General features: G+C 40.4%; 2 protein-coding genes and 1 long non-coding RNA gene across 5 annotated transcripts; all 3 read left to right on the top strand.

Moving 5' to 3' along the window:
- Positions 1 to 4,777: 4,777 nt before the first annotated feature.
- Positions 4,778 to 107,432, top strand: LOC127935585 (protein S100-A14). Of its 3 annotated transcripts, XM_052533589.1 has the most exons (4): positions 4,782 to 4,990; positions 7,218 to 7,349; positions 8,548 to 8,690; positions 107,310 to 107,425. In XM_052533589.1, the coding sequence occupies exons 1-4, from the start codon at positions 4,979 to 4,981 to the stop codon at positions 107,323 to 107,325; spliced, it is 303 nt and encodes a 100-aa protein (XP_052389549.1). In that variant the 5' UTR covers positions 4,782 to 4,978; the 3' UTR covers positions 107,326 to 107,425. The 3 variants fall into 3 exon arrangements, with proteins under 3 accessions (XP_052389550.1, XP_052389549.1, XP_052389548.1); XM_052533590.1 differs by lacking the exon at positions 8,548 to 8,690 and having other exon boundaries at positions 4,778 to 4,990; positions 107,167 to 107,432; XM_052533588.1 differs by lacking the exon at positions 107,310 to 107,425 and having other exon boundaries at positions 4,784 to 4,990; positions 8,548 to 8,992.
- LOC127935582 (progranulin) lies at positions 56,354 to 57,839 on the top strand. The gene is made up of 5 exons (XM_052533585.1): positions 56,354 to 56,477; positions 56,560 to 56,754; positions 56,835 to 56,972; positions 57,203 to 57,332; positions 57,471 to 57,839. The coding sequence occupies exons 2-5, from the start codon at positions 56,560 to 56,562 to the stop codon at positions 57,482 to 57,484; spliced, it is 477 nt and encodes a 158-aa protein (XP_052389545.1). The 5' UTR covers positions 56,354 to 56,477; the 3' UTR covers positions 57,485 to 57,839.
- Positions 75,139 to 77,831, top strand: LOC127935587 (uncharacterized). The gene is made up of 3 exons (XR_008148126.1): positions 75,139 to 75,457; positions 75,580 to 75,694; positions 77,154 to 77,831. It is a non-coding gene; the product is annotated as an uncharacterized LOC127935587 (long non-coding RNA).
- Positions 107,433 to 121,896: the final 14,464 nt, after the last annotated feature.

Genomic DNA, 121,896 nt, shown 5'->3' with positions numbered 1-121,896 from the left:
AGCTAAACACACGAAACGAGATGACAGATAAAATGTTACTTAATAAATACACAATAGAGAATAAGAAGCTGATGTCAAATTTATCCAATATCCAAGCAGTGATATTTACCATGTTTACTATGGTAACGTTAGCGTGCATAGTCTTTTACATCGCTTATAAATATTTCTGCCTTGTTTAGTGATTATAATCCACATCGGATCAAGTTATTTCTGTTCAAGTTATTTTTAAAACGTCTTTAATGCTGGTGTTACAGCTGTTATCTTTCTGAAATGATCCGTGCTGACGCTCTCCAGACGCTGAGAAACTCTGCCTTTGTTCATAACCCCTTCTCTAGCCCCAGCTGGCACGCTTTGGCCCAAGGTTTTCGTCGGGCCAAAAAACCCTGGCCGTTGGCCCCGAGGAAGCCCCGGCGAGGCACGATCAAGCCCCGGAAGTGACAGTGGAAACGCGACTTGCCCTGTCACGCACTAGCACGCCCGGTCCTAGCTCGATAGTGGAAACACGGCTACTGAAGTGGGACCAAAGGACCATTTGTGATCACTGGTGTAAGAATATAAATAACAGAAAACGTCTTAGGTTACGTATGTAACCATGGTTCCTCGAGGGAACAAGATGCTGATTCAAACGCAATGCGGAACGCCATTTGCATGACCACGCTCTGAATCAATGTGTAATCAGCCCAATGGAAAGGCAAGACGTCATAGGCGTGTGACGTCATCAACCAGGAAGCTTAAAAGCATGTGCAGCGGAGCTGGCATTAGCCTCTGGGAATGAAGCAAGCACTGGCAGGGGTGCCAGGAGTATGGCTTCGAGACTCAGTGTCTTGTTGACTCTAGGAACCATGGTTACATATGTAACCTGAGATGGTCCTCTTCAGGAACTCGAGCTGCATCGAACAATATGGGCTGCATATAACAACAAGGTGCCCACGCTACCAGACTTCCAAGTCCCTGCCTAGTGTGTATTTAAAGAGCACAGCTAAGGTGAGAGAACAGAAGAGCCCTGAGTGGCTTGCATATCAAGGCCATAGAACCTCACAAAAGTGGAGGGCGTGGACCATCCCACAGCATTGCAGATGTCCTGCATTGAAACACCTGCTAAAAAGGCAGGTGTTCCCCATGTGGAATGAGCCTTTGCTCCAAACGGCAAGGGGAGGTCAGAGGACTCATAGGCAAGGTTAATAGCCTCAACTATCCACTAGCTAAGAGTCTGATTAGTCACAGGGAGACCCCCTTTTGCAGGACCATAACACACTAGCAGTTGGTCCATCCTTCTCCATAGGGCAGCTCTGTGGATGTATGTGTCCAGCGCTTAAACAGGACACATACAATTAAGCTTCTTCTGGTCAGGTTCCCAGAAGGGAGGCGGACAGACGGCCTGCAGCATTATCGGTTGTGGTGTGACAGAGGAAACCTTGGGAACATAATCCCCTAGATGGTATAGAAATGCTTTGGCCATGCCGGGTGCAAAGTCAAGATGCACTGAGAGGGTCTGAATGTCTCCAACTCTCTTTAGAGAAGTAATCATTAACAGGAAGGCAGTCTTTATAGTCAGATGAAAATCCGAAATCTCCATAAAAAAGGTTGAAAGGTCTCCACGTCATGGTGAACAGTTTCCTCGATGGGGGAGTTCTGGATTGGAGGATGGTCTCAACAACCTCAGCTGAGAGACTGGAGGCAATGAGCTGTGCCTCCTCAGGGGCCACACACACAGTTTCCACAGCTCCGGGCGGAGTTGAATTATCGTACCCCGTGCCTGTGAGAGTAGATCTTTCCTGATTGGAATCTCCCATGGAGAGCCGGTGAGGAGTGAGATCAGATCTGAGCGCCATACTCGGCCTGGCCAGAGCAGGGCCACTTATAACAGTGGAACTCCGTCCCAGAGCAGTCTCGCCAGAACTCCCGGGAGCAGAGCAATTGGGGGAAAAATGTTCAGACGAAGTCTCTGCCAAGTCTGTACCATAGCCTCCAGTCCCAGAGGAGCTGGATGAATCAGAGGGGACATTGCAATGTCTCCTGAGTTACAAAGAGGTCCATCAGAGCCTGGCGAAACATTCTCCATATCTGCTTCAGCATTTCAGGGTGAAGCATCCATTCCCTGGGCCCCAGCCCCTGTCTCAACAGGACATCTGCTCCCACATTGAGATGTCCAGGAATGTATACTGCTCTGAGTGAGGGAAATTTGTCCACACACAAAGTTCTGGTGCGCCAGCTTTTACAAGAGTCGCAAATGCAGACCTCCCTGGTGGTTGATGTAAGAGACCACTGATGTGTTGTCGGTGCACACCAACACAAGGTGACCTCTTAGGTCTGGAAGTGTTTCAATGCTCGATACACATCCAGCATCTCCAGACAATTGATATGCCATGTCAGATGGTGGCTCATGACCGCACCCCAGCTGGTCTAAGGCACGGAGCCATCATAGCGTGAACTTGATAGTTCGTAATGGATTCCCCCTCGGGGAAAATCCCTCTGGGGTCCTGTCCCCCCCATCTCACCAGGATTTATGCCTATATGAGAAATAAAGGCAGGGTGGATATAAATTTAGTTTTGAACAAATTTGAACAGGATAGGGTATTGTGACATCAGCATCAGAATAGTCAGAGTAAACAATATTCAGTCAGTCATATTTCAACCCTTGTTGAGATGACAGGGAACTAATCCTTATGTGCAAAGGTTTCCTGCTTCTCTAGATACTTCTTTATTTTCAGTGAGCTGAAACTAACATCTGCAGTGGGAAATACTGCTGTTTGTGCTTATACCCAAACTAAATGAAAACATGCAGCAAGAAAAAGAAAAATTGTGACATTCTACAATATACTTTAAACTGGCCTCCTAACATTCTGTTGTCATTAACTCCCCACCTTAATCATGAATTTGACCTCATTGTTTAAGCTGGTAGTGCATCCTGATGGCTGGAACAAGCTTGTCAGGATGCACTACCCTTCTGTAAGAACAGCTTTATTAAGACACAGGCTACAAATGCAGATATGGCATGCATTAGGCAGAGTCTGGTTCCTCACTAAAGCTAACCTGGCCACACCCTGGTCAGTACACCGGTGGGAGACCATTTATGAAAACATAGCTTGCTGCTGCAGCTAGTTTTAGTCCAACCAGCAGGAGGTGATCATTCCCTGGCTTGAATGGGTGCAAAAGTCCTAGTGTAATGACACAGACTTTAGATTGTGAAAAGGAACATCCTTCAGATGAGGCATTAAACTGGCCTCTTGACATTCTGAAGCAATCTTCTGGATTAAGCGTTAGACTGGCACCTGTAAAAAGGAGTGTCATTCAGATGAGGCCTTAAACTGGACTCCTGACATTCTGTTGTCATTAGTTCCCCACCTTTATCATGAATTTGACCTCTGTCCTTGACTGCACCAGCTAAAGTAGGCTGCTTTCAAATTGACACAGTATCAAACCAGAATCAAGCATTAAAGAATTGTAATTGTAACTAATTGTATTGAGTGTGCTATTGTAGTGTATTTCAAAATGTATATATTTATATATATTTTATAAATAAATAAATAAATAAATATATTTATTGAGAAATGAAATAAAATGCCACTTAAGTGCACTTATTTTCATGGCTCATGTTACTTAACAGCATTCAGTAAACTTTTAAAAAGTTAGTAATAATGTCAAATAAATATCTTTTAGAACATCTTAAGTAGTATTCTTATTTTGATGTGCTAACTAACTAAAGTACTTGATTATAATTGTAATAGTAATGTGTAATTCAATATTACATTTAACTCAGATATATATTTAAATGAAATAAATTGCAATGTGTGAATACAAAAATATTTAAATGACATACAAGTTTGAGTAGAAATGACATTAAAGTAGTCTTTAGTTTACCATAAATGCTTGCCAGTACATTTGGTGGGAAACTTTAACTATTCATTCATAATTAATGTTCATTAAACTCCAATTAAGTACTTCTTCTTCAAAGAAGATGTGCATCAGTCTATGTGTGTGTACATTTGGCAAAATGAAAAAAGTCTCTGAACTTCTGAAATATTCATATGATTATAGTGTGCGTGTGGAATTCTGAGTCAGTTATACAAAGCCCACTAGGTATTAATTACCATTTTTGAACTTGCACAAGAGGGTGGTGCAACAGTTTGAAGATGAGGACAGACTGACTAATCCAGTGCTCAGTTTGTTTATGTGTAAATCTGCATGATTATACATACCTGTGCATTGCTGTCCTATATTCTGTACTAGTAATACGTAATGCTGTCAAAGGTGTGTCATGTCTAGTACTCTCAGTGCATCCACCCCAAATGCTGAGCATGCCCTTGCCTGTGCATTACCAGAACTGTTCAGAAAACAAGTAGAGGAAGACAGCCAATCTCAGTGAATTTTGATCTGACCAGGGACATGCCTTGCTCAATGGAAATCTCTCTATACAGTATTTCTGAAGGATTCTTGGAAAGAAAATCATGAAAAAGATGTACAGTCCTTTTAACCAAAACAATATACTGTGCATTGAATATCTGGCAGAAATTCTCTATTCTTTAAAACAAAAAGATTCCTACATAAAAACGAGGCCAAACCCAAATCACACATTCTGAACTAGGGGCCTGTTGCTGCAAAATAGCTGCTGAGCGCTTCCAGATGTGTTCCCAAAGGAGCAGTAAGTCTGTTTTCCAATCGTTTTCAACATCAACAAAAATGTGTCGTATGGAAACCTGGCTTTCCAGGTTTTTTTTCTTATGAAACCCGACCGTCTCCGCCCGGTTAGACTCACTGTCCTAAAGCATCAAGTTACAGGAGGCATTTTTTCCATAACACTGACACGGAAGGTGGGTTTAGATTAGACCAAACTCCCCCCCAACCCCAAGTGGGAGGATTCAGGATGTCAGCCAAGATGTGACAGAAGCGATGGGACGCTGAGAGCGTGAAGTAACGAGCACTGCACGACGGGAACAGCAAAGTTTATATACAACCAAGAAAATAAAAATCACGTAAAATGGCGACACAGGTATGTGGTTTACACTGTTTTATATATAGCTATATGATTGCTCGCTTACATTTAAATTGTGCTTTACGCGGTTATTGGGTTTATGAGTGAGTGTTTTACATAAACTGCGCTTCGTTGGTTTGTTCTCTTGTCAGTCTCGGTAATCTAACGCAAAATAACAACAACAACAAAAATAATAATAATGATAATAATAATAATAAAAATAATAATAATAATAATAAATAAAATCTGTTTTCCTTTCTCTCTCTCTCTCTCTCTCTCTCTCTCTCTCTCTCTCTCTCTCTCTCTCTCTCTCTCTTTCTCTCTCTCTCTCTTTACGAGCAATATAAAAACTCCAAATGCCACTGACGCGTCTCGGCAGTGTTCTGTTAGTTTTTTATGAATAGCATCCGCGTGTTTGACGGATGTCTTAGTTCGATGTGACGTGTCTCGCTAATTGCCATGTCTTGCACATTATCTCCGGGTTTAATAGGACATGTACATTGAAATTCAACTCTCAGAAATGAATTTGCGTTCTTTCACATTCCGCTGCGCTGATTCACCTTGCTTTTGAACGCAGGAACGCGTCCTCTTGTTAATATTTCCTAGCAAAGAAAGAAAGAGTCTTAGAAGTATGGCCAGTGTCAGGATAATTCAAGCCATATGAGAGAGAGCTACGCTGCAATGAAACGTTCTCTACTCAGTGCAAAGGATAGGCTACAATGACTGTGTCAAAACTTAGTGAGAAGGGTGCCTCCCTGCCCTAACCACCCCGATCTCGCCTATGAGACCCAGAAAAGCTGTCTAAGCAGATAGCTCACTAGGTTTTGACATACAGTCATTGTGTAGAAATGGAAAGCACGGGGAATCAATCAGAGTCTTGGCATTGTTGCTCTCTGGTACAAGTCTCAAGACGAAGATTGACTGTGGACTTAAAGAAAGAGGGGGAAAGTGTGTAGAAAGTTTTTGAATGGTCAAAATTGCAATTGGGGTTACATAGTAACACTGTTTACTATCGTAACCACAGTTTTTATGCATTTCAACACCATACAGTAAATGTATTTCAGAAAACAGGGAAATGGTTTCCATCATTAATGCACAGCTATAGTAAATAATGCATTTCATGGCCTGGCATGCAGGTATTTTGGGTACTGTACTGCATAATTGTCTGAGAGCAACAAGGTTTGAATAGACACATTTTAGCTTTGGTAGTGTATTGATAGTCTTGGAGAGAAAAAGTAAAAGCACAAGCTTTTCGATCTTTTAGTGGTGACTGATCAGTCTGAAAACAGATGCACATGATTGCTTCAGTCTTAATGTTCATTGCTTGATTATAAAAGTCAAGGACAGATATCAAAAGTCCAAAACTGAAATAAGTACATATTGTCATAGCATTTTTCACGTTTTAATTTTTCAGTTTAATTATGATAGACATTGAGCAAAACAGCTCTCCAAATCTGAGTATTTGTTTCTAGGCTCTTTAAAGTTTCAATACATGAGTGGTTTTCTAAAGAACTATACAGTAGAAGAAAAAGTTCTTTGTGAAGCTTAAAGGGATACTCCATCCCAAATTGAAAATTTTGTCATTATTAACTTACCCCCATGTCGTTACTAACCTGTAAACGCTTTGTTCATCTTTGGAACACAATTAAAGATATTTTGGATGAAAACCAGGAGGCTTGTGACTGTCCCATAGACTGACAAATGTTAAGCTCCAGGAAAATATGAAAGGCATTGTTCAACGATTCCTCTCCTCTGTGCCTCTCCAAATCAGCGTAGCACCATTTTGGCAAATCTGAGCTGTACGCAGATGCCGTATGCACTTCTGTATCAGCCGCGCCACAAGAATTAGTTTTTTGCATGTATTTACGCTTTGGTTTGAAAGCAAACAACGCATCAGCGCAGTGTGGAGTGTACGCCATCTGCATACAGCTCAGATTTGCAAAAATGGCTCTACTCTGATCTGGAGAGATATTTTTCATCCAAAATACCTTAAATTGTGTTCCGAAGACGAACAAAGCTTTAACTGGTTTGGAACGACATGAGGTAAGAAATTAATGACACATTTTTCATTTCGGTGTGGAATATCCCTTTAAACAAGTTCTCCTATGACATTCATCTATGAAACCCTTTTTGCTTTTAACTTAAACCTGTTTACTTTTCTAGTAAAACCCCCACCTATAGTATTCTTCTATATAAGTATCTGTCTTCATCTATACACAACGTCTATACTCTCTTACTTCTGCAGTATTCTGACCTTGAGAAGGCCATTAACACCTTGGTCACAAACTTCCATGCTGCTTCTTCTGATAATCGGCCTACACTGAAGGCAGATGAGTTCAAGAGCCTCCTCTCCTCCCAGCTGCCAACTTTAATCAAGGTAAAACCCATGCTGCTATTCATTCCAACAGATTCCAATGACTCAAAACAGTTATTACTCATTTCCTGTGATTGTTCTAAGCTTTATTATTGTTAAAGCGTAACAACTGTTCATAATGTCAGTGGGAGATAATGTGAAGAACGAAACCAGTTAAGTGATAACCTTATAGAAACATTGTTGTAATTTTTTTTGCTTTGTTTTAAGGCCTGTGTGTTACTCTGGTGGTGTTTTGTCTTTGTTTGGGAAGCACAGGGCACTGTGTCTTTGTTATTACTGGCCTACTTTAAACTTTAAAGCCAGCACGCTATTGCAATTTTTATTGTTAGCATCGGTTTATTTAACTAATTTCAGTAGCATTAACAGGTTTATGTCATATACAAACAGGAACTTTATATGATTTGGTGTTAAATATATATATATCGTCCTCTTATTGCCCGTCATTTTGTCGCTACAGTATATTTATTATGGAAACGTTTTGGCAACCACGACTGCCGTAATTTCTTTTTACTATAATTGAACTTCTTTCAGTCTGAAGGACTGGTTGGTTTCACAGAGAATGTTTCCCAGAGTTTTTGGCCTTAGATAGAGGTGTGGTCTGATTACACAGATCAGTTTGAGCTCAGGTTGAGCCAGAGAACAACACGAGGTGTGGCTCCAATGAAGGAGTGAAATGATGGCTACTGTTGATCTGAAGGATACATCATCTCTCCTGCAGTCAGGCCGACTCGCTCTTCAGCTAAAGTCGGTATAATATCTTGTTATGGAAGGCCTTCTACAGCTTGAGGGAGAACCTGTTTTTCTTTTAGCTAAATGAAGGTCTGGTGCTTTGAGATATATGATACTGTGACATTTGAACAATACTTCAGTGATCCATACTTCAGTTCTGATGTAATTCTGCTCACAGTTCATGTTGTAACATAATAGTTAAAAACCGTACAGACTGTATAGACTTAAAGAAAACGTATCTTAGCAAGATAAATAAATAAATAAAATAAAATTAATTAATTAAAAGACTCCTAAAAGTATATTTATTATGAAGCCATAGAGACGATCCACATGAGGGCGACAAAGTGCTCGTTTTCAAATGCAAAAGTTGAAAACCATTGTGAAATGGGTTAAATGTTGACAGAATACATGAACACCAATGAGTTTCTCTCTCTCTCTCTCTCTCTCTCTCTATATATTTTTTTTTCTCTAGTCGGATAACTTTGGAGATGTGATGAAGCAAATGGGTGTGAAAGATGGGGAAGGCATCAGCTTCAAACACTTCTGGAGCCTGATCCAGAATTTGGCCACAAACCAGCATGGTCTGCTGAGCAACGAGAAGCTGTCTAAATGCACCTGCCTTTTACTATGAGCCGTGGGCTTCAACTGCATCTGGTCTCTCTGTGTCTCTGCATTTATCCAGAACCTCTCATCTCCAAACAAAACACTAACTTTTCTTTCTAAGCATTCCAATAAATAAAATTACATTAAAAACAAAATGTAAATGTAATTTTTAATGTACAAACCAGTTAACAACTTCATATTCCATAATTGGAGTCCAATTTGTTTTCAGTTGCAAATGGAGTTTAAGCTTCCCACAAGTGCATTTAACAAGTGTTTCTTAGTCAATAATAAATAAATTAAATAAATAAGTTAAATCTTTTCTTTTTCTTTTTTTTTGTTATAACACTACATTTAAATTGACTACCATAATACTCTAAGGTTTGTGACATTTCAAGACATAGATATGTACCGAGTGGTTTTATGCAAAAAAAAAAAAAAAAAAAAATGTATTTATATTTTATAATACTGTTAAAATCAATAACACCCTGAAATATTGTCTAATAAAAGTCATATAAAAAACATTCCTTGTTGATTTTTTTTTTAATAAAAATGTATAATTCTCACAATGTATAATTCTCAAAAAAGAACCAGAATTACAATCAACTGCAGTCTTCATTTAGAATCAGCTGTCTTATAGAATCTGCCTTACTGTAAAGATGTAAAGGTCATTTCTAACAAAAAAAAAATCTAAATTCGGCAGCTACAAGAGAGTATTATATCGTAAATGTTAATTATTACATCTATATGGCAATAGTCTTAGCTCTTACTCTTACGAACGATGCTGAATAAAGTTGCAGGTTGTTGTTGTTGTTTATTATTAATATTATTTTTACAGTGTAGGATTTCATGAGAATTGCCTTCACCACAAAGTGTTGGTAACCACACAGACAACATACACCAAGTCTAAATGCATTCCTATCCTCTTGCATTGTCCCTTTTTGCTGTAAAGCCAGTTCCACACTTGTCCATATAGATCTGAAAATTTATGGAATTGGAAGATACATTTTTGCAACTGTTGCTAAATTTGCATTTACTGTAGACATCCAGCTAAGTTTGCAGATGAACAGACCAATACTTCCATTGTGGTAAACAAGTTTGCCGCAACAAATTGTCACAGATGGTGTAGGCACTCACCACAATGTTCTTGTCAAAATAACCCCACAGAATTAACACTTCATAGACTGTTTGTCTTGTTGAATTAACCCTTACTTTTGCCTTTTTTTTTTTTTTTTTTTTTTGCACAATACAATGAAAATTACCCATATATGGTCTTAAATATGCACTTAAATTTTAAGTAATGTATTTTGAAAGTAAACACCCTGCAATATATATATCGCCCAACAACTATTATTTTTACTGAACAATAATCATTGATTTTGGTCAAATATAAGAGTAAGTATTGCCAGTTTCAAGTGCAATCCATGCACTTATTTCTAACCTTTAAAATGGGGGAAGCTCTTTATCCTATTATCTGCTGTTGAATAAGGTATGTATATGTATGTATGTATGTATACACTGAACAAAATTATAAACACAACATACTTTTCAACAACAAAAATCTAATTCTTTTTCTATATACACAAAAGGCCTATTTCTCTCAAATATTGTTTACAAATCTGTCTAAATGTGTGTTAATGAGCACTTTTCCTTTTGCCTAATCCATTCACCTCACAAGTGTGGCATATCAAGATGTTGATTAGACCGCATGATTATTGCCCAGGTGTGGGTGACATGTCTGGTGAGTATGCTGGCCATGCAAGAACTGGGATGTTTTCAGCTTCCAGGAATTGTGTACGTATCCTTGCAACATGGGGCCGTGCATTATCATGCTGCAACATGAGGTGATGGTCATGGATGAATGGCACAAGAATAGGCCTCGGGATCTCGTCACGGTATCTCTGTGCATTCAAAATGCCATCAATACAATTCATTCCTGTGTTCATTGTCCATAACATGTGCCTGCCCATACCATAACCCCACCATCACCATGGGCCACTTGATCCACAACGTTGACATCAGCAAACCACTCACCCACATGATGCCATACACGCTGTCTGCCATCTGCCCTGTATAGTGAATACCGGGATTCATACATGAAGAGAACTCCTCTCCAAAGTGCCAGACACCATCGAATGTGAGCATTTGCCAACTCAAGTCGGTTAGGATGACCAACTGCAGTCAGGTCGAGACCCAGATGAGGACGATGAGCATGCAGATGAATTTCCCAGAAATTATTTGGTTATGCAAACCAACTCTTGCATCAGCTGTCAATGTGGCTGGTCTCAGACGATCTTGGAGGTGAAGATGCTCAATGTGGAAGTCCTGGGCTAGTGTGGTTACACGTGGTCAGCAGTTGTAAGGCTGGTTGGATGTACTGCCAAATTCTGCAGTGCTGCAGTGCTTATTCCAACCTCTCTCACCACCATGGGCAAGACCAAAGGAAGTCAGAGACAAGATTGTAGATCTGCACAAGGCTTGAATGGGCTACAAGATGAGATGAGACAACTGTTGGTGCAATTATGAAAATGAAAATGGAAGTAAAACAAAACAACTACACCACAATAAAGGACGCATATCACTCTGTTCCACGAACAGCTTTGGGACGTTCTGATCACCTTCTGGTTCATCTTATACCGTCCTACAAGCTAAAACTTAAATCTGCTAAACCTGTAGTAAGGACTGTGAAGAGATGGACCAGTGAAACAGAGCAGGATTTACAATCTTGTTTTGACCTCACTGATTGGAGTGTTTTTGAAGCTGCTACCACCGATCTGGACGAACTCACAGAGACCGTAACATCCTATATTAGTTTCTGTGAGGATATATGCATTCCTACCAGGACTTATTTAACATTCAACAATGATAAGCCATGGTTTACAGTAAAACTCAGACATCTTCGTCAGGCCAAAGAGGATGCCTACAGAAATGGGGACAGGGTCTTGTACAATCAGGCCAGGAACACACTGAACAAAGAGATCAGAGCAGCTAAAAAGACCTACGCTAAAAAGTTGGAAGACCAGTTTACTTCCAACGACTCAACTTCAGTTTGGAGAGGTCTAAGAGCCATCACGAACTACAAGACACCATCCCCTTGCACTGAGGCTAATCAACGACTTGCTAACGACCTGAATGAGTTTTATTGCAGATTTGAAACCCCCATCACCCATTCTGACCATCTCCCTACACAACCATTAACACATCCTGCAATCCCACCCTCCACACCTCCTGCTCTTCAAATCTGTGAAGATGATGTGCGCCAGGTCTTCAAGAAGAACAAAAGAAGAAAAGCACCAGGCCCAGATGGTGTTACACCAGCCTGTCTGAAAATCTGTGCTGACCAGCTGGCCCCCATCTTTTCACAGATCTTCAACAGATCCATGGAGTTGTGTGAAGTGCCTTCCTGCTTCAAACGCTCCACCATCATCCCCATCCCAAAGAAACCCAAGATAGCAGAACTTAACGACTACAGACCTGTGGCTCTAACGTCTGTCGTCATGAAGTCGTTTGAAAAACTGGTTCTGGCTTATCTGAAGGACATCACTGGACCCTTACTGGACCCCCTCCAGTTTGCTTACCGAGCAAACAGGTCCGTGGATGATGCAATCAACATGGGATTGCACTTCATCCTGCAACATCTGGACAGGGACTTATGTGAGGACTTTAGTTCGGCATTCAACACCATCATCCCAACAGCCCTTCAGACCAAACTGACCAAGCTCTCTGTTCCTAACTCTATCTGTCAGTGGATCACCAGCCTTCTGACAGATAGGCAACAGTTAGTGAGACTGGGGAAATTCACATCAAACAGCTGCTCCACCAACACTGGTGCCCCTCAGGGATGTGTTCTCTCCCCTCTGCTCTTCTCCCTGTACACCAACGACTGCACCTCTAAAGACCCCTCTGTCAAGCTCCTGAAGTTTGCAGACGACACTACAGTCATCGGCCTCATCCAGGACGGTGATGAGTCTGCTTACAGACAAGAGGTTGAGCAGCTGGCTGTCTGGTGCAGTCTTAACAACCTGGAGCTGAACACGCTCAAAACAGTGGAGATGATCGTGGACTTTAGGAGAAACCCAGCTGCACTTTCCCCACTCACCATCATGAACAGCACTCTGACTGCAGTGGAGTCATTCAGATTCCTGGGAACCATCATCTCTCAGGACCTGAAGTGGGACAATCACATTGACTCCATTGTTAAAAAGGCCCAGCAAAGGTTGTATTTCCTTCGCCAGCTGAGGAAGTTTAACCTGCCACAGGAGCTGCTAAAACAGTTCTACTCGGCCGTCATTGAGTCTGTCCTCTGTACTTCAATAACTGTCTGGTTTGGTTCAGCAACAAAATCAGACATCAGAAGACTACAGAGAACTGTTCGGACTGCTGAAAGGATTATTGGTGCTCCCCTGCCCACCCTTCAAGAACTGTATACATCCAGAGTGAGGAAAAGGGCTCAGAAAATCACTCTGGATCCCACATATCCAAGTCACCCCATCTTTGAACTTTTGCCATCTGGCCGGCGTCTCAGAGCCGCAAACACCAGAACAGTTCCCTACAGTAAATGTTCCCTACTTATGCTTAAAACTTGCAATATCCTTATTAGAGTTGTTCCGATTCCGATACTAGTATCGGAAATATCTCCGATACCACAACAAATTCTGGCATCGGCATCGGCGAGTACATGAACCCATATACCGATCCGATACCATTTTCTTAAAAAAGACCTAGTTATGACCGCAAGCTTTGCCTAACCGCTGCACGGTTCTTCTTCGCTGCTCAAAATGCATTGAAAACACAGGAAGTTGTGCTGTGTTGCCACAAGCAACCCCTGTTTAGAGCAGCGAAGAAGAAATGAAAACGCGTTAGCAGCCCTTATCTATATATGACTGGATCACTCATCACATTCTAAACTGCCAAAAGACAGTGAAGCCGCTACTATATTATAGATCAGTGGTTAGCAGTATGTCTCTGTAGTACCGGTAGTTACAGACTCTCGAGTATATTCAGTACCGGCAACTGCGTTCAGTCGCTTCCGTGTAAGTCAAAACGCAGGGCTCCAGACAGTAGCCGAATATATACTAGTGTCTGTGAATATTAAACTGCAAAATACTATTTAAATATTACTCCCGCAAAATCTACATCTCTGTGGGTGACTGGCACAGATGCGCGAGAGCTCGCTGTTTTGTAGTCTCTGCTGTGTGTCATGAGGACACGAACGCATAAACCGTCACTTCATGAGAATTTACCGTTTCATTTGAGAATACTGTCATATCATAAACACAGACACTCAAAGATCTTCATGGCAGCCCATTAAAATAAATGTTTGGTTTACATGAGTAAATTGACAATATATAAAGCTACTGTTGTAGCCTACAGTAATAATAATACATCTCTATAATAATAATAATTATGCCTAGATGGTTGCTTGTTTTTTACTTGTTTTTTACTTGTTAGAGATTATCTGATTAATAGATCTTTTTTTATATTCCTAGACTTATTTGTTGCAGTTTTTTTATACAGTTATATTGTAAAACTTAAATACCTTTTTTAGTTTGCGGTGTTAGATTTTTGGCTGCATTTGAAGTTCTTTTTTGCATAAGAAAATAAATAATACTGTCAAATTCATGTTAGATAATAAAAATACTGTAATAAATACAGTAGTTCACCATGTATTTGTTCATGTTTTATTGAGGGATCTGTCTGAAGCACACCATAAAAAAATTCTAGCAATTTACACAGGGCTAGTAGTATATACAGCTGTATATACAGATATACACCCAGGTATCGGATCAGTACTCGGTATCGGCCGATACCCTGAGCCCAGGTATCGGAATCGGTATCGGGAAGAGAAAAAGGGTATCGGAACATCTCTAATCCTTATATTTATTTGTTAACCCTCCATCCTAAAACATTCCTGCATCTCACTCAATCCTATTCCATTATCATTTATAGCACAATTGTTTATACACTTATTTATTTGTCAATTTTTAAATCTCTTTTTTTTTCTTTTTTTTTTCTGTGTGTTGTTGTCTCTGTGTACTGGAAGCTTATGTCACTAAAACAAATTCCTTGTATGCGTAAGCATACTTGGCAATAAAGCTCTTTCTGATTCTGATTCTGATTCTTCTATAAATCAGCCTTGGTCTGGAGCTTGTTAATGATCTTAAGGCAGTTGGGACCACAGTCACCAAGCAAAACATTGGTAACACACTACTCAGCAATGGACTGAAATCTTGCAGCACCTGCAAGGTCTTCCTGCTCAAGAAGGCTCAGGTACAGGTCCGTTCAAAAATTTCTCCTAAGGGTACAGGATGACTTCACCACATTGAGGGACAAATGGACGGTGTCCATGTACTGTAAAATCTTTGATGAGGACCTCCTTCCCTCAGCCATGAACACTGAACATGGGTCATGGATGGCTCTTCCAGCATGACAATGACCCGAAACATACTGCCAAGGCAACAAAGGAGTGGCTCAAGAAGAAGCACATTAAGATCATGGAGTGGCCAAGGAAGTCTCCAAACCTCAATCTTAAAGAAAATCTGTGGAGGGAGCTGAAACATTGAGTTGCCAAATTACAGCCAAGAAACCTTAAAGGGTTAGTTCACCCAAAAATCTAAATTATGTCATTAATAACTCACCCTCATCGATTCCAAACCCGTGAGACCTCCGTTCATCTTCGGAAAACAGCTTAAGATATTTTAGATTTAGTCCGAGAACTCTCAGTCCCTCCTTTGAAGCTGTGTGTACGGTATACTGTCCATGTCCAGAAAGGTAAGGAAAACATCATCAAAGTAGTCCATGTGACATCAGAGGGTCGGTTAGAATATGTTGAAGCATCGAAAATTTATTGTGGTCTAAAAATAGCAAAAACTATGACTTTATTCATCATTGTCTTCTCTTCTGGGTCGGTTGTGAGAGAGTTCAAAACAAAGCAGTCTGTGATATCCGGTTTGTGAACGAATCATTCGATGTAACCGGATCTTCTTGCCTCAATGGGTTTCTATACTAAGTACTAAGTCATGTTTTTCTGGGGAACAAATTCTGAAATAAGTTTCTAATCTTTATATAATGTGTGTTTTTTTCTGGTTGGTATTCTATCTCTATACATTAAAATAAACCTACTGTAAAATTACAGACCCATCTTATCTTTGTAAGTGGACAAACTTACAAAAAAGGCTGGGGATCAAATGATGCTAAAGGTAAATTCCAACTATCCAACACTACATAAACACTGACCTGACACAGAACAGAACTTTAAATACTTAGGATAATGAGACACACACCTGAATATAATGCCTATATCATATTAATAACCATAACAACAAATTTACAAAGGCAAAGGATGATGAAAAAGAAAGAGTCCAAACTAACAGAAACCATGACATCATTCAAAACGTTCTACTTTTATTTTTATACACTCACAATATGAGCAAAACACTGTTTTTTTTTTTTGTTTGTTTTTTTTTACAATAAATAAAAATAAATAAATAAATAAAAAACTGAAGCACACCACAAAAATTAAATGAAACTCGACATATAGCCAATTTTCCTTACAAAGGTAAGGAAATTAATTATGTTGATGTTGGGTCTCTGCAGAAATGGTAATAAAAGCCATAGCAGGCCTTCCTTTTTTATTGGGCTGACATCAACTAAACCCATTTAAGGTTTTAACAAAAGTCAGAGAGGTGAAGAACCTTGTTCTCTCTAATGAGCATGGGTAACAACAGAGGCGTGAAACACTTCACATCACCAGCAATGATATTTCCTGTCATCAAAACAAAAAGACATATACTGTAAGCTACATTCACACAGTAGCAGAATATGGTTTTGAGTCTGTATTTGAGTCCTTAATACGGCTACGTTCACACACAGTATGGATATTGGTGATAGTAACCATTGTATTCTGTAACCCAACTCACATCTGTAATTTTTCAGGACTCACAATCACATTCTCAGAAAACCTGTGCGGCTTGTTAGGAATGTTGTTGTGACAAAATGTATTAAGACTTTTCAGTTTTATGTTTATGTTATTGTTGCTATGGTAACTTGTTATGAATACAGTCTTGACTTCCATTGCACATACAGACAGTATTCGAGATGCTACTGTAAGCTGCTGTGTGAGTGGGACATTTTGAGACTTCTGTAAGTAAATGTGGTTGTCAGTCCCAGATGACAGTGTGAACGCAGCCATACAGAGTACAATGACACTTACTCATCTCAACAACTTGCTTATGGTTTATGTTATTTTGATTATGTTTTAATTTTATTTGCCTTTACTTCTTGAACTACAAACATAAAAATGTCTTTGTAAATGGACACCATACACTAAAAAAACAGTGAATCACTGCTAGTAGTGAATGGATCCTGGAAGAGCCTCCATTTCAGTTAGAGCCCAGTTCAGTGATTTAATTGTATACATCAGAGGTCTTCAACCATGTTTCGAGAGAAACAGGGTGAACTATAAACAGTATTTTTTTGTGCACTTGAAAGGCAATTCAGGAAGGGGTCACCATTTGTTGGGGCATTCAAAAAAAAAATCCCTGAATCCCTTCGTGAACGACCACTGTACTAGACCATTATCGAATGGTACATGACATGGTCACTACAAGTATGTATTTTGATTATTTAGGGTCAGGTGACCCAAGATAGAGTCCTCATGATTCATTTTAAAGCTAGAAAAAGGGAGAGTTCAAGTTAACATATAAACAATACAGTTCAAATGTTCAATTCAAGTGTTTTATCATGATATATTGCACACTTTTTTGTCATGCATAACAAATTAAGTTTTTTAGGTAAGAAATGTGTTTAATAGTAGGTATGTTAAATGTGACTACCTGCAGGGTGCAAAGAAAGGAAAGCAAGTTTTATAAAGTTGAGAGTAGAGAGGGAACACACATACAAATATAATTTATTTTGAAAAATTATTTCAATTCAAGTTTATTTGTATAGCGCTTTTTACGATACAAATCATTGCAAAGCAACTTAAAGAAAATTAAGTTTCTACATATTTAGTAGTAGCTTATGAGTGTGACTGACAGTTTATCTGCGTATGATTTTCAGAAAAATGAATACAAGACGTAGTAAACCAGACAATGAACACTATTAACAGCGATTATTATATGATGCAATCACACTTGTAGCAATATTTGTTAGTTCTGTATGTTGATTCAGGGTTAGCATCATCTGAGGTCCTCTGAGGGGGTCAACATCATCTCTTCTCAGGTGTTCTGGATCCAGACTGGAGCTTGTGTAAATCCTAGTTACCAAAGTAAAAGTTGCCAAACTAAAAAATAATGATTAATTCAATTGATCAGATACAACTGCAGTCACAAATTATCAGATGCTGAATTAGAATCAGATGAATTATCAGACTATTTGAATGCTTGGCGAAAGAGATGTGTTTTTAATCTAGATTTAAACAGAGAGAGTGTGTCTGAACCCCGAACATTATCAGGAAGGCTATTTCAGAGTTTGGGAGCCAAATGCTAAAAAGTTCTACCTCCTTTAGTAAACTTTGCTATCCTAGTTAGGTACACAGGAGTTAACCCATTTAGGGCCTTATAGGCAAGTAATGATAATTTGTAACTGATACGGAACTTAATAGGTAGCCAGTGCAGAGACTGAATAATTGGGGTAATATGAGAATTTTTTTCTTGACCTGGTAAGGACTCTAGTTGTTGCATTTTGGACTACCTGTAGCTTGTTTATTGAAGATGCTGGACAACCACCAAGAAGTGCATTACAATATTCCAGTCTAGAGGTCATAAATGCATGAACTAGCTTTTCTGCATCAGAAACAGGTAACATATTTCGTAGCTTGGCAATGTTTCTAAGATGGAACAATATAACATATTGCTGTCAAATATAACACCCAGATTTTAGACTGTAGAGGAAGTAACAGTACACAAACTGTAGTCTACGTAGTAGTGTAGTAAAACAGAGGAGTCCAGAGACGATAGCAGGTATAGTCTTGTTAAATGAGTAAATAAGGATGTGCCACAAGGCTGACAAACAGAACTGAAAATTCACAAAAAGTAACTCAGGGTGCTTGAGAGCTTCTTCAAAATGGTAATGGAAATCTGGGTTGCTCTTGAACATAGAGATCAGGGGTGCTGGCAAGATTCGAAGTTCTCTGCAACCCTCTACGAAGACCGCTGGGTACAGCACAGAAGAGGTAAACACAACAGCAAAACTGAGGCTCTATGTGTAACACTGCTTAGACAGGACTAGACAGGACTAGACTAGACTAGACTAGACTAGACTAGACTAGACTAGACTAGACTAGACACGACACGACACGACACGACTACAGTGAAGTCATGGTTACGCTCAGCTCCGTGCATCTAGGTTAAACAATAATCCGACAACACAGACACAAAAAAGAGGGCTAGATATAGCGAAGACAAAAGAGGCAGATAGAGAACAGGTGTGATGATGAGAGAATGAAATCCAGCTGACAGTAATGAAGGGTTGATAGAGAGTAAGAGTGAAAGTAGGACATAAAACAACCAGCAGAGGGAGGCAAGGGATGAAAAAAAGAGAAGGAAAGAGCCAGGATCATGACAAGTAGATTCTGTGTACTTTTTTTGGTCCAATAATTAATTTCTCTGTCTTATCCGAATTTAATAGGATAAAATTAACACACTCTGTTAGCTTAGATAATTTAGAAGTTTCATCTGGTCTCATTGATATATATAGCTGAGTATCATCAGCATAACAGTGGAAACTAATCCAGTATTTTCTAATAATATTACGAAGGGGCAACATGTATATTGAAAATTGAAGAGGACCTTGGATGGATCCTTGTGGCACTCCATATTTTACTGATGATAAATGAGATGACTCCCCATTTAAGTAAACAAAATGGTAGCGATCGGATAGGTAGGATCTAAACCATCTTAGAGCCTGCCCTTTAATACCTGTATAGTTTTGTATTTGATCTATGACTATGTCATGATCTATGGTATTGAACGCAGCACTAAGATCAAGTAAAACAAGCAATGAGATGCAGCCTTGATCTGATGCAAGAAGCAAGTCATTTGTAATTTTAACAAGTGCAGTTTCTATGCTATGGTGGGGCCTGAAAACTGATTGAAATTCTTCATACAGATCTTTTTTTTTTTTTTTTGCAGGAAGAAGCACAATTGAGCAAGCACAACTTTTTCTAAAATTCTAGACATAAATGGAAGATTTGAAATGGGCCTGTGGATATGCTCGGCCTTAGCAGTTTTTAGAGCCTGTCTATTGCTGGACATACAGTTCTAAAAAGTTCGTTTTTCTCCATTTGTGCTCAAGAGTACAAGTTTCTTTCTTGAGAGAGTGAGTATTACTGTTATACCAGGACACAGTAAATTTTTCTCGAACCCAGTGGTTTTCAACCTGTGTTCCGTGGGTCGCGGTGGTATTGCAAGTGGGCCGCCAATTACTATTAAAATAAATGATAATATTGTTAATATATGTAAAAATGTCTTAGTCATAACATAATAACATAATTTCATATATATAATTAAATAACAAAAAATATATATTCAACTGTTACTTTGCTTCCACTAGTCGAGCTCGCTGATTGGTTTAAGAATAAACCACCAATTTATCTTAGATTTTTTTGCTGCATATGCTACAGAACAACAAATTCAAACGTGCATATATGGCTACCAACAGGCTCGATATATAAATAGCTGTCAACGTGTCCCTCCTGACTGCTTGCTCCGATGACTGTCTATCCACTGCCGAGCTCTGCCTGGATCTGGTTTTCCCCTTTTTGTTGAGCAGTGTCAGCCCGAGTTATTTTCTGTTAATTTCCAGTTCATTCTAGGGCTGTGTGATTAATCAAAATCGTCATAAAATCTCAATTTGAGCATCCCGATTTTTTAATTGCTTTATAGCACAATTTTCACGGCCCTGACAGGACAGAACAGACTGGGCATATGCCTACCGGCTTCACACATTGTCTGTGATGCACCTTTTTTCCGAGCCCATGTTAACGGATCAGAGCGTTCAAACTGCACGCGGTAAAAGGCTAGAAATAAAAATGTGCGAAAAAAAAATAATCTAACACATGAGCATAGAGAGAATTGTGAGTGCACAGGACACAGTTTAAGTGAGAGGAGACACATTTTAAGTGCGCGCACTCTCTCCAGGCAAGCACGTCTGGTATTGTGACAGAGCAAAGGAAATCTGGGTGTGAACAGAGATTCGCGTTCGTGCAGTATTTTAATGTGCTTTTACGTTACAATAATGTGCTCTCGCTGCTGCTTCTGCACTGCATACACATACTGTATAAGCACTGCAAACGGAGTATGTGTGAACCTGCATAATGAGCTCTATAAACAATGCATGGCAAAAAAGAAAAAAAAGTCCCTGGACACGGGATTTATTTATTTATATATATTTTTTGCCATAAGTCTATTAATTTTGTTACCTTTACTATAGTAATATTTTTGACTTATGTCTGTTCTAGTGACATTACATTTTTTTGATAACGCTGTAATTGGTTTTCTTTTGGAAATATGTTTCAAATTCATCCTGAATGCATTTATGACTGTAAATCATATTTGTGTGTGTGTCACAATCGTGATTAAAATTGAAGTCGCAAAATTGATCAAAGAAATCGCAATAGTTTTTTTTTTGTTTTTTGTCCATATTGCACAGCCCTAGTTCATTCAATAAAATACAATTAACAATCTAGCTTCTGAGTACTAAGTTATTCACCCAACAATAGCAGAGTAAGTTTTTTATTAGTTTTTTGCAGTGGGCCACGCAGACATATGTGTTTGGTTGTGTGGGCTGTGAGTTGAAAAAGGTGGTGAACCACTGAGTTAAGCTTCACAGACCATATTGCTACAACGACTCGGTCCTGCAGATTTGCCTTATACAACATTAAGAAGATTGGACCCTTCCTGTCAGAGCAAGCCACCCAACTTCTTGTCCAAGCTCTTGTTCTCTCCAGACTGGACTATTGCAATGCTCTCCTGGTGGGCCTTCCTGCATGTACCATCAAGCATCAAGGCTCTGCAACTGATCCAGAATGCAGCAGTAAGGGTTGTCTTCAATAAGCCAAAAAAAACCCCACACGTTACTCCTCTACTCATCAGGTTACACTGGCTACCAGTAGCGCCTCAAATTCGGCATCAAATTCAAGGTATTGATGCTTGCCTACAAGATGACCACTGGCACGGCACCAACATACCTAAACTCACTAGTTCAATCTTATTTGCCCTCTAGAAGTTTGCACCTTGCAAGTGTACGACGCCTTAAAAACGCAAAAATCACTATCACTGACCTTTTCCTGGACCGTGCCCAGCTGGTGGAATGACCTCCCAATCTCTCCTTTAAAGTCTTTCCTCATTTAAAATAAACATCTAAAGACTCATCTTTTTCGCCAGCACTTAACCAACTAATGCAAGGACTTACCTTTTGTTTTCATTTTCTTTGTGAAAAAAACAACAACAACAACCTGGCTACGTGTTCTGTACTAGACTAACTGAGTCTTGTCATGGCACTTGTATACTGTTGTTGTTCTCTTGTAGGTCTGACTGCTTCTATTGTTTTCATTTGTAAGTCTCTTTGGATAAAAGCTTCTGCTAAATGATTAAATGTAAATGTTAATACTCAAATATCTAAATTATTTTTTTTCTAACAATTTTCTAACAATTTTCCTAAACTCTTAACACACCAACACACTTACAACACACAACTGACAAAACAATTAATTTCATGTTCAAAATCACACATTAAAACTGAACTCAACTTCAACACACATTTTCAAATTACAATAATACCCTAACACATTACTATCACGATCATTAGATGGAGTGCCCATGAACTTCAGTAGAGGGCACTCCACTCAGGACCATTCCACCCATCAACCACCAGATGTCACTTGGACACTAGCACCTCTCATACTGTTGCACCACACCCAAACTACATTCCCCATGAGTCACTGCATCACAATCACCTTGCCACACCTGCACCTCATTCATCAGCCAATTCCCTTGCCACACCTGCACCTCATTTACACACACATAAAAGCAGCACAATCACTCTCACTAACTGCGAAGTCTTTTTTAGCCTGTCTAGCATTTCCGAGCGTTTTCCCCTGTGTTTGTTTTTCCCGTTTCTGATCTTGGATTGTGTTACCGACTGATTCTCTGCTGCCTGCCCCAACCTCCGTTTGTTACCGTTAATGATTCTGGGTATCCCTAACACACCTGACGCCGTTCCTGATCTCTGCCTGTATGACCATTCTCTTAATAAAATTCTGCACATGGATCCGAATGCCTCTGACTCCCTGTTACAGAAGACTTAGCCATATCAGGATCCAGCAGCCCGGTATCCCCTTGTCACTGAGGTATCGGTTCCGGTTTCAATGTCAGCATATCACCAATCCAGCCTAACCACAGATCCAGTCGACCAGCTGTTAAATCTAAGGCAAGGAGATCGATCTATTGAGGACTATGTTCAACAGTTCTGTGAATTGGTATATCGAGTTCCTCTAGATGATGAAGTCTTGTTTTAGGATTTATTCAGTTTTGGACTCAATGAACCAGTAAAATCATTGTTACCTAGAGGGGAGTCTAATGGCAGCTTAAGGGACATAATGGACTTTGCACTCTTGTTATGTGGTTCTCCTTTCACTGTGGGAGAGGCAGAGGACTTTAAAGCCCCAAAATCACTGCACAAGTTGGCCGCCAGCCCAGCACCGCTGCACAAGTTGGCCGCCAGCCCAGTGCCGCTGCACAAGATGGTCGCCAGCCCAGCGCCACTGCACAAGATGGTCGCCAACCCAGCCCCGCTGCACAAGATGGCCGCCAGCCCAGCACCGCTGCACAAGATGGCAGCCTCAGTTGAATTTCCAGAGTGAAGTCAGGTCCCCGTCGACTTTCCAGAGTCATGTCAGGTCACCACTAAAACCCAAGAGTCAAGTGAAACAACAGTTAAACTTCATGTTTCTAGTCAGGTCACCGTTGATCAGGTCCCTGTTGATTTCCCGGAGTCTAGTTAGGTCACCGTTGACCATCCAGAGTCAGGTCAAGTCTCCACTGACCGTCCAGAACAAAGTCAAGTCACGACTAACACCCAAGAGTCAAGTGAAACAATAGTTAAACTTCATGATTCTAGTCAGGTTACCGTTGATCAAGTCCCTGTTGATATCAGGTCAAGTCTCCGCTGACCGTCCAGAGTCAGGTCAAGTCTCCGCTGACCGTCCAGAGTCAGGTCAAGTCTCCGCTGACCATCCAGAGTCAGGTCAAGTCACCATTAACACCCATGAGTCAAGTAAAACCACAGTCGATCTTCATGAACAAAGTCAAGTCACAGTTGATCTTCAGGAACCAAGTCAAGTCACAGGCGATCTTCAGGAACCAAGTCAAGTCACAGTCGATCTTCAGGAACCAAGTCAAGTCACAGTCGATCTTCAGGAACCAAGTCAAGTCACAGTCGATCTTCAGGAACCAAGTCAAGTCACAGTCGATCTTCAGGAACCAAGTCAAGTCACAGTCGATCTTCAGGAACCAAGTCAAGTCACAGTCGATCTTCAGGAACCAAGTCAAATCACAGTCGATCTTCAGGAACCCAGTCAAATTACCAAGGATCTACCAGAGCCTCGTCACATCTCAGCCACATTTCCATTGCCCTGTCACATCTCAGCCACGTTTTCATTGCCCTGTCACATCTCAGCCAAACTTCGAGAGCTCTCATCCTATTTTGTCATGGCCATGGAGGCCGTCTATGAGCTCTCATTCATTCCGGTCATGGCTATGGAGGCCATCCACCAACTCTTTGTCTGTCCTGTCATGGCCACGGCCACGGAGGTCCTCCATGAACTCACCGCCTGCCCTGTCACGGCCACGGAGGCCAGCTACCATCTCATCACGGTCACGGAGGCCGCTATTAACCTGGTTATGTTCTCTGTTTCAGTCCAACCTGACAAGACTTGCCCTCCTGTGCCATCAACTCCACTGTGGTGGTCCTCTGCTCCGCCCTGGTGGGCTTATGTCTTGTCTGCTCGGCTGTGGTGGTCCTCTGCTACTCAGTCGATCTTCATGAACAAAGTCAAGTCACAGTCGATCATCAGGAACCAAGTCAAGTCACAGTCGATCTTCAGGAACCAAGTCAAGTCACAGTCGATCTTCAGGAACAAAGTCAAGTCCACAGTTGATCTTCTTGAACCCAATCAAATTACCAAGGATCTACCAGAGCCTCGTCACATCTCAGCCGCATTTCCATTGCCTTGTCACATCTCAGCCAAACTTCCAGAGCTCTCGTCCTATTCTGTCACGGCCATGGAGGCCGTCTATGAGCTCTCATTCATTCCGGTCATGGCTACGGAGGCCATCCACCAACTCTTTGTCTGTCCTGTCATGGCCACGGCCAAGTAGGTCCTCCATGAACTCACCGCCTGCCCTGTCACAGCCACAGAGGCCAGCTACCATCTCATCACGGTCACAGAGGCCGCTATTAACATGTTTATGTTCTCTGTTTCAGTCCCACCTGACAAGACTTGCCCTCCTGTGCCATCAACTCCACTGTGGTGGTCCTCTGCTCTGCCCTGGTGGGCTTATGTCTCATCTGCTCGGCTGTGGTGGTCCTCTGCTCCGCCCTGATGGGCTTCTGTCTTGTCTGCTCGGCTGTGGTGGTCCTCTGCTCCGCCCTGGTGGGCTTCGGTCTTGTCTGCTCAGCTGTGGTGGTCGTCTGCTCCACCCTGATGGGCTTCTGTCCCCTCTTCTCAGCTGTGGTGGTCGTCTGCTCTGCCCTGGTGGGCTTCTGTCCCCTCTTCTCAGCTGTGGTGGTTCTCAGCTCCGCCCTGGTGGGCTCCCACGCCACCTGCTCTGCCTTGGTGGACCCCTGTTCCCGAGTTAGGCCCATGGCGGGCCCCTGTTCCCATGTTAGGCCCATGGCGGTCCCCTGTTCCCGAGTTAAGCCCATGGCAGGTCCCTGTTTCCCCTGTCAGGCCCAGGAAGGGCCCCTGTTTCCCATGTCAGGTCCAGTACAGGCTCCTGATTTCCATGTTAGGCCCAGTTCCGCCTGCACTGCCCCGGTCCCTGGCCACTGCACATCCACATGGACCTGTCCCTCCGTCCCTCCCCCTATTCTCCTTCAACAGGAACATTTACAGTAGTCAATCATGGCACAATATCATAACAACATCAATATCAAATGTAATTACAGAAACTGCATTATTTTAGGTGACAGGTCGGCCTTATACAATAGACAGTATGATGCATTGGTCATAGATTGTGTTTTTTTTTTTTTTACCATCGCTATGACAGTTTTTTCAATACATTTAACAAGTTTCCTAAACTCTTAACGCACCAACACAGCTAAAACACACAATTGGCAAAACGGTTAATTTCACGCTCAGAATCACACATCCTAAACTAAACCCCAAAACTAATTGTCAAAATACAATAATAAACTAACACAATACACTGTGTCTAAAAAAACACTTCAAACATGTTTCAAAATCAAATAATTATTCAAAACACTAACACATGTTCTCTTCCAACAGGAACATTTAGTCAATCATACCACAATGACAATAAAACACTATCATCCGCTGAAATAACAGAAACTACATTATTTTATGTGTTAGGTCTGCCCTTATACAATAGACAGTATATTCTATTGACCATAGATTGTGTTTTACACTGTAGTTTCTTTTGAAGCCTCTCTACATTTTTGTTTTGTTGGGTTTAGTAAATGCATGCATTTTGTTGATTTTGCTGCAGAAATTCAGTGCAAAAATTGAATGACCATCTCAGAGTAGCTTTATAGAATGAACGGTTTATGGGGGAACAAAGACAGACAGAATTGCTGCAGTTGCAAAGGCTTTATTTGCAACAGGACACTAGAAAAATAAAGAAAACAAAAAATACAAGAAAAAGGTGCAATACATCTGTCATTTATTTATAATTTATGTCATTATGTGAAAATACAAAATGTACAGAACAGAAAAATCCACAGTAGAATAAAAAGTAAATAAATAAATGTGATCTAATCTGCCCAAACTTCTACATTTGGCCACATGTTCGCATCCACATCACACCTGATATCTTCTCTGGCAAGGCATCTGGGGAATTTTCTTTTGTTATGCCTTATCCACTTCTGGTATTGTTCAGCTGGCTCATTGTTGATGTCTTGGCATACAGCATCCATTGTAACCTGGCATCTCCCTCGGTGGGGTTGAGGAAAAGGGAGTAAGGGTCAAGGAAAAGAGACATCATTGACACTGCTCTTAGAATGGTGGAATGCACATTGTTCCATGTGATCACATACATTGGCAAGTGGTCTCCTACCTGTCCCCTTTCGCTGGCACCAGTCTTTGGTACAGATCTTCTGAAATCTCACATTTATGCAGGAGTGCAATTTTCCACAAAAGATCAGCCCACACAGGTCCTCTTTTACTGTATACAAAATGATAGTTAAAGGCAGTTCATCATTGAATTCAGTGATGTCATCTCTGTTCAGTTTAAATAGTGTCTGTGCATTTATTTGCAATCAAGTCAACGATATCGCTGTAGATGAAGTGACCCCAACTAAGCAAGCCAGAGGCGACAGCGGCAAGGAACCGAAACTCCATCGGTGACAGAATGGAGAAAAAAACCTTGGGAGAAACCAGGCTCAGTTGGGGGGCCAGTTCTCCTCTGACCAGACGAAACCAGTAGTTCAATTCCAAGCTGCAGCAAAGTCAGATTGTGCAGAAGTTTCCTGTGGTCTTGTCCTGGTGGTCCTCTGAGACAAGGTCTTTACAGGGGATCTGAATCTGGGGCTCTAGTTGTCCTGGTCTCCGCTGTCTTTCAGGGCAGTGGAGGTCCTTTCTAGGTGCTGATCCACCATCTGGTCTAGACACGTACTGGATCCGGGTAAGTGCAGTGACCCTCTGATCTGGATACAGACTGGATCTGGTGTCCAGGTTGACCTCGGAATAAGACAGAAACAGACAAATATTAGCGTATATGCCATTCTTCTAATGATGTAGAAAGTACGGTGTTATGTGAAGTGTTTCCGGTTCCAGTTTACCTAATTAATGCAGCCTAAAAATCCTTTAACGGATTTGGATATTAAAAGCATATTAGTATGTTATGTGTATGCCAGGTTAAAGAGATGGGTCTTTAATCTAGATTTAAACTGCAAGAGTGTGTCTGCCTCCCGAACAATATTAGGTAGGTTATTCCAGAGTTTAGGCGCCAAATAGGAAAAGGATCTGCCGCCCGCAGTTGATTTTGATATTCTAGGTATTATCAAATTGCCTGAGTTTTGAGAACGTAGCGGACGTAGAGGAGTATAATGTAAAAGGAGCTCATTCAAATACTGAGGTGCTAAACCATTCAGGGCTTTATAAGTAATAAGCAATATTTTAAAATCTATACGATGTTTGATAGGGAGCCAGTGCCGTGTGGACAGGACCGGGCTAATATGGTCATACTTCCTGGTTCTAGTAAGAACTCTTGCTGCTGCATTTTGGACTAGCTGTAGTTTGTTTACTAAGTGTGCAGAACAACCACCCAAAAAGCATTACAATAGTCTAACCTTGAAGTCATAAATGCATGGATTAACATTTCTGCATTTGACATTGGGAGCATAGGCCGTAATTTAGATATATTTTTGAGATGGAAAAATGCAGTTTTACAAATCATGTGATTGAAAAAAACTCAACACCTGAGTGCGGTTCCTACAGTAGATGGGAATCAGCTGTGATTTATGTATTAATAAAATACAGGGAATGTATTTGTGTTTCAATTCACAATATGAACAGCTGTTCACTTTGACTTTAACCTATAAGTTAGTTTTAGAACATGATGTTATCTATTCTGACATACAGTATGAAAGCATTTGTAAATGTGACTGCACAATTTCATTGTTTTGGTCTTGGTTGAGCTTGTGTGTAAAAGAAGTTCAAGCATTTTAAATTGGTATTAACTGTAATGCCTTTTGTATAAAAGCAACAAGAAGTGTGTTAATTGTATAGCCTACAAAGACGGATGTTGTGCTAACCGTGTTAACAGTTTAGGAAACTTGTTAAAGGTTTTGAAAAAAACTGTCATAGTGATTGTAAAAAACTGTAAATGCAAAATGGTTAATCTAGTTGTTATAAACTGAAGATAATTTAGATCAACCAATGATAAACCATTTCTCTGAAATAGCTCAAAGGTTCATCTCATGAATCTTCAGTTGGAAAGCATATACTGTACAGAGGACAACACAAGAGTTACAAATTCTGAAAATTGACTTTTGTTTTCATCTTTGTGGCCATATTTGTTTTTCCTTTTCTATATCACAATCAGGCACGTGCACAGGTAGGGCTCAACCTGTGCAGAGCACATGCCCTTTTTGCCCTTACACTCCGAAGTGCCCTTTTTTTGGTGGTGTTTTTATTTTTATTTTTTATCAATGCTATTGGTCACCCTTTACGTCTGTCTGTCTGTTTTACAAATATTTAGCAAATGAAAGTTCTTAAAACGAGCTTGTGTAAATCTTATTCGATCCTCAAGCTGTCAGTAAGCTGATAACTCCGCCCCCTCTATATTCATTGAATTAACTGAAGTTCCACAGCAGCCGCACAGTAGAGAACAGCTGAGCTGAACAAAGTTTTGCGAAGGGTAAATAAATATCTTGTTGTTTGAATAAGTAGGCTACTACTAAACACTATGAATATAAAGGCTCATATTTTATTATTTTTATGTCTGACTGACTCACTGACTGAGACATGTGGGACGTCGCCTGAGAGAGAGGGCTAGCATTTGCCATCTAGTACATAGCCAATACATAGCCAACACAGCCTGTGCATACAGTTGCATTTCATCTTTTATAAAATGCTATTTTGGCCAAATGCATTTTACCACAGGAAAAACTGAGCGCTCCGTCTATATAGCTAAAAAAACTAGTTTGTAACCTAGATGAAAATGTAATGTGATGCCGGTGTTCTGTGGCCTGCCGCCGCCGTTTTAATGACGGACAGGAAAAAAAATCACATTTGCACACATTCGCTGGTCAAAAACGATATATTGATAAGTAATACAACAACATATAATTTGTTTTTACCATCTGAAAATCATAACAGGTGCGCCCCCGCGCTGTTTCATACTGGAACTTACATAAAGCGACGAGTGATCCTCGTCACCTAGATAACATATTTCTAAGAAATTTCTTCTTTGATTTATGATTGCTGATACACTTAATTTATTAACATTTAGGCTAATCATGTTATGGTATACTCTCAGCTCGTCCGCACATGTATAAAATGTAAAACACGGTTTTACTACAGTAATGTAGTAGTAACTAAAAAAAAAAAAAAATTACAGAAGATCACTGTGAAATCTTTATATTTTATCATACAGAATGTAATTCATGATTCATTCCAAGGCTTCATTTATTTGATCCAAAATCAGTAATATTGTGTAATATTTGTACAATTTTAAATAACTGTTTTTGTAATGACGACTTGATAGCTAGGACTGTAACTGTAGCTAGTTGGGGACAAGTGACCACTGTGGTGCATCGATAAGAATGCAATTGGATGCTGTAAATCTCTTCGATGGTTTTATTGACACTCAGCAGAGGATTATCTGTCTTCATGTACGTACAGTAGGTGTGTGTGTGGTTCTACAATAAACAATAAAAGAAAGAAAATATCAGAATACAAATAAACAACAGTGCTGACATGATTCAATTAGCAAAGGTAATAACTTGTAATTATTATACATTTCCCTTTAAGTAGCATTAGCTGCTTATACATATCAAATAACCAAAATAAAATACCAGATAACACATTATCTTCTTATTGCCTTAAAGAACTGTCTTCATACTGCTAGTTATCACTACTATCAAACCAAAAAACCTAGGTCTCTACTTCTCAACCATAATTACTCTCAGATAAAAACTATAAAGTGTCAAGTGAGAACACATATAAACACAATATTAATATAAAAATAATATTAATAGGCATTAACATAATGCTAGCGAACTTTATGCTAACATACTGCATTTCAATAGAGTATCTCAGAATAAACTCTTAACAACCCAAGGCACCGAAATACACATACGTAAACATTTAGATCAGGGTACTCACATGTCTCTGAACGCACACATGCACAGATATTGACATGGAAGACATCTATTCACCTCAGTAAATTCTACAATGCGTTTACCGGCCAATCTCACAACCAACTCAAAACGAAACTAAAACTGTTAGCGCTAAAACTGTGTTCTCTCTGTGACCCCGAAACGAAGCCGCTGATTGGCTAATCCCCATAACAGTAAGTCCTTCTTCACAGCCGCCCCCAAATTTGCACAGTCAAATTTGCTGTCCCATAGAAGGACTGTTGGTCTCAGGTGCTGTCTCAGGTATGGCAGGAAGTTGAACAAGACGGGCAACTGGCCTGATGTATTTCCTGTTGTTCACCTGGATCTCCGCTGTCCTTATCCTCCCATCTGCACCTGGGATAACCTTTGTGATGCGACCAATAGGCCAGAGCGCCCTCGGGAGCTGCGGATCAATGATCATGACGACAGTACCAGGTTGTAATGGGGCCACGTCTTTCTGCCACTTGGTGCGCGTTTGCAGGGCTGGCAGATAGTGCCTGATAAATGCCCTCCAAAATTGGTCGGCAAGGACCTGTGTATGCCTCCAGCGGCGGCGGCTCAACAGCTCGGACTCAGGATACAACACCTGGGGCAGTGAGGGGTCGGGCCGCCCCATCACAAGCAAATTGGGGGTTACTGGATCAGGGTCCGCGACGTCACTGGACACATACCCCAAGGGCTTAGAGTTTAGGATGCCCTCGATCTCAATCAGGACCGTGCGCAGGACTTCTTCTGTCACCGTCTGCATCTGAATTGTTGCATACAGGGCAGCTTTGATAGATTTAATTTCCCTCTCCCATGCACCACCAAAGTGAGGGGCACTTGGAGGGTTAAATCTAAACTGGATCTGATGTTTGGCCAGTTCTGCCTGTAAAGTGGGGTGCAGTGCCTTGAAAGACTCATGGATTTCCCTCTCACCTCCTCTGAAATTCGTGCCCTGATCCGACAGAAGCTCCGCTGGTTTTCCCCTGCGTGAGATAAATCTGCGGAGGGCCATCAGGAAGGAATCCTGGTCGAGACTAGTCAGGACGTCGATATGGACAGCTCGGGTAGTGAGGCACTTAAATAGTATACCCCAACGTTTCTCATTACGCCGTCCGATTTTGACCGTGAAGGGCCCGAAACAGTCCATTCCGGTAGAGAAGTAAGGAGGCTTCATCAACCGCAAACGGGCGGGAGGTAAGTCTGCCATTTGTGGCACTGCAGGCTTCGCTCTCCATCTCCGACAATCAGGACAGGAGAACTGGTGCCGCTTCACAGCTTCTCTTCCACGAAGAATCCAGTATCGTCTGCGAAGTTCTGCAAATAATCGCTCTGAGCCTGGATGATGGAGGTCTCGGTCAGCATCTTGAATGATAAGTTTAGTCACCTGGTGAGCTGGATCCAGAACTATGGGATGAATGGCTTCTGTGTCCAGCAAGGTAGTCCGACGCAGTCTGCCTCCAACCCGAATCAGCTTCAGTTGATCATCATATTCAGGAGCTAATGTAATCAAACGGCTGGTGGAAGGGACGGGTTTTCTTTCTGAAAGGTGTTGAAAGTCTTCCTCAAAGCAGTCTAACTGAACTCGTCTCAGTAGGTCTATCTCAGCATCCTGATAGTCTCGTGCAGATGGCATTGACTGACTACCTGCCGCCCCATGGCGGAACCTCACAATTGCCTCGATCATGTCCCTGAAACCATTGAATTGGCTGGCATCAAATAAGGGTGGAAGAGGAACGGTGATGATGGAGCCGCAAAATGTGGCCTTGCGAAGCTCTGTGGCATCCAACTGCTCAGCCTGTGGCTTAGTAGGCCATTGCTGAGGTGACAGGCGCAAAAAGGCTGGGCCATGGTTCCACCGGCTCTCTCCTGCCAGCTCCCTCAGGGTCTTCCCGCGTGTAATGTCATCTGCCGGATTACTTTCAGAATCCACATACCTCCATGCTTGAGCATCAGTCAGCTCCTGGATCTCAGCGACTCTGGTGCCCACAAACACCTTAAACCTGCAAGAGTCTGACTGAAGCCACGTTAGAACCGTGGTGGAGTCTGTCCAAAGCACCACTCCATGTAGTACCAGGGTTAGTTCACGCTGCAACAGCACTGCTAGCTGAGCTCCAGTCATCGCTGCACACAGCTCTAATCGAGGTATCGACTGTTGGCGCTTGGGGGACACTCTCGACCGTGCAGTCAGAAAGGCCACCTCCACCTTACCACCTGAACCCTCTGTACGAAGGTACGCAACTGAACCGTAAGCTTTCTCAGATGCGTCACAGAATATATGAAGGCTTCTGACAGAACTGGGGTGGTCCAGAGGGGGACTTGTGTAGCACCGTGGCAAGACAATCTCTGGAAGGTGTTGCAGCTCATTCTCCCAAGTTAGCCAGGCCTTGAGGGCATCATCTGGCAGCGACGGGTCATCCCACTCCCTCTCTTTGTTCCATAGGTGCTGCACAATGATTTTGGCCCGCGTGGCGAAGGGAACGAGAAAGCCTAGCGGATCAAAAAGCCGTGCCAGTGTACTATAGATGTTCCTCATAGTCGGTGTGGGACGGTCAGTGACGTTACACTTGTAGGCCAGAGTGTCTGAGGCGCAAAGCCATCTGAGTCCAAGTGCAAGCTCCTGTGGATCCTCCATTGACTCTGTGAGCCATAACTCGCTGTTCTGGGATCTTGCTCCTTTAGGAAGGTGACTGATAACTTCGGGAACATTACTAGCCCACTGACGCAGCTCAAACCCCCCTGAGGCCAATAACCTATTCAATTTGTCAACCAGCTGTCTTGCTGCTGTAGAGGAGGAGAGGCTCTGTAAGTGGTTATCCACATAAAAGTGGCGCTCGACGGCCACCCGAACATCCTCCTCTAGCTGGCTGTGGTCTGTCACATGCTTCTGCAGTGCAAACGTTGCACAGCAGGGGCTGCATGTTGTTCCAAAGGGGAGGACCTGCCACTCATAGACGCCGGATGGTGCCTCTTTATTCATGTCCCTCCACACGAAACGAAGCAGAGATCTGTCTTCTGGCAGTAACCTGATCTGATGGAACATGCCTTTTATGTCGCTGCTTATAGCAACAACATGCTCCCTGAATCTCAACAGGACACCTAGCAGGCTGGAGGTCAATGTGGGGCCTGGCAGTAGAAGCTCATTTAGGTTGTAGCCCTTGTATACAAAGGAGCAGTTAAATACAAGCCTGTTTTTTCCATTATGACTCACCATGTGGTGAGGTATAAACCAGGACTCTCTTGATGTGCTCAGATCTTCCTCTGCTACCTTCTTCACGTACCCCGCCTGTTCCAATTTCAGGATCTCTTCTGCATAGGCTGATGCTCGTGTTGGGTCTTTCATCAGACGTCTCTCAGTGCTCCGCAGACTCGCCAGTACAGCATCTTTGGGGGCGTGGAGACACGGCATGTTATTAACACGAAGCAAGGGGGTGGCGTAACGATGTACTCCGTCGACTTCCACCCTCACTGTCTTGGTTTCCAGCATGCGAACTGCCTCTTGATCTTGCTTTGAGCGGACCACTACCTTATCACTCCTGAACGGCAGTACATCCATTTTCCATAATTTCTCCACGTGATAAAGGAGCTCTGCAGAGGGTGACTGTGTGGATATATGCAGACACTGCTGCGGCTGAAGATGCTGTCGGATGATCTTGGTTGGGCCCTGAATAGTCCAGCCCAACTTGGTCTTTACAGCAGCTGGTCCGCCAGGTGGACCCATGCGAACCGGCTCTACTGGGGTGATCAGGTGCGTATAGTCTGACCCAATGAGGACCATGGGGTGAACGCATTCCAGTGTTTGCAAAGGAAGTCCCCTCAGGTGCTTATATTTGCGCTGAAGAGTCTTCACCGGTTGTGAATGCTCTGCAAGGCCCAATTGATCAGCAGTAAAGGCTCTCCGGATCTTGTAAGTCTTTTGGGGGTGCCTAGCAGGAGAAATTGAGAATGAGACCGACATTCCTTGTAGAACCCTAAGATCCTGGCGCACCGTCCTTAAAGCAAGGTTCTCTGACTCCCCTTTAAGTTTAAGCTCCTTAGCGGCGGCTGGAAGTAGCATCGTGCGCTCTGACCCATCATCCAGTATCGCGTAGGTCTCCATGGCATGCTGTCCATTGTGTAGCACAACCTTTGTCACCTTTAGGAGCACCTGACTGCTGCCAGACGGCCTATCAAGATAGAGAACTTCATTAGCAGTACTCACTAAGCATGATGTGTTCTCTGTGGCTGGTGTCACTATGGCTGGTCTAAAGTTAAGGTCATGGAGAGCTTCCAGATGTCTGCCATTACAATTCTTGCACCTGGCCTTAAGTTTGCACTGTGCGGCCTGGTGACAACGACCACAACGCCAGCACCGCCTGTTTTTCTTAACCCAGTCTCTCCGCTGCTCAGTGGTTAACCGGCTGAAGTTAGTGCACTGGTTCAGATAATGCAGGGCGTCGGTACAGTATGGGCAGGGTAGGGCGACTTTGCCTTGTGGATTGGCACTGGTAGATGAGAATACTGGGACAGTCGGGCAACTAGAAGATTGTTCAGCTCCATGGAGGACTGTGGTTAGCCTGCCAAACTTCGAGTCCTTCCGTCTATCCCTCTTACTGTCTGGGTTCTCTTGGGGTCGGGACTCATATCCATACTCCTGAATCTGCAGCTCAAACTCCAGCCAGCGGGCGAAGTCTAATAGCGTAGGGACACGGATGCTGAGGGGATGTAGGTATCTCATAAACCCAGACCGCAGATCTTGTGGAAGCTTGGACATAAGCCTAGTGACATGAGACCCACACTGAAGCTCAATATGACCTTTCTCTCCAAGCTGGTCGAGCATGCCAACCAAGGCTCTCACCCTGAGAGCAAATCCTTTAAAGGCAGTGATGTCCTGACTACGAATGTTAGGCGCCTCCATCAGGTCTGCAATGCGCCTTAATGCTAGCTGGTGAGGTTGCCCATAATGCTCGGTTAATGAGGCCATAGTGTCAGTGTAGGGTTGTGTAGAGTTGGTGTATGAATCTGCGATAAGGAGCGCTTCTTCAAATTTGAGATGATCGACTAAAATCTGATATTTAAACCTCTCCGTAGCATCATGGGGGAGTAGATTTTCCAGGGAGGTCTTCAGCCTAGCAAACTCACGAGGGTCCCCTCTATTAAAGTCTGGGATGGTGGGTTGAGGACCCCGATATATGTACTCTGTTGCTCGGCGAGTGTGAGAGTCCTCGTGTCTCGTTTCATTAGCTACGCCTGGCTCATGAGGAACTAAAGGGGGTGATATCTGTGGACGGACTTGTGGATCCGTTGGTTGGTGTGACCTCCCCATCTGACCTGATGCAACCCGATTATCATTGCCAAATGCCGGCATTCCAGGAAGCTGCTCTTGAGTGATCCCCATCTTCTTAAGGCATGTCATTAGTTCTGCTACTAACTCTGTGGACAGTGTGGTAGTGGATAGCTGTGGCTTCTCCTCATCATCTGCCACTGGAGGGGGGGGGAGGGGCCAGTCTTCATCGTCCACTTCTACTTCACTGGGTACCTGGACAGGTGCTAATGTGTTATGGACCGTAACTTGTGTTGTGGGCCTTGGTGAGCTAATGGATGAAGCGAGCACTCCCGACTGCGCGTGCGGGCTGCGCTCCTCGGGGGAGAGCGCAGTGTGTTGTGATGGATCTGGGCCTCTTCTTGAACTAAGCTGTGTTTGCATCTCCATTATGATAAGTTGAAGTCTTCGGTTATCCTCCCTAATCTTTTGCAGCTCATCTAATATTTCAGGTGAAGCCCCTGAGTTTACTCTGTGAGACAGTGGGTCTGGGGTGCTCTGATATTGGGGTCCTGAGAACGCTGAATCTCTGGGATACTTAGGGCGAGCACCAGTCTGATTCCACTGATCATAAAGCTGGGAGGTGCATGTTAACAGCTGATCGATCCTGTCACCACCATAGTAAGGCTCCTGCATCTGATGGTGGGGCTGTGAGGAGAGTGCTGCAGCCGGGGAGGGTCTCTCCACAACAGGCAGGGAGACTTCATAATCAGCAAACCAGGCTGGCGGACGTATCTGACGTCTCGGGCGGGTATCAGTAAGTGGCGTTGCCTCCTCTCTCGCATATGGGAACATCCTCACGCACAGCGGTCACAAACTGATCCGGCTCGAAGGACCAATTTTGTAATGACGACTTGATAGCTAGGACTGTAACTGTAGCTAGTTGGGGACAAGTGACCACTGTGGTGCATCGATAAGAATGCAATTGGATGCTGTAAATCTCTTCGATGGTTTTATTGACACTCAGCAGAGGATTATCTGTCTTCATGTACGTACAGTAGGTGTGTGTGTGGTTCTACAATAAACAATAAAAGAAAGAAAATATCAGAATACAAATAAACAACAGTGCTGACATGATTCAATTAGCAAAGGTAATAACTTGTAATTATTATACATTTCCCTTTAAGTAGCATTAGCTGCTTATACATATCAAATAACCAAAATAAAATACCAGATAACACATTATCTTCTTATTGCCTTAAAGAACTGTCTTCATACTGCTAGTTATCACTACTATCAAACCAAAAAACCTAGGTCTCTACTTCTCAACCATAATTACTCTCAGATAAAAACTATAAAGTGTCAAGTGAGAACACATATAAACACAATATTAATATAAAAATAATATTAATAGGCATTAACATAATGCTAGCGAACTTTATGCTAACATACTGCATTTCAATAGAGTATCTCAGAATAAACTCTTAACAACCCAAGGCACCGAAATACACATACGTAAACATTTAGATCAGGGTACTCACATGTCTCTGAACGCACACATGCACAGATATTGACATGGAAGACATCTATTCACCTCAGTAAATTCTACAATGCGTTTACCGGCCAATCTCACAACCAACTCAAAACGAAACTAAAACTGTTAGCGCTAAAACTGTGTTCTCTCTGTGACCCCGAAACGAAGCCGCTGATTGGCTAATCCCCATAACAGTAAGTCCTTCTTCACAGTTTTCTATTTGAATATTTTAAAATGTAATTTATTTTTGTGATCAAAGCTGAATTTTCAGCATCATTACTCCAGTTCAGCACTCTTCAGTGTCACGTGGTCCTTCAGAAATGCTTTTCACTACAACTGTACTTTTCACACTATTTTTATTTATTTTTTCATTGCTGGCTTATTTTATGGAAACTGTAGTGAATAAGAGACCTTCATCAGGCCAACATCCCTGGTCCACCACAGTATCAAATTTTTGCCAGATACATGGCTCACAGAAGGTTGCTGTTGTATTAGGTTTAAAGAAGCCCTTAAAACCCTGTTTATCTATATTATCTAATTATCTAATATTATTATTATGGTTGTTATTAATCGTGGATAAATCAAAAGCTTTTGAGACTATTTTTTTGTGTTATTGAATTTGTCATGAAGATGTGACCATTTCTTCCTTTTATGCAAGCTTATTAAATAATCTTGATACAAAAAAAAGGGGGGGGGGGGTGCCTTTTTTCAGTTTCAGCACATGCCCCTCAAAAGGTCTGTGCACGGCCCTGATCACAATGATGTTGTAAAAGCTTTTTTTTTTACAGAACAGTATTAAGAATATAACTGGGAATTAAATCCAGTCTCTTTCAATCAATATCCCACATACAGTAATGTGTAAATCTGTACTTTGGAAATGGATATGTGGCATACATAAGCATATGGCATACTGTTCAATACAGTAACTGTCATCCAAATGTTGCCATAGTTTACATCACAACATCACTCCAGAGTACAGTTATATTGACAACATGACTAACCGATTTGACTGTCTTATCCATAAACTAGGACACAAGGACTTGTCATTCTGATGGCACTGACATGTTCATCTTCTCAGATATTTAATTTGATAAGGATTTTGAGATGGGCTTTTGCAGGTAATCCATGGTGTTTTGCTATTTGTACGAGTTGTTTTGAGAAATGCACTTACTGTTTTTCCAATGTCAAGAATGATTTGAGAAATGTACCAAAGCGACTGAGAAAAACTGTACTTATAATTTGTCATCATGTGAAAATACTAAATTTACAGAACAGAAAAAGCCAAAGTAGAATAAAAAATAAATAAATGTAATCTAATCTGCCCGGTCTTCTGCGTTTGGTCACATGGTCTCATCCACATCACACCTGATATCTTCTCTGGTAAGGCATATTGGGAAGTATCTTTTGGTATGTCTTCTCCTTCCCGGTATAGTTCAGCTGTGATGTCTTGGCATTCATCATCCATTGAATCCTGGAGGGACATCTGGAATCTTACAAATTCTTGTTATGTCTGCTCCCTTTACATAGAGTGCGCGACTGCAAAATCGAAAGTGAAAGTGAACATCGAGCTCTCATTCAAAAGAAATACGCATATTGACAGCGGCTCCCTGAAATAAAATTATATGCAATAATATAATGTGGCAGGGCAGGACAGGGCACACAAATCTCAGGGAGCGGAACACATGCTGCAGGAGTGAGTGTTAATGGTCAGAAATTCAGCGGGAGCAGGATTAAGAAAACTCGAAGGTCTCTAATAAAAAAACGTACACAATGAATGGCAGACAATGTAGAAAACAAAAGATGGATCCCCGACGTTTTGGGCGATTTAGAAATCCCAGCCCAGTTGAAAATACTGTGATACTTTTTTCAGAATTCTTTGATGAATAGAAAGTTCAATAACCATTTTTGTAACAATATAAATCAATGCATCCTTGCTGAGTAAAAGTATAAATGTGTCTCTCTTTTTAGTTTAAGTATTTATTTCTTTATCTTACTACAAGGTTTTGTGTAAAAAAAAAAAAAAAAAAATAAAAATAATAATATATATATATATATATATATATATATATATATATATATATATATATATATATATATATATATATATATATATGAAAATTCAGCTTTGCCATCACAGGAATAAATAGCATTTTTAAATGTTTTCATATATATAACGAACAGTCATTTTAAATTGTAATATTTCTATATATTTTCTTATCTGGTAAATGCATGCTTTGTGAGCATACTTTCACACTGCAGGGCTTAATGCTCAATTCCGATTTTTTTTTGCAAGGCCGTTCACATTTCCAATTAAATGCGACCTTTTGTGATATCCTGTGTGAACGTGAAATGACCCAGAAGTGACCCGCATGTGCAGAAGACTACTCAACGGTGAACGACGTCACTCGTTGTTTGCGGAACTGCTAACATGGATGTCAACAACAGTGTAGTCAACAGCGGAGGTCTTTTTGCAATATTAAAGTTATTTTCCCAACGGAGCCAGCACAATTACAATCTTCTCGTTTTAAGAAGAAAATTAAAAAGAAGAAGGACAGCAAGGTTTTTGGCCATGGCGTTTTGTGGAGCAGTGTTAGTAACGTCGGTACAGAGAAACGTGTGGTTGGAGTCGCAGCCAGGAGTGGTGGGCTACTGTGAGTGGCTCTTCTCGTTCCCGCCTACTTCAACGCAGAATTAGTATAATATATATATATATATATATATATATATATATATATATATATATATATATATATATATATATATATATATATTTAAATAAAGCTTTATTAAATTCTTACAAAATACAGACAGCAAATTAAGAACAAAATACAGATATATAGCGAGAACAAAACAGAAAAAGAGAAGAAAAGAGGGGGAAAACATAGTAAAAAAAAAGAAAGAGTATTTAATGTAAACAGTTTTAGGGATTTACAGATGTCAATAGTCCTTAGAGCCTTTGTGTTTTTTGATAAAGAGATATATAGTCATATATTGTTCAAGTTCTTTCTTCAGTAGAAAGAGTTCAGGCTTTCTATTGGTGAATTTGCTCTTGTGTAGCCTATATGAAATTTTGCTAGAAATAAAAATAGATTCATAAAATAAAAGGCATTACCATCTTTGTGATTAAAGTGATGAAATCCAAAAATAACATTCATAAAATAAAGGTGAAAATCAGAAAATAGAAAATCAGCAATAAACTTTTGGAAGTCCCTCCAGAATTTGTAAGTGAATTCACATGACCAAAATAAGTGGATAAATGTTTCAGGTTGCCCTTGGCAGAAAGAGCAGTTCACATTTATATTAGACTTGATAGATAATGTCTTGCAGGGTAGAATTTATGTATCAGTTTAAATGAAATCTCTTTAATTTTATTTGTTAATAAGAACTTCTAAGGTAAAGTCCAAACTTTTTTCCACTCAATATCAGCCACAAAATTAGACCAATAAAACGTGACTGGTGGGATAGAAACTAGAGCATCTTGAAACATAGATCTTATCTTGGAGTTCAGATGCTTACCAGATGAAAAGCAAACCTTAGAAGACTGACACACATCAGGAGGAATAAATGATAAGGGAGGAGAGCTGTAGGAGCACCTGAATAACATGCACAGACCAGACGGGATAGCATCAAATACCACAGAAAATTCTCTAGGCGTTATTGGTACATTATATCTCCTGAGAAATTCAGAGTAATTGTACAATAAGCCATCTTCCTTGAACAGTTGACTAACAAAAACAATTCCGTTGTTAAACCAATTATCCAAAAATAATGTTTAGTTTTTATAAACAATATTACAGTTATTCCAAATACAACTGCTTTGTGGAGAGAAATTATGTTTGTAAATCAATGTCCATGCTAAAAGAACCTGTTGATGGAAATGAGAAAGTTTCAGCGGTATTTTTGGAATGCTATAATTGCATAGCAGCAGGAAGTTAAGGCCACCTAAATTTGAGAATACGAAATGAGAAATAAAATGCCAAATGGATGTTGGGTTTTTCAAGTAGTTTTTGATCCAGTTTATTTTGAAGGTGTTATTAAGTGCACCGAAATCGATGAAATTCAGACCACCTTTGTCACACCTTGTTAAAGTGACAGATTTTCGTAGGTAGTGGGTTTTATTCTTCCATAATAAATTGTGTAAGATTTTGTTAATTGATTTACAAGTAGTGTTATCAACATGTAAAGATTGAGCAGCATAGGTTATACGAGAGATTCCTTCAGCCTTTGAAAGCAGAACTCTGCCCTTCAAAGACAAGTCTCTCTGGAGCCAGTGATTAAGGATTTTTTGGGGTATTTTCTATAATGGGTATGAAGTTTATAGCACTTCTTCATTGCTCATTTTTAGTGATTTGAATACCAAGGTATGTAACAGAATTTTTTACAAGTATTCCATGGATTGAGGCCGCCAAGCAGGCTTTAACAGGCAAAAGTTCACATTTATTTAGATTAAGGGAGACTCCGGAGGCTTTAGAAAAGGATTGGATAGTGTCGACTGCCGCCGATACTTGAGATGCATCCCTAAGAATAGAGCAGTGTCATCTGCAAGCTGGCTTATGAGTATTTCTCTGTTAGCAATGACCAAGCCCTTTAACGGACTAAGTTTGATGTGTAAACTAAGGAGTTGTCCAGAAAGGAGAAATAGATACACTGACAGGGGGCACCCCGCCTCACTCCATGCTTCAGGGAAAATCTGGGGGAAGTACCGCTAGCAAGCTTTATAGAACTATTACTATTGGAATATAACATCTGAACTGCATTGCAAAAGGATTAATCAAAGCCAAATTTATTCAAAGCTGTAATAATAAAATCATGTTCCAGGGTGTCAAAAGCCTTATAGAAATCGAGAAAAAGAATAAAACTGTCATCTTGCACAAGCTCTCAGTAATCCATTATATCTAAAATTAATCTTATGTTGTTAGAAATATGACGATTCTGCATGAAACCAGATTGACTCTCATCAATGACTGTATCTAAAATAGGTTTTACTCTATTTGCAAGGATCAGTGCTAGTATCTTATAATCATTATTCAATAAAGAGATTGGTCATCAATTATCTAAGAGCAGAGGGTCCTTTCATGGTTTCGGAATCAGGGTGATTAGTCCCTGACATAAAGTGGGAGGGAGTGCACCCCTATCAATGCTCTCCTTAAAGACTTCCAAAAGAAATGGGGCTAAGCTGTCAGAGAATTGTTTATAAAGCTCGGCAGTAAGGCCGTCTGTCCCGGGGGACTTGTTTAGCCTAAGATACTTTATAGCATCTGTGACTTCATTCAGGGAAATTACCCTGTCACAAAATTCACTATCAGCCTCACTCAGCTGGGTGATATTATTTACAGAATTAAACAAGGAAAAAGCAGCTTGAGGGCAAGAGTAAAGTTTACTGTAAAAATTAGGGGTGTCACGATTCTCCAAATCCTCGATTCGATTGCATTTTCGATTCTAAGGTCACGGTTCGATTCGATTCTCGATTTTTACATTGAGACATTCATGAAGCTCTGTGTTGCTCTGGATGTCCAGCAATCTGTAGTCAAGGCAACTAAATGTGCGCTGCTCAGACCTTCAATAACTTTCTCTTTTACATTATTCGGGAATCACCGTAGCTGTGAGATGCGTTCTACTTGGGATTTCGTAGCGTGGCTCTAGCACGCTAATTAAATGCCTAAAACCGGAGTTTTCCACCACTGAATAAGGTCGCATGTCCGCGGCTATGAATACTCCTACCGCACGCGTAATTGCATTTGCACGAGTTGAGTTGCTTGGAAGTTTAATTCCAAATGAAGACGGAAGAGTAGTTTGTGTAGTTGTTGGTTTAACAGATAAATCTATGTTTTTGTGGTGCCTGCGGAGATGCCCTGCCATGTTAGTCGTGCTGCCAGTGAGAGAATATGGTACACGCACATAGCACAGCTTGAAAACTTTTTTTTTTTTTTTTTGTCGACAATGTTCACTGGAAATCCAAAATACTTCCACACCAGCGACTTCAGTGAAAGAGGAGGGGATTCGAGTTCTGTCGATGGGTCTCCTGCATCTGCAGTTGCCATGCTATCTTGAGTGGCTGTTAGAGGAGGTTGACTCGCAGCACTTCAACACATTTTTTTTCCGCTTGGCAAGTAACCAGACGCAACATGGGGGTGTGGCAGCATCGACGATTCCATTTTTTAATTCGAAGTTTGAGACTGTGACTTCATTTCGATCGATTTCGATTTAAAATCGAAATCGTGACACCCCTAGTAAAAATCTGCACAATATTTTGCAATGGTGCTCTGATCATTAGAAATTGTCCCGTTAATATTCAATTTTATAATAGAATTAGTGTTGGATTGATGTTTCTCTAGTCTGAAAAAGTAAGCCGAATTCTGCTCACCTTCTTCAAGCCAATGTTTGCGAGACCGGACAAATGCTCCTTCAGCTTTGCGCTTATAAATCTCATCCAACCTATGCTGCCAGTCATTTAGTTCAGCCTTATCAGATTCGCTGATAGCCTCTATCGGTTTGGAAGTTAAAAATCTTCTCTATCACCACTGTCTCCTCAGCCCTTCTTCTCCTCGCTACCTTAATGCAGTATTTTCTAAAAAAAAAAATTACCAAGTTCATATTTCACAAGCTCCCAGTTATTACAGAATATCTTTTCAGCTAAAGCTTTGCTCCAATAATGTTTTACCAGATTATGAACTTCGGTAATTACTTCTTTATGCTCGAGGATAGTACTGTTAAGCTTCCAATATGAGGACTTAGCACTAGAGGGGGAAGACAAAGGGACAGTTAAATGAATTGTTTTGTGATCTGAAAGTGGCATAGGAAAAATATCTGTTTTAATGCAGTTTCATAACAAGGTTCGGGAGGAGCACGTCAGATACTTAGCCTAATTAACACAGGTGGAGCCACTTAATATAATCAACCTTAGGGTATAAATACAGCTGAATTAGCCTACCTGTCTCCATTGATGGTTTGTCAACATCCCGGTTCGCTCTGTCTGCCATCTTATCACAGACCCAATTTTTCTTCCACCAAGGAGATCCTTACCGGGGATTTTTCAGATCTTCTACTTTTGGTGATACCCATGATCATTAAACACGGCCGCTGAGCACCATCAAACGTTGTCGCGACAGCTGCTCTTTTCGCCAAGCCACACGTCTTGGCCAATAGACCATGCAAAGCTCGAGCTCGCCTTGCTTAACACCACGATTGATCCGATCAAGACCGGGCTCTCCTTGAGTGCTGGAATCACACTTCAGTTCTTACCCACCGCGGCTCAGCCTGTCGCAGCGGCTTTTCCGACCGAGACGCAGTTTGAGGCTGCCTCATCTAGCGGCGCAGACCGCGCGTCGTAATCAATACATTTTCAGGTGAAGACTCTAAATACAGGTTCGCAGCTAGAAAGTAGTGCAGCAGCTGCATGGAGTTCTGATCACATACGTATACAGAAATTTCAGATCCGATTTGAGCCTCGGATGCGTTCCAGTATTTGATCTTCTGCGACTAGACCGTATGCGAACGCCCAACCGGATGTGATGTTTTCTAATCAAATCTATCGGTGCGAGGTAGAACTGCAAATAACGATTATTTTTTTCTGTCAACTAATCTAACAATTATTTTTATTACAATAAATAATTAATCTAATGTTCTTTTTTTAATTAGTCATTGAATCCTTTGGAGAACTTTACTAAAATATATACAACTTCTAATATAATATTTCAACCTTTATTCATTTTCAACCAATGTGGTCGAAGTTTTTACAGTATAAAATAATAAAGAGGCAAAGAAAATGATTTTACTATGGTAAATATGAATTTTTATTAAACCACAGTAGCCATAAATTTACAGTAGTCATGACATGTTCTTTAGCATCACAAACCATAAAATGTAGTCCGGGTTCTGCTATGGTTTAGCTTGGTTTCCAGAGATCTGGAGCTGATTCGGGGTAGCTCGGTGGTTTGTGACTGTTGTCTCGCAGCACGCCGTCTTTTAAGGGGCCGTTCACTTATCACGTCATTTCCAATGTAGGCGCGCGATAAGTGTCGCACTCTTTTTTGCAGGCAAGAATATCAGACCTGAACCAGGAAGTTGGTCACCAGATCACACGGTAACCAGTTAAATCGTAACCGGAGAGCGCCAAGATGTTGGTGAGGTGAGGTGCTCGCGCATCGCAGTTGTGCTGCCGTGGTACACCATATCGGTTTTGCACTGCGGTCAAGCCAGCCGCCAAGTAGAAAAGCACGGTCAATCTAGCCGCCACGTTATTTCCAGGGTCGCGTATAAACTGCGTATTACGGTAATACCATCAGAGAACTGATCTGAATGGAGTACTCTTCCAGCGAACGCTACTTTTTCCCCCAACACATAGTCCGTTACTGTCTGATGCTGAATACCAAAATAAAAAGCCTCTAATACTCATATTACAAAATAAGAACAATAATATATGCTTGCTGCATCTCTACATTCGAAAAGCTATACAAATAAAAGTTCTAGAATGCACAGACAGAAAGTACAGTGTCAGCTGCATGCTGCTGCATCTACTTTCAAAAATCTATAAAAATTAAAGTTATAGATTGCACAGGCCACTTTCACCTCAGATTGAGAGTACACCTTGCCACAATGTCAGATGCATCGTTTCAGGACTGTCTGATGTGTAATTACAAAATAAGAGCCTCACAAATCTCATAAATGGGATGCTGCATCTATTTTCAAAAATCTATAAAAATCTAATTTATAGATTGCACAGGCCACTTTCACCTCCAGATTGAGAGTACACCTTGCCACAATGTCAGCTGCAACGTTTCAGGACAGTCTGATGTGTAATTACAAAATAAAAGCCTCCCACATCTAAAAAAAACTGCTGCATCTCTACTTTCAAAAATGTAAATTTAAAAAAGTTATAGATTGCACAGGCCACTTTAACCTCAGATTGAGAGTACACCTTGCCACAATTCAAAGCCCATATGAGATCTGGGATGACAAAAAACGTTGGTCCGACTCGCCCGTGTCTTGGCCACCAATCTGCTGGGGAGACATTTATTCTTATTTAATAGAAGCCCCTGGACCCTTCACTCATGAAAGATTAAAGGCTTTCAAAAGTCTGAAGGCCTATGATTATTTTGTTTCTCAAAAAGTTGGGCCAATCTTTTCTGCCAAACAGAAAGCAGTGATCGTGCTAAAAGCAGAGGTTAGACCTGGCCAAGCAGAGTCACAGCATGATTCGCATCTCCCGTGGGTGATCGCCAGAGAGAACGGCGAAATAATCACTGCTCACTGCGACTGCAAAGCCGGGTAAGTCTTCATTGATCAGTGTTCTTATTTACTTATTTAAAGTTTAATTGTTGAACTTTAAATGAAATCCTCTATTTTTTCACCATTGACCGATTTCCAGATCATTTAGATAGATAACTTCCGTGTGCAGATGCAGCAAATTTTTCACAAGACAAGCGAGATGACCGTAGTACCCGATTACATGAACTAGCTGTTTTAAATATAATAATTTCATATTTAACATCAGTTTATCAGTGCATCTGAAAGTATATTCTTTTAGACTATCGGTGATTCCATAGGCTCTCTTTCTTTCACCCGCATGGTTTAAAACAGCAAAAAGTCATGCCATGACAAGAACAGAGTCTCTGTCTTCCTCCACCCAAGCACGATTACATACGTATACGTATCGTCAATCTCACGCACTGACAAGATGACGATTGACAATGGCCATATCGCTGATTAATGGCACTCATCTGAGGTACACTGGCACAGGAAATTCTATTTATTTTTTGTACACTTAAATTTTCAAATACAGTGACTGCACCAAGATTTTCTGACTTTATATCGGAAGCAGCTCATTGGATTCGTTAAACAATTATGCAGTAATCCTCATAGCATCTACCCTTTAGACAACCAAATTGTTCTTAGTATTGAACCCCTGTCAGGCACTTCAAGAGTGCTCCCGGCTTGATCTAACCTTTGCCTTTTCCGTGTTTAAAAAAAAAAAAAAAAAACCCTCCTTCACTGTCTGGCCAAATACTAGCCATACAACTTTACCTTTCTGTCTTCCGTTCGGAGAAGCTTTCCCGTCTGATGCTGTGAGTAATTACCTCCCATCAGACGTCGGTAAGAGCCTCCCGCCTAGACCACATTACTTTTCCTTTCTACGGTCGGCGAGGCCTACCCATTCGACACCATGAGTATTGAGCTCCCGTCAGATGGTTGCGAAGTCTCCCGGCCAGACATCTTTTTTCATCCTTTGGTCTAAAAGGCTTACCCATCCGACGCCGTCAGTATTAAGCTCCCTCGGGATGCTGGCGCGAGCCTCCAGGCCACACACCCTTACCTTTTCCTCCTACAGTCAGCGAGGCTTATCCGTTCGATGCCTTGAGAATTGAGCTCCCATCGGACGCCGGCAAGAGCCTCCTGGCAACACAACTTTACCTTTCCGTCTTACGTCCGGAGAGGCTTATCCCTTCGATGCCTTGAGTATTGAGCTCCCATCGGACGTCGGCGAGAGCCTCCCGGCTAGACAACCTTACCTTTTCCTTTCTACAGTTGGCGAGACTTATCCATTCGGTGCCTTGAGTATTGAGCTCCCATCGGACGTCGGCGAGAGTCTCCCAGCCACTTGAATTTTACTTTTCAATGCTACGGTCGGGGAGGCTTACCCGTTCGATGCCTTGAGTATTGAGCTCCCATCGGACGTCAGCGAGAGTCTCACAGTCACCTAAACTTTCGTTCCTGTTTGACGGGTGGCGGTGCTCGCATACGACGACAAGAGTCTCCACTTCCCGCCAAACTCTGTCCAAATCTTTTCCCCCCCGTCTGGTGAGGCTTATCCGTTCGATGTTCTGAGTCCTGATCTCCCATCGGATGCTGTGAGAGCCCGCGCAGTCGGGTTTTCCTTTTCTCGCTCCCCGGCTGGCGAGGCTTACCCGTCTGACGCCGTTGAGTATTGTGCTCATGTCAGATGTAGGCGAGAGTGCTCCCGGTTGGGTTTTCTTTTCTTGCTGCCCACAAACAGGTCTTATCCATCCGATGCCGTGAGTATTGATCTCCCGTTGGGTGTTGCAAGAGTCCTCTTTGTCGGCAGCCCAAAGCTGTTTATCTGCTCAAACCGAGAGGACTTACACGTCCGTCGTCCTGAGTCTTGATCTCCAGTCGGAGGCTTCATGGGTCCTCTCGGTTAGGTATCTGCCCTGGTTGCCCACTGACTAGCAGGGGCTCATTAGCCAGTAGGGCCCGTACGCCAACACCGTGACCTATTCCGGTCGAGACAACTCGGGCCCTCCTGGTCGGTCAATCCAATCACGTCGCTCCTCTGCTATCGGCCGGTGGGGCTCATCCGTTCCAATGCAGTGAGGTGCTCCGGTTGTGCAACGGCTTGAACCCCCCCAACCGGGCGCCCTAAATCACATAGTCCGACACAAGCAGCCAGTGGGGCCCATTTCTCCAATAGGTAAAGTTGCAATCACTGGAGTACATATAGGCCCTTCCAACCTGCTTTTTTAAATATCAGTCCCCGCCAGATGTCAAAGCTATTGTGGGGGGTCCTTAGTCTGGCGGCTGTCCTTTCCGCTATTGCTTTTTGGGGGGTACTCTAGGTTCGGGCCATTCCCGAGCTCAGAGCCCCTTCCCCGGACAGCACGCCAAATATGCACTATAATACTTCATCTAATTATATGTAAGTGTGAACTCGTGAAATGCAGTTTCATAACAAGGTTCGGGAGGAGCAAGTCAGATACTTAGCCTAATTAACACAGGTGGAGCCACTTAATATAATCAACCTTAGGGTATAAATACAGCTGAATTAGCCTACCTGTCTCCATTGATGGTTTGTCAGCATCCCCCCTCCATCCCCATCTCCTCCACTAGAGTTCATTTTACACTTTTACATATACGGGGGGGTTGGTTACTCTAGGTTCGGGCCATTCCCGAGCTCGGAGCCCCTTCCCCGGAGAGCACGCCAAATATGCACTATAATACTTCAGCTAATTATATGTAAGTGTGAACTCGTGAAACTTCCTTAAAATCTTTTGAAATAAGCCAATAGTCGATGCGCGAGTGACTGGTCTGTGTCTTATTGCACAAAGTATATGCTCTTTGACCTGGATGCGAGTCCCTCCAGGAATCAGCCAAATCAAATCTTTGTGCAAATAGCCTTATATGTGAGGTAGAGGAGTCTGAACTTCTAGAGGACCCTCTATCCATACTGTTGTCCAACACAGTGTTGAAGTCACCACCAAAGATTATTGAAGAATCTGGATATTTGGATAACCAGTACAGCAAACGCTTTTCCAACTTGACAAAAAAGATATTATGCTCTGTTTTATAGTTGAAGCCATACACATTGACTAGAATATAAAAAGACTGTGCAGCCTGGAGTATTAAAAAATACTCGAGTTTATCACAGTCAGAGATCAAAATTTTCCCATTAATACTGTGTTTCAGTGTACAAACACCTGCAGCCCGCTCTGTGCCATGGGACATCCACAAATCATCACCCCACTGCGACCTCCAAAAAGACTTGTCTTGTTCTGTTGAGTGCGACTCTTGTATAAAGCAAAAATCTATGTTAAACTGCTTGCAAAACAAAAATACGGCTTTACGTTTAATGTTGTTTCTTAAACCTCTCGCATTTAAGAAAATAATAGACAAAGACATAAGGATAATAAGCTTAAAAAAAATAATAATAAATAATTAAAAATGAAAGCTTAGACCGAATAAGTGAATGAGTAGTTATGTTGAAATCCTGTGGTCACTTAAGAGAGTACTGTAGAAGGTGAGAACTGCAAACCCTATGGGGAAATGTGAACTTAGAACATAGCAAGAAATAGTAGTAAGTTAAGCTAATTTGGCATATGTACCATCTCAAATAATTGTACATTTGAAGAGAACAAACAATTCAATCTCTCACTCTTTATAGAAAGCAAAAACCAAAACCTCGCTCAATAAAAAAGGCTGCTGTTCAGCTCTGCCAGGAGCAATAATCAGAGTGCTGCATGCCTGCTTAAATTAAAGGGCATATTTAGATTATCAACAAAAGTACAGCAGTTAAATTCTAATCGGCTCTTAGCGCGATTACATACAACATCAGGTAATAAAAAATAATAATAATAATAATAAAAAAAAATTGTAATGTGAGAGATAGTAAAGACAGCTAAGCCATACTTTACTCCAGTTTGTACTCCAGTTTGTACCTTGTGCCATCACAGAACCAGTCACTGAGGTGGAAAAATTTATTTTCCATTCACGAACGCGCGTCCTCCAACGAAGAATGCCAGCTTGTTCTCCTTGCGTGCTTTATCCACGGCTGGCCAGAGTCGGTTTCTCCAGGCGCGGTCATCAGCTGACAGGTCCTCCGCCAGCTTCAAGTTATTGTCTTTCAAGAAGGTTGACTTCTTGGCAGAACGCCAGACAGCATCACGGTAAATCCTGGATGTAAATTGTATAATGACTCCTCTGGGTTGGTTGTTGTTTGATTTCACGAGGCCGAGTCGGTGTACCGTGTCAACAACATCTGGAAATTTATCTTTTGCCTCCGGTAAAACAGACTGACAGAGAGTATCTTCAGTCTTTCTCTTCTCTTGTTTGCTCATTTTGGTCCGTGGACAACAGCCAAAATTTGAAGTGAGCAGTAATTGTCAAAAAAAAAAAAACCTCAATAAAGTATATGTTCACCCAATTCAATATTATTATAACAGCTAGGTTTGCAGAGCTCAACCAGACACGTCTGCTCAGAGCGCCATCTTGGCGGGGCCTCCCACAACACAGAATTATGATGTTTTTAGCGTATCAATGACTTACGGGTCGGACACGTGGCCTGGCCATTCAGACGGAGGTTGCATTTCAAAAGATCGGATACAAATCAGATTCAGGACCACATACCCAAGTGTATGGAATAATATTGCGGACATTATTCAAAAGGAATCACAAATTGTATTTACCGTTTGCGCATTACCGTTTGCATTTTCGTTTAAGCAAAGGCACAGTGTCTGCCAAATTTAAAATGGACATCCTAAGTCTGTTTGCAATTGTGTTTACCATATCTTACGAGCTATGAGCCTGTCATATTTAAATCAATATTAATTACCACATTGCCTTTTCACTCTCTCTGCACTGTGCATGTAAACTGCCAAAACTCAAATGAAATCGCATTTCCTTTTGCATTTGCATTTCCAACATCTACACGGAAACCTGTCAATCAAGTGAAAGGGGTGGGGCCATTTTATTGGGCAGAAAAGGAGCGAAAACAATAATACAAGAGAAAGAAAATGCAAAATAGCTTTCATTTACAGTTTTTCTCAGTCACTTTGTTGCATTTCTCAAATCAGAAATGAAATTCTCAAAACTACTTATACAACCTCCACATAATTTAGTCACTTATACACATCATAAAACCAGTTTCTCTTTCTTTTAAACAAGTTGCAATTGCTTTTGTACATTCATGCAATTGATTATGCACATTTATCTGCAGTTTCCTACATTATCAGTTGCTAATGTCATGTTGCTCAAAAAGTATAATATATAGTTTTCTGTGCTAGTCTTACCCCTTAAAACATCTAGTCTCTAGTTCATCGTATAAGTCATTAAACGCAAAATGGTTAATCTTGTTGTCATAAACTGCCAAGCACATTTTTCATTTTTGCACATTATTATTAGATTTGTTTGTAAATTTGGCATTACAGCTTTTTACAGATGCTAGGCCACATTTCTCAATAATTAGGCCACTTTTGCAAAACTCTTGACACAGTTTCCCTAACCAACTTTCAGCTTGGCAAAGCAGTTAATTTCACATTCAAAATGCACTACAACTTCCAAAACACTTTATTCAGGTCTCAAATCAACTCATTCTTCCAGAACACTAGCAAAGGTTGACAGCCGACAAACACACTTTGTCACCCACAAAACAATGACCTAAAAAACACTAACAACATGTAGCATTATACAATGTTTTATTGTGTAAAACAAGGACTGAGTAATTCCAAAATACAAGAATTTGTATACACACCATCCACTGATACAGATACAATAGTAATGCTAATCCACTAATTGTCCTATCGTTTTTATAGCATTTAATTTTAAGGTTTAAAATATATTTCATTCAAATATTACTGTAGAAATGTAGCAAATTGCTGTCTTATTCAGTTTTGTATTATGTTATTGTTTTGAACATAAGTTTAACAGTTCTGAAAACAGTATGTAAGCATGTGCAAATTGGCCCTTTTTGTACAAAGAGTTTTGGCAGTTGTGTCTGAGGGAGAAAAGAATTCATGAAATTTGAGAGATGTAGTCATTGAATGCATTTTGTGCCAAAGCAATGATAATTGATCCTCAGTTTAGCCCACATAGACTTCTGTTGTGCTCACTGTGTGAAGAGTTTTGCAAAAGTGCCCTAAGTATTGAGAAATTTGTCCTAGCGTCTGTAAAAAAAACTGTAATTGTGATTTTTATCTTGATTCTGAGCAGGAGATTGGCTTTTGCTGGTAATCCATGGTGTTTTTGCACTGAAATGCACTTACTGATTTGCAAATGTCAAGAATGATTCAACAAAAAAAACGAAAGTGACTGAGAAAAACTGTATTTATACTTTTTGTCATTATGTGAAAATACTAAATTTACAGAACAGAAAAGGCCACAGTAGAATAAAACGTAAATAAATAAATGTCATCTAATCTGCCCAAAGTTCTTCATTTGTAGGTTAGTTGTAAGTTAGTCTTAGAACATGATGTTATCTTTTCTGACATACAGTATGAAAGCATTTGTAAATTTGACTGTAAAACGACATTGTTTTGGTCTTAGTTGACCTTGTGTGTAAAAGAAGTTCAAGCTTTTTAAATTGGTGTTAACTCTATGCATTTTGTGTCAAAGCAACAAGAAATGTGTTAATTGTACAGCCTACACAGACGGATGTTGTGCTAACCGTGTTAAGAGTTTAGGAAACTTGTTAAAGTTTTTGAAAAAACTGTCATAGTGATTGTAAAAAAACTGTATTAATAATTTAATATTTCAATATAATTATTCATAAGTATTTTACCTGGGAGACATTTAATTGTATATTCCACCATTCAAAAGTTTGGGGTCAGGAAGAAGAAGAATATGAATGATGAAGAAAGAAAGAAAGAAAGAAAGAAAGAAAGAAAGAAAGAAAGAAAGAAAGAAAGAAAGGAAGAAAGAAAAAGAAAGCAAGCATCAAAAGATAAACTATACAAAATAATACTTTTAGTCTGCAAGCACAATTAAATTGATATAAAGTTACATAGAAGATGGTATGCAGATATTTAGTTAATATAATATTATACAATGTTACAAAGATTTATGATTATAATAAATGCTTTTCTTTTGAACTTTCTGTTTATCAAAGAAACCTGGAAAAATATTATCACAGGATTAAGCAGCACAACTGTTTTCAACACTGATATTAATAAGAAGTTTCAGCAAATGGTTTAAAAAACTACATTTACATTTTAGTTTTTTAAAATGTTTCCATTGCCTATATCAATCCTAATTGTAATTGTAAGTGTAATTTAAGAGATAATAATCTACACCTTCCTGCCTTCCATAACGCATAATAAGAAAAACATGTAAAACAAGATATGGTGGTATAAGTGGTGTTATGAGATTATGGGGTAAGCAGGTGTTGGTTATCAACAATTTAGAAAATGTGAAATAAATTGCACCCATCCGTAATAAAACATTCCTCACACGGCTCTGGGGAGTGAATAGAGGCCTCCTGTAGCGAATCCATGCATTTCTCTAAGATAAATATCCATATTTCAAACATAATAAACATTTGACAACCAACACCCACTTACCCCCATTGGAAGGCTTGGAGGTGCCAGGACAATTTTTATTATAACTCCAATTGGATTCGTCTGAAGGAAGAAAGTCACATACAACTAGAATGCTTTGAGGGTGAATAATTTTCATTTTTGGGTGAACTAAACCTTTTACCTGTTTGCTGTATGCAGTGGTGAGGCGCTATGATTGAGACTTCATTTAAGCTGTGTTTGTTTAAAAAAAAAGATTACAAATGGCACTTTTGCATTTGATGTACATAAGGTTGCATGACAGGCAGTTTACAGTTTTTCTTTGGTGCATTTTTCAAAACAGAGATTAAATTCTCAAAACTACTTGTACAACCTCCACATCATTTAGTCACTTATACACATCATAAAACCAGTTTCTCATTCTTTTGAATAAGTTGCAATTGCTTTTGTACATTCATGCAATTGATTATGCACATTTATCTGCAGTTTCCTACATTATCAGTTGCTAATGTCATGTTGCTCAAAAAGTATTATATATAGTTTTCTGTGCTATAGTCTTACCCCTTAGTCTTTAGTATATTGTATAAGTCATTAAATGCAAAATGATTATTCTAGTTGTCACAAACTGCCAAGAACATTTTTTTTATTTTTATTTTTACACATTATTATTAGACTTTTTTCAATTAGGCATGAATTGTGAAAGTGAATCTTGACTAATGAAGATAATGTAGATGATAAACCATTTCTCTGAAATAGCTCAAAGGTTCATCTCATGAGTCTTCAGTTGGAAAGCTTATACTGTATAGACTTTTATTATACTTTGTGCCCATATTTCCTTTTCCTTTTCCTTTTTTACATCACAAAAACATTGTAAAGGATTTATTAAATTTTTTTTTTTTTTTTTTTTTGGTCAGACCACTAGTAAAAGTGTAACTGGGAATTCTATTCAGTCTCTTTCAATCAATATCCCACATACAGTTTTTATTTAAGAAATCATTTTAATGCAATCTTCTCAACTCTCTTAGCATAAATTTTAAATAAATATTTGTTCAAACTTTTTTTTTGCTAGGACATTTTAATCAGACCTGGAATCTTATGACACACATGCACACATAATGCAGGATCAAATACTATATGATGCCAAGGTAATGGAAACAATGCAACCAGTAATGCAACCTATCATGTTATAATGACCTGCATACTTGTACTGAACATACTTGTATGATTTTAATCAGACTGCATTTTAACTTACACAAATATCATTTAGTCTCATTTTCCAGCAGTAATAAAACATTATTGAATATGTTCAAGCTGCAAATAAACAGTGGACAATAAAAGGGCATATGACAATTATTTTAAACAGAAAAATTAAAAGGTTTCAAAACACACTCTGTGGCATGTTCTCGATTATAGTAAAATCAATTCAATTTCTCCCTCCGTTTGTAAAAAGAAACAACAAATCAAACTGAAGATGCTTCTCACCAGCTGAAGAAGAGACTACAGGCAGAAACTCAGTTGAAAATGGCTGAATTAAATGCTTTTCTAAGGATGAGACCAAGAACTTGGTGATATCTATGGGTCGTTGTGATTGCATGCTAAATACTAGCTTTCAAACTTTTACATTTGCTTTAAGTTAAATTGTCCCGATAATTATGATCATAGGATACAGGAATGAAACTCTAAAAGTGCCATTCTTCTTATGTAAAACATGTATGAGCTGAAACAGCCAATAATAAAACATATTTTTAATTTTTCCTTCACTGTTCCAATACTTTTGGAGGGCACTGTAGACATAGATATTTATGACTGAAATAAATATACAGAAAACTCAGATCTGTCAGTATCTCCAAAGTAATGCAAACTTTATGCAATATGTCATGCAAAAGTTTTATTTTTAATTGATTGATTAATTAATGTTTATTACTAATAACGAATACATTGTTACATATATGCGTTTGGATGTGAGGAAGTGATCGTCTTACTCTCATTCCCTTGCTTTCATATCTGATAACATTATGATCATGAAAAAAACTTCTGTATGTTTAGAAAATCATAAAATGGTATCTAAATGTCCTGGTTAAAATCTAACTGACCAGATTTCCTGTATTTACAGTAGGAGGAGCCATGGGTACAAATACAGTATATGAGGGACAGTCAGAACATCACAGGACCACCCAACCAGCAGCAAAACAATCTACACCAGAGGAGACCCAGACAGCAAGGTAAATGTTCTTATTCTCACCGTCAGGAAAAATTAAAGAAAAGGCTATAATAATATAAAACAAACTCCTTTAATGTTTTTAGATGGTTCCAGTGTTGATTTTCTTCATGGCAGCTCTTGTAGCTGCAGATGAGCCAATGATGGAGCTCTCAGGCCAATTAGAGTCTGACAGTGCCTCTGTTTCTGTGGTATACTGTGATGCTTGTAATACATGTCCTAATGGAAAAACGTGCTGTCGTTCTCCTCATGGTATTTGGTACTGCTGCCCAGTCCCAATGGTCAGTGAATCAGTAACTCTTTTATACTCTGTTAAGTTATGTTTCATGTTTAACCCTGGCTCATTCTTCCCACTCTTCAGGGTCAGTGCTGCAGAGATGGACGTCATTGCTGTCGTCATGGTTATCACTGCAGTCCGAGATCCACCCATTGTTTGAGGGGGTGGCTGAAAATTCCATCTTCTGCTGAGCTGGCCACCAAGGCTATCCAGAAACCTCAGGTGAGTCAGCACTCTGTATATGATGCTAAAATATTGCAAACTATATGAAACCAGTAATGCAAGCCATGCAACCAGTAACTCAAAATATGTGAATAGCAATGCAACCTATCACGAAAGCCACCGTGTAACAGTTACCCACATGCATGACAGATAATGACTTCAATGGTATATTATATTCTATTATTCAAACATATTTATCTAAGCTTCATATTTATTTATCTTTGTTGCAGTCTGTCCCCATTGACCAGGCTCCAGAATGGAAGAGCCAGACTGAGTCAGTTCATTGTAATGGAAATCTCTTCTGCTCTACTGAGCAGTTCTGTTGCAAGACAGCAGCCGGCCAGTGGGGTTGCTGCAATGGTAAAACAAACTTTATGTTGCTATCATAATCATGACACTTATATAAAATTTTAGTTTTAATATAACCCATAATCAATAATAAAAACTCTAAAGTTTTGTGTTTGCTCATGTTATTATTTGTATTTCTTTCTTTTGTAGAGATGGTGTTGTAAGTAAGCAACCCCCCTGAACTTGGGTGCAGGTCTTACTAAAGACTTACCAAGTGCAAGAGGCCTTTGTCACACTTTCACTCAGCTTCATTTTCCCTTAGTTAGTTTGTTGTGTACTATCAACCATTTATTATCACCCCATTTGGTCATGTATTTAAATTAAACTGTTTCACTTTTGGTTGTCAGGTCTTCTCTCTACTTGCTACTATTCTATGTTGCATTTACCCTGTTTGGATAATTAAAAACTGCATAAATCATGTGCGTTTATTATAACCAAGTGTGGCAGCTTTCAGAAGTCAATTATTGCTGATATAGATTCAAGCTGAATTAAAGCAAAATAAAAATTTTAAGCACTGCAGTCAAATGTCATTGTCATTTATTAATTGAACTGTTGTTTTTGCGTGTTTTTAGTTTGTTTGTACCTTTTATAATTTATCATGAATTAATCTTTAAAGGGAATTTAAAGTTCAATTTCATGCTCCCTCAAAACTTGCCACATCTGTGGCATTGTGCTGTGTGATAAAACTGCACATTGTAGAGTGGCCTTTTATTGTGGCCAGCCTAAAGGCGGGGCGTACACGGTGTGATTTTTGCTGTTGTACGAGTTCGAATGCGTTTTTTTTTCAATCGTGTGGAAATCGCGTAAGCTCGTATGGTCGCGGCTCGTATCATTTGCGATGAATTACGAGCAGAGCAGAGTGGCTTACGAGCACTTCCCGACCTCCCAATCATTTTTAAACATGTCTAAAAAGTTTGTGAGCTATCGGTTTGAATTTGTGACATTGGTGAGGTTGAACGAGCCGGTTTGTTGATTTATCTGAAGTTGACCAATCACGAACTAGGAAAACCACAGGAGAAAAAGGCGGATGTGGACTACTGACCAGGAGGATAAACTCGCTGAAGTCTGACAGGAACAGCGAGGGCTGTATAATGTTTCTAGCAACATGTTCTCTCTCTCTTTCTCTCACAGACGTAACTGTATTCCATACACTACCTCTTTCCATCACGGAAAATGCATGTTTAAAATTTCTATTAAACACTGTATAGTATTTTTTAAAGCCATTTGGTTAACGAGGGCACATGAATTGTCCTCACAAACCTTGTTTACATTGTAATACCTATTTTAGATAAAACCATATACTGTACAAGAACACACACACAGGGTGACCAAACGTCCAGGTTTCCTATTGAAAAATAACCTGTACGTGTAGGAAACAGTCACGGCTCGTATCAATATTTTATATGCAGTTATGAGAGAGGGAGAGCAGTTATATTAGGCACACTCAACTTGAAGCAGCGCTGCACAGAATTATCACCTGTATGACATCAAAGTACCGCGAGAGCGATTCAAATGCATTGGATATGTGTGCTCTCTTATCGCTCTCGCGTTACTTTAATGTCATACAGTGATCCATCTGTGCGTGCAGCGGTGCTTCAAGTCGAACGTGTCTATCAACTTCGTGTGATTGCTTCTGGAATTTGCGGGTTGTAAAATTGTGTCGTATATCATCTCGTCCATACGATTTTCAGATAAACTCACTCGTGCCGTGTGCGTGGACATACGATCTTCCGACCATCCGAATTCGCACCATGTACGCCCGCCTTAAACAATTCCTGTGCCCTCGTAAACCAAATGGCTTTAAAATATACTATACGGTGTTTAATAAAAATGTTAAACATGCATTTTCCGTGATGGAGAGAGGTAGTATATGGGGATATACAGTATAGAATACCGTTACGTCTATGGAGAGTCCCTGTAAACTACATATGCGTGTGTGATAGAGAGAGCGAGATAGAGAACTAAAAAGCATGGCACACGTTGCTAAAAAAACATCATACAGCGCTCGCTGTTCCTGTCAGACTTCAGTGAGTTTATCCTCCTGGTCAATCCAAATTTGCTGTGGCACTGCCGTCTTCGTCTTTCTTCTTCTGTGGTTTTCCTAGTTCATGATTGGTCAACTTCAGATAAATCAACAAATCGGCTCGTTCAACCGCACCAATGTCCCGAATAGCTCACCGATAGCTCGCAAACTTTTTAGACATGTTTAAAAATGATTGGGAGGTCGGGAAGTGCTTGTAAGCCACTCTGCTCGGCTCGTAATTCATCGCAAATGATAGGAGCCGTGACCATACGAGCATACGCGATTTCCACACGATTGAAAAAAAATCACATGCGAACTCAAACGACAGCAAAAATCGCACTGTGTACGCCTGCCTTAAGGCACACCTGTGCAATAATCATGTGGTCTAATGAGCATCTTGATATGCTGCACCTGTGAGGATGGATTATCTTGGCAAAGGAAAATGCTCACTAACACAGATTTAGACAGATTTGTGAACAATATTTAATAGAAATAGGCCTTTTGTGTACACAGAAAAAGCCTTAGATCTTTAATTTCAGCTCATGAAAAATTGGGGCAAAAACGAAAGTGCTGCATTCATAATTTTGTTCAGTGTATAGATATAGTTTGTTTTGATGTATATAAAATGAATACATCTCACTGGAGGAAATGTTACAAATGCTGTAAGAGGATCCCATGAGGGCATTAAGGACATTATAGAGATTGCCTTGATAAAAATGGTCCTGCCATTTGTCAGTAATAATTAACCATTGTATAATATATCTATTTAGTCTGATCTTTTTCAGTTTGATGGGGGCAACAGCTTCTCCTATTAGAGAAAATAGTGCCCATGTTGCCAGTTATTTCGGTCATTTATTTTTGGCCACACATAGCAGTTGAGATAAATCAGGCAGGTTATTTGTGAAGGTTATTTCATATCAGTGATACGCAGCATGCACGATACAAGGAAATGGTTGATAACATCATCACTTTGAGGTACGATAGAAGTTCCACTACGTCGACTATGCAGGGGTGCAGCAGGTCATCAGCGCGAAAAGCCTAGGATGCTCCCAGAAAAGATTCCAATAATAAACACATAGCAGTTATGTTCTTAACACCATGACAATAACTGTTTCTCTTAGCGCTTCAGAGGTTTGTTCTATTTGAACTGTGCATTGAATATAAGTGCATTGAAATGTGCGAGACATGAATTTAAATTGTATTTATTTACAGAGGTATATGATGTCGTCCATGTGTAAAGAAGCTGCGCAGCACAAATCAGTGAATGAATGATCCGAAGTGAAGTAAACAGCAAATTTCACCTGCTAAGGGAGTAGGGAGCAATGAACAATAAGAACACAGTTCATGCACGGAGCTTACTTCTAACGAGCTGATTATCCAAATCACGTGTGTTAAAAAAAGAGAGACGTGCAATATATGCAGAGCAGTGGGGCGCGAGAACTGGAATGGGCTAGGTGCACAAGATGTCGCCGGTGAGCTTCAGCGACGCGAGTGTGTGCATACTTCCAGTCTTGTCACGCTCGCATTTACTGTAAGGGAAAATAACATGCGAAACTTGGCTAGATGTATATAATTAATGATTTTCAAATTTAACAGCGGATAGTGATATAAAAAAAAAATTACGTACCTCTGTGTGGAAATTCATCAAGATTCATCAAGAAGGGATTTCTTTCAAACACAAACCACTCAAATATGCGATACTTTTCATTTTCGAAGAGCTGATTCTCTTTCATCATCTCGTGTTCGAGATCCACCTATGGGAAGGGCATCCGTACCTGACCTCTGCAGAAGCATCCAATTGCACCAAGTCTGGCTAGACAGACAGAAGCGTGCAGCCAATGCCAGGTAAGGGCCCGCCCCCTTACCTAGGGGTATAATAATGGCTGCAGCGCTGCTATTCCCCAGTTGACATTCGCTTCTCGCGATCTCTGCATTGACACAGTTCGGTTGGATTACGATGCTCACCTTCGTGTCTTCAGGAGGACATATCAATTGATCAGCCTCCGCCAGATGTGACTGTCGTCTTCTCAGCTTTTTCTGCTGTGTTCTGCATTCAGGGCCGCCGCTCTCTCGTCGTTTTCACCTGCTCCCACGGCTGCCCGCCACGGATTTTTCCGATTTCTTCTCCGGTATGTCGCTTTCTATACATAACGCTTCTCCGGGGAATAGCCTATCACGGGCCTGCTGCGTGTGGAGCACTCATCGCTGCTAAGGACCTTCACCCGTTCTGCGTGGTTTGCTTGGGCCTTAAACACGCTCAAGAAGCCTTGGAGAACGCGGAAAATTGCAGTCATTGCCTTATGCTGCCCAAAAATGTTTTACAGATCTGGGACACGATGACGACGACGCGCTACCGGGGGACTCCCGGGGCGCCTCCTCACTTGTTTGGGCTGACCAGCCCAATCCCGCATTCCCCGAAGAGGACATCTTCGCGGGCAACCTCATGCTCGCCGACGAACCGGCCGGTTCCGGCGATGAGGATGATGCGGCCCTTCTCGGGGTCTCAGAGGACGGGGATGCCATCCCGCCCTCTGGCGTTCCCCAGGCTAGCAGCCTCAGTCCATCCTCCTGGAAGTGCGAGCGAGCGGCCGCTCCATATAAGCTCGCCTCAACATTGAGTGGCCTTCTCCACAGAGCGCCACCGACCAGGAGAGGGATATTTACGACGGAAAAGTGTTCTCCTCCCGGTCCAGGGAAACAACTCTTCCCCGTCCTCCAGCGTGCACTAAGCATATGAGGCACAACTGGAGCGAACCGCTCAGCTTCAAACACGGCCTTTCGGGCCTTGAAGTAAAGGATATGGGAGCTCATGGTATGGGCGACCCCCCTGTTATCGAGCCTTCCATCGCCAGGCACCTTAACCCCGCTCAGGGCGGGCTGCTCGCTCCCCCTAAGCCGGTCTTGCCCAACAAGCTGGACCGTTTTTCTGCCTCAGTTCACCAGGCCGCATACAAGTCCTCGGCCTTGGCTGTCAGGGCCCTGAACGTCTCGTCTCTCCTCTCCGCTTACCAGGCGGAGATGTTGGACGAATTAGTGCAACAGCTAAAAAAGCTAACTCCTTCTCTACACTTGTGGAAGGAGATCCTCACGGTGAACGACCTCGTCCTTCGTAATGCTCGGCAGGCCGTCCAAGCCTGCGGGCGCTCTATGGCGCTTTCTGTGGTGGGAGAGCGCGCGCTCTGGCTTAACCTGTCAGGCCTTCCTGACAGTGAGAAGCGGCGCATCGCGGGCGCATTGATGGAGCCCGATCGGGCTCTCTTCGGCCCCGCCGTCGCATTGATGCAACAACGGTGTGACTACAAAAAGAAGGAGGACGAGGCCTTCAAGTTATGTCTTCCTAGGGGGAAAAATCGACTCCCGCCGCGGCCGCGGCTGGAGGACCATCTAACCCTACCCCCATCGACTCGAAACGTAAGCGGCCTGCCTGATGTTCGATTGATGGAGGCATCGAGTCCGCGTTCATGGGCCACGAGCCCTTCGGACTCTCTCCCTGTCCCAGGACCCCCGTTCAAAAGACGCAGGGTCTCCCGCGGATGGATCGATTCCTCTCCGTTCGAGGCTGCCCAGCCCATGTGTTTAATGAACGGTGTGTGTTCCCCCCTCACGTTCAGGGGGTCTGTTGTGAGGAAAAGTGCAAAAGCAGTGTCACCACACCGCATACACTCTGTTCCCCTCACCCAACCAATAAAGGCTTCGGCCCCAGTGTTTCCCCAACACAAAACACACAGAAAAACAAAAAACACATTAAAACAAACGAATCAAATGAATTCGTTTTAGAGAGAGGATCTCTCTCCGCAGAGAGAGTCCATCTCCCCGCGGAGAGAGGAAATCTGTCTGAACCCCTGCATGTTGCCCCTGGTGTGTCCACTAGATGGCGCCATTGCATCACAAATAAACCAGCTGGGCTTACACAGCCCCGCTGCAGCTCGGGTGGGAACACTTGCGAATCACGAATGGGCTTGGCAAACTGTTTCGGCTCCCGAGTGGGTGATGCGTACTATATTGCAGGGATACAGACTGCAGTTTGCAATGAAACCCCCGCATTTCAACGGCGTTCTCTCTTCACACACAGAAGAGAACACCTTACACATTCTGAAAGAGGAAATATCCTCCCTCCTAAACAAGGGAGCGATTCAGGTGGTGCCCCTCACTCTGATGAATCAGGGATTTTATTCTCGTTATTTCCTGGTCCCAAAAAAGGACGGCGCTCTCCGCCCTATTCTGGACCTTCGTGTGTTAAACAAACATTTGAGGAAATACAATTTCAGAATGCTGACTCATGGCTCGCTCGCCCGTGCCATAAAACAGAACGACTGGTTCACATCGGTCGACCTGAAAGATGCTTTCTTCCATATAAGCATTTATCCGCCACACAGGAAGTTTCTTCGTTTCGCCTACCAAGGCAAATGTTACGAATTCACAGTTCTGCCGTTTGGGCTCAGTCTAAGCCCCCGGTGTTTCTGTCTGTGTGCGGAGGCGGGTTTAGCACCCATGAGAATGTCAGGTATGAGGATTCTGACATACATAGACGATTGGCTAATCATAGCCGAATCGAAAGAGAAAGTGTTGCAGGACACCTGCCGTGTGCTCACGCACATCACATCTCTCGGGTTCAGAGTGAATGTGAGCAAGAGCAATTTTACACCCAGTCAGAATGTCATTTTCCTGGGTTTGGAGTTGAACTCAGTCTCCATGCGAGCGCGTCTCTCTCAAGAGCGCGTTCTCTCTCTAATGAACTGTCTGTCACAGTTCAGAGAGGGGGCGAAAGTACAATATCGCACATGCCTCAGGCTGCAGGGTCTTATGGCTTCATCAATCCAGGTTGTACCGCTGGGACTCCTGAGAATGAGAGCGTTCATGAAATGGATTTTGTTACTACATTTCAGCCCGACGCGCGATCTTTGCCGCTCTGTAATAGTGACGCGCGCCTGCTCGGCAGCCTTGCGCCACTGGAAGAGCGCAGACTTTTACGCACATGGAACCCCTCTGGGGACAGTTATGATGCGGAAAGTTGTGACGACAGATGCGTCCTTAACAGGCTGGGGCCCCACCCAGGAGGGCAGAACGGTGAACGGTCTGTGGCCGAGCAGACTACGTTCAGCGCACATAAATTATTTAGAGCTTATGGCCGTATGGAAAGCTCTGAATCATTTTCTGCCTCGCCTGCAGGGACATCATGTGCTTGTACGCTGCAACAATACCACGACAGTGGCTTATATCAACCGTCAGGGCGGCATGCGCTCGTCGAAACTTCACGCTCTAGCTTACAAGCTTCTAGTATGGAGTGGACATGTTTTCCTGTCGTTACGCGCGACTCATGTTCCCGGCCTTCTAAACAGAGGCGCGGATCTTCTATCAAGGGGAAACCCAATCTACGGAGATTGGCGCCTTCACCCGCAGATAGTGGATATGTTATGGATGAGATTTGGACAGGCAACCGTAGATCTATTCGCCTCGCGCGAAAACTACCATTGTCCTGTTTTCTTCTCGCTAAAGGACGTGGACGCACCCCTCGGGGTAGATGCACTGGCCCACCCGTGGCCCAGAGTGGTGCTGTATGCCTTTCCTCCCCTGTGCCTGATAATTCCTACACTGGCCAGGGTGAGAGAGCAGCGCCTGTCTCTCATTCTGATAGCACCCAGGTGGCCCAAAGCACCATGGCTGGCGGAGATAATCCCTCTGTTATATGCCGAGCCGTGGCGCCTCCCCCCCCGGCACAGATCTTTTGTCCCAAGCAAACGGGGAGATTTATCACCCACACCCGGAACAGGGTGGCTCTTTGGGCGTGGCCCGTGAGAGGACGAACCTAAGCGCACTGGGGCTTTCGCCGCGTGTGATTGCTACTATACAGAATGCCAGGGCCGTTTCTATGCGATTCTTGTATGGCAGTAAGTGGCAAGTGTTCGAAGGGTGGTTTGATGGGCGTGGTCTCACATCTTATCAGTGCTCAGTTCCTGATATTTTGTGTTTCCTCCAAGACCTCTTGGAAAAAGGCAGGTCTTTTTCCACAATTAAGGTCTACTTGGCTGCGATTTCGGCCTTTCATGTGGGCTTTGAGGGCTCAACAGTCGGGCAACATCATCTAATCCGCAGATTTATGAAGGGTGCCTGAGTGGGACCTCTCCATGGTGTTGGAGGCTCTGTCTCAGTATCCTTTTAAACCTCTTGGAAGTATTTCCCTAAAGCTGCTGTCCTTCAAGACAGCTTTGCTCTTGGCCTTGGCATCAGCCAAACGTGTCAGTGAGCTACATGCACTTTCGGTTCATCCCTCGTGCACTAAATTTTCTCTTAGTGGAGATATGGTTTCCCTTAAGCCTAATCCGGCCTTCATGCCGAAGTGCTTCCCTGCGTTCACTTCAGAGGTGTTGGAGCTGTCCGCTTTTGACCCTCCACCTTTTTCCTCCCCGGAGGATGAGAGGCTAAATGCTCTGTGTCCCGTCCGTGCTTTACGGACATATATGAACAGGACTAGTGCTTTCCGGAAGAGCGACCAGCTCTTTATTTCATGGGCATCCACTCATGGAGGGAATCCTATTTCTAAGCAACGCCTCTCACATTGGCTTGTGAATGCTATAGCTTTGGCTTATGAATCAAAGGGAATGCAGCCACCAGGGAGCGTCGCTAAAGGACATCTGCTCCGCTGCCATTTGGTCTTCTCCTTATAGCTTTGTGCGTTATTACTGGCTGGTTGTCACCAGCATCTCGGTAGCACATTCGGTTTTAGGGGTGGGGTCCTCTTAGCCCTTCCCTGCAACCCCGCTGGAAGAGGTGAAGAAGGAGTGAATGGGCCGGCTGGCCATGCACATCCCTGTCACTAGCATGTTTTTACATTCCTTTTTCTGGGTGTATTTATATGCACATTGGTTATCATGTGTGTGATGCTAACATTTTTTCATGTGCTGCATATGCACAGCAGTCACGACTGTGCATCAGTATTGCAGGTTCATGAGTATGGGACGTGTCAGGCACCGCCTCTCTGGGGCGACCGTCCTTCTCTGGCTTTCAGAACCTCACTGTGAGTGTATTGGGCAATCAGGGAGCTGTCCATGTCTCTCCTATAGGTGGATCTCGAACACGAGATGATGAAAGAGAACAATAGGTTACTGTCGTAACCCCGGTTCTCTGAAACATCGAGTGGAGAGATCCACCAGCTTTGCCCCGCTTGCCACACGAGAAGCGAATATACTTAACTGGGGAATAGCAGCGCTGCAGCCATTATTATACCCCTAGGTAAGGGGGCGGGCCCTTACCTGGCATTGGCTGCGCGCTTCTGTCTGTCTAGCCAGACTTGGTGCAATTGGATGCTTCTGCAGAGGTCAGGTACGGATGCCCTTCCCATAGGTGGATCTCTCCACTCGATGTTTCAGAGAACCGGGGTTACGACAGTAACCTATTGTTTTGTTCTGACTGTTATGTAAGATCAAGGTTTCTGACTGTCAAACGAGATGCAGAGAGATTTCTGATAAAGCACGTCATTAACTTTATTTGATAACAATTTATAACTGTAACTGTACAACTAAACGTAATGTAATTATGTCAAGTTTGCATTAAATAAAAGATAGCTGCATTCATGTGTGTTTTTATCAATGTTTATTTGTTTTCTGAAAGATCGGCAGCATAAATCATTATTTTACTATGAGCAGCTCATGTATTTTGCTATTCTTTTGCATTAATTATCAGATAAAACAAATATGAAAATTAGTCATTACTATTAGTTAACTGTGTAAAATAATAAAATATGTTGTGAAAATAATGATGAAACAGACTGATGTGCACAATTGAGAAATGGATACTTATGGGGATAAATCGCAGCCCACGTCTCACGAGGTAAATATTTCATTTAAAAAAATCAATGTATTACAAATATTTTCAAGAAATAAGTAATTTGTACATTTACATAATTGGTAAGATAAAAATACATTCTGTTGCTGTGATACACACCATGAGTTCAATGGGGGCTGCCATCTTTTAGCAGAACTTCACTTGCGTTAGCATTCCCATTGACTCCCATTCATTTTGGCGTCACTTTGACAGCGAATAACTTTACATCTGAGGCATTTAAAGACTCTGTATGTCCATTATTTATTTCTAAAGATACATGACAATGTATAAAGGGCTCCATTACCTTCTATGTTACGTTATGGCCCCGTATAAAACAGTTTTTGTAAAAAATAGGCTAACGATTGCATCATAACCACTCGACTCTCTGTCGCATTACCGTACAGACAGGAGGAGAAGCTCACAGGCAATTAACTTAATATGGCGTACTGGCGTTACATTTTAAAATACTATACAAAATAATTAATCCGAATACTTACTCCTGCTCACTCACGCCAAAGAACTCCCCGCTCAAGCTCGCCGTCTCTGCAAGATTAACGATGGCAGTTTGCACGCACAGCCACTTAGAAGATTTACATCCGTCAGACAGGTTGCTGACGTCGTCAAGCTTCGTTTGAGTCTGCGCGTCATAAACGGAAGTGCTAAAAAACGCTAAAAATGGGCTTCACTTGTCTCAATTGAGTTCCAATGGGGTCGCTGTGTCCATTTCTTTTACTGTCTATGGTAACGATGCGTAGCCTCGGGGACGCGTATGCGTACAGATGCGTTGACTATGAAACGGCCCTTAGTGTAATTAATTCATTTACCAGACCCAAACAGGCTCAGTTAACATTTATTGTATAGTAATAATAGTGTATATCATATTTGCATTTGAAGTGATATTATAAATCCTGTAAAGATATAGAAGGTAATATTTGGATTTCTCCAGTTCTCTGCACTGACGTTTAGCGCAAACGGAAGTATCTTTGCACACACTGGCAAGACCGGAAATCCAAGATGGCGGAGATATGCTAGCCCATTGAGAACCGCTGCGTCATTGCAATTTGTTGCGCTGGTCGTGTTTGACCATTTGTTTGTTGGAAGTAGCAACAGTAGCTAAGGGGGGCGGGGCTCGGCGAAAGGCTAATTGTAGATATCAGGGATGCAAAAACAGCATGCTTTTCATGCCTAGTGTTTCTTTTACTCTCTATGGTATCTGCAATGGCATCAAATTCTCATCAAATTCTGCTTAAACAAAAATCCCTGTCAATACAGAACGAAATATGCTGTAGCCTATTTTGCCCTCAATACTGCCTATAGTAGGCTATATATGTATGTTTAACATCCAAATGTAGAAGGGTTTGTCTGTTGGCGCACAGAGCCACGCAGTCGCAGACAGCACGTGAAGTTCGTGCACACCGAATTCCCTTGTCTTTATCTATTTGTGTTCCAAAAAAAATAAAATAAAAAAAATACAATGTGCTCGAAAAAATAAGTCAAAGTGTTGTCTCAACAAGTCTCCCCATAAACTACAGTCAAAGAAAGAAAATGGATGTGTGCCATTACCAGTATTAGATGCATTCGTCTTAAAGGCACAGCAACCCAATATACCTGCAGCTGTTTGTGTCACCAAAGTAAATCAAACAACAAAAGAGAAAGAGAGAAAAAAAAAACACTTTTGTTGCTAAAGATAAACTGTATTAATTATATGAATCATATTTAATATATACAGTGTATAGTGTTATTTTACATTTGATTATTCAATGTCTGTAACTTAATACAGTTAATTTACCTGTAAAACCAAAAACACTGCTTTATTTCACATGGTTTTTTTTCTTTCTGTTGCATTTATATATGCTTGTACTTTGTTTATTATTTTCTATGCAGATGCACTAGGCCTAACCTACAAAATTACCCCAATCATCCTATAACTTTACAAAAAAAACTACTCAAATCATGAGGTGAAATTGTTTTCAGGATGTTCTAATCCCATAACCTGCTGCACTCAAGACTCACTCGCATTTCGATCGGGACAGCTGACAGAACTGTCACTTGACTTGACTAATCGGGTAATTGTTGCATTGTCACAAAAATATATAATTTGCACACCTTTTAAAGGGGGGGTGAAATCCTCGTTTTCACTCAATATCATGTTAATCTTGAGTACCTATAGAGTAGTACTGCATCCTTCATAACTCCAAAAAGTATTTAGTTTTATTATATTCATAAGAGAAAGATAGTCTGTACCGATTTTTCCCGGAAAAACACGAGCGCCTGGAGGCGTGACGTGTGGGCGGAGCTAAAGAATCACGAGCGCCAGTTGCTCGCTCTGATCAGTGATTGTCTGTGCAAAGCCTCTCTCTGCTCTGCTATACGGGAGCGCGCGCTCTTCCGGCAAACGTGCCCTCAGGACCCATATAAGGAAATTCCGCTCCATCTAACGTTACACAGAGCCATACTCGAAAAAAACTTTCCGAAACTTGTGACAAACCGGAAGGAGTATTTTTGGAAACAGAAATACACACAATATGATGTCTGATGGTTGTTGACAAGTTTCATGGCTCACTCTACTAAAATACGGGGGGAGGTGGGGGGGGGGCTTAGTGTTTTAGTAAAGAAAATGCTGTATTATTCAAACAGTTATTTGTTTACCCTTGCTTTGCGAATAAGAGATCTGTCACCTTCAGGCTGTGCGCGTGTCAATCTGAGTGAAGGCGGGGTGAAGTGACAAGGTTTCGCTAGAGCTTGAGGATCCAATGGCGTAACAAAGTTTTACAAGCTCCTTTAAATACTTATTATTGGTTAAATATTTGTAAATATACATTTAAAATATACATTTAAATAAATATAAATAATATAAATAAATTTCACGGCACATATCTGTCTGCCATACGGAAACGCTATCCCTGGAGGAGGGGGATCCACCAAAATGAGGTGCCAAATTTGACCTGCATTTAATGTAACATAAGGGATGAGAAATGCATTTGTATTTGATCAGACCCCTTAAAGGTCCTGTTGTTCGTGCTTTTTTTGAAGCTTTGATTGTGTTTACATTGTGCAATATAACATGTGTTCATGTTTCGCATGTAAAAAAAAAGAAAACAGTATTTTTCACACAATTCACTTATCTGTATACCGCTGTTTTCACTGTCCTAAAAACAGGCTGATGTCTTCCTTGTTCTATAAAGTCCCTCCTTCAGAAATACGTAATGAGTTCTGATTGTACCAGCGGTTCCTGTGTTGTGATTCGACAGCAGCTGAGCACACGCTGCCCTCCTGGAAACATGATTGGGCTAGTTTTGGGAAGCAAGTGGGCAGGATTTGTTTTGAAAACCTGGCAATCCTGATCTGAACCATAGACAGTAAAAGAACACACGTGCTGGAGATGTACTTCTAATCACAGGAGCGTTTTTACTGACGAGATACTTTTCTACCAGTATATCAGTTAATCTCCGTCTTTTAATTAAATAGGACTTGTCACTGCTATGTCCAGGTAAGGGCTTCATTTCTCAAAAGCATCGTAGGCCTAAGTAGATGGTAGAACCAATGTCACAGTGTTTCCCGCAGCCTTACACTCTATTCTTGGTGGCACTCCGCGAATTCATATTCTGCCTTCAGGACCTGCTTTAATAGCGGGAGAGAGGTTTCTCCGGTAACGGCAGCTCTGAGCTCACAAACACTGCCTTATCAAGGCAAAATGAAATGAAAATGAAATCAAACATTTTCTAAACGCAGTCGGTTTCCTTCTGAAATACAGTGATGAAAAACACCTGCTCTGGGTTTTGATTTTGAAACGTGCAGTGGTCATGTTTATTTAATGAAGTCAAGCCTTTTGGAAAATCCATTTGTGGCGGTCAGTTTTGATATCAAAAGTGGTCGGAAACCCGACCAATCAATGCTTTTCAGAAAGACAGTTCTGTATCTACATTAATAATTTTATTTCTATGTTGACGCAATATTTTTAAAGATATTTTCCATCTTCCATCCATGCTGTGTTTGTTTCACAAGGGAGACAATGAAGTCCTGAGATCAGCATGGCACCTTTTGTCACTTTTGACACGAGAGCGGATGGGTCTTCTACTAGTCAGGGTATAAACAGGTATTGCTTTTTTTATTATTAAATGGCAACAAATACATTGTGATTTTTGTTGTTGTTTGGTTTGTCAGATCATCTCGTGTTAGAGGCCAAACTCTGGGGCCATCTCCTGTCCAAACAGAAATGACCTGGTCAGTAGAAACTGTATAAAACAATCCTCGCCTATTATGAATCGTAGGTCTGTTCTGACCTCCATGTTACAATTTTTAAAACAGGTCCTTTCCTGGATTGTTCTCAAGTCGTAGAGAAAAACGATGTTTCACTGGACCATGTCCTGTGCCCATTTAACCTAAATAATTTCAGGTCATGACATGTTCCATCTGCTGCCAGCCCAATGTGAGCGGTCCCCTAGTGGCCCAGATCAACTGCGCCATACACAGGCAGGACTGGGACGCAGAGTATGAGAGTATGACTCATCAGGAGGTAATGTGCCATTACACTTCCTGTCAAATAGAACCTGTTCACTTATTTATTTTTGTGAATGGTCATATAGATTAGCGATATAAGATAGATTAATTAATCCTGTTATCTTTAATAGTTATGTTTCTTTTCTGTTTTTCTTTTTTTTAACAGTTATGTGATAAACTCATGGAATTGTATCCAAAACTTGGTGAGGTAACTGGTGGTTGGCTTCTTTATAAGGCAGCAGGTAATATTTACTGCCTTATGTAATTGGTTGGCCTAGCTGTTTAAATAATTAGTTATTAATTACACACACATACATACATGCATACACACAAAGAGAACAGTACTGTGCTGATATACTGGTAGGGCAAGAAAAGATGACAGTGATAGTTTTTTCATGAATAGGATAAAAAAAAAACTGTTTCTTTGTATTTGTTTTAAATTTAACATTTATTGTCAATATTGGACTTGCGGATCATGTGGGTCCTAGGGTACTCTTTGCTGTGTGTGGATGACCATGTCGGTCAGCCACCACCGAAGACCAATTTTGACCCAGGAAAAACCCTGTGCTTTTATTGATATTTTTCCATGGTTGAAGCACTGGCTGCAAGATTACACGTAAACATAGATTGTCTGTTAGTTTTCTTCTGCTATTTGTTCTGTTGTGGTGGCTACTGGTTCGTAAACAGCGTTGCATTATCATGTGCTGTTCCTTCTGAATTAGAGTGTGGATCGCCTGTGACAGGCTGTATTCATCATCTGACTATGCACTGAACCGTGACGTACATACCTTGATGGTTCGGGCCAATTAAATGTACCGTTACACCCCACATAGTGCTATAGTACACTATGATATAGTACAAATTTATTAGACCACCTGCCATAGAGAAAACAAATATTTTAGGAATCTGTCAAAACTTGTTTAAAACTATGTTGACAATAATATTGTCATTTATTAGGCAAATAACAAACTGAAAACATAATATTTAGTATGCAGTCCTTTGACCTTGATAAAAGCTGGCATTCATTGTTTTATGTACAGTACTTTTCCGTAGTCTCTGATGACTTCCAAAATTATTTTTTAGTTGTTCCTAAAGACTTGCTTTTGATTAAACTTTTGTCCAATATACTGTATCTTTCAATCCATTAAATCCCTAATTTGTTCAATAGAATGCAGTCTATACTTTGACTTGGCCAGCTGTGACTAAATATCGCCCAGAATTTTCATATTGGTGCATGCCATATATATATATATATATATATATATATATATATATATATATATATATATATATATGTGCCATATATATTTATACTTTTAGGGGGTTGGGGAAGCTGGAAGCTCTCACTTGTGGCACCTGCAGACTGTAGGTACACTGGCAGGCTTATCAAAACCTCCAAAACGGGAGAATTCTGTCATCTATATAGCTCCACTACAAGATGAGCTCGATGTCACTCCCTTGCCACCATCATCAGAAGAATTTCGAGATATGCCTAAAGCAATTTGCAAAAAATGCAAAATACTGTACCCACTTCAGATCCTCACAAATCACATTAAGACTTGTCCCGATGTTGTTGTGGTCGAAGATGGAGATGAAACTCTGCATGAGCAACAAGATGTGGAAAGTGAGAAAAAGAGCAATGAACATGTAAATTCTCTCGGTATACTTGCATTTCTTGCTAAATGTAGTTGGTCAAATCCTGTAGTTGAGGCAAAAAAGTTTTTAAGAAATGGTTGGTTATTCTATATTATAGGCTTGCTGTCCTATTTGTCAAGAAGAAAGGCCCCTTGACATCTTGGAAGTTCATGCCAGTGAATGTGGGGAAAGGTGTGCATGCCAAACAGTATTACTTTTGGCGTAAACAGAAAAAGATTTATAAAAGTACAGTACTCTTTACCTCATATTAGAAGCAGCATTTTAATTGTATTTTTCCCACTTTCCTAAATTTTAGAACTATGGATGACTAAAATAACAACACAACTGAGTTGTCATGTATGGATAATGAAGTGAGTGACACTGCGGAGTTTTTATACGTGGATAATGGTACCGGTAATTGAATTGCTTCTTATTTTGCCTTTTTTTTTACAGTGCAAAAGAGGATGTTGTGACTGTTTTTGTCATTGTTCTATTGATGACATTCTAAATAATTCTTTATTTTTATAGTCCATCTTGAATTTATGGTAAACAAGTAGAGATGGAAAAAAATCTTAACAGAAATATACACTTTGGTTGATGTGCAACAAAGCTCTTTTGATTTTGCATGATTGTTTATTTTTTTTTACCAGATTGGAAAACCCATCCGGATCCAAAAGTAGCTATGGCTTTGTACAGAAGGGAAATTCTCAGACTGCATGAGACAGGGAAACCTCTTTGAATGTGTATGGACTTGAGAACATGTGCTGAAGAACAGGAAAGGCAACTGATCAACTTCTACAAGCAAAGAAATGTAGAGTGGGCCTGTCCTGTTAAATCTCAACTTGAAGGTACAGCCTAGAGACAATGAAACTGTGTATGCTATAAAATATGCAGCTCATATAGTGTGTCCATGATGTCAGCTTTAATTACTGTATGTTCATTAATTTTAGGGGATGCTGCAGTTAGTCATGGAGTCACCAGACACTTTTTTTTCTACAGTTCTTGAAAAACTGAAGTATGGTTTCAGTTTGAACTTGGGTATGCAGTTAATTAGTTGCGCTGGAAAATGTACATTTTGAATTAATTATTTTGATGGGATTTACTAAAGCTGATTTGCAATTGAATTAACAGGAGACAGAAAGTTACTTGCCTCTTTGAGGGACAGCCAGACAACTTGGTGCCCTCATCCTCACAATTCCTCATTGAAAGTGACCTCTTCCTAGTAGCGGGGAGAATGCTAGGTCATTCTCTTCTGCATGGAGGCCCATGTCTTGCAGGGCTCAGCAGAGCTTTAGTTCATGTTCTACTTCAAGGTTCTCAAGATACTGCCACTTTGCAATTGGAGGACTGGCCAGATGTTGACATGTGAGAGACCATCAACTTGGTGTGTGTGTGTGTGTGTGTGTGTGTGTGTGTGTGTGTGTGTGTGTATATATATATATATATATATATATATATATATATATATATATTTGAAAATGGTTTGGAAAATGGTTTTACCTATTTGGAATGTAATGCTGTTGCTGGTATGTATGTGTGTGTATGTGTGTTAAAAATATTTTTATTTTTAGCTTAGTGGAGAGTCTCCATTGAATGAGGACAAGTCTAGTTAAAGTCTTGGAACTTTGTTAGTCTTGGGATCTTCCTGGTCCAACAGAAGAAAATAGAAGGTGGCTTTACGAACATCTGCTGTCACATGCGGTAATTAACATTTGTGGATAGTATCTGTAACGATGGAAAGTGCCCTTTCAATTTCAATTATATTTTGCAACTAATTTTACTTGAATAGATGGAAATGTATTATGCTTCTAATGGCACTGTTACACAGGTATAATAATCGATTTTTACTCGTTTACTGTTTAGATTGTTTATATATGATATTTTCTTCCGAGCTATTTAATGTATGTTATGTAGAATCCTGAGTCTTTTCATTTATGAATGTAAACATCTTCGATGCAGCAGCTCATAATTGATGATGTGCCCAGCTTTGCCATTATGTAATTGTTTATTACATTCTTCTTCCACTGTGTGAAGAAGAGTACGCCAAATCAAGCAACTCAAACGAGGACTGAAAGACACTTTTGTTTGGCCTCTTCTAACTGAGAGGAAGGATGTGGTATTCTTCCCCAAGGAATTGGAGGACACATGCACTCTTGAGGTAAGGCTTTCTTCTCGATAAGAGGACTACAAATGGTTTTCCCTTAAACATGATATCAATAGCCATTTTTTGGCAAACATGAATACATGACTGATTATAGACTCATTCTGTTTCTTGTTTAGATGCTGCTTTCACATATCTCCTGTCCTAGAGAGAGTGATGATGAAGAAGATGAAGAATACTCAGCTGATATAAAGGAACGAATCACAGGGTATTTAAAGCAGTTCATTGAGACAGGTATATGCATTGTCAACATTGTCTTACAGAGTTTTTTTTTAAACAGCAGTTGAAGTACAAGTGTAAAAAGCCTAATGTAAGAAGCTAGTCTTCCATGTCTCATTTTTTCTCAATGCTAATAATGGCTAGCAGGTGAGCGGAGGCAAGGCTTTTTTTATGCTCAAACAGCATCATTACACACTAACTAAAGTCGAAAAAGTGTAAAAGCATAATAGGACCCCTTTAATATACTGTACAGTATATTCACATAGCTATGTGAGATAATGTGCTTGTGAATGATTGCTTATGAACTAGTTACATAAAGATTAACAGATTATTTACTGTAAATCGAAGTGCTTACAAATGTCATTAAACTTTGAATTTATGATTATGCAATTTAAATAACATATTAATTCATAATCACAGCCTATAAGGTCATTAATTTAATATGTTTGCTAATCTTTTGTTGTCGTGTATATTGTTTTTTTTTTTTTTTTTACCAATCATTAAATTATTGTTTTTGCTGTGCCCGATATAAAGTTGAAAATACTTAATTTGTAAATGTTTATTATTAATCATTTACTACCTTTGTGTGTGTTGGACTTAACGCTAATGTAACAATACTTGTGTAAAGGGTGGTTAGTTAAGATTAGACTCCTTTACCAACCCTTAAAGCTACCCATACCAGCAAACCTGTCCCTAACCTTACCCGTATCCCACCTCAATAGCAGATAGTGTGTTTGCAATAGAAGATGAACACAATAAGTACATTGTACGTAATATTTTTTGACGCAAGTAGTTTAAGACACCTAACATAAAGTGTGACTGTTCATTCTTATATTCTTAAATTTTCTCTTGAACATCCAGATCACTCATAGCTACAAAATTCCTTTTTTGCATTTGTACATTTGTAAATGTAAAAAAGTGCATTACTTTATATATGAACTGGAGTTTAATGACATTTGTAGATTTAAGAATTTTAGTGTAAAATTCGGTCATTACTCACCCTCATGTCGTTCCACACCCATAAAACTGCAGTTCATATTCGAAACACAAATTAAGATCTTTATGATGAAATCTGAAAGATATCTGTCCCTCTGTTGACAACTATGCAACTATCAATTAGATGCTTCAAAAAGTTTATAGCGACCATAAAACTAATCCATAGGAATAAAGCAGTTTAGTTCAAGGGCTTATAAGAACAGTATGAATTTAGGGGTGAACGATCCCTTTAACAAGCACATCTCGTATTTATAGCAATGCGAGTATGTTCTCATGATTTGATCATTATATAATGCTTATTAAGGATTTATTAAAGTTATTATAAAGTGTTACCCCATCTTTAAACCCTCTGAAATTCCATTATATGAATCTAATCACAAATATCACAAGGGAAAGACAACAGTTTGGTTTTCTGAAGGAGTAAACAATAAGAGAATTATAATTTTAGGGTGAAATTCTATAACTTCTGTTATTTCAGCATCCAGCAAGGACTTAAAAAACCTTCTGAAGTTCTGGGTCGGATGGGAGCAGATGGAAGCAAATATGGCTGTGGAAATTGTGAAAAGTGATCTCCCAAAATCCTCTACCTGCTTCTGTGTTCTCCGGCTACCAGGGCACTACAACAGTTTCCAGTCCTTCAACAAGGATTTGATGATGTGCATTGGCACTAGCAATTATGGTTTTGGCCATGTGTAATTTTTAGACACATGTACATGTTACATTTGTTACACAGTGATATACACTTTTATTAAATGTCGTTGCTGCACTTAGGACCAATGCTTTGTTCAAATCCAGCTTACAAGTTTTTTTCTTTTTCGGATTGCTTTGTACATGATGCTTGTTGATCATGTTGCTATTTTTTGATACTTTGCTATAAGATATAGTACATTAAGTAATGGGTTAATGTTATGTACACGCAGTCACTTACACTGTAAGCTTGTATCATTCCACAATGGTTTTTTTCATGCATGGGCTCATGCAGTGGTATAGAAATGTTGAATGTTAGTTGTTCCATAGCTTGTCAGAATTTGCTAAATATCGTCATGTACTTTATTCTTTTAAAGTATTAGAATTTATGCAAAATGTATATTTAAACGTTCAATGGAAGTACAAATATTAAAAATAAGTCTATTCTTGAATAAAAAATCCATAATCACTGTGCTTATCACTAACTGATGGAAGTGTCAAATCAAACAAGTACAAATTAAACAAAAACAACAATTCTTACATACAGGTTTTTTTTATTCAGATATTTTAACGTATTGAGTACAAATATTAATTATTTCTTAATTGGTTCTGCTAGAAGTCTGCCTCTTTAAAGCAGAAGATGACAATCACATTCAATCCATAATCGATTGGCAAAAATGAAGTGCAGCTAGATAGATGTCCCAGCCAAAAGTCTGTGAAGGTCCTTTGGGGTCTACATTGCTTCTATTTGCTCATCAGTCAGGGGAAATTTGGTTTGAGGCACAACAATACTGGAATGATACTGGAATTGTGTCGGTTGCTAGGCATTAATAAGACCAGGACAACTCCATATCAATCTCAGTCAGATGGAATGATTGAGAGGTTTAATCGTACATTGCTGTCTATGTTGTCTTTCTATATTGATGACAATCAACAGAATTGGGATGTCCTTTTGCCTTATGTGATGATGGCCTATAGAAGTAGTGTTCATTCCAGTACTGGCTTTACCCCATATAAAGTTTTGTTTGGTCAGGAGATGGTTTTACCGATTGACATCATGATGGATGTAGATGGACAAGAGCGATTTGCAACTGTGAATGAGTATGTGAAGGGGGTAGCTGAAAGTCTTGCCACAGTAGTGGGGGCAGTGAAAAGTCATCAGGCTAGAGCCTCAGAACATCAAAAGCGGTATTTTGACTTTAAAGCCAAGTTTCAGTATTATTCAGTGGGGGAGTTGGTATGGTTAAAGAATAAGGCCAGGAAGAAAGGGGTGAGTCCAAAATTGCAGAAACGGTTTAAGGGCCCATATAGGGTTTTGGAAAGGGTTTCTGAAGTGTTGTATCAGATACAGCCAGAGACTGGAGGTATAGATCAGGTGGTGCATTTTAATCAACTGAAACCTTATGTCTCTTCTATGGTTGCAGAGTCTACGGGTGGCCATACAACAGCCAAAGCTGACCATAAGACTACATCTGCCCCAATTAGGGGGAAGAAAGAAAGGGGTCCAAGCTTTGGGTCTAGCTGGGTGTTTCGACGATCACGGCCACCTGATTTGCCTGTTGCTGGTGGGGGTGTCTATTCATCAGCTTCTACCAGTGTGACCGAGGGGTTTCAGTTGGTTAGGCCACCAACTGCTGCTGGAATACCGGTTTCACTATGATCGGACTGCTATCAGCGAGTCTCAAACATTGCAGCTTTCTGTTGAGGCTGAGGTGTCTTTGGATTCAGTGGAAATTCCAGTTGTGGACAGTGGTTGCCCCCCGGTGTCTCTGGTCCTAGTGAGAGAACCTCCCTTAGCTGATGGATCTACAGTTACTGAGGGGGCTGGCAAGAGCGATTTGCCTATGCCAGCCTTTATAACAAGACAGGGGCTTTTTGAATTTAGAACAAGTGGTGGCATATGCAAGTTGAACCCTGAGTAAACAAGAACGTAAATACGCCACTACCAAGAAAGAACTTCTTAGTCTGGTTACTTTTACCAAGTATTTCAAACATTTCCTGCTAGGGAAAGAGTTTTTGCTGCGAACGGTTCATTCGTTCATTCCGTGTTTGTCCGTAGCAATGACGTCACACCATCAATAGAATCGTAATCATTACACTACTAAAACAGAGGAAATTATTTGCCGGATGGTTAGTGAATAGAATATAGAGAAGTCAAAAATTAGTTAATAGTGGGCACTACCTTGCGTGAAAAGCCATCCACACCCACGAAGATGACTATATTGTAACTGAAACAAAAATATCATGCAAATGTTTTAAAAATGCACTCAGAGCTCTGGAAAGGACTGCAACATGCGATAACGGAGTAAACAAGCCTGACAAACTTACCGAATCAGTTTATGATTGGTGTCAATGTGCATTATTGACCTAGGACCTGACACTGAATAGGTCCTTCGTACTGTACCACGCAGCCCAACTATGCCATTCGGGACATGACTCCCACTGTATCTACTCTGTGCATTGCTGCCTTGACCCGGTCGAACTGCACTTGATGTCCTCGCGTCTTTAAAGGGGGGGGGGGGGGGGGTGAAATGCTATTTAATGCATACTGAGTTTTTTACACTGTTAAAGAGTTGGATTCCCATGCTTACCATGGACGAAGTTTCAAAAATTAAGTTGTACGTTTGAAGGAGTATTTTTGTTCCAAAAATTTTTTTGGAGCATCAACGGAGTTGTGCAAGTGTTTTTGTTTGTTCCCTGCATTTCGAAGATGCCTGTTTTACAAACAAGGCCCAATTTGACGCCGGATTTGCATATCGTTTATTTCTTAAGGATAATGCAGTCCCAACGAAAAAGGGTCACGATCATGTGTTGGAACCGCAGGCGGTAAGTAAAACTGCTTCAAATATCTCTGTGTTGTTAACTTAGCTATCGGCGAGTAAGCACATCAAGTAAACAACATGCGATGTTGGCATAAAACTGCACTTTCCGAATGAACACCTTAAAAAAAGAAAAAGACATAAAGTGGAACTTAGTCATTTTCCAAAACCGCTAAGCAAATATATACAGTTTCAATACATACCACATAGAGACGTCCTGCTGTAGTCGTTGATGCTGCTGCTCTTGTTCAATTTCAGCCTCTGGATCTGATTCTGGATCATAAATATATACTGAATCTGACTGTTAGCCATGGTTTGTTTTGGATGATGTTTTTTTTCTCACTTTTTTCTTTTTTTTGTCACAGTTTCTAGCACTCTCAACGCAAAAGCCTACTCGCACTCGTGATTCTTTAACTCCGCCCACACGTCATGCCTCCAGCCACTCGTGTTTTTCCGGGAAAAAACGGTACAGACTATCTTTCTCTTATAAATATAATAAAACTAAAGACTTTTTGGAGTTATGAAGGATGCAGTACTACTCTATAGGTACTCAAGATTAACAGGATATTGAGTGAAAACGAGCATTTCACCCCCCCTTTAAAGCTGCTCTCATCATTCTGTATCCACACTGAGGCATGCGTTGCTTTACATCTGTCACACAATCATCTAACTCTTCGTCCATGAGAGTGCTATATCGTGCCCGAATGGAGAGGTTACATTCAGCCATTCATCTGAAAACTGTGCGTGTACTTACTCCAATCATGCGAGCAATGGTTGGAACAGAAAAGTTAATGTCCAGGAGATTGGTGATGTAGTCTGGTGAGATTAGAAGACGTGGTCGTCCCATCGACCCTGACTCCTGCAGAATAGTCGAAGTGCGCGTCTCCCCTTCTGACAGGTTTAGTTGAACTAGTCTGAGAAATTCTGTGATGCCCTCGAAAATATCAGTTGGGATGGTAACTAAATTAGGCACAGCACTTAAAAAGACTAATTCTTGAGAGCAGATAAACTCCAGGTAGTCCATGTCAAGGGGTAGGCGTCCAACAGCATTTTCCAAGCGTTAACGGAGTCTTTCCAAAACATAATCCAAAAGCAAATGCTAAAGGGAAATAATAATAGCATGTTAAATACATCAGTATTGCTGGTCAGATAAAAAAATAAAATAAAAATAAAAACATCCTACAATGAACAAACACTTCACCAAAACACACTTTTAAAAAATGATTACTTTAAACACTTAGGCCTAATCAACTCACCGCTCCGTCCATTTTGTCCAATAATGATTTATGAAGGCCTCTCTTGTCTGTTGCTTTGATGCTTGTCAAGTCAAAGACGCGCTTGCACCTCCTGCTGGTGAAGACGATTTACAGCAGATGAGATTATGATCGGTAATCTACTCATTTTCCTATTGTTCCTGGATGTGAAACGTTGAATTAATTTACTGTCGAATTTGAACCACTGAATTTGTGGAAGCGAATTTGTAAAGCGAAATAAAATGGACTAGAACTTGCCTGTTGAATATTATAGGTTGTATATTAATTCAAAAACATTTGCCATTAATTTACTTCCATACAACGCCTTCTCCAGACAAAGAGGGAACTGCTCCATCTAATCTTTGTGCGAATCCGGCATTAAACTGATTGAGATTGAGGAAGCTCGCTGTCCTCAGCAAAATGTGCTGCACATAGTTTTACATGTGGATTATAATTTTCGGGAACCGAGTTAAACAAATTGTAACCATTAATCTCCAAGTACAGCGTCTCTGGGAAGCCCAAACAAAGATGATTGGACTCCGAGATGAAAATAGCAGCGTTTCGATGACATGGCGACAAACACAAAAGCAGCTCTTCCTCTTCCTCGTCGGAGCACAACAAGGCCATGTCCCCTTTTTGTGTATTCATGTGGGCGGAGGTTAGTCAAAAAACTGTTTTAGTGGCGTCATTACTGCAGGAACTAGAGGGATGTAGTCCAAACGGGTCGATTTTGTAGGCGAATTCTGTTAAATAAAATATCTCGCTTGGCATTGAACTTTGAGCTTTAGAATTTTACAGGTATTATTTATACCCTAACAACAACATTGCACACTAACTAAAGTTTAAAACATGGGATCACGAAGAACGGGACCTTTAAAGGTGGATGGTGCTGCCATAATGAGTACACCAGGTGGATTTAGAGTTAACTTCGTTGCTCAAGGACAGAATTACCGGTTATTCACTTTGTCATGTCGGGGATTAGATTTATCTAAAGTGCTGTAACTTTGTTTCTCCAGAGTTTCTCCAGAGGGTTACCTGTTAGATTATAGCCACTTCTCCATACACCACTACAATACTAGGCCTAGCCCAAACCATGAAAAACATCCCAAGACCATTATCACACTTTCAACATTGGTCCATATAATTTTGCCTACAGTATACAGTGTATCAAGGTAGTCTTCAGAACCTTTCATAATTAAATTTTAGGGGACCCCCCAAGAGTCCTAAGTCATTTCGAAACCTGCTGTAATTTGTTTTATCAGTGTACAGTACAATATTTTGAATCATTTTCTTGTGTCTTGTCCTTCATGTGTCTCACTTTTTCACAACTCACTGTTGCCAAATCGTCTCCGCTGTCGCAAAACCTCAACTGTGCACATACATCAGTGGAACCAGACGATAGGCTTAAATGTTTCCCAGCTTGACTGTTAAAAGCAGATGATTGGCTTTCCAGCGGGAGGGGCGGGACATGTGTATACAACCACCATCTTTGCCGTTATGGGTTTTCCTTATGTAGTTGTATTGAGGATTGTGGAAGTGGCATGTCTCTTATAAACTGTCTCTGCCTTTAATCAACACTAAAACATCAACATTCCTTGAGTTATGCTACTTTATGCTACTTTTGCAGATAAAATCAGTGTACAAACTAATTTCCTTAGTGAACATTGGATTAGTTAATAATATGAATAAAACATAATTTATATGCATTATGATTTCTAATGCAATTTCATTATACTGAAATCAAAGAATAACTGTATATCGTTATTTCACTGGGCCACAAGCCCTAGATTTTTCTAGGAATCCTGTTTCTTCAACAGAAAAAAATTGTTGATAAGGTGGTACAAAAAGAAAAAAATGTTTTAGTTGTTTTGGCTCATTTTAAGTCCTATTGAGGTCCTGCTAGAAGTTTGCCGAGGCCCCCTAGTGGGCCCCAGGCCATTGATTGGGAACTGAAATATGGAGAAATATGGAGCCTGTGCTCAAGTACTGATAAAAGGATAGAAATGGATACAGGAGAGTCATGACTCAGTAGTTGTGAAAAATAAAGGCAGGGTAGACGTAGATCTAGTTTCGCACAGATTTGAACAGGATAGGGTGTTGCAACATCAGCATCAGAATAGGCAGAGTAAATACATATTCAATCAGTCATATTTAAACCCTTGGTGAGATGTCAGGGAACTAATCCTTATGCGCTCAGGTTTCCTGCTTCTTTGGATACTTCTTTACTTGAAAAGAAACATGTTGGAAGGCACATTGATATTATTTCTCAAATTCATGTTGCTAGTGACCACAGTTGGACAGGTGGTTTGAAAAAATATGTCAACCAATTATTTATTTTTTACCCCATAGCATTTTGACTATAGTTTAGTACTATAATCTTATAGTGGTTTTCCCACATACACACACAAAAAAAAATTTAAATCATTTTTTTATTATTACAACTAGATCTCCCAATGGTCTCTCTCTCTCGGCATTCATTGAAGCACCTTTGTAGATGATGACACACTCACGAGCAAATACTTGATGCTGAAAATCTGAAGAATGTATAATTTATGCATCACAACCATACAAGAGTGAACTCAAGTCTGTATGTACAAAGCACGTCTCTTTGTAAGTATGTAACGTGCAGTAGAATGCTGGTAAAACAGGCAGCCTGCAAATTGCAGCTTGCATTCAAATAATTCTGTGGTATGTGAAGAATTTCAGCTCAATTACAGTGAGAAATACTACTGTTTGTGCATAAACCCAAGCTAAATGACAACTTGCAGCAAGAAAAAGAAAAATTGTGACCTTCTACAATATACTTTAATTATACCTTGACATTCTGTTGTCATTAATTCCCCACCTTAATCATGAATTTGACCTCATTGTTTAAGCTGGTAGTGCATCCTGATGACTGGGATAAACTTGTCAGGATGCACTTCCCTTCTATTAGAGCAAGACACAGGCTACGAACGCAGATGTGGCATGCATTAGGCATGTCTGGTTCCTCACTAAAGCTAAGCAGGCCAGAGCCTGGTCAGTACAGTCCCCTAAGGATTGGGACACCACTACCATGACGTCACACGTCATCAGCGTTCGTCGTCTCGCTCCTATAATACACACATATACTGGTGTGCATTAGAGCCTTTAATTATTATTGTGTATTAATGAGCTGCTTACTGACACACACATCTGAAATCTTGAAAAGACGCGAATACACACAACCTCCATCTCTCTCTCTCTCTCTCTCTCTCTCTCTCTTTCTCTCGAATAGGCAATATTTGAGAAAATGGTTTAGCGATTTCTAATTATTGGGGGGATTAGTCTACGGTAGTTATCGCCCTGATCAGACATATGCTGTGGCACTATCATGCAGTCTGTAATGATATGACGTTAGCAAATATCAGCGATATTTGCACACATTTCTTTGAGTAACATAACCGTTAATATGAAGTCACAATTGAATGTAACATGAAACAAATGATTACTTTTCGTTAAAATCTTTATTTATGCAAAAAGGCTTACATTTATGTGTCTTTTTGTTCGCTGTAGCAGCCATGTTGCCGACATAATTCATACCCCTTCGTTTGAAGTGTGGTCCCGAAAAATCATTGTTTGATGGGCTATCTGGCCCTTCCCCTACCCCTCCAACCAAAAGAGAATCGAGACAGGGGAAGGGCTAAGGGGTAGAATTGGGATTGGGCCTAAGTCCTGGAGAATGTCTATTATTCCACTCATTGGGTCTACTCTCACCCAGGCCACTGTGTAACAGAATGACTGCACCTCATTCAGCTGGCAGTGCATGCTCACTTTTTCACCCGATCTCACTTTCACTGACGGGGGAAACTGGTCAACTGTACCGACCATCGCTTAATGGTTTCAGACCTCAAAATGTCAATAATTAAACAATCCCCTAAATGCTTTATTGTAGCTAAGGCGAGAGAACAGAAAAGCCCTGACTGGCTTGCATATCAAGGACATAGAACCTCAATTACTGCTGCTGTTATATAATTGGATGTACATATTTCTTTTTTTTATATTTGAAAATACAGTAATGGCCAGGGCCGTGCTGAGACCTTTGGAGGGGCAGGTGCTTAAAGTATAAAAGGGGGACATGGAACAAGGCTTTAAATGGCACTGTTCAAAATATCAATACAGCAATATATTGTGATGCATTCCTTGCTGATTCACGTATCGATATGGATGATTATGTATTGATACGGCAGCAAATGCTCTGATGCAGTTTTGAAAAAGAAAAAAATAGAAAAGACAATTTTAAGTTTACAAGTTAAAAAAATATTTTCTTTCCACCTAATAATAACTCTGGGATTAGAAACTCATTAATCTAATGTTCTGCCAGTTTTCACCTGTGATATAACACTGATAAGAATTACATTTGTATCGAGTCTGAAGTATGCAAAAGGATTTTTGGTGGGAGCTGTTGCCATGAATCGTATTATATCAGTGCTCCATTGATACTGGCTTTTTATAGGAGTCAGGCAGGCGCTTAACTCAGAGTCAGTCAATTTAGAGTTGATTTAACCAACTATTTTCAGCTGTTCTGTAACCGAAAACTCAAAAGAGTTTCCCATCTCAGGGTAAGTTAACTCAGAGTTCAAGTTTAAACTCAGAGTTGGTTGAACCTCCTTAGTGAAACGAGCCCCAGCTCTATTACTTTCAACTCTCTGTCCATTTAGAAACAAGGCATAATTTACTATTTCAGCATTAATCTATTATTTTAACCATCACTGCTGTCTACTCTTGAACCTAATTAATAAGTCAACCTTAAATATTGATACAAATCATTAAACAACTGATACACTGGAATAAAGTGATTAATATTATTATTACTGTTGCAGTTTCTGTTGTCTAAAAGTAACACCTTTTCAATGTAAATGTAACCCATGTTAAAATTACATAAATAATTCAATTGTTAATTAAAGTTAATTAAATGTAGTTAATTAAAAATGTTAATACGACAATTTAATGTTAAGATTAAAAGTATACCGACAGAAAATTCATGTCACTGCCCCTTTAAGGGACTAGTGACGCTAGATACAGCACTTCAGTGACGTTGCAGCAGAGGAGAAATTGGAGAGAACGAGCTGTGTTTAATAAGCAGAGAAAAGAGTGAAAAAAGTTGATTTTGCAGTTGAAAAAACATAACTTACCTGGTCGGGAACTGACAGGGATTTTATGGGAACTAAGGAGCCATGAGAATGGCTGACCTCTCAGCCCCTGTGCTGAGGGGGGCGGCGATAGGAGCGCAGCCCAAGGCCGCGCAGAGGGACGAGCAGGAGCAACAAGGATCGAAACAGGAGAGCAGCGCGTAAGAGAACGTAAGAGAGGGCGGATCTTCCTGGGTCGCCTCTTATGGCTTGAAAAGGTTCACGCCTCTGTTCGCGTGAACAACCAATGAATGTCTGCGATCTGAATCAGGAAAAAGTTCCTTTGTCTCTGTGGAAACACCCAACCTAATAACTTAGCTTTGTCAGATCTCAGCAGTGATATTCTAGCAAATTCGTAATTCAAGATTAATACATTTTTACACACCTTTTATACAGGTGGATAGTTGGGTCACAACATGACAATTCCAAAAACACCAAACAGTACATATATAACTGATAGAAACACGAAGTTACATTCAAATGCAGAATTACACACATTTAACGTTTGATTAGCACACGATAAAAAACTGCAGATTCTCCAATTTATATGGGGAATCTCTAATGCACCAAAAGCAATACTTAATCCATTGAGACCACATTGAAAAAGTAATAGTTTAGGATACATTGAGAAAAAGGTACCAGTGAACGAGCTCTTTCCTTTTCCTGTTGCCCAGTGGGATCATAAAGTTTTATGAGCTGGTCAGGGGTAGGGTTACAGACTCATGATTCTTATTTGAGAACATTAAAATTAAGATAAACATTTCCAAAGTATAAGCTAGCAACTTATACTCTTCACATAACAAGGATTAACCATTTTATACAACGCACAAACATATTCGAAATATATATTATTAAGGAACTTATTATTAAGAAAAGTTGGTGTGTGTGTGTTCAGGAATGTGTGTGGGGGGGGGGGTTGTTTCTCCTTTGAGGCTCGCACGGGTACCGTAAATAATTTAAGTCCAGCCAGGCTGGCGCCAGGCCAGACATTTAGTGTAAAGAGGTTTCATGTTATGTGCCTGAATTTAACCGATGAATCGATGAACTGCATATGCGTTACAACAGTCTGATGTTTACAGGTCATGGAAGCTTCTTGAAAGTCTCTTATCACCTGCTATTGATATTGTGAAGCACCTGACACCTGAATCTCCTCTTAAAGCGTACTTGGAGATCTTGGACTCCGCTTTTGGCACTGTCGAGGACGGAGATGACCTCTTCGCAAAGTATCTTAACACAATGCAAGATAACGTTGAGAAACCCTCAGCTTATCTACAACGGCTGCAGGTGATGCTGAACACCACCCTCAGGAGGGGAGGTGTAACTGCAAGTGACCTTGACCGGCATCTTCTTAAACAGTTTGTCAGAGGCTGCTGGGACAACCTCTTGATAGCTGAACTCCAGCTAGAACAAAAAAAAAAAACACCTACCTTTGCTGAACTTCTCTTGTTACTACGCACAGCAGAAGATAAGCGTACTTCCAAAGCGTCCCGCATGAAACGGCACTTCAATATTGCAAAGCCAAGAGTGTCTTATTATTATCAAGGTATTTATGTGCAGAGTCCATCTCAGCCAGCGCTTGATCACAGGTCCGGAATCCAAGACCTAAAGAAACAAATAGCTGATTTACAGTCCCAGCTCCCACGTATCACACAGAAAGACGGTAGAAAGGCTAAATCAGCTGCCAAGCCAGTAGCTCCCCAAACAGCTATCACTCCAGCATCTCAAAGGCTGCACCACAGCCGAGATGTAAACAACAACACAAGCAATAGACCAAAGCCCTGGTATTGCTTTAGATGTGGAAAGGACGGACACATTAAGCCTCAGTGTGAAAGTGAGCCAAACCCATCTCTCGTAGCTTAGAAGAGGAATCAGCTAAGAGAAAAGCAGTTAGCATGGGACATTGCAAATGGCGCTTCAAAACCTGATCATTTAAACTAGACCCAGTTCCGGTTGTGGGACAAACGGGGACTGGAACACAGACAAAGTGTCCCAAAAAGAAGCTGCACAGAGCCCGTGTGTACTCTCACACACAAAAACAGACAGTGACCCTGCCAAAAGGGCTGATTGGAGCCAAGTGCACAGCACAAGTGACAATAGGTGACAAAGACTGCAGATGCTTGTTGGATTCAGGCTCTCAAGTAACAATGATCCTCAACTCTTTCTATCTAGAAAACCTGTCTCACTTACCTATGAATTCCTTGAATGACCTGCTTGAGGTGGAAGGAGCCAACGGCCAAATTGTTCCTTACTTTGGCTATGTTGAGGACACCATCAAATTCCCAAAGAGCTTGCTTGGAGCGGACATTGAGGTGCCCACACTAGTTTTGGTTGTACCTGACATGCACTCCACCTTGTCATCAGTGCTTATAGGCACAAATACTTTGGATGTTCTTTATGAAAAGTATGCAGATATTGCACCTCAGAACTATGAATCTCTTCCTTACGGCTACAAAGTTGTCTTAAAGACCCTTGAAATCAGGAAAAGGCAGTCTGTTGATTCCAGTCTAGGAGAGGTGAGGCTTCATAGTAGGGACTTTGAGACTATTGCAGCTGGACAGACCAAAGTCCTTAAAGGATCAGTGAGCCACAGGACAACTGATGCTGAAAAATGGGTGATGGTAGAGTCATCAAAGTCATCTTCCCTGCCAGGTGGCATTCTGGTGACAGAGCGCTTGGTAAGCCTTACACCAAAACTATCACGCTGCATACCAGTCATGCTCAAGAATGAGTCACATCATGACATCACTCTATCTCCAAAGGCTGTAATAGCAGATATACACGCTGTCAAGAGCGTTCAATCAATTAAGAGCCCTGACCCAGACCTTCCCACAAAACCTGACCAAAAATTAAAACTCAGCCTTGACTTCACTGACTCTCCTGTACCCAATGAGTGGAAAGAGAGGATAACTGAGAAATTAAGTTCCATGCCGGAGGTGTTTGCACTGCACAAGCTTGATTTTGGTCGCACTGACAAAATAAAACACCATATAACCCTCCGTGACGAGACAACATTCAAACATAGACCAAGACCTATACACCCTCAAGATATAGAGGCTGTGCGTAATCATCTCCAGCAACTCCTGGATGCAGAAGTCATCCGTGAATCGGAATCGCCAGAAGTTGAACGCCCAAATAGTAAAAGATTCATATGCCTTACCTAATCTTGAGGAGTCATTCTCGGCGTTGACTGGGTCCAGGTGGTTCTCAGTGCTCGATCTTAAATCAGGATTCTATCAATGGAGGAAGCAGACAAACACAAAACCACATTCGTCTGCCCACTAGGATTCTTCTTTTCTTGATGACCTCATCATCTTCTCCTCGACACTGGAGGAACACGAGGAAAGGTTGATGCGTGTGCTCAACCAACTGAAAGAGTTTGGCTTGAAACTGTCTCCAGGGAATTGCAAGTTCTTCCAAACTTCTGTGAAGTACCTTGGCCACATCGTGTATGAAAAGGGCATCGAAACTGGTCCAGACAAAATAGCAGCATTAAAAACCTGGCCAAAACCAAACAACCTGAAAGAATTAAGAACCTTCCTGGGTTTCTGTGGTTATTACCGCCGGTTCGTAAAAGACTACTCAAAGATTGTGAAGCCACTCAATGAGCTCACTGCTGGCTATCCACCGCTGAGAAAGCGCAGTAAAACCACAGAGAACTGTGAGAAATACTACAACCCAAAGGACCTCTTTGGTGACAGATGGACGCCTGCTTGTCAGGCAGCGTTCGACACCATAATTGAAAAACTGACAACAGCACCCATCCTCGGGTTTGCTGATTCCAAGCTCCCCTACATTTTACACACAGATGTGAGCACCTCGGGACTCGGTGCTGCCCTTTACCAGGAGCAAGAGGGACAGAAGCGAGTTGTTGCCTATGCAAGTCGAGGTCTGTCGAAATGTGAGTCCAGGTATCCTGCGCACAAATTAGAATTTCTTGCCCTTAAATGGGCAGTGACAGAGAAATTCCAGGATTACCTATACGGGAATACATTCCTTGCTGTCACCGATAGCAAACCATTAACATATATTCTTACCTCTGCCAAGCTTGATGCCACGAGTTATAGATGGTTAGCCGCTCTGTCGATATTTGATTTCCAGCTACAATACAGAGCCGGTAAGCAAAATCAAGACGCAGACGGGCTGTCCAGGCTTCCCCACGGCAGATTACCTGATGACATATCATCACAAAAAGAGTTGGAGAGAATACAACAATTCACAAAAAGACAATTGTCAGAGGCTGATTATGCACACCTAGATGAAAACACCATCAAAGCTATCTGTGAGAAGCATTTGGTTCGCCAAGTGATCAACAACCCCTCTGGGGAAACATCACCCAACACCACCTTGGTTGTGTCACTTGCCCACCATCCAAAGGCTCTCCCACAAAGTTTGAAGAAGAGGATCAGCTTGGTGGCTTACCTGTTATCCCCTCACTGACACCAGCTGAGTTAAGAGATAAGCAAAATGCTGATCCCTGTATCCGTGAAGTACTCAGGCAAGTGGAGTTGGAAGAGAAACCCCCACCATCCTTGAGGAAGGAACTTCCTGAGCTTGGTCTCTTATTAAGAGAGTGGGACATACTTACGGTCTTAGATGGTGTCTTGTATCGCAAACGGCAAGAGGGTGCTCAGACTCACTACCAGCTAGTGCTCCCTGAAGTCCTGAGATCCTTAGTCCTCAAGAGTCTCCATGACGACATGGGCCACATGGGCGCAGAGCGCACCCTAGATCTCGTCCGGAAGCATTTCTGTTGGCCCAAAAATGTCAGCCGAGGTGGAAACTAAGGTCAAAACCTGCAACCGCTGCATACGACGTAAGACTATGCCCGAGAAAGCCGCACCACTCATCAACATCATCGCTACGAGACCGCTCTACTTGTGTGCATGGATTTTCTCAGTGTGGAGCCGGACTCCAGTAACACCAAAGACATTCTGGTCATTACCGACCATTTTACAAAATATGCAGTGGCCATCCCCACCCCGAATCAGAAAGCCAGGACAGTGGCCAAGAGCCTGTGGGACCACTTTTTCGTCCATTATGGCATCCTTGAAAAACTCCACAGTAACCAAGGTTACTGTGAGTCCCAAACAATAAAAGAACTGTGTGAGCTCATTGGCACTCAAAAGATAAGAACCAACCCCTTACCATCTGAGAGGGAATCCTGTAGAACATTTCAACAGGACCCTGCTCAACATGTTGGGGACCCTCGAGAATCAGAGAAAGAGTCACTGGCGGGATTACGTCAAACCATTAGTACACGCTTATAATTGTACTAAAATGAGACAACTGGTTTTACCCCTTAAGAGTTAATGTTCGGGCGTCAGCAAAGATTGCTAGTTGACCTAGCCTTTTGCCTACCAGTCAATCACCAGCCAGGCTCACACTCGCAATATGTTCGCAACCTGAAATCTCAACTTGAAGACAGTTACAAAATAGCAACTGAGAATGCTAAAAAGACAGCCAGTCGCAACAAAGCGAGGTTTGACAAACATGTTGTTGACTCCACCTTGAAGGAAGGCGACAGAGTATTGGTTCGAAACGTCTGCCTTTGAGGCAAGCACAAGCTAGCCGACAGGTGGGAATCCTATGTGTATGTTGTCCAGAGACAATCTGGAGATATCCCAGTATATGTTGTGAGGCCTGAGACAAGAGATGGTCCACAAAGAACTCTTCATCGTGACCTCCTGCTACCATGCGGTTTCCTTCCTGTGACCCCGATTGAAAGTGAAACTAACCCCTCAATGGCAGTGAGAAGACCAAGAACTCAACAACATCCTAAAAATGACAGTTCAGATGGAGCTGATGGGGATGAATCCCAATCTGACTCTGAGGAATATCACTATGATAGACGCAGAAACCTAAGAGTGGAAATACTAGAGTTTGACCCGACCCCTGAACCCATAGAACACTTACCAGAAACGATTGAACCGGAACCCTCCAAAAAGTTTGCTGGAAAGCAAGATCCTTCAGACATAGCCAAAGCTTTTCCTGAGGATGTTCCAGTAGAGACTTGTGATTTGAACTTACCTGATCCTGCAGACTGTGACTTGATGTGACCTGTGACCTGATCCTGGAAATAATGGCTTACCTGACACTGAAGAAAGCAGCTCAACCGCTGGACAGGAAACTGAAAACCTACCTGAGGAAGACCTGGATAATGTCCATCTTTCTACTCAACCTGTTCAGGGGGGCAAAGAAAACACAAGTGTTATGGACCAAACTGACATCCAGACACAAGGTGACTGTTCTAGAAGACCTATCAGAGAGAGAAAAGCGACTAAAAGACTGACTTACCCTGAGCTAGGGAACCCATTGGTTACAATAGTTCAGTCCTTATTTCAAACCTTGAGTGATGTGTTTACAGATTCCCTTAAAGAGCCTAGCTTTCCAAAAACCCCTAGTGTTATGACAGTATAGATTCAGAATGCACAGGGACATGCATTAGGTAAAGAGGGGAGGATGTAACCCATGTTAAAATGTTAATATGACAATTTAATGTTAAGATTAAAAGTATACCGACAGAAAATTAATGTCACTGCCCCTTTAAGGGACTAGTGACGCTAGATACAGCACTTCAGTGACGTTGCAGCAGAGGAGAAATTGGAGAGAACGAGCTGTGTTTAATAAGCAGAGAAAAGAGTGAAAAAGTTGATTTTGCAGTTGAAAAAAACATAACTTACCTGGTTGGGAATTGACAGGGATTTTATGGGAACTAAGCCACACCAGTTTTGGTCAGGTTTTTCTGCTTGGTTTGAAGCTTGGTCGGAGGTAAGATTGGTCTGCTGTTTGCACGTGTGCACATGCACAGACGGGATTCAAGATGGCGAGCCAGACCCAGACTTTCAACTCATCTTCTCCATCGCATCAGTGAGGAAATCTCCTGTGTATGGTAGCTCGCTGCCAGAGTTGTAGGAAAATCAGGAATTGATTTTGTATTGAACTGGAAACCGATTGAACTATTATTTTTGGACTGAATCGAACTGAAACTTTTCATTGGACTGAATAATTGAACCCACATTTGGACTTGAACTTCAGTTAAAGTGTCATACTTTTATTTTCATATTGAGTTCATATGTTTGAATGTGATTTGAAATGCTTGTTGTCCACTTTGATTTGTTTGTGTAAACTGAAGGTATTTTATTAAAATAACTTAGGTGAACTAAAGAAAAAAAAGAAAGTGAAATACATTTTCATTTATTATACTTACCTCAATACGAAGAATCTGCAGAGTATTTTTTTGTTGTTGTTGTTTGTTTGTTTACTGTATATTCTATGTGTGTTTTGCATTCAGTAAATTGCCGGCCTTTTGTATTTAAAGCAACCGTCTCTGGTGTAATTATTATTATTATTTTTTTTGCTCCCCACTCCTTAGAACCTAGAACTGGTCCGGTGGCACTGTAAGTGGTGTGATTCCGGTGTTACATAAACAAATGACAGGCTATTAATCTCCTTCACACTGCACTTTGATGTCAGGTGTCAGATGTCTATATATATATATATATATATATATATATATATATATATATATATATATATATATATATATATGTATTTTTTTTGTGTGTGTGTGTGTGTGTCACATTTAAATATAATTATATTTTAATTCATTTCTTAATTGTTTTTATTTTTATAATGATAATTCAGAGAATGAGAAAATCTGAATAATCCTTACCAGTGTTGTGATTAGGGTTGCCACCCGTCCCTTAAAATACGGAATCGTCCCGTATTTGAGAATAAAATAAAAAATTTTGTCCCGTATTTTCGGAGTTGTCTTCAATGCAGCATCTCATGTAAATCATCCCACCGCATTCTGTGAAGACTCGCCCTGTTCTGCCTGATTGGGTAATACTTGCTGCCATCGTTGGATTGATTAGTTTGTTTCAGGTTCACGGCCAATCAGAGTCAGAGGAGAGCGGGTCTCTTGGCAGAGAGTCGATTTGAACTTTGAAAGAATGGTGGAGGCTGCTCAGATGCACCCCGCGTCTAGCGCTGAAATGAAAGCGGACGCAAAAGTACCCGACGAGAGTGGGAGGAATCAAGTACTTGGCTGGAAAGTTTCAGCGGAAATGACTATCAAGCATAATTTGTCGGCGAGTGTTCTCTGTTGCACACGGTGGCTTGTCAGATGTGCGACAGCATGCCTCGGGAGAACAACATTCATACACTTTATAATAAGGTTAATTTAATAAACATTAGTGTATTAACTAACATTAACTAACAATGAGTAACCAATAGGCTACATTTGTTACAGTATTTATTAATCTTTGTTCATGTTAGTTAATAGAAATAAAGATGTTCGTTGTTTGTTCATGTTAGTTCACAGCGCATTACAAGTATTATTAAATGTGGAAATTAATATGAACAAAGATGAACAATTGCTGCATAAGTGCAGTTCATTATTAGTTAATGTTAATTAACTAATAATTAAGGTGTACAGTCAGACACATAAGCATTATTTTAATAAGTGATAAGAGAGATATATTTAATAAAAATACAGTGCCTATGTGAAGAAAATAAACTAATTAACTAATTTAAGTGATTTCATTCTTCAATAGGCTACTGTAGAATTAACAAAAGACTATATAAAATAGATTAACTTACCAATAATAATAAAAAAAAATTGTGTTTTAAGAGAATTTAGAAATGTTTATAGATCGGTTATTTATTATGTGGTTTCACTACCTTATGTGTTTACTACCTTATGTGTTCCTGTAGCTCAATTGGTAGAGCACTGTACTATCAAGTGCAGGGTTAAGGTGTCGATTCCCAGTGAACACATGATAAGTGAAAATTGATAGCCTGAATGCACTGTAAGTCGCTGCTGAATGCATACATTTAATTTTAAATTTATACAATTACTAAAGTTTATTAGCAATTAATATTTTTATGAAAACATGTTTTAAAGTTGTGATTTACCACCACTGGCACGTCATCGGACGTTTGGTCATCGTGGCCCCGAGAAGTGTCTCCCCAGGCATCCCTTATTTTTCTGTATTGAAGGTGGCCCCCCCTTGTTGTGATAATTATTTTTAATGCACTCTATGTTTAAAAAAAAAAAATTCTGTAATATAATACTAGTTTAGTCAAATAACATGAAAAGTCCATACCCCTCGATGCCTGTTAAAGGTCCCCTTCTTCGTGATTCCATGTTTTAAACTTTAGTTAGTGTGTAATGTTGTTGTTAAAGTATAAATCATATCTGTAAAATTCTAAAGATCAAAGTTCAATGCCAAGCGAGATATATGATTTAAAAGAATTCGCCTACAAAAAAACGACCTGTTTGGACTACATCCCTCTAGTTCCTGCAGTAATGACGTCACTAAAACAGTTTTTTGACTAACCTCCGCCCACATGAATTCACAAAAAGGGGGCGTGGCCTTATTGCGCTCCGACGGAGAAGAAGGAAGAGCTGTGTTTGTCGCCATGTCATTTGAAACGCTGTTATTTTCATCTCTGAGTCCAATCATCTTTATTTGGGCTTCCCAGGGATGCTGTACTTGGAGATTAATGGTTACAATTTATGTTTAACTCAGTTCCGGAAAATTATAATCCACATGTAAAACTATGTGCAGCAAATTTTGCTGAGGACAACTTTATCAATCAGTTTAATTCCGGATTCGCACAAAGATTATTCTTGAAAGATGGAGCAGTTCCCTCTTTGTCTGGAGAAGGTGTTGAGGGAGATCCTTGGCTTTGTTCATGCGGGAACAAGATCTCATGCAAAGACACACACCAGGTCTGCTCTGCATGTCTTGGGCTGAAAAATGCTCAAATGGTGGTCGATAGTCCCGGTTCCTGTGAGCAATGCGCGTTTCACAATGAAGAGCCTCCGTCGCAGGTTAGCACGCCAAGCTAGCTTGTCTGGCCATGATCCCCTCATGTCAGCTAGTCCCGCTCCGGTTCCCGCCCCTAAGGTACCTATTCCTGTGGAGCTGCCCACCATGGCAACTTTATCGTGGGATGAACAACTGGATGTATGAATGGCACTGGCGCATATGAATTTGAGGAAGAGGGGCAATCGGATTTCCTTCTCTCTGAAGAGGAGGAGGATTTCGAGGACTCCCCTTTTCTCCCCCCTGTGCAACCGGCAAAACCCCTAGTTACGGCGGGATCCACGAAGGGGGCGGACGGGGCACCATCCTCTCCGCTTCTTAGTGTGGATCTGCAGGATTTGTGCAAACACGCTGTGGAGAAACTCAACATTCCGTGGCCGACTGTAGTAGCCGAGACTGCAAAGTCACGCTATGAGGGGAAAAGGCTGCCGAGAACTAAACGGGCAGCGAGACAACTCCTTCCAATATTTCCAGAGCTTCTGGAAGAGGTTTCTGTCACCTGGAAGGACAACCCGTTTACTAGTAAAATGCCCGTGCCAGGGGGGGTCTGCGCTCGACGTGGAGGGTATAGAGAAGGAAGGCCTTCTTAGCATGCCCCCCATGGAGCCTTCAGTCACAGCGCACCTGCATCCAAAGCATACGGCGGCTGCGAATCCAACACTGCCATCAAAAGCGGAACGCTTCCAGTCAAACATGACGGAGCACACTTACAAAGCAGTCACTCTCTCAGTCCAGGCCATGAACGCCATCTCTCTGCTCACGTCATACCAGGCGGAGTTACAAGACAAGGTGTTTGACATGCCAAGTCAGACACAGTGGGAAGAAAACTGTGTTGTCATAGATATCTCGCTCCGTCTTCAGAGATGTGCCATTCAGGCAGAGGGCAAGGCCATGGCCACAATGGTCATTCAGGAGAGAGGACGCTGGCTTAATTTGGCGAATCTCTCCGACAGAGAGAAGGAAACCATCTTAGATGCACCGGTCATCGCAGAAGGCATTTTTGGTTCAGCGTTGACACTGATGCAGACTGTGCCCCCGCCACCTCCTCGGCAGACTTTTGCGCAGGCTACAGCTCAGTTCAGAGTGGAGTGCCAGAGCAGAAACCAGCCTGGCATTCACGAGGGCAGGGCAGGGAATGGGAGATGGGGTCCCCATCTCAGCCACTGTCACATAAACTACTTGGAAATGCTGGCCGTCTTTCTAACGTTGAAGCATTTTCTTCCTTTTCTGAAAGGACATCATGTTGTCGTGAGAACGGACAACACTACTGTTGTGGCATACATAAACAGACAGGGAGGTCTCAGATCACTCCCTTTACACATGTTAGCACGCAAACTGATTTTGTGGAGCAGTGCCAGTCTTTTATCCCTGAGAGCGACACACGTACAAGGCATCATGAACTGGGGTGCAGATCTGCTGTCGAGGGGAAATCCCCTTTATGGAGAGTGGAAGCTGAACACGGAAGTGATTGGTCAGATTTGGAGCATATTTGGCAGAGCGACAGTGGATCTGTTCGTGTTGCAGGACAATGCTCAATGCCCTCTGTTCTTCTCTCTGAAGGATCAGAGCGCGCCTCTGGGAAAAGGACGCACTGGCGCACGAGTGGCCTCGCATTCTCCTATACACGTTCTCACTGATTGCGTTGATATCTCCAGCCCTTCACAGAGTGAGGGAGGAGGGCCTGAGAAAAATACTGATAGCACCGCGGTGGCCAGGGAAATTCTGGCTGGCGGAGATCATGCATATGCTGTACGCAGAGCCATGGTCCCTGCCACAGTGCAGGGATCTGCTGTCACAGGCGGGAGGGGAGATATTTCATCCTCATCCAGAGCGCCTGGCACTGTGGGCTGGCCAGTGAGTGGTTAATTACGAATGTGGCTGGTCTGCCAGACAGTGTTATAAGAACTATACAGAAATCTAGGGCCATGTCCACTCGTTCACTCTATGAATGTAAATGGGGCGTGTTTGAGCGTTGGTGAGCGGCTAGACACGTAATTCCCTTTCAGTGTTCAGTGGCAGTGATTCTATCATTTCTGCAGGATATGATAGATCAGGGTAAAGCATTCTCGACAATAAAGGTATTTCTGGCCACTATATCTGCCTGTCATGTAGGTTTTGATAACAAAACTCTGGGGCAGCACCCGTTGGTGTGCCGGTTTATGAAGGGTGCGCGTCGTGCTTTGCCAGTCTCAAAACCGATCTCTCCGTCATGGGATCTGGTTCTGGTGCTTGATTCACATTCAGTGACTCCATTTGAGCCACTGGACAAAGCTGACCTGAAATTATTGTCGTTTAAGACAGCACTGCTGTTAGATTTGGCTTCAGCGAAGCGCATAAGTGAAATTCATGCACTTTCTGTTGAATTCAGCATGTACGCAGTTTATGCCAGGGGACGCAGGGGTGTTTTTGAAACCTAATCCTGCTTTTATGCCCAAAGTGGTCAATTATATTGTTCCTCTCAAGTTAAGAGCCTTTAACCCATCGCCTTTTGCTTCAGCAGAACAGCAAAGGCTGAATACGTTATGTCCAGTGCGTGCTTTACGCATTTACATGGAGAGGACTAAAGGGTTCAGAGAGTTCAGCTGTTTGTGTCTTGGGTGAAGCCGCGTATGGGGAAGCCGATTACTAAAGACAATTAGAGACAATTTCTCTTGCATATTCCAGTAAGGGTCTTACGCCTCCGTCTGGTTTACATGCTCATTCAACAAGAGAAATGTTGACGACATGGGCCCTCTTCAAAGGAGTTATGTTACAAGATAGTTGTGATGCGTCGAGTTGGTCCTCACCGCACACATTTGCGAGGTTCTATAAAATGGATGTTACAGCTCAAACCTTTGCACATGCCATTTTGAGCGTTGGATCTTAAGTGTTAATCAGCCCAGTAATAGTTCTTTGGTTGGCAGGAGACTTCGAGACAGGCTATCTGGCAATATGGGAGTTACAGAAACATATGCTTGAAAGAGAACGATAGGTTACTTGCGTAACCCCAGTTCTCTGATAGCATTAAGTGAGGTGTATCACCAGATCACCCTCCTTGCTGTGTGAAGCAAGGAAGAGGTGTGCTTGTTTTGAATGTCGTAATGATGTTGCGTCGCTCCTTTTATACTGAGAGGAGGGAGCCACTCCCTGACGCAACGTCATGTCTGCCAGCCAATTGGGGCTGGCGTAATGGAATTGGGCTTCTGAGGAATACGCGGAAGGGGCGTATCCCATAGTGAGACACGTCACTTAATGCTATAAGAGAACCGGGTTACGCAATTAACCTATCAATTTCTGGGAATTCCGGTGATGCTGGGCGGAGCATACATGAATATTCATGAGTTTCCTGATTCGCGTTAAAGCGACTCTGAAAATATTAGTGCGTTTTCACCGGATCACAAAAACTGTTCAACAAGGTAGGCTAATTACGTTTCAGCCTCGGATGAAGATAAGCAAATGTAGAATATAATTGTTCGTTTGTGCACAAAATGTTATTGTTTGCTGTTTTAAATGTTTACTCAGTGATTACAGCACTAATTTGCCAGAGGCAGCCCATCGTTAGAATACGCTACAAGAAAATGGGCCAGCAGCTGTTAAATATTTTCTCATATTCCTCTGTTTTGCTATTAAAATTATGTCATCTGATAAGTATCTCTTTTAATAAGTATAGTCTTTTGGAGTTGTGTAGCATATGGTGACACAAACTTGCTAAAAACTCACTGAATTGTAAGACTGTAAACAAATAAAGAACAATATAAAGACTCTTATGAAGTAACATTTAACTTTTTTCTCCTTAAAAAAAAGGTGTCACATGGAAGTGCATGACAGCCTACAGTTCATGTTGAGAAGCTGTTTGTTTGCAATTAATATATCTGTTCCAAATCAGCTTGATACTTGCACCTTAGCCTGTTATTTTTTTCCTAGTTTGCAGAAGCTCTTCTAATGGGGGAGACTTACATTTTCTCAAGCTATATATAAGGCCACTATTGCACACATACATGGGTAAACATTTTCAGAATTAACTTTTTATTTTATTTATTTATTTTTATCTGAAAATTTTACAAAATATTGTAAAAAAAAGATCATGTTGGTGAATATTCTATTAATATTACAAACATGTGGGTCATTCTTGAATGGATTATTCTGCAGTGGATATAAACAATCTGGTCCCATTGATTTGGAAGCATGTTTCTTCTCCCAACATTTGGACTGATTTCATTGAGTTTGTTCATGGTGTTTAAATCTCTGTTTCCCATTTGTTGTTCATATAGGAATTTACTTTAATAATGTATTTAATAATTTACTTACAACAGAAATCTTATGTGCTTGCTTGTGTTGATCAGTAGGCCTATCCCTAAACACATATACAAGTAAACCCTTGTGTAGCTTTCAGCATTTTTTTTTCCAAAACATGACCATGTATTTTATATTCATACAGGTGTGTAGTAAATGTCATTTATGTAATGCCTTCACCACATCTGTTAATAAAACGTTTAACACAGAATCAGTTGAAGTCTTTATTCAGCAAAAGCAATCTATCTTTGAAATGAGAATAAACAAATTATTGTATGGTTTGATTAGCCATTTGTTATTAAACTACAAAACATTTTAATTGTTATAAGTTTGTAGAAAATAAGCAAAACATTTTTAAAGTACTGCAAGTTTGTGGATTTCAAACCTTGACCAATACACATTTGAGTCAAGATGATTTTCAAGTGCACCACAATGAATTATATGATTAAATACTAAATAATGTTTATAAAGACATTTTTATTTTTATTTTTTAACTATATTGTGCATTTTATCTACTAAAAGTATAATTTTGGTGTAAAATAAATAAATACAGCGATTAATAATGTTTATATAAAAAAAAAAAACATTCAGCTTTTGCTTTATTAAAAATATATTTTGAATGATTGAGTAAACGATTAAGAATGATACAGAATAATCATAATACATTTTATGGCACAACAGATACATTTTGGCAAAGTTATGAAACAACACATTTTAAGGACTCTTATTTATGTCAAATAAGAACATTATAAAACTGCTACATATTGTAGGCTCATTTGGAGCATATAGCCTACCTCAGGCAAATCATATCAAAAATCACTAACCATGACACAATCTATTAATTATTTTGCATATTAACAATAGTAATAAAAACGACAATAAACTAAGCATAATGTCATTCTACGCTAAAACATACCTTTTTGAAAATCATTTGTTTCAGTTTCAACGCACTAATATTGTCAGAGTCGCTTTAACGCAAAACAAGAAATTCATGAATACTCATGTATGCTCCGCCCTGAACAACGGCTTAATTGATAAAATATGGAAGGCCAAAAGGGTAAAATACACGTGAAATTTTAACGCGCCAACAACACGTTAAATACGCGTGTTTTCACTATCATAAAAATGGGCTGATAACTTCCTTGTTCTATAAAGTCCCTCCTTCAGAAATACGTAACGATTTCTGATTGGGCCAGTGGTTCCTGTGTTGTGTTTCGACACCAGCTTAGGGCAGGCTGACCTCTTGGTAATGCGATTGGACTCGTTTTGGAGTAATTTTGAGAAGCAGGAGCATGTGCTGGAGATGTACTTATAATCACAGGAGCGTTTTTACTGACGAGATGCGCATTAAAATCACATTTGTTTTTTGCACAGCCCTAACATTTAGTTAACAAAGCTAAACAGCATTGCCCTTTGTGTAGAAAGTTACAGAAACTGTTAAACGCACCAACTTAAATAATAAAATACACTTACCGGTTGTGGTCCATTAATAACGCCTTCTCCAGACAAAGAGGGAACTGCTCCATCTTTCAAGAATAATAATTTTTCGAATCCGGCATTAAACTGATTGAGATTGAGGAAGTTGTCCTCAGCAAGCTGTCCTCAGCAAAATGTGCTGCACATAGTTTTACATGTGGATTATCATTTTCAGGGACTGAGTTAAACATAAATTGTAACCATTAATCTCCAAGTACAGCGTCCCTGGGACGCCCAAACAAAGATGATTGGACTCCGAGATGAAAATAACAGAGTTTCAACACATGGCAAACACAAATGCAGCTCTTCCTCCTTCTCCAGTCGGAGCGCAACAAGGCCACGCCTTTTGTGAATTCATGTGGACGGAGGTTAGTCTAAAAACTGTTTTAGTGACGTCATTACTGCAGGAACTAGAGGGCTGTAGTCCAAACAGGTCGTTTTTTGTAGGCGAATTCTGTTAAATAAAATATCTCGCTTGACATTGAACTTTGAGCTTTAGAATTTTACAGATATTATTTATACTCTAACAACAACATTACACACTAACTAAAGTTTAAAACATGGGATCACGAAGAAGGGGACCTTTAAGACTTTCAGGATTACAATGAGAGCTTGTACTAGGGTCAGGACAACAGAAGTATTCTACTGCTACGTACCACCGTGAACCCCCCCCCCCCCCCCAACCCCCCATCGCATCAATATTACTAATCAGATTTTTCAAACTGCTGAATTAAAATCAAGAAAAAATAGATATAATTTGAAAGCTTAGAGTCTTAGCATTACAGTGCATTTATGTTGATCAACTCCAAAGTAGTGCCAAGACATTTGCTGATAAAATAAAATATATAATAATAATAATTTTGCCATGTACTCTAATATTTCTAAATATATATATATATATATATATAAAAAAAGCTTAAGCCTATTATTTGAACACAAAACTGTTCAGCTGTGCTGCTGCGGGACACAATGATGGCACCCTTTACAGTTGTGCCATCACGGTCCCGTGTTGTTTCCACCAGCACAGCCAGTTTTTTTTTTTTTTCATCGCGATGAATGTTTAAAATATAAAAGTAAGGAGAGGTCTAAACAGACTGGAGGCCCGGCCCACATCAGGACTTTAGAGCCCTTTGAATAAACTGGAGCAAGTTTTGTACAAGAAGTAAATCCCAGACCCATATAATAATGATAATAATAATAATAATAATAATAATAATAGTAATAATAATAGGCCTATAGCCTATTGATGTCACCGTTTTATTTGTAACTTCATAAAACAAGATTTCAGTGTAAAATTATGCACCATCATTTAGAGTAGATTCTCCTGATTAAAAAGAGCCCAAAACTATCTGTCATTTATATCTAAAGATTTTCCTCATAAATTTATAACACACATTAAACTGCACAGAGAGCATGTAGTTTAGCTAAAAATCTATGGTAGCTGTCATGTAGGCTTTTCACTCATAACTTCATGAAACATGCATAGGCTATATTATAAAAAAGACACGTCACTATTTACAGATTAAAAACTGTCGAAACTCACCATAAAACATAGTTTAGATCTAAAGATATATTTCATAAAGCTATAACACAGGATTCAGGCCCATGTGGCTTTAGCTCTTAACTTCACCAAACATGCATAGATCCTTTGATCAGATCGAAAGATTTCATTTATAGAGCTGTGACACATGAAAGCAGACTGGCACACTGAGGCTGCAAAGAAAAACAGCTTGATGCTTCGCGTTTCGTTTTCATTCATAACTTCATGAAACATGCATAGATCATGGAAAATTGCTTCATTATTTTCAACAAATTCTCTTGATTAAAATGAGCCCAATTATACAATAATCTGTCATTTAGATCTGAAGATATTCGTCATCAAATTATAACACATAAAACTCCTACTGCACACATGCTGCAATATTCTCATGGTTTTTACCTTTATAACTTCATAAAACATGCTCTGATTGTGAAAAATATCATTATTTACAGCAGATTCTCACAACTGAAATGAGTCCATAATCAAAACAATCCATTACAATCTTTCATGTGTAAATAATACCTAAACCCATGAATCAGTTGGAGAGCTCTATTAAACATTTGACATAACGTAGAATCAGACTATATCTTTTGACTAACCTTGCTCGTGGAGTTATGAGTTGGTATTTTTGTATATGGCACTCAGAAAGCAACAGTATTTAAAATCTGACTTTGCTGCAGCCTGGAATTGAACTGCTGGTTTCGTCTGGTCAGAGGAGAACTATGTTTGGGGTAACATAGTAACAGTTTACTATTGTAACCACAGTTTTTATGCATTTCAACACCATACAGTAAATGTATTTCAGAAAACAGGGAAATGGTTTCCATCATTAATGCACAGCTATAGTAAATAATGCATTTCATGGCCTGGCATGCAGGTATTTTGGGTACTGTACTGCATAATTGTCTGAGAGCAACAAGGTTTGAATAGACACAGTTTACAGAATCCTTTGTACTGATAGTCTTGGAGAGAAAAAGTAAAAGCACATGTTTTTCGATCTTTTAGTGGTGACTGATCAGTATGAAAACAGATGCACATGATTGCTTCAGTCTTAATGTTCATTGCTTGATTATAAAAGACAAGGACAGATATCAAAAGTCCAAAACTGAAATAAGTACATACTGTCATAGCATTTTTCATGTTTTAATTTTTCAGTTTAATTATGATAGACATTGAGCAAAAAAGCTCTCCAAATCTGTTTATTTGTTTCTAGGCTCTTTAAAGTTTCAATACATTTGTGGTTTTCTAAAGAACTATACAGTAGAAGAAAAAGTTCTTTGAGAAGCTTAAAGGGATACTCTATTCCAAAATCAAAATGAAAAATTCACTTTCCCCCATGTCGTTCCAAACCTGTAAACGCTTTGTTCATCTTTGGAACACAATTAAAGATATTTTGTATGAAAACCAGGAGGCTTGTGACTGTCCCATAGACTGACAAATGTTAAGGTCCAGGAACATATGAAAGACATCGTCAGAATAATCCATCTGCCATCAGTGATTCGACTGTAAAGTTATGAAGTGACGAGACTACTTTTTGTACGAAGAAAACAAAAATAACGACTTTGTTCAACGATTTCTCTCCTCTGTGCCTCTCCAAATCAGCGTAGCACCATTTTGGCAAATCTGAGCTGTATGCAGACGGCGTATGCACTTCTTTATCAGCCGCGCCACAAGAATTCGCTTTTTGCGTGTATTTACGCTTTGGTTTGAAAGCAAACAACGCATCAGCGCAGTGTGGAGTGTACGCCATCTGCATATAGCTCAGATTTGCAAAAATGGCTCTACTCTGATCTGGAGAGATATTTTTCATCCAAAATACCTTAAACTGTGTTCCGAAGACGAACAAAGCTTTAACAGGTTTGGAACGACATGGGGTAAGAAATTAATGATACATTTTTCATTTCGGTGTGGAGTATCCCTTTAAACAGGTTCTCCCATGACATTCATCTATGAAACCCTTTTTGCTTTTAACTAAAACCCTTTACTTTTCTAGTAAAACCCCCACCTATACTATTCTTCTATATAAGTATCTGTCTTCATCTATACACAACGTCTATACTCTCTTACTTCTGCATTTATTCTGACCTTGAGAAGGCCATTAACCCCTTGGTCAGAAACTTCCATGCTGCTTCTTCTGATAATCGGCCTACACTGAAGGCAGATGAGTTCAAGAGCCTCCTCTCCTCCCAGCTGCCAACTTTAATCAAGGTAAAACCCATGCTGCTATTCATTCCAACAGATTCCAATGACTCAAAACAGTTATTACTCATTTCCTGTGATTGTTCTAAGCTTTATTATTGTTAAAGCGTAACAACTGTTCATAATTTCAGTGGGAGATAATGTAAAGAACGAAACCAGTTAAGTGATAACCTTATAGAAACATTGTTGTAATTTTTTTTTTTTTTTGCTTTGTTTTAAGGCCTGTGTGTTACTCTGGTCGTGTTTTGTCTTTGTGTGGGAAACACAGAGCACTGTGTCTTTGTTATTACTGGCCTACTTTAAACTTTAAAGCCAGCACGCTATTGCAATTTTTATTGTTAGCATTGGTTTATTTAACTAATTTCAGTAGCATTAACAGGTTTATGTCATATACAAACAGGAACTTTATATGATTTGGTGTTAAATATATATATATATATATATATATATCGTCCTCTTATTGCCCGTCATTTTGTCGCTACAGTATATTTATTATGGAAAAGTTTTGGCAACCACGACTGCCGTAATTTTTTTTTACTATAATTAAACTTCTTTCAGTCTGAAGGACTGGTTGGTTTCACAGAGAATGTTTCCCAGAGTTGTTTGCCTTAGATAGAGGTGTGGTCTGATTACACAGATCAGTTTGAGCTCAGGTTGAGCCAGAGAACAACACGAGGTGTGGCTCCAGTGAAGGAGTGAAATGATGGCTACTGTTGATCTGAAGGATACATCATCTCTCCTGCAGTCAGGCCGACTCGCTCTTCAGCTAAAGTCGGTATAATGTCATGTTATGGCAGGCCTTCTACAGGTTGAGGGAGAACCTCTGACATAGTAGATTTTGTTTTTCTTTTAGCTAAATGAAGGTCTGGTGCTTTGAGATATATGATACTGTGACATTTGAACAATACTTCAGTGATCCATACTTCAGTTCTGATGTAATTCTGCTCACAGTTCATGTTGTAACAAAATAGTAAAAAACCGTACAGAATGTATAGACTTAGAGAAAAAGTATCTTAGCAAGATAAATAAATAAATACAATTAATTAATTAATTAAAAGACTCCTAAAAGTATATTTATTATGAAGCCATAGAGACCAACACATGAGGACGACAAAGTGCTCATTTTCAAATGCAAAAGTTGAAAACCTTTGTGAAATGGGTTAAATGTTGACAGAATACATGAATAACAATGAGTTTCTCTCTCTCTCTCTCTCTCTCTCTCTCTCTCTCTCTCTCTATTATTTATTTATTTTTTTCTCTAGTCGGATAATTTTGGAGATGTGATGAAACAAATGGGTGTGAAAGATGGGGAAGGCATCAGCTTCAAACACTTCTGGAGCCTGATCCAGAATTTGGCCACAAACCAGCATGGTCTGCTGAGCAACGAGAAGCTGTCTAAATGCACCTGCCTTTTACTATGAGTCATGGGCTTCAACTGCATCTGGTCTCTCTGTGTCTCTGCATTTATCCAGAACCTCTCATCTCCAAACAAAACACTAACTTTTCTTTCTAAGCATTCCAATAAATAAAATTAAAAATAATAAAAATAAAATAAAAATAAAAATAACATTAAAAACAAAATGTAAATGTAATTTTTAATGTACAAACCAGTTAACTACTTCATATTCCATAATTGGAGTCCAATTTGTTTTCAGTTGCAAATGGAGTTTAAGCTTCCCACAAGTGCATTTAACAAGTGTTTCTTAGTCAATAATAAATAAATTATTATTATTATTATTATTATTATTATTATTATTATTATTTTTGTTAAAACACTACATTTAAACTTACTGCCATAATACTCTAAGATTTGTGACATTTCAAGACATAGATATGTACTGATTGGTTTTATGCAAAAAAAAAAAAAAAAAATATTTATATTTTATAATACTGTTAAAAATCAATAACACCCTGAAATATTGTCTAATAAAAGTCATATAAAAAAACATTCCTTGATTTTTTTTTTTTTTTTTTTTTTTTTTAATCAAAATGTATAATTCTCACAATGTATAATTCTCAAAAAAAGCTTTATAAAGATGTAACGGTCATTTCTGACAAAAATAAAAATCTAAATTCAGTAGCTATAGAGAGTATTATATCTTAAATGTTAATTATTACATCTATAACTATATGGCAATAGTCTTATCTCTTACTCTTAAGAACGATGCTGAATGAGGTTGCAGGTTTTGTTGTTGTTGTTTATTATTAATATTATTTTTACAGTGTAGGATTTCATGAGAATTGCCTTCACCACAAAGTGTTGGTAACCACACAGACAACATACACCAAGTCTAAATGCATTCCTATCCTCTTGCATTGTCCCTTTTTGCTGTAAAGCCAGTTCCACACTTGTCTATATAGATCTGAAAATTAATTGAATTGGAAGATACTTTTTTGCAAATGTTGCAAAATTTGCATTTACTGTAGACATCCAGCTAAGTTTGCAGATGAACAGACCAATACTTCCATTGTGGTAAACAAGTTTGCCGCAACCAATTTTCACAGTTGGTGTAGGCACTCACCACAATTTTCTTGTCAAAATAGCCCCACAGAATTAACACTTCATAGACTGTTTGTCTTGTTGAATTAAGCCTAACTTTTGCATGCATTTTTTTTTTTTTTTGCACAATACAATGAAAATTACCCATATATGGTCCTAAATATGCACTTAAATTTTAAGTAATGGATTTTCAAAGTAAACACCCTACAATTTATATATACCGCCCAACAACCATTATTTTTACTGAACAATAATCATTGATTTTGGTCAAATATAAGAGTAAGTATTGCCAGTTTCAAGTGCAATCCATGTATATGTATACATGGACACTGAACAAAAGTATAAAAACAACATGCTTTTCAACAACAAAAGATCTAAGATTTTTTTTATATACACAAAAAGCCTATTTCTCTCAAATATTGTTTACAAATCTGTCTAAAGTGAGTCTTAATGAGCACTTTTCCTTTTGCCTAAAGGTCAGTCAAGATGTTGATTAGACAGCATGATTATTGCCCAGGTGTGGGTGACATGTCTGGTGAGTATGCTGGCCATGCAAGAACTGGGATGTTTCCAGCTTCCAGGAAATGTGTACAGATCCTTGCAACATGGGGCCGTGCATCATCATGCTGCAACATGAGGTGATGGTCATGGGTGAATGGCACAACAATAGGCCTCAGGATCTCGTCACGGTATCTCTGTGCATTCAAAATGCCATCAATACACTTCACCTGTGTTCATTGTCCATAACATGTGCCTGCCATACCATAACCCCACCACCACCATGGGCCACTTGATCCACAACGTTGACATCAGCAAACCACTCACCCACATGATGCCATACACGCTGTCTGCCATCTGCCCTGTACAGTCAGAGATGTATAGTAACGAAGTAGAACTACTTCACTACTGTACTTAAGTACTATAAGGCGGTATCTGTACTTTACTAGAGTATTATTTTTTTCTCCTACTTCCACTTTTACTTCAGTACATATTTTCGCTGAGTTTAATACTTTTACTCCGATATTTTTTTTATGTGCTGCATCGTTACTCGTTACAATTATAAAAATGTTACGAATCATTCCATTACAAACCACTGCCAGAACTGTAGATGGCAGGTTTGATGAAGCTGGCACATCATTGAGCGAATCAAGAGATTAAGAAGACTGCGCATGCTGACTGAACTGCTGTGAAGAGAGAGATGAACACCGAGCCGAGCCAGATAATGACTCGTTCACGAGTCAAGAACCGGTTGCATCGGTTCTCGGATGACCAGTAACGTTAGTTCTTTCTGACAGTTCGATTCAATACCAGTTGAAGAAAACAGTTCACCGATTCTTTTGCGCTCGACGCAATGGCGTCATTGGCGTTGACTGCACCTGGGCTTATAACATTAACACAGAATCAGTTCAGAATCAATCACCAAAAGAATCACTTCGGTTCAGACACTCTGTGTGTCAGACACTCAATTCTGTTGGATTTATATTGTGATTTAAACTAACCATTTGAAAGGGAACAGAATGTTGTCAAGTTGTTAAGTTGAAGTTAAAGCAAGTTGTTAACAGTTTGCTAACCACATGCAGGTATAGTATAAAAACAGCTAAATAAACTAGACAATATGAAGTAACCAAACAAATGGAGGAACATAATGTATTTTGTATCATTTGTATAGGAGCATACATTTATGACCACAATAGATTGTATGTTTTTAAGATTAACATTTTAGTTATTAAAAATGCTCATTTTAATAGGTTATGCTGCTGAATACTGTTAAAGGTCTGTATAAAAAAGAAAGTCATGCAAAATAAACATACACAAACTTTATATTAACAATAAAGTAAATACAGTAAAACAATATTTAATAAATATGATTTATAAGATGAAGACGACATAAAAACGTATTGAACTGTTTTAAAAGTCCATATGAGAATTTCTGAAACTGAAGTGGACTCGCAATAAATTTGAAACGCACGTCATCGGTGTCATCAGTGAATCCAGCCAATCGTGGATCAGTTGTGTCGTCATCAGAACCTGTGCAGCCGCTCTTCAGAAGCTGCGCTGGCTGAGTTCTCCGGCTACTCTCGAATCGCTCTCGCGGTACTTTGATGGCACACGTCACAGTCATGTGGCGTCAGCGCTGTATCAAGTTGGACAAAATATCTAACCGTCATGCACTGCTTCAAGTCAGCCGACGATCGGTTTGCGCAGAGCTGCGTGAAGTCGAACAAGCCTAATGATTTACTCCGGGATATTGGTTTGTTTTAACTCAGAGGGAGTGTCAGACACATTAAACAAGTTAACAGCTTAATTCATCTGTGGATTAATGCGTATTGGAGATGCGAACCGTTTAAAACGATTCAGTTCGATTTGGTGAACTGTTTAAAAAAGATCCGGTTACATCGAATGATTCGTTCGCGAACCAGATATCACAAACTGCTTTGTTTTTAACTGTCTCACAACAGACACGGAAGAGAAGACAATCCTGAATAAAGTCATAGTTTTTGCTATTTTTGGACCAAAATGTATTTTCGATGCTTCAAAAAATTCTAAATGACTCTCTGATGTCTTAAGGGTTTGAAACAACATGAGGGTAAGTTATTAATGACATAATTTTGCAAATTGGGCTAACTACCCCTAATAACTGTTTTTTGTTTACAAGAAGTTACAGTCAAAGGAATTGTGATTGTCCATTAGGTTAATCATTTGAAATAGTAAAAACAATATGTTCAAACTTTTGACTACTTTCTTTAATAGCTACATAACACAATATTTCTACTTTTACTTTCAGTACTTGAGTAGTAAGTTTTAAAATAGACTACTTGCAATACTTAAGTACAAAAAATGTTGAATACTTTAGTACTTCTACTTAAGTGTGGTGCTTAAAGAGCACTTCAACTTCTACTCAAGTCACTTTTTTGATAGAGCACTTGTACTTTTACTCAAGTATGGGTCTCTAGTACTTTATACATCTCTGTGTACAGTGAATACTGGGATTCATCCATGAAGAAAACTCCTCTCCAAAGTGCCAGACACCATCGAATGTGAGCATTTGCCAACTCAAGATGGTTTCTGACAGTTTGTGCAGAAATTATTTGGTTATGCAAACCGATTGTTGCAGCAGCTGTCCAGGTGGCTGGTCTCAGATGATCTTGGAGGTGAAGATGCTCGATGTGGAAGTCCTGGGCTGGTTCGTGTCTCCAATAAGCATTAATCCACAAATGACTTAAGCTGTTAATTTTTTTAATGTGGCTGACACTCCCTCTGAGTTAAAACAAACCAACATCCCGGAGTAATTCATGTACTCAAACGGTACACTGACTGAACTGCTGTGAAGAGAGAACTGAAGATGAACACCAAGCCGAGCCAGATTCGGCTCGGCTCGGTGTTCATCTTCAGTTCTCTCTTCACAGCAGTTCAGTCAGTGTACCTTTTAAGTGCAGACAGAAGAGAAGACAACGCTGAATAAAGTCGTCGTGTTTGCTATTTTTGGACCAAAATGTATTTTCGATGCTTCAACAAATTCTAACTGACCCTCTGATGTCACATGGACTACTTTGATGATGTTTTTCTTACCTTTCTGGACATGGACAGTATACCGTTCACACAGTTTCAATGGGAGGGACTCAGAGCTCTCTGACTAAATATAAAATAACTTAAACTGTGTTCTGAAGATAAACAGAGGTCTCACAGGTTTGGAACGACATGAGGGAGAGTTATTAATGACATAATTTTGATTATTGGGTGAACTAACAAAATCCCACCTGAGATGTGTGCAAACCTGGTAACCAACTACAAAACACACACACACTTCTTGCCTCTATGGGTTTCTGCACCAAGTACTAAATCATGTTTTTCTTGGGGATCAAATACTTATTTCACTCACTGAAATGGAAAATGTTTTTTTTTTCTAGAGTTTTTGGTTGGTATTCTATCTCTATACATTAAAATAAACCTACTGTAAAATTACAGACCCTTCTTATCGGTGTAAGTGGACAAACTTACAAATATAATATATATATATATAAAACAACACATTTGGTACATACAGGTGCACAACAAAGAAAATAAGCTGACAAATAACAATCTTTAATGATCCTAAAGGTAAGTTCCAACTATCCAACACTACATAAACACTGACCTGACACAGAACAGAACTTTAAATACTTAGGATAATGAGACACACAACTGAATATAATGCCTATATCAAATTAATAACTATGACAACAAATTGACAAAGGCAAAGGATGATGAAAAAGAAAGAGTCCAAACTAACAGAAACCGTGACATCATTCAAAACGGTCTACTTTAATTTTTATACACTCACAATATGAGCAAAACACTGTTTTTTTTTTCTCCAAAAATACATATATAAATAAACTAAAGCACACCACAAAAATGAAATGAAACTCAGCATATAGCCCATTTTCCTTACAAAGTTGAGGAAATTAATTATGTTGATGTTGGGTCTCTGCAGAAATGATAATAAAAGCCAAAGCATGCCTTCCTTTTTTACTGGGCTGACATCAACTAAACCCATTTAAGGTTTTAACAAAAGTCAGAGAGGTGAAGAACCTTGTTCTCTCTAATGAGCATGGGTAACAACAGAGGCGTGAAACACTTCACATCACCAGCAATGATATTTCCTGTCATCAAAACAAAAAGGACATATACTGTAGGCTACATTCACACAGTAGCAGAATATGGTTTTGAGTCTGTATTTGAGTCCTTGAATACGGTTACATTCACACACAGTACGGTTATTGATGATGGTAACAATTGTATTCTGTAACCCAACTCACATCTGTAATTTTTCAGGACTCACAATCACATTCTCAGAAAACCTGTGCTATGTGAATGAAACTGGTCTGGACAGCTAGTTGTCACTCACAGTTACTGAAGATTTGACAGATGAAATTGCGGCTTGTTACGAATGTTGTTGTGACAAAATGTATTAAGAGTTTTCAGTTTTATGGATGTCCCCATCTTGGATATTACTTCGGTCATTGTTGCTATGGTTACTTGTTATGAATACAGTCTTGACTTCCATTGCACATACAGACAGTATTCGAGATGCTACTGTAAGCTGCTGTGTGAGTGGGGCATTTTGAGACTTCTGTAAGTAAATGTGGTTGTCAATCCCAGCTAACAGTGTGTACGCAGCCATACAGAGTACAATGACACTTACTCATCTCAACAACTTGCTTATGGTTTATGTTATTTTTATTATGCTTTAATTTTATTTGCCTTTACTTCTTGAGCTACAAACATAAAAAATGGCTTTGTAAACGGACACCATACACTAAAAAACAGTAAATCACTGCTAGTAGTGAATGGATCCTGGAAGAGCCTCCATTTCTGTTAGAGCCCAGTTCAGTGATTTAATTGTATACATCATTGTCTTCAACCATGCTTCGGGAGAACCAGGGTGAACTCTAAACAGTATTTTTTTGCACACTTGAAAGGCAATTCAGGAAGGGGTCACCATTTGTTGGGACATTCAAAAAAAAAAGTGAACATGTGAATCCCTTCGTGAACGACCACTGTACTAGACCATTATCGAATGGTACATGGCATGGTCACTATAAGTATGTATTTTGATTATTTATGGTCATGTGACCCAAGATAGAGTCCTCTTGATTAATTTTAAAGCTAGACAAAGGGAGAGTTCAAGTTAACATATAAACAATACAGTTCAAATGTATTATTCAAGTGTTTTATCATGATATAGTGCACAAATTTTGTCATGCATAACAAATTAAGTTTTTTAGGTAAGAAATGTGTTTAATAGTAGGTATGTTGGCATGTGTCTTATCCACTGTGCCAAACTAAAGAATAATGATTTATTCATTTGATCAGATACAACTGCAGTCACAAATTATCAGATGCACTATTTGAATGCTTGGCGAAAGAGATGTATTTTTAATCTAGATTTAAACAGAGAGAGTGTGTCTGAACCCCGAACATTATAAGGAAGGCTATGTCAGAGTTTGGGAACCAAGTGCAAAAAAGTTCTACTTCCTTTAGTAGACTTTGCTATCCTAGTTTAGTTTATTTGACAGGGACCGTGCACAGTTCAAGCCCTGTACCAGAGTTAGCTGTAAAGCTAATTTACATCTGTGGAGTTAGGTATGCAGGAGTCAACCCAATTAGGGCCTTATAGGTAAGTAATGATAATTTCTAACTGATACAGAACTTAATAGGTAGCCAGTGCAGAGACTGAAAAATTGGGGTATTATGATAATTTTTTGTTGACCTGGTAAGGACTCTAGCCGTTGCATTTTGGACTACCTGTAGCTTGTTTATTGATGATGCAGGACAACCACCTAGAAATGCATTACAATAGTCCAGTCTAGAGGTCATGAATGCATGAACTAGCTTTTCTGCATCAGAAACAGGAAACATGTTTCGTAGCTTGGCAATGTTTCTAAGATGGATAAATGCAGTTTTTGTAACTTGGGAAATATGGTTTTCAAAAGACAAGTTGCTGTCGAATGTAACACCCAAACTTTTGTAACAGTATACAGGAAGTAACAGTACATCCGTCTAGTTGCAAACTGTAGTCTAGTAGATTCTGTGTACTGTTTTTTTGGTCCAATAATTAATATCTCTGTCTTATCCTAATTTAATAGGAAAAAATCCTTGGTCATCCAATCTTTTACATTTTTAACATACTCTGTTAGCTTAGATAATTTAGAAGTTTCATCTGGTATCATTGATATATATAGCTGAGTATCATCAGCATAACTGGAAAATAATCCCGTATTTTCTAATAATATTACCTAGGGGCAACATGTATATTGAAAATAGAAGAGGACCTTGGATGGATCCTTGTGGCACTCCATATTTTACTGGTGATAAATGAGATGACTCCCCATTTAAATAAACCAAATGGTAGTGATCTGACAGGTAGGATCTAAACCCTCTTAGAGCCTGCACTTGAATACCTGTATAGTTTTGTATTCGATCTATGAGTGTGTCATGATGTATGGTGTTGAACGCAGCACTAAGATCAATAAAACAAGCAATGAGATGCAGCCTTGATCTGACGCAAGAAGCAAGTCATTTGTAATTTTAACAACTGCAGTTTCTATGCTATGGTGGGGCCAGAAACCTGACTGAAATTCTTCATACAGATCTTTTTTTTTTTTATTATTATTATTTTATTTTTTTGCAGGAAGGAGCACAATTGAGCAACACAACTTTTTCAAAACATTTTGAAACAAATGGAAGATTTGAAATGGGCCTGTGGATATGCTCGGCCTGGGCAGTTTTTAGAGCCTGTCTATAGCTGGACATACTGTTTTTCCACACCATTTGCCCTCAAGACTACATCTTTCTTTCTTGAGAGAGTGAGTATTACTGTTATACCATGACACAGTAAATTTTTCTCTAACCCAGTGGTTTTCAACCTGTGGTCTGGACTATTAAAATAAATAATAATATTGTTAATATCTGTAAAAATGTCATAACATAATGACATCATTTCATATATATAATTAAATAACAAAAAAATAATATTAAACTGTTACTTTGCTTCCACTATTCAAGCTCGCTGATTGGTTTAAGAATAAACCACCAATTTATCTTAGATATTTTTGCTGCATATCCCTCAGAACAACAAATTCAAAACTGCATAAATGGCTGCCAACAGGCTCGGCATAAATGGCTTTCAACGTGTTCCATCCTGACTGCTTGCTCTGCTTACTGTCTATCCGCTGCCGAGCTCTGCCTGGATCTGGTTTTCCCGTTTTGCTGAGCAGTGCCAGCCCGAGTTATTTTCTGTTAATTTCCAGTTCATTCTAGGGCCGTGTGATTACTTGAAATCGTCATAAAATCACAATTTGAGTGTCGCAATTTCTAAATTGCTTTATAGCATGATTTTCCGCGGCCCTGAAAGAACAGAACAGACTGGGCATATGCCTAACTCCAGCTTCACACATTGTCTGTGATGCGCCTTTTTCTGAGCCCATGTTAACGGATCAGAGCATTCACACTGCACGCGGTAAAAGGCTAGAAATAAAAATGTGTGAAAATAATTAATATCTAACACATGAGCATAGAGAGAATTGTGAGTGCACAGGACGCAGTTTAAGTGAGAAGCGACACGTTTTAAGTGCGCGCACTCTCTCCGGGCAAGCACGTCTGGTTTTGTGACAGAGCAAAGGAATTCTGGGTGCGAACAGAGATTCGTGCTGCTGCAGTATTTTAATGTGCTTTCGTGTTAAAATAATGTGCTCTCGCTGCTGCTTCTGCACCGCTCACACATACTTTATACGCACTGCAAACGGAGTATGTGTGAACCTGTATAATGTATAACAAATCTATTTCAACACCTGATGTACCGCTACAAATGAATGAGCTCTATGAACAATACATGGCAAAAAAAGTCCCTGGACACGGGATTTATTTATTTATATTTTTTTTTTGCCATAAGTCTATTAATTTTGTTACACCTTTACTATAGTTAACAACTTTTTACAATAATGCTCTAACTGGTTTTCTTTTGGAAATGTTTCAAATTCATCCTGAATGCATTTATGACTGTAAAGCATATTTGTGTATGTCACAATCGTGATAAAAATTGAAATCGCAAAATTGATCGTGATTTTTTTTTTCTTTCTATTGTATAAGGGCAGACCTGACACATAAAATAATGCAGTTTCTGTAATTCCATTTGATATTAGTGTTTTTATGATATTGTGCTATGATTGACTAAATGTTCCTGTTGAAGGAGAATAAGTGGTAGTGTTTTGAAATAAAAATTTGATTTTGAGACATGTTTGCAGTGTTTAGGTAGATGTAGCGTAATGTGTTAGGGTATTATTGTAATTTGAAAATGTGTCTTGAAGTTTAGTTTACAATGAGTGATTTTGAGCATGAAATTAATTGTTTTGTCAGTTGTGTGTTGTAGGTGTGTTGGTGTGTTAAGAGTTTAGTAAAATTGTTAGAAGTATAAAAAAAAAATTTATTTAGATATTTGAGCATTTACATTTACATTTAATCATTTAGCAGAAGCTTTTATCCAAAGAGACTTACAAGAGGTGAAGTTGGCCCTCACCTCGGAGCCAGTCCTGCATGCCCCAGACTTCAGCTGCCCCTTCCAGCTGCAGATGGATGCCTCTGACACAGGACTGGGGGCCGTCCTGTCGCAGGTTCAAGAAGGTGAGGAGCATCCCATCTTATACATCAGCGGGAAGCTGACCCCGGCCGAAAGGAACTACGCCGCCGTCGAGAAGGAAGCTCTGTCCATCAAGTGGGCAGTCCTGGAGCTGCGGTAAGACCTCCTCGGGCGGAAGTTTACTATCCTCATGGACCACGCGCCCCTCCAGTGGATGGCCCGCACCAAAGACACCAATGCCAGGGTAACACGGTGGTTCCTCGCTCTCCAGGACTTCCACTTTGAAATGCTCCATCGGGCCGGAGCGGCCAACTCCAACGCCGATGGCCTTTCCCGGATCTGGTCAAATTATGCAGGTCTGTCAGGGGTCACTCCCCACCCACCCCCTTATCCACCCCTACTAACAGCATATTTCTCCACCTGACCAGGACAATGCTTGGGGGGGGGGGGGGGGGGTGAAGTGTGACGAGCGTCCCGGTTCCAGATCAGCGTCACCCTGGTAATTCATGAGGAGCACCGGTTCGAGGCTCATCACGGGCTGATCACCCGCACCTGCCTCTCATCAGCCGGGCCTCATATAAACAGCTTGCACTCAGGAAAAGGGTGAGAAGCCTCTCAACGAGCTACAGCACTAATTCTTCTCTCTCACCTTCCTTCCAGAAAGCAGCCTGTGACCGGAAGACACTGCCACGAGCACTCCACCGACTCACCTGCACCTGGACCCGAGTGAGAGCACCCTTGCACGCTGAATCACCGCCATCACCCCCACAACCCTTCACTTTATAATAAAATCCACCCTCCGGGGCTTTACACTTGAGTTTGCTCCTGCGTATTCCTTCCACCCCGCCACAATACAAAATTTACAGAACAGAAAAATCCACAGTAGAAGAAAAAGTAAATGAATAAATGTGATCTAATCTGAATCTAATCTGCCCAAACTTCTAAATTTGGCCACATGTTCTCATCCACATCACACCTGCTATCTTCTCTGGCAAGGCAACTGGGGAAGTATCTTTTGGTATGCCTTATCCACTTCTGGTATTGTTTAGCTATAATGCCTTGGCATGCATCATCCATTGTATCCTGGCATCTCCCTCAGTGGGGTTGAGGAAAAGGGAGTAAGGGCCAAGGACACATTGTTCCATGTGATCACATACATTGGCAAGTGGTCTCCCACCTGTCCCCTTTCTCTGGCACCAGTCTTTGGTACAGATCTTCTAAAATGTCACATTTACGCAGGAGTGCACTTTTCCACACAAGATCAGCCCAAATAGATCCTCTTTTACTTTATTCAGAATGATCATGTGATTGAAAAAACCTCAACACCTGAGTGCGGTTCCTAGATAGGAATCAGCTGTGATTTATATACAGTATTTGCATAACTGCAATAAGCTGTTTCTCATTAGCAATGGAATAAAATACAGGGAATATATTTGTGTTTCAATTCACAATATGAACAGCTTAACTTTTACTTTAGCCTATATAAGTTATTTTTAGAACATTATGTTACCTGTTCTGACATACAGTGTGGAAGCATTTGTAAATTTGACTGTAAAATTACATTGTTTTGGTCTTGGCTGAGCTTGTGTGTAAAAGAAGTTCAAGCATTTTAAATTGGTATTAACTGTAATGCCTTTTGTATAAAAGCAACAAGAAGTGTGTTAATTGTATAGCCTACAAAGACGGATGTTGTGCTAACTGTGTTAAGAGTTTAGGAAACTTGTCAAAGGTATTGAAAAAACTGTCATAGCAATTGTAAAAAAACTGTAATGTGCCCTCGCTGAAAGAATAATAATAAAAAAAAAAACAACAACTTTTGCATTACTTGTTCTATAAAGTTTGCATTACTTTGGAGCCACTGTATAGCCTACAAAGACGGATGTTGCACTAACTGTGTTAAGAGTTTAGGAAACTTGTTAAAGGCATTAAAAAAACTGTCATAGCGATTGTAAAAAACTGTAAAAAGTTTCCTAAACTCTTAATGCACCAACGCACCTAAAACAGACGTTTGGCAAAACGGTTAATTTCATGCTCAAAATCATTGTAAACTAAACCCCAAAACTAATTTTCAAAATACAATAATAAACTAACACAATACACTATGTCTAACAAAACACTTCAAACATGTTTCAAAATCAAATAATTATTCAAAACACTAACACATGTTCTCTTCCAACAGGAACATTTAGTCAATCATAACACAGTGATAAAAAAACACTATCATCCGCTGAAATTAGAGAAATTGGATTATTTTATGTGTCAGGTATACCCTTATACAATAGACAGTATTAATTTTGTATTGATCATAGATTGTGTCTTACACTGTAGTTTCCTTTGAAGCCTCTCTACATTTGTGTTTTGTTGGGTTTAGTAAATGCATGCATTTTGTTTGTTTTGATGCAGAAATTCAATACAAAAAATGAATGAGCATCTCAGAGTAGCTTTGTAAAATGTACAGTTTATGTAAAAAAAAAAAACATACAGACACAGAATTGCTGCAGTAAAGGCTTTATTTGCAACAGGACAATAGAAAAGTAAAGAAAACAAAAAATACAAGAAAAAGGTGCAATATACCTGTCATGTATTTATAATTTATGTCATTATGTGAAAATACAAAATTTACAGAACAGAAAATCCACAGTAGAATAAAAAGTAAATAAATAAATGTGATCCCGATCAGCAGGAGAAGATGGCACAGGAACTGTGGGGAATAGAGCCGAAGGTAAGTCTTGATGCTTTGTGAAAGTGCAGAGTGGATGAGGTTCCGGGGGAAGACACGGACATCCAACGCAAACAACACAGAAGCAAAAGACAAAGGTTCAGACATTAAACAACGTTCTCACAAACACAAGACGTGAGACAAGCCAATATATAGGGAATGTGTAATGAGTGACAACTGCTGCTGATGACAATTAACAGAGACACCCACAAACTATTCAGTGCAGACGCGAAACACAAAGACTTCACCACAAAGTGCAAAACCCAAAGACTTCACCACAAAGTGCAAAACCCAAAGAACATGGTTTACCAACCGTGACAGTACACCCTGATTCAGATTCCAGACTGGGAAAGACTGGTGACTGGTAACCTAAACTGCACTGAAACGGAGAAAGGCCCGTAGCTGACACTGGTAACGAATTGTGAGCGTGCTCCACCATAGAGAGTTGACTCCAGGAAGAAGGATTCTTGGAGATCAAACATCGCAACGTCTTCTCTAAATCTTGCTTGGCTCGCTCAGATTGTTACTTTGGGGATGATAATCCAAAGACAAGCTAACTGACGCTCCCAGCAATTTACAAAACTCTTTCCAAAATTTGGATATAAATTGAGATCCCCTGTCAGAAAACCACGTCTACCGGGAGGCCATGAAGCCGAAAGACATGATCTAGGACAGTGACTGCTGTCTGCTTGGCTGTAGGTAATTTGGGCAAGGGAATGAAATGTAATGCTTTCGAGAACCGGTCCACTACAGTCAAAACGACCGCCATGCCATTAGAGGGCGGGAGGGCGGTAACAAAATCTCATGCGATGTGGGACCAGGGTCTCGAAGGGACAGACAGCGGTTGAAGGAGCCCATCAGGAGGTCGGCTAGATGACTTATCACTGGCGCAAACTGAGCAAGCCAAAAAAAAATCGCGGATGTCACGAGCCATACGTGGCCACCAGAATCGTTGTTTAACCAACCCATTAGTTCGACTTATCCCTGGGTTCCAAGCCACGTTAGAACAATGACCCTACTGGAAGACTTCGGACCTTAACTCATCCGGCACAAATAAACGGTTCGGTGGACAACCGGGCGGAGGAGTTACCTCTTGTAAGGCCGTCTTGACCATCGACTCGACCTCCCATACGAGTACTGAGACCACTAATTTCTCAGGTAAAATTGAGTCTTTTGGCAGTTCTTATGTACTCTAAATTCTTATGATCAGTCCAAACAATGAAAGGTACCCCTGAGCCTTCCAGCCAGTGATGCCACTCCTCTAAAGCTAATTTGATGGCCAACAACTCTCTGTTACCAATATCATAATTGCTTTCAGCAGGAGATAATCGATGGGGGAAAAAAAAAAAGTCTCAGCTGCATCCGACCACCTGAATGGAGTACAGGGAGAGGTAAAAGCTGTCAGAGGTGAGGCTAGTTGGCTGAAATTTCGAATAAAACGCCGATAGAAATTGGCGAACCCCAGAAATCGCTGTAGGGCCTTACGGGAATCTGGAGATGGCCAATCTATCACAGGCTTAACCTTGTCAGGGTCCATACGTATTCCCTCGGATGAGATGATATACCCTAGGAAGGAGACAGACTGTGCATGGAATACGCATTTCTCCACCTTGACAAAAAGCCCATTCTCAAGTAACCTCTGGAGCACTCGTCTGACA

Source organism: Carassius gibelio, chromosome A19, assembly GCF_023724105.1.
Source record: "Carassius gibelio isolate Cgi1373 ecotype wild population from Czech Republic chromosome A19, carGib1.2-hapl.c, whole genome shotgun sequence".
Lineage (NCBI taxonomy): Eukaryota > Metazoa > Chordata > Actinopteri > Cypriniformes > Cyprinidae > Carassius > Carassius gibelio.
Note: the sequence above shows the minus strand (reverse complement) of the source record. Positions and strands in the feature narration are given on the sequence as shown.

What these genes read in the sequence shown, in the direction of transcription:
- LOC127935585 (XM_052533590.1), top strand. An exon ending in AGCTGCCAACTTTAATCAAG is followed by an intron (nt 7,350 to 107,166) that starts GTAAAACCCATG and finishes TTTTTTCTCTAG; the next exon opens with TCGGATAATTTTGGAGATGT.
- LOC127935582 (XM_052533585.1), top strand. Translation starts at nt 56,560, where the DNA reads ATGGTTCCAGTGTTGATTTTCTTCATGGCAGCTCTTGTAGCTGCAGAT. An exon ending in ACTGCTGCCCAGTCCCAATG is followed by an intron (nt 56,755 to 56,834) that starts GTCAGTGAATCA and finishes CCCACTCTTCAG; the next exon opens with GGTCAGTGCTGCAGAGATGG. An exon ending in AGGCTATCCAGAAACCTCAG is followed by an intron (nt 56,973 to 57,202) that starts GTGAGTCAGCAC and finishes TCTTTGTTGCAG; the next exon opens with TCTGTCCCCATTGACCAGGC.